We start from the raw sequence: 121896 nt of genomic DNA, 5'->3' as shown, positions 1-121896 counted from the left end.
CTCATTGGCGCAGCCCCGATGGCTGAAATTCATCGCTGAAATGCAAAACTTGTTGCTGCTCCGCCAGCGCTGGGTGAGAGCGCGGCAGCGCGCGGGGAGCGCGGCGCAGCCCTCGCAGCGCCCGCCCGGCCCCGCGCCCCGGCCCGGCCGCCGCCGGAGCGCTGCGAGCCGCGGGAGCGCACGGCCGGCCGGCGATGCGGCGCGCAGCTCCCGGGCGCCGGAGCCTGTGAGCGGCGGCGCGCCGCCCCGTCGGCTCTCGGGCGGCAGTGAGCGGCGAGCGGCGGGGTGAGCGCGGGCGAGCGGCCGGTGCCGGCGGCGCGGCAGGATGTGAGCGGGGGCGGCCGAGTGGCGCGGAGCGGAGCAGCGGGGAGCGGCGGGCAGCGGGACGGCGGAGCGGCGCGGAGCAGCCATGCCCTGCTGAGGAGCCGCGCAGGATGTTCGGGCTGGAGCAGTTCGAGCCGCAGAACAGCGGCCGGAGCGGCGGGCAGGCGGAGCGGGGCTTCGGCCAGCCCGGACTGAGCATGAGCGCGCACTTCAAGGCGCCGGCCTTCCCCGGCGGCGGCCCAGCACCGGCGGACCCGGCCCTGGGAGCGCTGGGCGAGCCGCCCCTCTTGGGCATGAACATGAGCCTGGCCGGGGACGGCTACGGCTTCCCGGGCCGCGGCCCCGCCGAGCTGCACGGCGGCGGCATGCAGCCGCCTGTGCACGGCTTCTTCGGCGGACAGCAGCCGCACGGCGGCCCCGGCGGCGCCCCCCACCCGCACCAGCACCCCCCGCACTTCGGCGGCGGCTTCGGGCCCGACCCCGGCGCCTCCTGCGTGCACGGCGGGCGCCTTCTGGGCTACAGCGGTGCGCTGGGCGGGCAGACGGCGTTCGCCGACGGCTACGAGCACATGGCCGAGGGCCAGGGCGGCGAGGGCTTCGGGCAGCAGCGCCCCGGGACCCTGCCCGATTTCCAGCACCACGGCGCCGGCGCCGCCAGCCACGCCGTGCCGGCGCCCTGCCTGCCCCTCGACCAGTCCCCCAACCGCGCTGCCTCCTTCCACGGGCTGCCGGCGGCCGGCTCCTCCGAGCCCCACGGCCTGGAGCCGCGGCGGCTGCCGGCGCAGGGCGGCGTGGACTCGCTGGAATACAATTACCCTGGCGACGGCCCTGCCAGCCACTTCGAGCTGCCCGTCTTCTCCCCGTCGGAGCCTGAGGGGCAGCTGCCGCACTACGGCGGCGGGCGGCAGGTGCCGGCGGGCGGCAGCTTCGCGGGGGCGCCCGCCCTGCCCCGGGCGCCGGGCATGGCCGTGGCCAAGGCGCACCCGCCGCAGCAGCACGGCGTCTTCTTCGAGCGCTTCGGGGGGGCGCGGAAGATGTCGGCCAGTCTGGAGCCGGGGGCCAACGCCAGGCACCCGCTGATGCAGCAGCAGCAGCAGCCGCCACCACCACCGCAACCACCGCAGCAGCCGCCGGGCTTGCTGGCCAGACAGAACTCCTGCCCGCCAGCCATCCCTAGGCAACAGCAAACAGAAGCCAACGCTCCCAACTCCAACCTGCAGGACAATGGGCCCATAATGCAGAACCAGCATGCACAGTTTGAATACCCTATTCACAGACTGGAGAACAGGAATATGCATCCCTACACCGACCCCGTGTTTAATATGCAGCACCCTCCTCCGCAACAGCCACCAAATCAAAGACTGCAGCACTTCGATGCCCCCTACGTGAGCGTCGCCAAGAGGCCGCGGTTTGACTTCCCCAACACTCCTGGCGTCGAGCGCTGTGCCTCCTGGGGCGGCGGCATGCACGGCCCGGCCATGGAGAGTCACCTTTCCCCGACGGCCTACCCTGGCCTGCCGGGCGAGTTCACCCCGCCGGCACCTGAGGCCTTTGGGGGCCCATTGCCACACGGCGGCCCTGAGCACCCGGCACTGGCGCAGCGCCAGAACGCGGCCCTGGTGATGAAGCAGATGGCCTCGCGAAGCCAGCAGCGCCTGCGGCCGCCCAGTCTGCAGCAGCTGGGGCACCATGGTGAGGTGGGCGCACCCGGCAGCCTGCCCCCGCCAGCCTTCGAGCGGGAGGCTGGTGGCGGCCGCAGCTTCGATGCGCCGGCGCCGCACCTGGCCCCCGACAGCGCCTGGTTCGCAGGGCCACCGCCGCCTGGGGAGCTGCTGCCGAGGCGCTTGGCAGCGCCCGGGCTACCAGCCGAGGCAGCCCCCCACGAGCTGGGCCTGCAGCCGGGTGGCCCTGCCGTGCTCTTCCGGCCGGGTGCCGGTGGGCTGGGGCTGCAGGAGCCCTTGCGGATGGCAGGCGAGGGGCCAGCGCAGGCCCTGCCGTCGCCCGGCGTCCATCCGCCCTTCACGCCCACAATGGGTGGCCTCTCGCAGCTGCAGTCACCAGGCAGCGGTGTGGCACTGCCCAGTGCCCCCGCTGAGCGCCGTGGCCCCGCCGACTTTGCCGCTCAGCCTGGCTTCCCCTTTGGGGCGGCAGCGCGGCAGCCGGCGGCCCACGGGGCTGCACCTGCCCTCAGCGCCTCGCCAGGTGCCTACCCACCGCCCCCGCCCGAGTTTCCCCCGCCACCCCCACCACGGCCCGCTGCCAGCAAGCTGGGTGCCCTCTCGCTGGGCTCCTTCAGCAAGGCGGCCAGCAAGGACAATGTCTTCGGGCAGAGCTGCCTGGCCGCCCTCTCCACTGCCTGCCAAAACATGATCGCGAGCCTGGGCGCTCCCAACCTCAACGTCACCTTCAACAAGAAGAGCCCGGCCGAGGCCAAGCGCAAGCTCAGCCAGGCCGAGCCTGACCCGCCACCTGCTGCCCCGGACTACTTCCCAGCCGGGCCACCAGTAGGTGGGGGTGGCACGGGCAAAGCAGCGGGCACTGCCCCGCTGCTGCCTGCGGAGAGCAGCCTCTCACCCGGCTACGCGCTGGAGCCGGTGGCCAGTGGCGAGGGGAAGGCGGGTGGCGGGCGGGGTCGGGGTCGCCGGAAACGGGACAGTGGGCACGTCAGCCCCGGCACGTTTTTTGAGAAGTTCTCAGCTGCCGAGGGCGGGGGAGCCGGTGTCAGCCCAGGGCAGCCGGCAGTGCCGGTGGCGGCGGGGGCCCCGCCGGGGGCTGCGGGCGCTGAGCGCGGTGGAGGCACCCCTCATGACAAGCCCCTGACCTCACCATCCTGGGGCAAGGGCAGTGAACTGTTGCTGGCGGAGCAGCCCGACCTGATGTCCTCCCTGGACAGCGGCATCCAGAGCGTGACCAAGTCAGACGGCAGCTCCCCGCACGTGGACTTTCCCGACGAGGTCAGCACCAGCTATGGCAACGAGGACGAGGTGTCCTCCAGCTCCGACAATGCCACCTCCAAGCCCACCCGTAGCCCGCTGCTGGGTGGTTCGCCCAAGCTGCCCCGTGGGGAGCACGCACTTCTCAACGGACAGAAGCCCCTGGCCCTTGGCCTTCTCAGTACATCTACCTCGACCCCCGACAGCTATGGGCTCAGCACCACGGCGGGCGCTCACCCTGGCACGCCAAGCATGGAGCAGGTGCGGACCCCCACAAGCACCTCGGCCCAGGATGAGATCCACCCCCTGGAGATCCTGCAGGCACAGATCCAGCTCCAGCGGCAGCAGTTCAGCATCTCGGAAGACCAGCCCTTGGGGTTGAAGAGCAAGAAGGGGGAGTGTGCGGGGCAGAATGGGGACAGCGACCTGGGCAGCTGCTGCTCGGAGGGTGTCAAGGGCACCATGAGCACCATCGACCTGGACTCCCTGATGGCAGAGCACAACTCCACCTGGTACCTGCCTGGAGAGAAGGCCCTGATGGAGGGGCAGGAGGAGGACAAGCCCATGGCGCCCTGGGAGAAGCCCAAGCCCCCGAACCCCAGCAAAGAAGGTATCAGTTGTCCCACAGGGGTGCTGGCACAGGGGTAGGGGTGGTTGTGGGCTGCTCAGGGAAGAGGACATGGTGAGGCTGCAGCTCTGGTACTCTGGGCACACACTGGCTCCACCCCTGGTGAGTGCCAGGCACTTTAGCAGTCTGGGCTGGGGCTGCCGGATGCTGGGTGGCTCTAATGGGAGGTGGGCAGTGTCAGGGACAAAGTGTCTGCTGCCTGACTGGCCCGGGTGACAACTGCCCCATGGCATCTCTGCTGCCAGCCCTGTCCCCATCATGCCTCCTAAAGAATGGGCAGGTGGGAGTGCTGAGCAGAGGGGCTCCCAGTGAGCCTCACCTGTGCTCCAGGGCCTGGGATGCTGCAGAAGGGAACTGCAGCCTGAGGTTCTGAGGAGGGGGCTCCTGCAGGGTCCTACTAGGCATGGGGTGCTGAGGAGGGGGCTCCTCAGAGCCTGGTGCCAGCTGAACCTTCCAGTCACTTTCCCAAAACTATGACTGAGGTTTTCCCTATCCACAAAAACACGAATCTGGTGGTAGAACTCCTCCTTCAGGTCCAGGTGCCCCCTGCTTGCATTTGGAGCCCACAACAGTGTGATACTGAACTGAACGGCTTGTAACAAATTATTTTTGATTTAACTGAAGGGCAGTTTAAAATAAGGCTCTGGGTCTGTTAGTGTAAAACTTGCTTAGTTGACAGATGTTTAATTTTGACATTAGTTGTCATTTTTGATCCTTCCTTGTGTCTAGAGGGCATCATAATTCCCCAGGCTTAGAAAAAAATATTTAAATGGAAAACCCTCTATTATAAAAGCTGTTTAAGATAAGGATGATTATAGATTCAATTGGTTTCTATTTTATCTTATCAAATCCCTATTTTGCAACCTGCCTAGCTGTATGTGAGATTGTTACAATGGGTGCACATGCTGTACCTGCTATCTGAGGGCAGGCAGGTTGGTTTTGGTGTGCTAGAAATACATGTGTGCAGTTTACACAATATAAACTCATTATTTGTGCCTAGGAAAGGTGATATTTTGATACTACAGTGTAGTTTGAAATTGTTTTCATTATCTCTGGTAGTAGAGACTGACTTTTTACAGCCATCTATGTTTAGTAATTTTGCTAAGAAAGTTGTTGGTGAAATTAGAAGGAAGCTGGTTAGGAAACTGGTCTGTTTCCTAACCTGGTTCTGGTTGGCTTTGCAGCTTTGGCTTTCTGAAGCGTGAATCCTAGCCCCCACGGTTTGTCTCTTTGTTCATGTTTAATGCCCAGCGCAGGAGACTCTCATTTCGAGCAGAGTGTTTAGCATGCACGGCAGACCCGAGGAAGCCCATCAGCATTCTCCATGCTTCACCCAGGCAAGGACATAAATTGGTTTGTTTGGGGCCCTTCTTTTCCATTTTTAAATGGAGTTGCACACAGCATCCTTCCTGGCCCCTTCTCTTTTATTGTTTCTTGTACACAACATCTAGATCTGACTGGATCAATAGCTAGTTAGCACAAATCACAGTTCCTGTTACTTCTGCCTTGGCAGGCTCAAGCACATACATACGTTCTCTCACACCACACGCACCCCCGTTACGTGTGCACTTTCACACACACACACAGATACGCAGATCTCACACCGTGCTGTGTTTAGAAATAGATTTTGAAAGAATAACTTCTACAGATCTTGACTTCCTGGGTGAAAAAAGAAACCCTGAGCAGTGATTTAAAAGAAATCCTGAGCAGTGATTTAATTCTGAACAGCACATTTATTAAAAGTGTAATTTGGTTTAAAATGATCTATATTTTGTGTGTGTCATATGGAGCGATGCTTCTGCAGCGTCTTTTAACAGCACTCCTCCAGTCACTTTGATCACAGCTATTCTTAGTAACAGCTAGTGAAAGAAGTAATTGCTTTCTGGTCGCGATAACCACAATGTTGGTGTTAAAACAGTTCATCACTTGGAAGGAAAACCATTTAATCAGTGTTCCTATATAAGGATATGTTTTAGTATTTCAGAGGCTTAACATAAAATAGCAAACCAGTTCCACAACAATGCAGAGGCGCTCGGGTTGGTTCATGCTTTAGTCACTTGAGGGATTTGAATGGGCTGGTTCCTCGGATGAGGAAATTTATACAGACTCACAGAGAATTTACTTTAACTGTTGTTAGAGATATAAAGATACAATGGGTGAGACAAAACAGGCTGTTCACCTCGGTCAGTAGAAATAATTAAACTTAACATTGCCATACCCCTGAGTGTGTGAAACTGTGTTTAAGAAAAGGCTTTCTTTAGACGTGGGCTGAGATTTTAAACCTTCTCAGTCGGCTGGGATTTGCACTGTGGTGTTTGTTCCAGCAGAAACCCAGTGTCCGGGTGGATGCGCAGGCTCCAGACAGCGCTCCTCCGAATTCAGGCACTTCCTCGGCGTTCCGTGCTGGAAGGTGGGCACCGTTCTGGGGCTGGGCAGCGTTAGTGAGAGCAGCATTAGACCCGGGGTCCTCCCCAGTGGAGACTTGTTTGGGGCTTCTGGTTTACACCTGCTGTGAGAGCGGTCGGGGATTTATTCCCATTGTGGCACTGCTGCAATTGGCACCGGCGGCTCCTCAGGTGCCGGGGGGGTGGAGGAAGGGGCGGTGGGTGCTGGGGGGCAGCTTCCCCTTGGTGCAGTGCTGGGCAATTTGTCCACTGCCTGCCACTCTCAGCCAGTGCCGGGACTGAAGGGTCTGACTTCAGTGCTGGCCGTGAAGGAAAGAGCAGGCTCCCCAAAACACAGCAGGATCAGGAACTTCTCAAATACTCTGTTAGTGCGCAGATTATGGGGGAAACGACTTGAGTTGTTTTAATGGCTGCTCATATACTTTGGAGCTCACCTTTTTTCCCATAACGACATTAAAATGATTTGGGGATCTCTGGCAGTTGTGTGAGCTGTGGGTCTGGAGGTTGCTGAGAGCAGACACCAGTGCTGCTGGTGCCCCTGCGAGGTGTGACACCTCGGCGCTGGCCTGCCGCGAGCTCTGTGCGTGCGTTCACGTTCCATTTCGGAATGTAATATTAGTAATGCTGCCTGGACGTGGCTCTGCCCTGAAATGTCTTTTCTGTAAGGAGTTTTCTCTGATGCATCATTTCTTGTACCAACATGTTTTATGTGAAGTAGCTGGTAGGTTTTGGGTTTTTTTCCCCTGAAAATGCTTTCTAGAATGTCGTGTTTTCCTCTGCCTAGCAGCTTGAACTGGGAGTGAGAGATAAATAACACTGAGTCTAGAGGGGTTGTCTTGACTTCCAACACCACAGCTCTAGCTGACAAAGAATAACCAGATCAAATTCATTTAAAATTCTGGGGCCAGTTTAATGAGGTTTTGCTTTTCCTGGTTTGACTGAACCAGAACATTTTCCTCTTCAGTGAAATGTGTATTAGTATTCTTTAGAAACCCTAAACACTAATTAAGTGCTGGTGGGGTTTTGGTTTTTAGTTTTCAATTGAAATTTTGTAAGTCCCATGTCAGGTGAAGACATCAGTATGTACCTAGAGCTGTGCAGGTGTTGGTTGGAAAGGATGGGAGTATATTTTTCTGCTCAGTGGCTGTTGGGCTCGTCAGTCTGGGCTGACGGGCACGTGCCACACGGCACCCTTAGCCTTCATGTGTGAGTTTTTGTGAATATTTCATTGTTACACCAAACCTGTCACTGGAATGAGCCCACAGGCCAACCCTCTTGCTGGAGCAGGGTGTAACATCTGTGAATTACTAGAAATACATTAACAAAGGTCAAATTTGGTCCAGATGCGGCCGGGAGCCTTTGTTTTCTTTCCCTTTCCAGTGCGTTCTGCTGCCTGCTTTATTTTAAATACTGCTTAGTTCTTTTAGAGGCTTTACCAAGGGACTGTGTTTGTTTACCGGGACTGAGTTTGTCAGACCTCTCGTGAGGTTTTTCAGGCACTGAACCCTCACTGCAAGCGATGTGCTGTGAGCGGCTGTGTTGTAGTGAGCGCTGTGGAAGCGGGTTCAGCAGCAAAGCTCAGCGCCTTTTCCAGCGAGGGGGCTGTGATTCCCGATGCTGCTTTGTCTCACTGGGCTGCTGAAACTTACACAATTTTAACGATTTAGTGAAAAAAGAAGCTATTGCCTTTGTCTTGAAGTTGCACAACAAACTCCACATATATCAAATCTACGTCTTTATTAAATCATCTGGATTAGCAATCAGAGTGATGAGGGAAGAACGCTCCCGCTGCTTATCCTGGGAGAGAGTTTGGTGTGCATTAGATTTGGATTTAATATGATGCTTTAAACTTTTCTAACCTGTTAAAAAAAACTAATTGGAAGGGTTGCCCCTGCTTGACCTCATGTAAATGATAGAAATTCTCCATTGTTTACCTTGACTGACTATAATTTTTAATACTTTCTACTAGAAAATGGTCCTGTTTAGAAATATTTTCCTTTGTTTTATAAACATTCTGTAGCAGTGTGCTTGTGGACCTTTATGGCATATATTAGAAAAAGCAAGGGACAGAATTTTCAGTAGTATTTCCTCTTGTTGTGATACAGTAAAATATTTAGTGCAGGAAGTGTGTACATTTATTGGCATTTTAGTAACAACTATGGCCACTGTTTGCCTTTGCATCCACTGTCTGTCTGGCTATTAATTTTTGATCTCTAGATTTACTTGTTTTCCTTTCAGTGAACAATCTAGCTGTGTTTGAATTAATGCAGATTATCTATCTGGTTTGCATCCTGGTGCTTCCTTGCCCCAAAGTCTGTTATTTTCTGATGGCCCACTCAGTTGCAAGGCGAGTTTTAATGGGGTTGTTTTGCACACACTTGGTGTGAGGATCTGCGTGAGACAGACTTCGAGGGAGATGTTTCTTGAAATTGGTGTGTGAATGTGCTTCAGATTTTTATGTATGATGTAAAAGGAAATGAATTAGACTTAGTATTTATATATGAGCTTGGATGACAGCATAGATTTATTTTGATCTGTGATGTATTACACCGTGTCTCCTCTTACTTTTTAAGGTACAATGCCTGTTTTTTTTTACCAATCACCTAGTGGAATGCTCGACCATAAAACCGCAAATAATATTTTGATAAAAACCGTTATTAATTAGCAATGTCTATAGATACAATTTGTTGTTACTTGTGTAGAACAAAGACTAAGGCATCAAACAAAAGTCTAACCTGAAACTAAATAGGCTGCTTTTATTTGAACCAGCTGACTCCCAGCCTCGGTAGTATTCTATACCAGGGAAAGGTTTTGGTACAGTAAAATGCCTTTATGTGGCCATATAAAATTTTAGTACTAGACAAATTACTGTACATTTTCAGTCAGTGGTTTCTTGTGTATTTCTGTTAAATCTGAGTGTGAGGAGAGTCTCCTCAGAAAGTGCACAGCCAGTTCTAAGATGAATCTTCAGGTGGCCTAACGTGTATGCTTTGTTAACGCTAAATTTACCGAAATATCAGAAGCCGTTTAAAGACATAATTTCTCAAGCACATTGAGAATACTGAAAGAGAACTGTCAAATTGTAGGCAGGGGACCATTCCCTGCTTTATCTCTAGAACAGAACAGATTGTTCTGGTGCATGTTTTGGACTGGAGCGTGTTGGATGCAGGCAGCGCGGGCGGTGGGCGTAGGGCGCTGGTAGCCACCTCGCCATCGCGCCGCGGCTCCGGCCGGCATCCGCCTCCCTGCCCAGCTATTCCATTGAAAAATCTACACCCTTGAAAAGAACCATGTTTGCACCTGCAAACACATGATTAAGGTTTGTAAGACACGTTTAAGATTGGTGTGTTGTTTATTTTTACATATTGAAATAGTTTTGTTTTTTGAGAGGCAGTTTTAAATGAGAGCCTCTGTTAGTGAGGGCTGTTCAGAACATGGCTGGCTGTGCACCAGATCTTGGGTAAGGGACATGGGGAACCTTCTGGAAATTAAATAGGTGAAGCCCAGGAAATTCAAGATCTGCCCTCACCTTCCTGGTCTTGGTTAGATTTCTCAGTTTTTAAAATGTGATTCTGAATTTTTGCTGTTCTGTAGATAGACCTAGTTTGCACACAGTGATTAGATGACTGGCTTATATAAAAATACTGTGATTCTTTGTAGTTTGCTGCTTTTCCTTTGCTAGATGCTTTTGTGTTGGTGCAGTTAAAACATTCTGAGTTATTAGTAGCCTTTTAATACAAAGGATTTGGGGTTTTTTTTACAAATTTAAATATATTTTATGGATTATGTGCCAATGTTCCAAAGTCAAATGCCTTCTAAATTTAAAGCTGAGAATTGAACAGCTGGAGGTCTAATCCATTAATTTTTACAAGCTGGCTTTCTTAATACTTCAAAGAGAACATCTTTCTTGATACTGCTTTACTGTTCCCCTCTTCAGCACCCCTTCTTCTCCTCTCCCTGCCAGTGCCCTCTCCTCTAAGGCTTCATGTTCTGCTCATCTCCTGGCAAATGACAAAAGCATCTGGATGGGGTGAATGCATTTTCCTTGGTTGATGTAATAAGTTTTAAGACTCGATGGTCTAGAAATGTGCCTTTCTTAGTGTTGCACTTTTTATCCACACTAATGCAAAAATACATGGTCATCACTGTTCTGTGTTTCTTTCCTGTACTTGGGTTATTTTTTGTAGCAGCACAGGCATTGTCATAGGAGTATTTTTGTTCTGTGCTTGTGCCCTTTTGACACGCCTGACTCACACATAGGGCACATCCCTCTCTGTAGGACTGGGTCTGATCCATTTGGAAGTGACGTTTTCCCAAGTTTTGCCTTGCCCGTTTGGGCAGGAGCTGCTCTGGCACCGCCGACGGTGCCGCTCCCTGGGACGCACGTGCGCATCCGTCACGGGCAGCTCCCGAGCAGGAGCCGAGTCTCGGCTGCAGGCTGAGGTGCTGCCCAGACCCTGCAGCAGGGCACTTCGTGTCTGTTTGTTTTCAATTCCAGCAAATCTGTTTGTGTCTGTTCAGTGTTTTAACGTAACACCACCGAGCATGACGCTGGGCGGTCTACGTTTTTTATTAGCTTTTAACATTTGTCAAAAAAAGCTTTTTTTTGGTTTGGTAAGCAAAAATCTGGTTACGTTTAAGTGCTGCTTTGATAGATATTTTTACATCGAAATAAATACAGTTTATTTGAGTTTAAACACGGACAACACGTGTGGGAGCTTGAAGGGCTCTGCTAGCTCTGACTGTGAGCGATGGGAAAGATGTGCCACAGTCCTACTCCCGCGGCCACTTTTTGTGAACTTTGGAATATTTATCTTTTTTTTATCCCTTTCTGTGTTTGGCGCATTTAAAATACAAAACGAAGACCTTTGGTTTTTTTCCTTTTAATTCTCCTACCTTCAGTTCTGACTGCTGGGCCTTTAGGACTTGATCCCCTTGATCCCAGAAAAGCCTGTGATCGGTCAGTATTTGGAAGACAGCAGGGTTTTTTTTGTGGTAAAATATATGTTTTCAGAGTTACGTCTGCATTTAATTCATTTTGTGAATTAGTATTCACAAAATATTCGAAAGCATTCTGTTGCTAATAGAAAGATCATCCTGAGGCTGGGGAAGCACAGTTAATTGAAAAAGCAGCCATTTGTAAAGTGAAGAAAATTTTAAAACATTTCATACCCTAATTAAGAATGTACTCCTGAGTTAAAATTGAGAATATTAATTTGCTGTGCAAAGCAAATACATTACAAAGCCCTGGAAAGAGTCATATCCTTCCTTCCTCCTTAATCCTCTCCCAAAATGCAGTTTCAGAAGAAAGGCATGACTTTTTTTCTTTTTTATAATGTAGCCTGAAACCATTTTGCTAGAAAGATGTAAATTGATCTATTAACATAGGAAATGGAGGTTGGGCTGGGGTTATTATCTGGTCAGAATTTTAGGATCTCTTTCCTAGAAAAATCTTCCACTAAAAATTTTTTTTTTTTTTTTTTTTTTTGGAGGGAGGGGTGGGTGGGTGGGTATAAGATTCCTCCATAATGGCATTTAAAAGCCTTTTGGTCTCAGGTGAGAGCAGTGAGAAGAGGCGGAGGATGCTGTGGGTCTGAGGCACAGCTGCACATCATTGCAAGCAGTGCTGCTCCCTGGGGAACGGGGCTGAGCCTTCCCTCCCCTGCACTGTTGGAGGTGAGGCTGCGGGTGGGAAGGGCAGGGAGGGAATGTCTGCACAGAGCTCCTGCTCCTCGGTCAGTCCAGGCAGCGCCGTCGTCCTTACGGAGATTGGGGTCTGCGTGTGATTTAGAGCTCACCAGAGTCCATATTCAGGTCCCACTTTAGGATTATTTTTATTTAAGATCATATTTATTGCACCGTCAATTGCCACAGTGCTTTAGAAACCTGGGAGATGTTCCCACTGCTAAAGATTTAGTGTCCAAATGAGATAAAAGAGGTGTTGTTGGGCTGGTTCACCGCCGGAACACAGGGCGGTGCCACCAGGGCTTGGGCAGAGGGTGCTGGTGAGGTGCACAGTGGAACTGGAGGGCACTTGGGCACCCAGCAAAGTCTGAATGCTGCTGGGTTGGGAAGCGTGTGTGAGCAGGGAATAAAGGGCTGGGAGCATCTCATCCCACCTAGTGATCTCATTTCTGCGTGGATTCCTTGTTTGGAGAGGATGGCGCGGCTGTACTGCCCTCTCCGGGGCAGCATTTCTCCTCTCGTGGAAAAAATAAACCCAAACCCCAGTTATGGCACTTCTGATCTGTGTGTGAGTGAATTTCTAAATAGGTTTGTCAGTCTTAGCAGGAGGAAAAGAGACCTAAATGTTGCAGAAGTAGTTTGGTGCAAGGTTTTCACCTCCTTCAGATGCCTGGGGTTGCAGGCATCACCAAAGGAGGCTTCTCCTCCCTGCTCCCCTGTGTGATGGGACAGGAGGACCCAGACCCCTGGTCTGAACTGCCCAGTAGATCCACAACCACCTGGTGTGACTTATTCCTGGAGTGCTACTGGGCTGATAATTAGAAAAAAGATGTCTCTTAGACCTGCCAGGCAGCCTGGTAACTGTTTGCATCTAATAATACTGATATTTTTGATCTGACTCAATTGTTTTAATTTTTATTGGTGCCAAATATTAGGCAGAAAAATGTTTTTTTTGCCTAGTCTGAAAAGTAACCCAAAATTTCTGACCAAATGCAGTTTTAAAAGCAAGAAGATAATAAATGGGCCTATTGATTGTATTCTACAAAAGAAAAAAAGGAGTTCCCCAGTAATTGTAATAAAAGCTACCACAGTCTATGAGACAATAATTCTGAAACCCTTTAAAAATAGTATTATTATTCAAAGTGCAAAGCAGCTGGTATTTTATGAGAGAACAGATTTTATTGTTGCTGGATATAGGGTCAAACGCTTGCAGCACATTTTTGATTTAAACAAACCAAAAACACAAATGCTTTTTTGAAGATTAAATCAGTAAGATTTATTTCTTTTTTTCCTGGATGCTATAGTTCCCTTCTCTACCTCTAAATATAGGCACATACTTTTCTTTTTTGTGCTGGGAGAAACCACAGGCAGCCCAGCTCCCTGTGCTCTCCCTACCATGCCATAGTTCTGGAGGCAGAGGAAAAACAAGGGCTGTCCCAAGTACAATTCAAATCTCATATGAACTACTTTGAAAGAGGCAGATCACAAAAAAGGGAGAATAGCAAAACATTCCTTCATTCTGGATTATTTTTGAAGTTTCATCCCATCATTTGCCAGTTCTTTGTGCTGTTGGCCGGGTGGGTGTGAGGATGATGGCTGGAAAATGTGCAGGGGAACAGGGCAGTGTTGGGGAAAGCTCAAGGGCAGCCCTGGTGATTTGGGTGAGCTTTGCTTTTAAACTCTGTGCATCAAAGTCATGTTGTATGTTACGTGACAAAGTGGTGTGTCCTGTAGATAAATCCAGTTTATGTTCTGTGTCATGATATTAGTGACTTTAGCTGAGGTGTGAATGGGAAAGGCAGAAGGGAATTTGCTGCTCCCAAGTGCTCCGGGCCCGGGGCAGGTGACCACAGGTGACTCTGCCAGGGCTCCTGCTGGTCCTGTTGGTACTGCAGAACAACAAACAACAACTTTGGAAATGTGAGGTTTTAACAACACAGTGAAGTCTTACTCCAAATAATTTTCCAGATTCTCTAGTGTTTTGTGTAGTTTTCCTCGAGTGGCTGATGCCAATGGTGCTGCAGTGTTTCTCTTAAGGAAAAAGAACAGATAAAATATCTCTTTTTTGAGCCAGACACGTGTGAGCCTCAGAGCTGGGAACGTGCATTGGGAGATTGTGATACAATTACGTTTTATGTCTACCTATTAAGCATAATGAAGGGTTGGTTGCTGGCCTTAAATTTGGAAAGAGCTTACTGTAGAGCTTAAACCAGAAGTAGACTCCTGTAATTACTGCTTTGCCGTGCGGAGTGTGGCGAGGTAGAGGGAATAAAAACTGTTCATTGTCCAATTGTATTTCCATAACTGCTGCACTTTTAAATGTCTGTTTTGAAAGATAAAATTTTTGTTATACTAATTTTCTGAAGTAAGCTAATAAAAGCCAATGCAGGGGAAAAAAAAAAAAAAAAGAGGTGAAAAATGTCAAATGAACAATGCTTAGAAAACACGGAGCTTCAGCTTCTTCAGTGAGCCCTGCTGCAGTGCTTGAAAAGTCAGTGGCTTTGTTTGTTAAACACAGGGCCACTGTGCTGTTGTGGTTTGGGTTTGCTTGAATATGAGATCCTTGATGATGAAATGAAGAATTTTAAAAACTTTCAATTTTATGTTTGCTTTTCTTTGTACTAGATTAGGCAAACGGGGTAAAACTCGAAGCAGTCAGTTCCGAAACTGCTTTTGCTTTTACTTGACGTTGTTCTTGCTGTGTGATGGCAGTATGTCAGGGAAACTTGGATCCCAGCATCAGTTGTTTGGAATTATTGTTTGGATTATATTCAGTTTCAAATGGTATGAAACTGTAGTGAGAAATGAGCATTTGTTTACACTGATAAAATGAGTCTTTCATAGCATACACTTGTTTTGGTTGTACATACTAGTGCATGTTATAGCTCAGAATGTCCATTTTTTCAGAGTGATAACATGGCCCCGTTCTGCTCTTTGTGTGCATTTGGGACTGGGAACTGCATCAAAGAGGAGATGTTTCTGCTTCAAGTGAGGAATAAGAGAGGGAAGACCGAAACTCTTCTTGGCCCTTAGGGGGAAAAAAACACCCTAAACCACATCCTTTTTCCTCTCCCCCTCAAAAATTTGGCTTACATCCTTAAGAGAGAGGTTTTTTCCTTTTATTTTCCAACCATCCTCTAAGGTGTGTTCTTCTGGCCTTTCTCCAGTTTGTGGAGCTTCTCTTGGAATAAGTTTTATTTGTTGTATTTGACACGTTACTGAAGCCTGCCTTCCACAGTGGTCTGGCCCAAATAGAAATGTGAAAAGTTCCCACTACTGAGCTGTAAAAGAATACTGGAAATGGGTTATGCTGAAAAAACCATTTAGATAAAAATGCAATTTTCCCTTCCACATACACTGCTCAGAATTAATAGCACATTCTTCCTAAATGGGTAGTTCTGTATTACGTTTTCACCTTAATGAAATTCTTTCCAAAACAGGAGAGTTTCATTTAAAAATGTAGGGCAAAATCGATCTGTCTTTATCTGCAGTGCTCCCTGCTTTAAAATATCATGGGATTGAGTTCCATGGGCTGTCTGGGCACTCTGTGGAAACAGATCTTGGGTTCCAAGGTGGATGTCCCAGTCTGACTCTGTCCCATCACAGGGTGTGCTCCTTACCCTGCTGTCACAGCTGGATTTGGGCTGTCACTGTGGTGGTGTGTGCTGTGCATGCCAGCTGTGCTTTTACAGCTCCACTACTTGGCCAGCAGCCACCACACAGTGGGGACATGAACATGGCACTTACCAGGGCGTTTCTGCCAGAAATACCCCAAAAGGGAGAAGGGCCAAGTCCACCATGGCCTTAACCTGTGTTGGTTCATTGGTGCACACCTGGGGCACAGGTGGCGAGCCCAAGTATGGTGTGGTCTGGAACAACATCAGCAAAAACATGCAGACATCAGTTTCAAAATGTTCCTTTTCTGAAGAAGATACATAAATGTCAAATGAAAGAAAGAAGGGGGAATCCTCTGTGGTAGCTGTGAAACTGAAGTGGAGATGACCCCAGAAAGACTTGCCAGTTCCAGCTAAGAGAAAACCAAAACATATATTCATGCTTTTTAATGGTTTCACTTTTGGTGGAAGGTTTTTAATGTAATGGTGAGAACAGAAGTGTGTGGAAGAAGTAGGGCTGATAGACTCTGTTTTAAACAGCTTTTCACTGCTGAGTTACAGTGGAGAAAATGCTTTTATTAAATAAATTGTTTAGTGTTATCATAGTTTTAATAAAATGGTTCCCACATAGAAGCAATGCTCATAGTGATGGAGACAGGACTGATACAAGTTGGAGTCTCCATGTTAAAAATACGAATTTTGATGGTAGTGATGCTGCACAGCTTTTGAATAATTTTTGTGACAAATTACCCTTCAGGGGGACTGTGCTTGGGTTTTCTCTTAAAAGGTGAAATACAGGAGAGGTGTGAGGCAGTCTGAGTGACTCTTGCATCCAGCTAACAGTGAGCTTAATCCAAATTCTCTTTTTGAAAGGGGTATTTATAGTCATCTTCCGATAGTCTCCCAATCAAACAGCAGCAAATGCGATGCTGCTCGTTAGGTGCATTACAGAGCAGCTGGTTTTTTTAGTCACCAAACTTGCCTTTTGTGATTCATTTTCTGTGAATCACACTAGTTCAGCAAAGAGTGCAGATCACGACTTTTAGAGCCAAATATGCAATTCCCTGGAAGCAAATGTTGAAAATTTAAATACTTTAGTGTAGTGCCTTGTAACTTGCAAGTTTTGTATTAATGGGACACTGGCTCTTCTGTAAAACTTCACTCCCTGGGACATGCCCATCAGTAGAAGTGTTTGCTCCCTGGTGTGAGTGGTTCACACTCAGAGGGCATTGCCTGGTTCCACTTCAGGTAGGACTTTCTTAGGTGTCACTTAGGTTTATTTTTATTTTTTCATGTTTTTTTGCTGTTGGTGCTCAGTGTATCTGCAGGCACTTGGCATGCTGAGTGATGCATTTAAACATTGGCTGCTGCAGTAAAAATCTTGATGGCCATTGTTTCAATCAAAAAAAACCCTTCTCATCTTCAAAGTCACTGTTGTTACAATAATTTTCTCTTTGAACGTGTCAGGATTCTGTATTTGATTATAGACTGGATTGTCTCTTGTCATTGCATAATGATTTTTTTTGGGGTAGGCAGAGACCTTTTTCAGTTCCTCACAGTTCATCCCCCATCCCAGTACTTCTTTAAAAAGAGATTATGTTGAAACCAGGTATTTAAGAACATAGATCCTCAAGAAAATAACTGGTTTTGACTTTGTATTTTCCTGGGAATTTTATAAAGCTGATGTGAATTACAGATTTATTATACAATTTGAACTTAGACTTTTAAATTTTCCCTTTCCCCAACCCCTTTGCTTCCTATTGGACCAGAAGTCATTACTACACAGATTTTCTGCTACTTTTTTATTTTCTCTTTTTGCAACTTACACCATACAACAAAAATTATCTCTGTAATTCTACCATCACTTGGATGGTTGCTTGGATGGATGGTTGGGTGAATGGTGGTTAAGGTGGTTGCCCTGGGGGCCTGAGCACTGCTGCCAGACCCTCCCTGTTGAGGACTGATGTTGAGCCTTGGGAAGTGCTTGCTGAGGCCTCTGCTGTTGGAAGCTGTTTAGGGATTTGGTAGTCTGTCCACTCTCTAGGATCCAGAGTTTCCATTGCTGTTACAACCCTCAGAGACCTTACAGCTCTCTGAGCATTGTGGTGGGATGAAGGCACCCTGGAAGCAGAGCTCCTCTCGTTCTGCTGCTGAGGTGTGGAGGGGCTTTCAAGGCTGATGGCTCAAACTCTGGTGTTCCACACTACTACAGTGTTCACCTTGGATCAAAGGGCAGGGGACCTCCTGAAATGGAAAGTGCCTTGGAAGGTCCTCCTGAGCCTCCTCAAGCTATGTGAAAGCCCAGTGGGAAGAGCATTTGCAGTTGTCTTGCTTTATGTATATGTGCAGTCTCTTCCATTGCTGGGTGATGTTGATGCCACCATGGGAAAACTGTACAAAAATGGGTGACACTAGAACTGCATCAGGCACTGAAGAGGCTTATTCCTTGGGAAATGGGTATTGTGTAAGAATGTCAGAAGAGTCCAGGTGAGATCTGCAGATCCACACCTGGTTGTGATTACGTGTGTGCAGGCTTCCAGCTGGTCACTCTAAAGCTGTCACATGATGGGTGTATTGCCTCAGAGGTATGACTGAATCCAAGATGCTCCCTCGTTGGGGGTTGCCTGCATGTGTCCATGCAATGGAAGCCTTTGCCACAGAATTAGTAAATCCTGACTGTGTTTTGTAAGGAAAGAGCTAAAAAGGATTCGTTCTGTCTTTAAACTTGCAGATCCTCAAAACCTCCCTAGGAAGTAGAAGGGGGAAGGGACCCTTTCAGGATTAATTAAACAGAGATGTCTCGCTGTAGACTTCAGGGTTTACTGATAAATACCAGCCCCTCACCCATGTCTGGTGGTGCTGCTGTTATTTAATCAGGGCCTTGACAAGGAATCTGAGCAATCTTCCCTTTCTCCTCCTCTGTTCCATTTATCTGTCCTCCCAACCTGTTTGTTTGTGTATGGTTAAGTTTTCCATGCCAGGGAGAAGCTGAGTGGAAATGTCAGGGGTCAGGCTGCAGGCAGGGCAGGCAGGAGCAGGCAGGGAGCAGAAAGCCCAGCTCTGCAGCCTTGGAGTTTCTGAGAAACCGGAGATAGGTTGTTCCAGGCAAGATTAACTCCTTCAGCACGGCTGCCTTCTGCTTAAGACCTGCAGGAAGGGGGAGGTAAGGCGGGTGCATTAAGACACTGAGCTCAGACTCCATCCCTCTATCCTTGCACTCCAGTGGGTAATGGGTGCTCCTGCTGCCATTTTGCTCACCCTCTTGTTGAAGCCTTGCTGGCCCTTCTGCCTTGGCAGCTCTGCTGCCTGGGGGATGAAGCTGTGTGGATCCAGACCTGAGGAGGATGGCAGATAGCAGAATTCATTGCAGTACTGTTATGGATACCTGAGTTGTTTGGCACATTTCCCAGTGGACAAAATGTTCATCCATGGAGGGCATGAAGCTGCTGCTCAGAGACATGCCTTTGAGTAGACACGTGACTTGGGTTTGCCATTCAGAAGTTAGCTAAAGAGCAGTCTGGATACCCTTGGCTTCAGAAAAAACAATTTTGATGTCATGTCAATAGACTTGGTATCTCACAGGCTGTCAGCTGTGTGCTCTGTGGTGGTTCACAAGTGCATCAGCCCCAGCTGACGCTGCCATGGTGGCTGGGGTTGGGTAAAGCTTTGGCTGTATGAGTCAAGCTGTTGAACTTGCACTTCACCCCACCTGTGCGAGGGAAAAGCCTAATTCAGGGTGGGGTGGAGGATTTTATTTATTTGTTTGTTTGGTGATGCCTTTGCATTTGTGTTGTGGCAGCGAAGCAGGTGCTGCAGAGCTGAATCCTGCCTGGTTTGACAGTGTTTGCCTTGCAGGCAGTGCCCTGCCTGGGACAGCTGCAGGCAGAGATTTCAATGTCCTTACGCCCTGCTAGTGGGATGGTTTGTACTGCTGCACTGACCAGATCTAGACCAGGTTAACAGCAGTGGTCACAAACAGCCGTAGTTACAAACGGGATAGGAATGAATCACAGAAGAGAATCAGAGAATTGGGTTGGAAGGGTCATCTCATTCCAGCTCATTCCAGCTGTGGGCAGGGATGCCTTTCACTAGACCAGGTTGCTCCAAGCTCCATCCAGTCTGGCCTTGAACACTTGCAGGGATAGGGCAGGCACAGCTTCTCTGAGCAACCTGTGCCAGTGCTTCAGTACTCACCGAGTAAATAATTTCTTCCCAATATCCAATCTAATCCTGCCCTTTCTCAGAGGGAGGACATTCCCTCTTGTCTTGCTACTCCAGGCCCTGGTTAGAAGTCCTTCTGCATCTCTTGGTGTTCCTGTGGGCTGCTCCATGCAGTGAAGTCTTGGGGATGTGCTGTGCTCCCTATGCCAGTGCTTGGGTGCTGCTCAGCCCCGTGTTCCTCCCCTGCCCTTGACAGGAGCAACTGGGGCTGCTGGCCCCCACTCCCTGGGGAGGTGCTGCAGGGCAGAGCCCACACAACCCCCAGCGTAGTGGGATGAACTAATTGTCTGCTGTTCTTTCATTTTCTGGGAGTATTGAAATTGTTGTGGGTCATAAATCACGTGAGCATATGGCCAGAAGGAGAACACAGGCCCATATATCAGCTTTGGGCTGGAAGATGAGACTGTTCTGTCCTGTGTTGTACAGGCCCATTTTGTTGATTTACTGGCCTGTGAAACTTTAGAGTTAATTTTTTGTTGAAGCAAGGAAAGTCTGTCTACCTGTGACTTTCGTGCTTGAACAGCTGTTTGCTCCTGATTCGTTGCTATTCTGAGAATTTCATGAAGACTCTCCACAGTGATGTGACAATTGGAAGTAAAAGATGAGCTTATATTTTTCTTATCCTAATAGTGGCACTTACAGCCATACCTAAGAATGCCAGGTTTCTCTGTGTGGTTTTTTTTAATGCTGAATTTCCCTCACTGCCATTGCTCCTCATTTGGTCGTGCATTTCTTCTAATGATTTTTTTTTTCCTTTCCCTTCAGATAGATTTAATTTTTAAACATGCTGTTCAATCAAACTCTGTTCCTCTATCAGACTTCTGGGCCCCAGCTCAATCACAACACCTTATTGTTGCTTTAGGGGATGTTTCTGGATATGCCAAATCCATTATATGACGACATTTCTATCTCTTTCTGTAGTCAAAATTTAGGGTATACCAGAATTTGGGATTTTTTTTTTTCAGAAGAGGTGTAGCAAGAATTTGCCCAGAAGGTGATAGTATCAGCTCTCAATCTGATTTGCCAGCACTTAAATATTTTCCAGCAGAGATTTTGACCCTTCTTTAAGAAGCTCAGGCCTCCTGACAATTCTGCTTTTTATAGTTATTTCTGCAGATAGTTATTTCTTGCAGAATGTGCCTGTGAATTTCTTGCAAAGGACTTGCAAGCAGTGATTTGGAACCCCCTGTTTTTGGAGTGTCAGGTGTCAAGCAGCTGGTGCTGCTGAGCACAGAGCAGGTCAAGGAGTGCCCCATAGCATCACAGAATGGTTTGGCCAGGGAGAGACCTGAAAACTCATCTTGTTCCACACCCCTGCCACGGGCAGGGACACCTTTCACTAGACCAGGTGCTTAGAGCCCTGTTCAGCCTGTTCTGTCCATCTCTGAACGGTGTCTCTGCAAGTGCCAGCTCTGACCTGAGGTCTCTGGTCTTCTTTTCTCTTGATCTGTGAGTGGTAAAATTGCTTGAACACCTTTTGTTTTCATGAATGCTGTTTCCCAAAGTCTCCTCATTCACCCCTGAGACACCAAACTTCAGCTGGAGGTGTCCTAAAGAGAAATGGGATGTATTTCAAGGTAGGCTATAAATAAATGGCATAAAAGAGCTAATGATCCTTGATGCTGGTTCTTTTCACTAATGTTAGCCTTTGGTAAACTCCCACTGTGTTTTCAGGGATATCCTTGAACTTGTGTGGTTTAACCCCAAGCATTACTGCACATGATCACCGTTTCTTGGTGTGCAGGAGCCTCAGATGTGTGAGACCCCTGGGAGGGATTGACTTTGCCTGTGGCAGTTTTGTGTTACGGTCTCTCGTAATTGTGAGTTATAGATGGGGCAGAGGCACCTCTGGGAGCTGCAGGCAGAGCCAGGGAGGAGACAGAGGGACCAAGCAGATCCCTGTCCCAGCCCTGGCAGCCAGGCTGGATGCAGATGTGGCTCTGGGATGTGAGAACAGAGGTCCTTGGGGAGCTCTTGGGGAGCAAGGTGACGAAACACCTAAAAGTCTTCAGCCAAGTGTATCTGAGCCTCACAAGAGACTGATAATATTTCAGAGCTAATTCCCTTCTTTTGCTTGGCTAACAAGTGCTCATTTAATTTGCATCCTGAAACTTAATGACTACAAAGTTCTTTGAAGAGAATCTTTAATTCTGTTTTCACTTAAGGAAAATAGTTTTCCATGTAAGATCTGCAGGGCTTAAATATCCTATTTATTACTGTAATATCTATTTCCCCCCCACACAATTGTGCAATTGTGTCAAAGCTCTTGCACAAACCTGGTGGAGTGCTGGAATTTACGTGTTTCTATTTCTGTTTGCTCTGTGCATAATCATGAACTATTCACTGCCTTTAGAAATCCATTGGTATGCTCCTTCCCTTGCTCATGGAAGTGGGCATTTTACCTTATTTTTGGAATGTCCAGGTAGTGATTTAATGCATAATGTTTAAGTAGCATCTTTTTTCAATTTTGGCCTGTCCTGAAACAATACTAGACAGTGTCCAGAACTGGTTTTATTTAAGTGAGAGCTTACTGAACGATTTCATGTGATTTCTGTGCAATCAGAAAATTCCACTTTGGATTTTATTGGAAATCTTTTGTTTGCTTCTGCGTTCTGGCAGTCAAGAGATGGGTTTTGCATGGGCTGGAGCTGTGTGTAAAACTGTCATGTGATAGTTTGCGTACATATGAAATAAATTTGAAAGCAGAACCCAGCATTTCCTTACTCATCACGGATGTGTCATTTGTCATTCTTGGTGAAAATAGGCTCAGAGCATTTCGTTAGTGCAAGCAGGTGATGTATGCCAGCAGAATGGAAAGCACAGGTTCAGTCAGCCAATATTTTTCCTGCCATGGAGGTGATCTCACATTGGGGGCTGGATTCAGGGGCAGCAGGGACATGTCTGAGACAGCCACAGCCCTTCAGAAGGAGGGATTATGTGAGAGAAGCTGGTTGTACCCTCTTCCCAGTGCCAGGTCTGAGTGTCAGTGTGATGGAGCTGGTGGGTGGGGCTTAGGCAGTTCACACCTTTCAGAGATGAACAGAAGTGTTCAGGTATTTTGAACAACAGACCCTGGAAAATAACTTGGAGCTCCCCGAGGCTTCACTGGTGTTGGATGGCAGCGCGTGGATGTTGTGAGTGTCGAGTCGGGTGTGCTGGAATGGGCTGCAGTTGCTGGACTCACCTTTATTTTCTGTTGGAAGTGTCCAGACATTGTCTGACTGTTGTTGGTGGTTGGTTTGGTTTGATTTTTAATGGCAATTTTCCTTGCTTGGGCAGGGCCACAGTTCTCACATTGCAGAGCTGAGGAGAGCACAGTGCTGGTGATGGCACCAGAGCTGACCAGCGATTTGGAGCCGTGAGGTTGGGTTAGGCCCTGGCTGGAAGCTCAGCTTTCTGTGGCTGTCACAGACAAGCAGTGGTACACCTGCATGGGGTAGGCAGGACCAGACTGGCAAACAGCAGCACTGCAGCTGGGGCTGGGACCTGGTTTGCCAGAATGGTCTTTTGTTCTGTGAGAACCAAACCCCAGCATCAGCCACTTCACCAGGAGGGTAGGCAGGACCCCCTCTGCGGTTTGTGTTTTGCAGGGAAGCCAGCCTGAGAGTCAGTGTGTTAAACTGAAAAGAGGAACTGAAGGTAGCCAAAAGAGAGGAAGGATATGAGTTAGAAACAGTCCGTTGTTCCTGTGGCCATCCCAAGGCCCAGAGCTTCTGGCTTCTCCAGGGATGCAGAGCTTACCTTTCTTCTTGGAGAGTCATAGAGCTGGAAAACAGTGATTTAACAGTAGCCTCCAGAGAAATAAATAGGTGTAGGCAGTTTCACACTTGCCTGTGGAGCCATGTTGATGTGTTGTTCTCCTGCTGGGCAGTGGCAGCAAGGTGGGGAGCAATGTGTTCCCCATCTCTTGTCTCCTCCTGGCACAGTGGACAGAACGCAGATTTTACAACAGCAACGTCATTGTCCTCACATCCACACATCCTTCATTCTGTGTCTTCAAGGTCATGCTATATGTAAGATGAGTGCTGTCTTTTCCATTGATAGGGTTAGCATTTTTCCTACTTCACATTTTTTCTTTTGTTTCTTTTGTTTCTTTCTGTGAGCATGTGGCTCACAGTCTGACTGTAACCCTACAGCATGACAGCAAACTCTTAATGCTGCTGTGGGTTTGGGCAGCCTCCCTGTCGTGGCGTGCACATCCTTCTATTGCTCCTGGTGAAAACAGGAGCAGGAAAAGAGGTCAAGGGAGAAAAAAGAAAAATATATATTTGCAGCAAGCACTGTGTGTCTCCTGTTAGCTGAATTCTGTGCAAGCAGCAAGCTCTTATGGAGCCCCATGCCAGCTTGGAGACCACTGAAAACAAAATAAACATCTCTGCAGCATGGGCTGATACATGCTCCCTTTAGAGCCTCAGGCATCTCCAATTAATCAAGCTGTCTGTGGAGGAAGGGCCTGTGAGGACCAGAGGATGCTGCCAGAGCTGATGGGCTGATGAAGGGGTGGGCAGCAAGCAGCTTTAAGGGTGAACAGACTGTGTGTTAGCCTGGGCGTGCCATGCCTTTGGGTGAGTCTTGTGTGTATTGCAGCAAAGTCAGAGCTTTAATCCTGGTTTGCAGGATATACGAGTGCTGTGGGAGGGTGCTCAGCACTGTGCACGCATGTTTGATGAAGAGCCCTTCCTCCTTCCGTGAGAAAGGCTCTCAAAGAGCGCTCAGCTGGCTGGGCCTTGACAATAAATTGAGGGGCTGACCAAGCCAAATGGCTTCTTGAAATGTCATGGAGTGAAATGTGGCCGATACCCTGGAGCTGGGGTGTCTCTGCTGAGTGCTTCTGGTCAGCAGCGTGAGGAGTCACCTGTCCCCATTTCCGCTGAGCTCGTCCTGACGAGTCCTTGGCATCAGCTGTTCACCTTAACCACCAACACTGAATTCTGTGCATACAGAGCAGAGAGCAGCAGGGGAGAACAGCATCTTTAAGTGTCTTATGGGTGGGGATCACACAGAATAAATGAAGAAGTAAAATCAAATTACGAGGAATGTTCTAGTAATGGGTAGTTGGGGCTTTTCCTTGAGTGCCAGCAGAGCTGTGTGCTGCCAGTCTGGGCCAAGAGGCAGTTTGTGCCTGTGCCCTCCAAGCATTGGGAACAGCAGAGACATCCAGCCCAAAGCAGGCACAGGTTGTCAGGGGTGAAAGCACCTGAAAGTGGTGCGGGTTTATGATGTAAGCAGGTGGCAGGTGCCATGTTTGTGTCTAGGAACAAATGCAAGCCTTGCCTCCTTGTATTCCAGGGTCAAGAAAATGCCTTTGTCAAGGATTTTGTCGGTGCTGCAGAGGTGAGGAAGGAGATGGCTCATTTGTTTATCAACATTAATGAACTAGTTGTGTTTAAAAATAAAATTTTAAAAATACAATTTCAGGAATAAATTAATCTGTGGAGACTAGGTCCAGTGTCCAGGGAAACATGAAATGTTTTCAGACCTTATTTTTCTCAAAAACTGAAAAGAGATGCTTCTGTGCTGTGTACAAATGCAGAGCTATGTGCCTGAACCAATATGTCAAACTGTCATGTGGGAGATTTGGTGAAAAACATCTTGTCCTAAGGGAATAATTTTAAACACTATATGTAGGTTTGCTGCCTCATAAGGGATCATTACTCAAATCTATTCCCTCTTATGGTAGCTTGGCCTCTGCTTAACGGGCACGGAGTGAACGGAAGCCCATTAACGCGTCCTTTAAGAGCGGTTATCAGATGGTAGAGGGGAAACAGATCTCTGATCAGGGAATATGGTGTTATTGGCCAAATCCTCAGATTCAGCCTGAACAAGATCAGTAGCAATCCAGGGCCTTCACGCTTGGCTGGCCATCGAGGGCGGCGGCGGGGCCGTGCTGTGCCGGGCAGCCGGACCCTGGGCAGCGCGGGCGGCTGAGGCTGTGTCAGAGCGGTGAAGAAGTGTAAGGGATGAGCCCTGGGGCAAGGAGCCATTCTAGGGATCTTCACCTCCTGTTTGTCACTTCAATCTCGAAGGAATGCTGAAATGTGGAGTGGAACCCACTCCCAACCAGACCCCTACCAGACTGTGTCTGTGCTCTCACTCCTGTGTCTCACTGCTTTCCGTCCTTTTGTTGGTGGTGATTCTGGCAAAAATGAGAAGGATGGCATAAGCAGCACCTGAAGAGCAGCATCAGCTCCTGGTATCTCAGCATAGCATCTGCAGTTGCCTTGGCTACACCAGCCCTCCCTCAATTAGCCTCCTCGCTGACAAGAAGATGCACTCAATGTGTGGTAGCTGTGCAGGTGAACTCGTCTTAAATGGGATTACTTAAAAATTGGGACACCTCTGGGTTTGCACACTGCTCGGTGGGGTTGTCACAGTAAAGAGAAGAAGTTTGTTTTTCATAATGCATAAGAAGATGCTACACAACAAAAGAGGCTTTATATTGAGCAGCTTAACTGCTCAGGGTCTCATGAAAAAGGGAGAAGGAAGCTGGAGGGGCTGAAGGTGTGTACACATGCTGTCTGCAGAGTAAGGTGAATGCCAGGGTCTAACCTCACTAAAGAAATGTGCTTTTCCTGAGCTGATATGGAAAAGCAGTCTGTAGTGTGTGTATTGATTTTTTTTTTGTGGTGCAGAACTCCTGGTTCTCTTCCTGTGTCCCAGCTGCAGGCTCCAACGCTGCTGGCCAGGCTCCTGGGTTAGTCACCACGCTGTCATTAATGCTGTGTAAACAAACAAACAAACAGCAACCTTTTCTTTTTGAAGGCTGTGTGCCTTTGCAAAGTAGAGCAGAACGAAAGAGCAGCTTCCTAAATGTGCAAGGTCAGAGCAGAGGGTCGGGCCTGGAGGGAGGCTGGGGAGCCTGGCTGGACGCTCTCTTCTCACTGTTTGTCTGGGGCTGAATGGCTGAAATGTGTTTGGCTGGGTAAAGCTTGGTCAGAAGCTCTTACCTAAAAGCAAACTGGCTCTTGAGACCACCACAGCATCACCAACAACAATGGGGAAGGACACCATCACGAGGGATTGTTTTCCAGACTTCTTTTGGTCTTTGGTCACTTTACTGTTTGAGTTTCATGCCTTTCAGGTGAACATGACAATATGATGTTTGATTTCTTACCTCTGCCTTCAGCATTTGCTGTTTCCAAGTGGCACACACCGTCCTTTGCACAGGGTGGTTGTGCTTTTGTCAGTCCTGGGTTCTGTGTCATGTCCTTTGGTTTGGAAGGGAAGTCTCCACCCAGACCATCTCAAGATCTTGGGTGTGGAGGATGGCCCTTATTAGAAGTGTACTACTTTTTTTAATAACTCAAATTTCTTGCACTGGTTGCTAAAAGAGGCAGTTGTGCAGCTTAAAGATAATTTGTTTGAAAATTCCGTGCTTTCAGTGAGGTACTTCATGACTGACAATGATTTATCTGGAACTTGGCAGCTGTGAGGCAATGATGTGGTGACACCATCTTGCATTACCTGACTAATTTTAACGTGCCGAGTCACGTCCATCTCAGCTACCAGAACTGCTCTGGACCGTGGACATTGTGGCTGGGGAGTGCCAGGACACCGTGGCTGTGAGGGAGGAGGCAAACAGGATGGCTGGTGAAACAGGTCTGCTGGGAGAGTGTTACTGTTCTGCACAAGCATCAGGCAGTATCTCGTGCTTAAGAACATAATTCTTACCAGGTGGATTGGCACAACTTTAATTTTTTGCTACAAAGGTTTTTTTCCTGGAAAGCATCATACTCTTGTCAAGACAGAAATACTGGAAAAAAGTAAATTGCACTGAAAATTTCCATCCAGATTGGCTTTAAGAATTCTTGTGCCAGTGCAAGCTTTGCTGCGAGCTCTCTTTGTTTTGGATTTGAATACGTCATTTTTTGTGCTCGTTAACGACAGACAGGAGAGCTGGAGCTCCCACAGTGGTGTCCCATGGTGAGCAGTGTCAGTCAGTGTTGGCTTTGCAAGCTGAGGCTCAGTTCCTGCTCACCTCTTGTACTTGAGTTTTCCTCTCAAGCTAAGGAATCTTCTGTGTGGGATTTTGCTTTGATTTCTTTATCAGTAGTTTGCTTATGAATTTTATCCACAGCAAATGGCTTAGAAACAATTTGCTGATTTACAAACAAATAAGCCTAATTTTTAATTCTCTAATTCCTTGTGGCACATGAACTTGTTCACATAGTCATTGCTGAGGACCAGCTCTGTTCTAGGTGTTGGGGTGCCTGCACAGCTGGAGCAGGGGAGCTCTGGCTCTGATCCCAGCCTGGGAATGTGCCACCTCTGCCTCGGCTATTGGGGGTCTCCTGCAGCCCTTGTAGAAACACTGCTGGGACCCCTGGGCCCCTTGTGGCAGCAGTTCAGCTGTGGGACTCTTTCCTCTTTCTCTGCAGGAGAGGAAGAGAGCTGCTGTCACAAGGACTAATCTCGAGGCGCTGGCTCTTCCTGTGCCGAGCCCAGCATGTCCTGTGCAGTCAGGGAGACCTAAGAATAAAAACAGTGGGTACTGCATGTCTTGTGAACAAATACAAGTAAGGAAAACATTTCCTGTTCACAATTTTCTGCACAATCCCATCTGAGTTTGGAATATTTTATAAATAAAAAATGTCTTAGGTATACTTGCATTCTGGACAGTAACTTAAATTGAACACCTGGTCAAATAGCAGTTATTCAGGGAGTTTGGGGTTTTTGCCCTGTGATTTTCCCAAAGCTGTAGGGCTCAGGGGTGACAAGAAAAAAGAATAAAAGCTCCACATGCTGGGAAGGGATCTGTGCCAACACCTCGTTGCCTGCCAGAACTTCAGGTATTGCCCAGCAGCCTCCGCTCTGTGCTTCTGCTCAGCCCCTCAGTGCTGCCTGTTCATCAAAACTGACTAAAACCACCCAACCCAGCTGTAGGGAGCTGGAATCTGTTTGGGTGTAGATCGTGTGAGCACCTTTGCCCTGCTGCTGCTGGATGCTCCACTGGAGCAGCACGGGATGGTGCCTGGAGAAAAGCAAGAGCAGGGCCCATCTCTGAGGTGTGCAGTGGAACTCTCTGTGGATTTTGCACTTTGCAGCACTGACACAGGGCTGAGCAGGCAGCAGTGCTGCTCTGGAGCCTGGTTCCTTCTCCCAGCATTTATGGCATCATGTCCTCAGATTCTTGGTAGTTCCTGTGTGATGTTATACTGTTTTTGATATGAGCATCTCTGACATCCTGTGATAATCAAGCATTGATAGCCTTTTCCAGTTTAAACTAGGGACTTCCAGGCTAGTTTAGCACAATTTTTTAACATCATTGTGATTGTGTAACAAGCTGTTCAGTTCTGGTTTTGTTTCTGGTATAGCAGGAGGTTCAGTGAAAGTAGTATGAGTTGCCCCATGAAGTGTGGTATCCCTACACTGCTTGGCTCTGTGGAATAGGAGAAAGGTGATGGGAGGAGAAGTCCTGAGATGTTAAAATATTTACAGCTGTTTTTTGGCATCTTTGTCATGTTCTACCCATTTTAGCTACTGTTCACATTAACTGTAAAAGCCGGAGGAAAAAGGCCTGTGGACATTGTTTAGGATGTTTCAAATAAAGTCTTACATTTCTGTGGTTAACAGAAACTAATGATAGCTAAAGATCATACCAAGTCCTAAAATGAACAAAATTTTAAGAAAAATGTTATCACGGTGCTCCATTAAAAGAGGGGAAGAGGGAGACCAGTGCTGGGACTGACCACGAGGGCACGGAGGGTTCGGGGCTGGCTTCCTGCTTGGTGGTGTCTCAGCATCCGTTTCCAGCAGCAGAGGGTGTGCGGGGAAGGAAAGTTCCCGATTGTGCTGCGGTCTAGGACACACTCATCGGTCCCAGGTCCATCCCTGGCATTCAGACACGTCGCTGGTTTCTCTCAGGTGGTGTTCTTCTGGCCTGGTGAACAACCAGCCACGGGAGCTCGGGCTGGGGAGGGGGAGCCATACCTTTGGTGGTGACTCGGTGGTGGTGGCACGGCATCCTCCGAGCCGGAGATGCAGGAGAGGGGCGTGGGGAGAGGGTGTGGCAACACCACTGGCAGGCTGTGAGTTGATGGGGTTGCTGTCACGGGTCTCCTAACCTCTCTCTGTGAACCCTTTCCAGCCCACGACCTTCCCCCGAGCAAGCCCTCGGCGGCGGCGGCGCAGACGGGCACCCACCTGCAGTGCCTCTCGGTCCACTGCACGGACGACGTGGGCGAGGCGAAGGGCCGGACTGCGGTGCCGACGTGGAGGTCCCTGCACTCGGACATCTCCAACAGATTCGGGACTTTTGTGGCTGCCCTGACTTGAACAAAAGAAATTATTATTTTTTTTCTTTTTTTAATTTCAAAGGGCCGCTACTGCTAGGTGGACTATTTTTCTAGGTTGGTACCTGCTTAGTGGCATATGGACTGGAAAGGGTTAATTTAAAGTAAACCTCAACTTTTTTTTAATCTTCTGCCACAGTATGTTACCAGTGTTAACCCTTCTGCAGTTAGCACACTTTTGCTTAAGATTTTCCTGCTAGACCACTTTTTCCCATTATTCTGTAACCTTGGCATACATTTATAGATGAGGCCTTTTCCTTTTTCATCTCAGTGTGTGTCCAAGTCACGTATGTCATAATAAGACAAAGATTCTCCTCTTCCTCCTCCCCCTCCTTTTCTTCCTCATTTGCTTTGTTTTTCTTTTTCTTTTTTTTTTTTTTTTTTTTTTTTTTTTTCGTTTTGTTTTGCTTTGTTCAGTGCTTATTAGGATGGTGATCCTGAGGAGCAGCAGTTCAGGAATAAACACCAGTGAAAGTGAAATGGTCAGCATTAAATCATACGTTATAGTGACACCCAGCTTTTGCCAGTCTCATACAAACCAAGCAGTTGATGCTCTGTTGAATGTTCAGGCATGGACCTGCCCTTTCCTGAGAGAATGAGGCTCTGCTTTCAGCCTCATTTTGCTCTGTGCCTCCTGGTGAGGCCAGGATGCTCTTCCTCTGTGTACCTGGGCGTAGCCCTGGGATGGAGCTCTGTCATGAATGGGCTGGTTCAGGCACAGGAGGGAGGGTATGGAGAGGTTTTTTTGAATAAGTTTAATAATCATTATCTCCTCCTCCAAAGGCCCAGGCTCCTTCTTGCTTGCCTGGGCCCAGTGGTGCTCCTGCAGTTCCCACTTTATTGGTAGTGGAGAAGAAAATCCCCTGCACCCTGCCCATTTTTTGCCCATTTTAAACTGTAGAAAGATGCTGTTGATTGGCAGCAGGTCCAGTGTCCCCTGCACTCACCTGGAGGTGCCCCAGCCCCTGCCACAACAGGTCCTATGTCTCAGTGCAGTGGCAGGGGTCAGGTATGGCCCAGGTTGGAAGATGCAGGGGGCTGTGTGCCCAGGGGTGGCATTTCCTAATCTGCCAGGGCAGGGAGACCTGGTGTGAGAATCCCCCACACTCATTCAAGGCCCCGTTTCTGCCACGCACTGAAGAGCAGCGTTGCTGGATGCACACAATAAAAGGAAAGCCATACTTTCCTGCTCGGGCTAGATAATGCTCATTTGAGACGAAAGTTGGAAGCAAACCAGATAAACCCACGACTGACACGATGGGCTGATTCTCCAGTGGTTTTACGTCACACTGTCCATTATTTGTGTGTCCCTGTGCCCAGGAGTGGCCCCGTCCTGCCCCCGCGCCTGCAGCTCACCTCCCACAGCTCCTGGAGCTCAGGAACAGCACTAGAGGGTTTGGTTTTGGTTGTGAAATAAAGGTTGGCCTCTCTAGGGTTATTTATTCATGATTTCACAAATGTGTCCCTGCTGAAGGGACAGAGTTGAAGACTGCTTTATATTTTATCTTTGATGATTGTGCTGGGTCTTTAATTAATTTTGACGTAATATTCTTGGTAGACACCAACGGAGAGGAAATTCTGCCTAAAAAGCCAAGGGTGGTCTGGAATCCTCACTCTCAGTCATATGTGGCTTCAGAGAGACTCACAGTGTTTGGAAATGTGATTTGAATGTGCTCTTATTAACCATGCATGGATTGATTTATGGGTCTGGTCAATGAATTGACTTTGGATAAATTTGGATAGTTTTTAATCTTGGTTTTCAATATTATTTTACTTTGTATTAAAGCTGGAGCTTCCACAAGGATGAGGATTTTTGCCCATCCTGGAGCAAACTGGCTGTGGAACTGCCTCACACCCACTTGGTTTGGATCAAAAAACTGGGATGGTCTGTACCTCTGTCGGGGTGTGCAACCAGGAGTGCAGAGCTCCTCCTGCACCTGCAATAAAATGTCACCATCCCCAGTAAAGCATCTCCTAGTAATCACTGTCAGCCCCCTTCCAGAAGATGCCTCTTTGCCTGTGATTCCTCAAGTCCTGGCTTACCTAAGTGTATGTTTGATTTTAAATCCTGTCAGCAGAGCACGTGTGCTGCTGTGGGGGGCTCAGTCTGCAGCAGGGGGCCCTGGGGTGACACCAGTCACTGCGTTCCATCACTTACAGCTGAAAATTTTGGCCAGGTTCATGGTTTGGTGACATTTCTGCTCAGAGTGCAGTCCCTTGCCTTGTGCTTTGTTTTTAGTTTTTCCTGCTGCACTGAAGAGAACAGGTTTTTCAGGCTTCCTGAGGTCAGGGATGCACACCCTGTGCCACGGGAAGGAACCTGTCAGGGAACACCGAGTTCAGATGCTTTTAAAGAGAAATCCCTGTTTGAGTGGAGCTGTGGTGGCTTGGTCTCACCACCCGGTTCTGCTGGCTCATCTCAGCAGCTTGTGCTTCTCTCCTGGAGTGTTGTTCTCATCCACTTGGAACTTGCTTTCTGGAAATGCAGAGCGTAAGCAATTCCTTTAAAATCAGTGGAATCCTGTGAGGTGAGGAGGTGTCCTGAGGCCAGGGGCTGTGTCTCCAGGTGCTGAGCTGTGCAGCGTGGAGCCGTGGGTGTTGTGGCACTTGGCCACCTCTGGCTCTGCTCGGGGCAGTGGATGCAGTGCAGGGTTGGGGCTGTCAGAGTGAGGAGTTGAGGCAGTGGCTGGCTGCATGCTGGGCTCGCTGGCCATGGAGTTTAACTGAATCTTATGGTCACACACAGTCCTCTTGCTGACCTCCTGTCTGTTTGATCTTGATTGAATGAGCTCTGCTTGAGGCAGCTGTTAGCCAGGACCAACCAAACCTGCACTTTTAGGGTTTTGTTGCTTTTTTGCCAAAGATCAGAACAGAAGCTCTACATTCTGACCAGGACAGGCATCATGTTCTGCTCATCACCTGGGGATGTTGTACTGACAGCATATACAGAAGGCTCAAGCTTTGTCACAATGCTGGTGGCACCTGCAGTAATTTCATTGTACCCATTTTCTCCATTGATTTTACACTGAATGCACTGATCAGTTTTTTTTAACACATATAAAGTGTCAGCATGGCCTGACATGGTAAGAATGGAAATTATGTCATTTTCTGAATAATAATATTCCAACTGAAACATGTTTGGGAGCTGTAGGTAAAAGCCAGTTGTGGAAGAGGTAAGTTGCAATCTTGTGGAGAGGGAAACTGAGGCACAGACAGCAGTGGGAGACTGAGGGAGCAGTGGCAGGGCTGAGCTGCACTGGGATCTGACCTCTGCTTGCTGCAGAGCCCCGTGCCCAAGGCTCACATCCTTCAGGGGCCGAGTTGGGTCAATAGGGGGAGAATTTTATCAGATACGTGTTCCCCAAATGCCTGGGAGAAACCCCTCGCCTGTGTGTCCTCCATGGCTTCCAGATGGGGGGCAGCTGGACAAGAAGCCAAAGAGCGGTGGGACGATGCACAATCTGCTTTGGATTGTGAACAACAGCTACAATGTGGCTTTGCCTTTTGCCGTGGGGATTCTCCCTGGCCCGCCTGGCGCCGGAGGCTCCCACACAGCCTCGGGGCTGGGTCGGGGGAGCCAGGACGTCCCCCACCTCCTGGCCCTGTGCCCTGCCTCCCTCTGTGTTCCCTAAAACAAACCCTGTGCTTAGTCTGCAAGTTGCGGTGTTGTAGCAGACCGAGCAAAGTTCCCCTTGCATTTCAGTTGGGAGGAGTGATCAAATACCTCTTTGCCAAAAAAGGACAGAATAGGCCTCATTTATTAAATAGTTTTGCAAATTTTCTCCAGATCACATTCTCTTGGGGTTACTTGCTCTCTGCTGTTTGAGCATCAGTAAGGGGCTTTTAGGCTTGTTACTTAGCTAAGGTTTTCACAGTGTCTGAGGGTGGAAGGGGATGAGCACCAGAATTCTGTCACCTGGATCACCTGGGGATTTGTGCAGGTCCTGTGGTCTCCATGGTCACTCTGGGGCTGGCTGGCCCTTGGGAACCTGGGATTGGGACTGGATTTCCAGGCACCACCAGTAAGGCAAAAAGTTCCAGTTTTGGGAGGTGGAAGGGATGAGGTGAGCAGCAATGGCACTGGGTGGGTGGGGGGGACAACAAATCAAACTGGTACATTTGACTTATTTTTGTTAAGCTGCAGTGTAAGGTTTTGTCAGCTACTGGATTCACAGCTGTTCAAGGGATGGTGTGTAAGAGCATAACCCATTTTTATAGAATTGTTTCTTCTTTAATGCTTAAGGCTAATGGAGGAAATAGTCTAATTTTGTCTTAGAAATTCTCTATTAAAATTGTTGCTTTGAGTCCATCCGCTCATAGGTTCTGACTGATGAAACTGCAGGTTCTGATTTCCGGCAGTTATAACTTTATCACTATTCACTACCCAAGAATATTACAGCTTTAAAACAGCCTTAAGCAAAAGGATATTATTTCTTTGTACTAAATTTGGTTCATGGAAAAGAAAAAAAAAGAAACCTCAAAACACTGGTAATCCGTACTGCATTAGCAAACTCTTCTGAAAAATGTTATTGCACATGTAAAATATGAAAACTTGACTCTGCTGTGTGTTAGGCAATCCTGTAATCTTTTTTTTCTTTTTTTTTCTTTTTTTTTTTTTTTTTTAATTCTTGTTAAATTCATTTCCTAAATGCTTGGTTGGAAGACTGTGACGATAGCTCATGAAATTGAGTGTTATTTTTCTTTCTTTTTTTAAAATATGTAAAGTGCAGTCTTCTGTATTCCTGCATATTGTACATATCTGTATATGTTTTACTGAGCAACTAAATAACAATAAATATGATGTTAATGGTGGCTACTCTATATTTCATACCAGGTTTGTTGATTTTTTTTAGTAAGTCCTTTTTCCCAGGGATGTGAAGAAGTGAATGGATACTGTTCATATTCAGGTAAGGCCTGGACCTTATGATGGGTACAAATTTGCCCATGATCTGGGCATGTGTGGCTCCCTGGGGCTCCCAGGAGGTTTGGGGTGCACTTTGCTTTGCTGATTCCTCTCTGCCATCAGTGGCGTCCCTCTGCCCAGCAGAATTGGTGGGGTTTCAATTTTACTTATTTTTGATCCTGAGGGAGGAAGAAACGCAGTGTTCATTGCAGCTGTGCAGTCCCTGCTCTGCAGGGAAGCCCATGGAAAATGAAGACCTTTCTCTCTGCCCAGTTCCCTCATGAGACTGAGGACGGGTTGGGCAGCAAAAGCTTCTGGTGTTGCTCATTCCCACGGTGACCACCCCCAGCCTGTCCTCAGAGGCACTGCAGGATGGAGGCCCTGTCTGTGCACTGAGGTGGTTGGTACCCTCTTTGCTGCTGGGTGGTGGAGATGTCTGTGCAGCTCTGCCCAGATGCTGCCACAGGATCTTGGGGCTGTCCTGTTCTCTGTGTGCCCTCTCTCTGTGTCTTTCTTTCTCCTTGGTCACTGGAGCTTGTCCAGAGGGGCCAGACCATGCCTGGAGCTGTTGGGAAGTGAGAGCAGCCCCCAGGGTAGCTCCCCAAGCCCCCAGCCCTGCACAGCACTGCTCCTGCTTTGTCCTAGTTATTCAGTAAAACTGCCCACGAGCTCTGTTAATGGTTGGATTCACACGGCTCCTCCAGCACACGAGGCCATTTCTTGGCTCCCAGCTCTCCCACTGTGCAAAGGCTCCTTTGCTTCTGCCAGCAGCTGGAGCAGCCCCTCCTGCTCCAGCAACGCTCCGCCCCAAGCTCCTGCTTCCAAAAAGGCAGCAGGAGCTCACTGTTCGCTGCACATCACATTAACAGGTGAAAATCAGCTCACTGGTCTTTGATTTCTGCTCTTGACACTGGCTTTACTTGTCACCTGGTAATGTCACCTCTGCTGATGCTGGCACGGTGCCTGCCTATCTCAAACACTCGCCTTCATCCCAGGGCACTGTGCTCAGAGGCTCACCTGGTCTGTGTCAGAGTTAAGCATGGATTATAGTTTATTAAGTAAAGAAAAGCAAGTGGTTGGTCCTGGGGCTTTTACAGTTCTTGCTCTCCTAATCGTTTCCTGTGGCCTGTGACTGTGCTGAGAGTTGAAATCTGTCTGTAGCTGCATCTCTTTCTTTGCCCAAGCCATTTAACTGATTTAATTATGTCCTTTGAGTTACTTTCTGCATGAGGCTTTGGAATTCCTGTCACGGAGGAGACTCTGTAAATATGTATTGTATGTTCAGCAGTCAGGAATCCATCGGCAGCGCAGCTGGATCCCGTGTGCTGAGATCTGCTCAGCCCCTCCGTGGCCACCACGATGCCATGTGGCTGCTGGGCAGCTCTTCCCCTGCAGTGCCAGCCAACATTCCTGCAGTGCTGTTTGGGGGCTCCTGTGTGTGACTCCAGAGTTGTTTAAACCCCTTTTCCCCCACAGTTTGGGTAAGCTGCTTGCAGATTGCTGCTGGTGCTATGAGAGTATGACAGAAGGCATCTCTCTCCATAAAAACCAAGGTAAATAAACACAGGAATGAAAGTTTGAGTCAATGGCATCCTTTTGGCTGAGAAAGTTGTTAGAAAATAGAATCCCATTATAATGGGTTTCTTTTAAAATCGAGTATTTCTGGAAGTCCCTAGGTCATTTGCCTGAAGTGGTTCCTCTCCTGCCTGGGAGACAATTTGTAGCTCCCCCAGCAGTTTAGCATTATGGCCAATAACATCACATATATTTTGCTTGTAAAATGTTTAAAAACTCTCTGCTCAGGTGAGCTCTGTAAGGCTGTGCCTAGAGGGCAGAGGAGTGGATGGGGGTGATGTCTGTTCTAAGCTCTCCTTTCTGAGATGTTGGCAGAGCTCATTAATGACAGTGCAGGAAGTGGAGGTGATAAGACCTGAAGAAAATCATGAAGGTCATCTTTGGTTCATTAGAGCAGGGTTGTGCCCTGTTTTCTAATGCTCAGAGCTCTGACCAGCACAACCAAAATGGGCAGAGTAGTGGGAGGCCTTAACCTTTTAGTGAAAAATAATCAAAGCAACCAACCAAACATCCCTTTATTCCAGCTGTGGAGTGGGGATGATGTTCGAGATGGTGGAAGGGGATCCACAGCTGCCTATTTCCAGCACTGGCAGGTAGCAGTGGGTTTGGGCCCTTGCCAAACCTGGGTGGGAGGTGCCACGGGTGCTCTGACAGGACCTTGGGGGTCCCTGGTCTTGGATCAGCATGTGATGGGGTATGGGAGGTGGGATCTGTGGCTCCTTTGCGTTCTCACTTGGCTATGGACACGTGTCACCATGTCACCATTGCTGAACCCTATTATTTCCTTTTAGATCGTGCTTGTGTCACACCTGTGAAACAAGGAACAGAGGAGGAGCCCTGGTGAATGGTTGCTGTGTCCTCTTAGGGGTTTCTGTTAGCAGTCCACAGACAAAGGAGCTGTTGGAATGTCACCCTAAGTGTGATATTGAGACACTCATTTCAGCCTCTACCTCGAAGGAGGCTGAGAAGTTTGATGTTATGAGGGCTCATGCTCTGCCAAAACATCCTCCTGCTTTGGGGTTAACTGATGGAGAATATTCAGGGCTGAGCTTCAGGAGGTGGGAACTTCTCTCAATTTCCTTTTATCCTCTGCAAAATGCCCCTGTCTCCCTTCCCCCTTTCTTCCCCCCACCCCCTTTTCTCTTTATAAAGCTGGAATTCTTCCAGACCCTGCTCTGGGCTTGCAAGAAAACTTTACTGTGTAAATTTGCTCTTTGTGTTGGGAGTCCTTTGTTTAAACAGCATTGTGAGCTTGCTGGGGAGGGTTGGAAAGAGGGGGAGCTGGGAGGAAGAATTTGAAAAGCCCTGACCCCTGATGAATAAAATCCAGCACATTAACACATTCTTCAATAAATTCATGATTGCAGATAAGGTGGGAGTCCCCAGGGCCGGGCTTTTCATTAACCCCCTGCTGACTAACCCAAACAGACGGAGTGTTTTGTCAGCGCTAGGACAAGCAGAGCCCTTTTGTGGTGGAGGGGCCGGGTGAGCATGGGGAGCGCTCCTCCAGGAAGCCAGGTTACAAAATGGGACTCTATTTCAGAACAAACTCCTTTTGGTTAGTTTGATGAGATTACAGAAAGGAAAAGGCTTTAACAAGGGGCTTATTGAAGCTAAGTAACTGTTCTGAATACAGTGAGGACCAGGGCAGAAAACATATGATTCCCAAGTAAACAGGCGCCTCGACAGTATGGCCGAAAACAACAAAGCTGGACATGGTCTGCGTGGTGCTCCCGAGGCATGAGGGAATCCTTGGAGCCATGAACCTGTGTGGGAGCCCTGCAATAACCTGTGCACAGCACCCAGCACAGCAGGGCACTGCTGGCCAGGGCTGCCCTGCACTGTGCACTGAGTGCTGGGCTGGAGAGTGGCCTTGGAGAGACACGAGCACCATGTCTGCAGTGTGAGGTGTGCCTTGTCCAAGGTTTCAGCCTCTGAAACCTTATTTGTTCCTCTGGTGGAAAGCCTGCTCCAGGAAATAGTTTGCTTTTGTGGAAACCTAGCCCCAGAATGCTTCCCTCCCACATTAGGGAGGTCTTCTGGGTTGTTTATTAGAATACCTGCATTTTTGAATGATCTGAATTCTTTGCCTTGTGTTCCCAAGTCTTGGTCAGCCAAGCAACTCAGAGTATCACTCAGCCCAAAGAAAAGTTTTTTTGGATGAAACACAGAAAAATAGTGCGTTTGTCCCAAGTTCCTGCTGCCTGCTGGTGATGAAACTGTGCTTTTCCTATTCTGCCCACCCTCTTAGGAGGTAACAACTTGTGGTGGACTCCAAGCTTTTCACAGAGCAGCTCGTGCCCAGTTGAAGTGAATCCTGTCCTTTGGGAGTAAACTCCTGCACTGGACACTGCACACGTGCACCCAGAACCAGGTGGGCCGTGCACACCCCTCCTGCAGACCTGCACATCCCACAGAAAGCACACGAGAGCTGCAGTGCTGGGGCTGGGGGCTGCATCAGCCCTGCCAGCTCCCACCTGAACTCTGCAGGCCCAGCCTTCTTCCAGTGCTGTGTTTTCAGTGTGCACTTTCATTTACCTGCAAGATACGATTTGCAATTATTTCCCATCGCTGCTAACAGAAGCTTTTTGCTAATTTCCATGGAAAATAATTCCTCTCTTTTAGGGGAACTGAAGTGTTCCAGCTGACTGCTCCTGCCCCATCAGCATTGCATCTCCTCTCCTAAATGCAAGGGTAGGTGCTGGGTTTGATGCCTCAGAACGTGACTGGTGCAGCCTCCACTCCGTGCTGAGCTCCTGGCCTGGTCTGCCAGCAGTTCTGTGGTGATATTGGGGAAGTGGTTGACAATTTAAGCCTGCAATCCCTTGTAAACAAACACTGTGTCTGTCATGGTCTTCTCTCCCAGCAGCAAACATGGCAGGGTCTCCTTTGCAGTCTGTGTGAAACTATTTACATTTCCAATGGAATAATAGTTAATAAAGATAGGGAGAGAAATATTGTATTTGTATTAAAATCGTATTATCTCAATTCATGGGCCCTCAATGTCCCTTATTCTTGATGCAGTGAGATTAAACATTGTCAGTTTCCCTAATTAATGGCCCACACCTTCATCTCTGAGAAATCTCTGTCTGGCTCAATGCTGTGCGTGGGTTTTGGCCTGAAATAACCCCAGTGTAATAACTCTAACCCCTAACCCATGTGCAAACAACCTCCAAAACATGCTGGCCTTATAAGCCTGATACTTCTTATCAAGGCTCTTGCTTAGGAGCCCAGGTGAAGGCAGCCCTGTGTGTGAGAGTTTACTGCTGCATTAATGCAATTCCTTATTTTATTGTCGCTTCATCTCATTGACAAGAAGTATCTGGAAGAAAAAAACCTCGTAGTTTGGGTACATCCAAATGATGGGTTCAGGCTCTGGCCGTGGGTCTCTGTGGCCTGTCTGCCTTGTGCCAGGCTGAGGAGCCTTTCCCTCTGAATGTCCCTCCTCAAAGCCCTCTGTCCCCTCACTGCTGGCAGAGCAAAGGCAGCAGTTTAATGGTTTGAACACATGGCTCTGCTGGGCTGGCATGTTCAACTGGAAGGAGCAGTCACAGCTCCTTCCCATGGAAAATCCATCTGTTCCCCTGCATTCCCTGGTGTGTGGGGTCTCGCTGCTGGGGCAGGGGGGACAGTGCAGTGGGTATTATTTGCCATGCACCCTGCTCAGCTGAGTGACGCTGTGCATGCTGGAGGTGGTGAAGAGGGGGTGCTCAGGCACTTTCCCTCCCCTTCCTCTCCTTTCATTCACTATCTGAGACTTTGCTTTGTAAGAAAAGGCTGTTTTTTACGTTGGGGCTGTTATTTATTCCCCTCAGCTGTGCTCATGCTTGCAGAGGGCTGCAGAGCCCCTTGGAAGAGCTCCACGGGCTCCACGGAGAGCCAGGGCTGGGCTTGGCAATGGGGGCTGCAGAAGGGGTTTGTTCAGGGTGGAGGTCTGGGGATTAATCTGAAGACAAGGTTTTGTGTTTCTTTTCCCCTGGAATAATTTAAATTTGGCTCTTTCCAGGCACTGGAAACCCTCCAGCAAAACTTGAAGGGATAGTTGTGGGGCAGAGGGAGTGTGCTCACCGTGCCCCAGCCAGGCCCAGGACTCCCAGTCCCACAGACACCCAGGAGTGGGGTTTTGTGAGTAGTGGCCATGCTTGGCTGAGGTGTCACCATCCCGGCAGGATTTCTGTTTCAGGTCGGCCTCCCTCGAGCACTGGTACCGTGCCCATGCTGTGGGCTGGGATGTTTTCTCTCCATCCTGGGCAGGCTGTTGTTGGACAGTCATTAGCTGGTCACAGCTGGCCCATTGCTGGCCTGGTTGGATGGGGGGACAGCTGGATGCTACATCCCAGCGTGCTGCTCTGTCCGCTGTGGCTGCACATCTGCTGTCCATGCAGCTGGGGCACCTCGGCAGTGACACACGGCCGAGGGAATGGCACAGGTAGCTCCCAGCCTGAAAACAAAGGCATTTCATCTTAATTTGAGCTGTTAAGAAGTATCTCTTTTCCTGTGATTTATGGAGCAGGATCAGGCTGGGAGGCCCAGGTGGGTCCTGCACAGCCCACGGGGTGTGACCCGGGTCGGGGCCCAGTGGGGCCAGCACAGCCTGTGGTGGGGTTGGCTCAGCCTCGCAGCACTTTGAAGGCTGTTTGTGTTTGATGGGCTGATGCGTGTCAAATGCAATCCAGCTTCCCACTGTCTGCTCTGGCAGCCCCCTGAGGTTGGCCTTTGACAGATAAAGCACCCCCTCCCCGAATTTCTGATTTCACACTGATGCACAAACATTCTTTGGCAATTTGAGCCTATTGTATTAAAGTAGTTAAATTCCTTAAGCATGTGCCTCTGAGATGACAGTGGTGATATTCATTACAGAAGTACCGGGGTGGTGGCAGTGCTGGCTCTCTGGCTCTGCCAGACCTGTAGCAGTGATGGACCCTGAGCCAGTGGGAACCCTCCAGAGGCTGTGGATGAACCACGGGTCCACGGAGCTGTGGACACTGTGGCACACGCTGACACACAGGACACCCATGCTGTCTGCAGTGCTGCAGCATGCCCATCTCTGCTCTCCCTCGTCCTTCCTGTGCTGGAGCAGCCACACTGGCCACGGGAGCAGGAGCTCTGTGTGTGTGTGTGAATGAGGAAGTGTTAAAACATGAATCTTTCTTCCATTGTGCCCTTGTGCTGGACCTTAGAGAAATCACTCTGCCTGTCCTAATGTCACTGTACTGTGGGACTTGGCTATTGGACCTGGACTGGAAGCCTCTTTTTCCAGCCATGAGTGCCCATTGAGTCCAGGAATAGCCTGGAAATCAGGAGAAAAGGTCTCAGAAAGGGAAGTAGCTTTGGCAAATGCAAGAGTTGAATTGTTCTTTGCTAAGTAGAAAAGCTGGAGGGGGCACCATTGCTGGGATGTGTTACAATCCTGCCTCTCCTCTGTGAGCCCTCGCCTCAGAAACTGCGCCATGTGATGGAGTCACTTGTGAGTTAAGATTTTGTTTCAAATGTCTTAAGTTATTATTGATGCTTGAAAAGGTTACATCTGCAACTCATTTTCTATGTCATTGACGTTCTTTTCTGACAAATAATTTCAGAAATATGCAGCAAAAAGTTTTGGCCCACAACCACTGCAGCTCACCAAGTGTGCAGACCAAATCTTTACACATTTTGTACAAAAAAGCTTAACTCCTCATGCTCTCTCACAGCTCTGCCTGCACAGCCAGGCACAAGGAGCACACAAAGTGCTTGCTGCTGACCAGACCTTGCTGCTTGTGCAGTGCCCAGGTGGGTGACGAGAGGCACAGTGGGCACAGGGTATGGGCACAGGAGCTCTGCTCCCTTCCTGCTCTCTGCCATGGGTTGGGCTGTGAAGGGCTGACCATGTCACTCTATAAAGTGCTCAGTGCAGGATGGAAACACAAGGGAAAGAAACTGGTTGTAGTCACGGCCACATCTTCAGTTCCAGAGAAACGCAGATGGGGAAGGGAATACTTGCTGGTGGTGCCAATCCTTTATAGTTCTGTTGATGCCCAGGATTTGATGTGCAGGTGTAATGTGGTCGCAAGACCTGGAAGAGCTTCAGACAACAAACCTGAAAGGGAGAATTCAGTCATTTTCCTGGGGCAGTCAGATGCTGTTTGCCACTGCTCCCCACCATGGTGTCAGTGACTGCAGCCAGGCATGCTATTCCTGGGCTCACAGGAGCATCCCAGACTGCTCCATGCAGAGGGACAGGCTTCCCAGCTTCCCAACTGCTGTCACGGCATGGTGATAATTTCAGGGACACATGATCCAGATCTTTTGAATGAGAAAGCAGTAAGTGTCCTTGAATTTGTGGTTAATGCCCAGGTGTGTGAAGGTGAAATGCGAGACTCGCCTCTTAGGAATCATCATCAAAGCCAAGCCTCATTCACGTGGTTTGCTTTGGAAGGTGGAACTTGTCTCTTTAGGAAGCACTGCCAATGTCCAGCATAGCACTTGTAACAGACAGGAGCTTTTACAGTGCTGCTCAGACAGAGCTGTGACCTCCTTCTGGTCTCATTAAATGTTAGGCAATTGACACATTCTCTTCTGTTATCTGAATTTCCAGCCTGGCTGAGAAAGGTGCTGCTGCAGCAAGCTGGGTGAGGTTAGATGTCATCTGAGTGTCTCTGCTTGATGTGCCTTTGCAGGCAGAGCTCAGCAGGAACTGTGCTATTGGGATGAAAGCCACAGCTTAACCTATGGGCGGTTTGAAATAACTTCATTGTGGAGTGGTATCCAGAGTGAAGATGGGACTCCACAGGAACGCTTCCCTTTCCCCAGCTTGCCTTTGTTGTTGCTGCTTTGGTGAATATTAAGAGGGGTTGCTGACCCTTGCAAGCCCTCGACCTTTGTATCTAAAGGCTGGTGGAGAAGAGGCTTCTTCTCAAACTCGCCAAGGCAGTCTTTCCCCAGCGCTCTCCTTTCTTTGCCAGCATGACCCTATGGAAATGCGAGCTATGGAAATGCACCTTCAGAGCTGCCACCCTGGGAGCAGACTCCTGCACTTCCACCGTGTGTGGCTGACTGCTCTGCTTTGCATCCGTCAGGCAGGGTCGTGTCTTCCCTGGGATGGGAATCTGCAGGTGGTCTGGCTCACATCCTGCAAGACAGACCCGGTTGGTCAGGGTGATAAGAATGATGGAAAAGTGCAGAGGGAACGTGGGAGGCACATGGCTAAAGGGTGCACCTAGGCCTAAGGGAACAGCACAGGAATGGCTGTGCTGGCTCTCGTGGGTGGCTGGTCTGTGCACAGCGTTGCTGCTTTCCATTTGGAATGCAGGACCATGCAGGGACTGTCTCTGAGCTGAACGGTGCCTTCAGGAATGGGGGGGGATCAGAGCTGCACGTTTCCCAGAGGGGGACACGTCTTCTATAAAGCCAGACCATCCTGCAAATGGCACAGGAAAGGCAAAGAGCAGTGGAGCAAATCTTTTACCCCTTTGCCCCCCTGTTCTTGCCACTGATGAAGCAGTGAGGTGTGAGTGTGATGTACCTTGCCATCAGTGGCCGTCAAAATCTCAGATATTTACTGAGGGCCTTTGCCGTGGACTGGGAGCTGGAAGTTCTGGCTTCAAACCCCATGCTTTAGCAGCTAATTGTTTCTTTTTGTTTTATGAGAAGGTGCCTAGTGAAGCAAGACAATAACTTTAAAAACTGGATTCCTTTGGTTAACACAGCTATTTTGAGCCCTCCAAGTCTTTTTCATGGCTCTGAGGAAGCACAACGTAAAGGCAGATTATGACATAACAATACCAGTAACATAACGATAGCAGGCTGTCTCTTTTGTCTGTATTTTGAATGCTTTTCCTAATGACAGTTAATATTTGTCCTTCAGCTAATTTTTTCTTTAAAATTTCTAGCTTACTGTAACTGAGTTCATGTATTTGTATTTTACACTTGTATTTTTTCTATCTTACTTTTCTTCTTGTTCTGCAGTGCTGAGAGTTTCACATTGTACCATCTTCTTTTCATGTGGAATCATGTCTGCAAGTGGAAATGTAGCTCCTGTTCTTGCAGCTCAAGCTGTGAGAGCTCTTTGCAGAGGAAGGCATGTCATGCACAGCCGTTCGCAAGGTCCCTGCCCCATCAGGTCTTGAGATTCTTTGAACTTCTCTCCCTTTGGGGATCTGTGCTTTGCTGCCTAAGAACTGTCAGAGGATGTGACTGTTTTCCTCTGGTTGGTGAGGATGTTCCCTAAGATGTGTTCCCATTAATCCAGCTGCATTAGGAAGCGCAGTGCAAGGCTCACACTGCTGAAGTGAATCTGGTCCTGGTACTGGAGCCCCTGTGATGGACAGTAATGAGATGCCAAGTGGATTTGCAATGAAAACCCAACTGGCTGTGCATGCAGGGCAACAGGACAGCGGCTGCTGTCATCTCTCGTTTTGCAAACACTAGCAGCTATGAGGATTTTTTAATGTTTCATGATATTTAAGGAGGTTTTGTTTCTAAAAATCTGGTAAAACATCTCCCAGGCTCCCTCCTGTGCAGTACCTGTCAGCCTTTTGGGACCAGTCAATATTAATTTGAGACCCTTGGGAATTTGTTTGGATGTTATGGTGCTGAACACAGTTTGTATGTCCAGACAGACAGACTCACTGTGTATGTTCTCCTGCGTGGAATCACGGGTGTTTCTGTTGGCCCTGTCTGTCTGCTCAGAGTGTCATTCAGTGGATGCCCATGAGACAGATGTGCTAATGAAGGGGTAGGACTTTTTGAGGAGGAAGTGGTGGAGATGAATACCTCTTCCAGGCTGTTGGAAGAAGGGACAAAAATTATATTCTGTCAGGAACATTCTCATTCTGGTTGCTAGAAGCTTCCTGCTGATTTGTAGCCTGGGTTTATTCCTGGCCTGCTTCTTCCTCTGTGTTCCCATGACAGTTTCCCATCCCTTCAGTTTCCATAAGGCTTTTCTTTCCCAGTAGTTTTCTTTCTCTGTACTGTCAGTGAAGCATCCAAACACACTTATTTTGGAGCCTGAGCAATGCTAGTATCTCTCGTGGGGTTGGCTCTGCAGAGCTTTGTCGGTCCTGGTTGCTTTGCCCCTGTTCTGGTTGGCCTCATTTTCCCTGGGTGAGTGGCATCTGGAGGTTTGCAGGTTTGGTTACTTGCTGCTGTAGGAGATGAGGAAATACTAAAAACAATAATAATGTGAAAATAGTGGAGTGAAATTTCTGTGCAGTCTGGTAAAGGCAGAAGGGATCCTCCATAGGTGTTCTTAGGGTGACGTGCTCTGCCCCTGGTGTGTGAGCACAAGCACTTCCCTGCAGGACTTCTCCAGTCAGCACTCATGTGTTTTAGAGGAGGGGAATTAATTAAAATGACTTGATAGATTTCTTGCTTGGGTGTAATATGAACTGTATCCTCTGAGTAAGAGGATTTGTGATCCGCTGGTGGGCAGAATTGCCATCTATTTCCCCTTGTTGTTGAAGGTCTAATTGAGCTTTCTGACTGTAAGGAGATCGATGTGCACAAGCTTTGATGGAGCTCATCTCAAAGAACGCCTCTTCCTGCCGGAGCAAACGACATGAAAATGAGTGTCAGGTTTTAGGGCTGAGCTCAGCTCCTGGCAGGAGCAGGTGACAGCCAGGTTTGCAGCCCTGGTGCTGCATGGAGGGGAGCAGAGCAAGGGTGGTGCTGACTCCAGAGGCCCATCTGCCTGTCCCAGGGGTGCTGCTGCATCCCCAGGGGTCACAGGGGGATTAAAGTGGGGATTTGCCCAGATGAGGAATGAGGAAACTTCTCCATTTTAAATGAGACTTCTATACTTTTCTAAACAACTAGCTATAATTTCCCTGGTATTCCCAGGCTACCTTCCTGCACCATGTGCTTATAACCATGTTTTCTGTGGTATTTTTCTCAATGAGATAATGTAAAATGCTGCTGCTACCTCAGGTTAGCTTTGTGCTTGTGGGAAGATCATTAAGTCCAAGCTATAACCACAGCTAAAAAATATATTGCTCCTCAGACCTTTGGTTCATTGCTCTCCACAAAAAAAAAAAAAAAAAAAAAGACAACATGCAGATCATCTTCCAGGAAGACTTACATCAGGGGAGTGCAGTGCTGAGGTGCAGCCCTCCTCTCTGTTGGGGGGAAAGAGCCCACTCAGATATTGCATTTTTAATTCTGGTCATTTCTTTGTAATTTGCAGAGTAGGGGCATGATCAATAGAGTCACTTTGTAAATTGGTGATAGGAAACATAATTAACAGTGTTAAGGATTTAGCTAACAGTGTTGGTTAGGAATCCTAAATGACCTAATTTGTGACATGGCTTGTGGCTGGGGATTTGGCTGACATAATCAGGTGTCAAGCAAGACACCTGTCACTCGTTCATGGGTGGGAATATGGATTAATCTGAAAAAAAGCAAACACCGGTGGAGGGTGTGTGAGCTGCTGGTGGTATGGGGAGGGGCTCTGAGGCATGAGTCACTTTCAGAGCCTTCAGGTTAAAAACCTGCGTGGCAGAAGGTGGAATGTGGAGGTATTTTGTGCAAAGTGTTGATGGTTTATTGATGTGATGATGATCCTTGGCAACAAGTTGCATGTTGAGGTCTGAGGTCTGCCAGGAAGGTGGGTAAGGAAGGTCTCAGGTGGCACTGGGGCAAGGTGGAGGGCTGTGAAGATGTGCTGGGAGGGCAGTTTGTTTTCCCTGTTGCAGCAGGGAGCAGAGCCACTGCCTGAGGTGGGTTTGGGGATGGCAGCACATGTACAGCTCTCCTGCACTGCCCCTGCCTGACACTTGTGTCAGACAGCCGTGGGCAAGCCCTGAGCTTCTGGAAAGCCTTCAGGAGACATCCTGCATGGAGCACTGTGCGGCCCACAGCTGAGGAGAGCCAGCTGCCCAGCGTGGCTGGACCTGCAGAATGTCTGCAGTTGGTGTCCCCGTTGTATGGCAAGCCACTGAATCTGCATTTTCACACGTGTGAAAGCAGAGCAAGGGGGGACCCTTCTGCATCTCTAGGCTGGGAGTGTTTGAGCTCCCCATGCCTGCCATGGGGCTGATGTTCTGGAGGATTCCTTGGCCCCTAGAGCGCTGTGGGGGCTGGCTAGGTGCTGTGCTCAGAGCAGGGCTGGTGTTGGGTTTTTTTTTGGTCAGTTTTTCCCTGGGTGTGCTGCGTGTCTGTGGTGAGAGCAGGGATGGCCAGAGCTGGTTAGCTCTGTGGCCATGTGAGCCTGGGGGAGGCCTTTCCTTGCCTGGGGCTGATGGCTGGGACAGAAGGTGCTGCTTTGGGCCTGCCGGTGACACAGGCTGGGACTGGCCGTGCTGGACCTCCCTGCCCACCCTGCCTGCTCGGGCAGAGGCTCAGTGCCCGGCCCCGTGGCTGTCTGCTGTCATGGCCACAGTTTTATTGGTGCTGCAGCTCGGCTGTGGCCCCTCTGTGGAGGGGCTGTGCCCATCTCGCCCATTCTTTGGAGGCACGGTGGGGGATGGCACTGGTTGCTTCCATGCTGCTGCCTGCTGGGCCTGGATGTGACATTTGGCTGGTGCTGCCAGGCCACCAGGACTGTGGAGCTCTTTCTCTGCAGCTTGTTCTCCTGGGGCACAAATTGCATCTCTTAAAGCACTTAATAAACTAACAATGGCTTGAAAGGAGGCAGTGAACAGAGTGACATCCCTGGGAGGCAGTGAAGAGCTGGAGGAGGAGAACCTGTGAGGAAGGTGGGCACAGAGCTGCTCTCAGGAAGGTGCTGGCTGCTCCTCTGGTGAGAGCTCCAGAGCCCTGTGACCTCACCAAACTGGTGGAATGTAGTCCAGTGTTGTTCAGGATCCCATTGTACATTGGGAAGCAGAACCTGAGCCTGAGATTTAATTCTGTGCTGCAGAGGGAGGGAATGTACTCAAGCTCTTCCTTGGACTGATGTGGGATGGGCACTTTGGGCAATAAATAATGTGATGACACCAGGACTTAGGTGCTTGTTGAGCTGCATTGATTTCATGCAGAGGGCTTGGCTGTTGTATTGATCTGGGTCTTTCTGTACCTGCAGAGCCCGGGGAGCGGGCAGGCCGGTCCCAGGCACACGTGGCTGCGTGTGTGATGTTTTACCAAAGCCTTTTGGTGCTTTGCACGCAGTTGCTCAGCAGCTCTGGGGTGTTTGCTCAGGTGCCTGTGTAGGGGAAGAATCTCCCCAAAGGGTCATGCAGTTAATCATTGCTAGCTGCCCATAATGGATGGGTGAGCAAGAACCTCTGTATCTGCTTATAGACTTTAATTACTCCCCTGTAATTGAGCCAATGCACAGGCTAACCTAACAGAAGTAAAATACCCTGAACTGCCCCATCCCCACCCCGACCAGGCTGTTTTTTCCAGACATTTGTCCCAAGCCAGAACCACTTGCCACTGTAATAAGGAAAGCAGCAGTCTTCAGGGTCACTTATCCTCCCTGGCTGTGCCAGGCCTTGTTCCCCCCCTGACCCTCTTGGCTAACCTCCTCATTCTTAACGGGGGGCTCTCCTCTTGTCTCTCAAGGGCTAAACTTGTTAAAATGAATCACATTTGGCATATCTCCCCGTGGTGCCTCTCCAGATAAAAGTGGTCCCAGCTCGCATGCTCCATTTTTGTTTTGTTTCTGTATGTGGCAATTTTCTCTATACAAAACCCTCTTTTGTCAGTTTGTAGAAGAGATTATGGGGAGACAAGAGCCCGCCTTTTTTATATCCATCTTGCACTTTCTCATGGCTCCACGGATGGTATTGTTCGTGGCCAAGGAACAATGACATTTTTCTGTTCCCATATCTGATGTGATTAAAGGAGCTGCAGAGCAGAAGTTACACTGAAGATTATAATGAACAGAGGGGACCTTGCTACTGGACATAAGATGCAGGGGAAGATTTTAGCCCTGGATTTGCTTCCTGTAAAAAAAAACAACCAAACTCCTTTTTTCTAATCTGCAGAAAATGTCTGAAATTATGCCCTGGGTGAGGCTGTAAGTGGACAAAGTGCATCCTGTCTGTGCTCTCCTGGCTGTGGTGTGCCTTCCCATTTGGCTCAGTGTGTGAGTGGCCACCCTCACTCCCCAGGGAGCTGCCTCACCACGTCTGGGAGAGTGCATTTGGACCAAAAAGCATGAGGAAGAGGCTTGCCAGCAAGCTCTTAGACCAGGGGCTGTAGCCCTTTTAGAAAGACCAGAGAAAACCCTTAAAAAGTTTTATCTGAAAGGACCAGAGACGTCTGTGAAAGAGCAGGAGCTGGGAGAGCTGGTTCTGCATGGCTGGGCTCCTTCCCATGAAGCCCTTAACAGCCAGGAGGGACCTCCTGGGGGGCTTTGGAAGGGGCTTGAAAATTGCTGAGGGTTTTTAACCTTTTTTCCTGGGGAAATATCCGTACTGGCTATGCTGGCTGGTCTGTGTCTGCAAGAGCAGGAGCCCTGTTACAAGTCTGCAGGGGCTGCTGAGTTCATGTGAAGGGCAGTGACAGGGCTGTTCATGTGCAGAGGGGGTACACTGGAGCACCTGGGTCTGCAGGCACCAGATCTGCTAGATAGGCACTCCCACACTTTGATTTCAGTTTCCAGAGCTGTGGAAGAAGGGCATCTGAGATCTTTTGGTGACTGGCACCCTTGCACAGGATTAGTCATCCCAGAGCTGGCCTCGGGAGGGAAGGACATGCTTTGTATTGCTCTGCACACACTGTTTGCTGTACACATTTGCTTTTCCTCTTGATAACTTCTCTGTGGACTCCTGCACCAGAAGCAGTATTTACCAATGCATATTCGATCTGCTGTGTGATGCTGGGATGCACAGCTGGAATACTAAGCTGTCTCCATCATCAATGGACAGAGAGCACAGCAGGCTCTTGCAGGAGGCCCAGTTTCACAGCAGCACGAGCACTGCAGCTGCAGAGCCTGTGAAATCTGTTCCCAAATGCTTTTGGGTATGCCCACCCATGCTGTGGCTGTGGGAGGCCTTGGGGGTCTCTTGCTGAGTGCCTGAGGCTCCCTCTGGTCTCCATCCTCTCATCAGGAGATGGAGTTGGTGGGTGCACAGAAGCAGAGTCTGGCACTGATGCCCACACTGCTGCCTGTGCCCTGCCCAGCATTGCCAGCAGCCTTGGGTACCCTTTGCAAAGGGATTTAGGTGCTCACATCAGCTGGATTTAGTTCTTGGCTCTTTGGTATTTGCTTTTGCTTAGTGTTTCCCTTTGAGCTCGTGTAGGCAACTCAAATGACTGCCTCTGTGTAAAGAGGAGAAGGTTTATTACAAAAAATTGAGTTTCTGGTGACAGCTGCTGTTGCCATGCTCAGTGTTGGATGGCCAGAACAAAGGGGATCTCTGTCTTGAGGTCCATCTGCTCCTACTAGGCAAAAAGTGAGGTGCTGGGCAGGTAGGGCTGTGACAGGGGAGACACTGTGGTAGTGGGGCACCCTCCAGCTCTGCTCACCTCTGCATTTTCTCAGGCATGCAACTGACTGCATTGATTGTGGGAAACGTGTTTGTGCTCTCCCCTGAAAGGAAAAAAAAAAACATATTTATTGTCCAAAAAAGAAATCCTTGGTAGGCTTCCAGAATACATGTGATCCTGTGTTACAGGGGAGGGTTAATCCTGGCTCGAGGGGCAGAGGCTGGTGTCGGCCAAGCAGCACAGTACACAACATGTTAAAGTTCTAAAAGGAGGGAGAAAAGCTTCTCTACCGACAAGGTTAGGCAGGGATCAATGAATCAAAGACATAGGTATTTCATAAAGCAGGTGGCAGGAGGCAGCCCTTGGATTACTAGAAATAATGTGATATATTAGCCCTTGATTTGGCAGAGTCTGCCTTATACTAAAGAGGAGGAGAGTGTAAATTGTGATGATTTGTGTAGAGTTTCTGACATTATCTTGGCATAAAAAGGGCAATCTATATAGATAAATGCACTTGATTGAAACCGTGCATGAGAACTTTTATATGCACTTTTTTCATTATTAGAGAGGTCTGGGATGGACATGTGGAGATCTGTATAAAATTAGGGTTTGTAACCTTCTTTGAGGAAATTATTTTGCCAATACCAAAAACCCCAGGATTATAATAAAGCATCCCTGGCTTTCTTTTTTGTTGATGGACCTTTTTTTGCATTAGTTGATTAATACTTGTTCCACATACAAATGCACTTTACTCTTTGTGCATTAGAAATCCTGCCTGCACATAAGCTGTTAAAGCCATCACTCCAAAATCAGCCTGCTTGAGACTTAGGCTTTCCAGTCAAAGGGCTTTTTGTTTCCAATTTGTGGCATTGCAGGGCTCCAGGTTTTGTCTTTTCTATGTCAGAGCAGGCTGCTGGGATCTGAAGTCTTGGGCCAAGTGTGTCTAGGCTGGCAGGAATTCAAATTCTTTGCTCTGACTTTGTAGGGCAGTCTTCACAAGTATCTCTGTGTGAAAGTCAGGTCAGTGCTGGGTTCAGTTCATCATGTTGGGATTTGAGGCCCCTGGTGCTGTGCTGAGTGTCCCTGAGCTTCTGTCTGTGACTCTACAGACCAGCAAATTCTGTCTGTGTGTGCACACAAAACTCTTAGCACAGTATGTGCCCTGGGGACTGCTGGATCCAGAAATGGAAGGATTCTTTCATGTCAGTGCAGGTGTCTGACGGAGTTCCTTAACTCTGCTGAGGACAGATACTCCTTCAGATCTTCTGACAGCAGAGCTCTGCATGGCCAGGACCCTGCCCATGGGAAGGGCCAGCTCCATCTCCCAGCTCTGATGGTCCTGGGAGCCCAGCACTGCTAGGGGCAGGCAGCCCTGGGCTGGGGATGGGCAGGTGGGCTCTGTGCAGGGTGTTTTGGACAGCCAGTGTAACTTCCCTGGCCATAATTCTTTCTCCTCCATTATTTCATTGGCTCTAAGTGTTCCTGCTTCACATAACCCTGCAAAATCAACAGTTGAATTTAATATGACTGAGTAATTCATATGGCACAGGTACCGACAGTGGTAATTCAGCCTCTAAATTATGATCATAAATTTCCATGGCATGGCACTGCTGAGGGGGGTGATGATTTTATTGGGCAGAGCAGAGTCACTCAACTAATTAAACAGGGAAGGAGCCTTTGGCTGCTGGAGGAGCAGCACAGCCTGCACAGCAAGTGTGGGGCTGGCTTGCAGCAGGGCACGGTGTGCTGTAATTGTGCCAGCCTGCTCAGACCTTCAGTCAAAGTTGCTGCACTCCTCTGCAGAGGTGACAGTGGTGGCTCTGTGGGCTCTGGCTGACCCTGTGCCTGGGCCAGAGAGAGCAGCTGGCCAGCCTCAGGAGAGGGCAGGAGGCTGGCAGGGGAACTGAGGGCAGGTGTGCCTCCTGCTTTATCTGCTGTGATGCCCATCCGTGCTGACCATGAGCTCTGGAGCCAGTCTCCAATACTCTCCTCTACTGGGCTAACTGGGAAAGATGAGATCTGAGTTTCTGCCTCAGATGAGTTGGGTCTCTTACTGCTCCTAAGGAGTGTGATAAAAAGTTATTTAAACAGCTTATAATTTGAAATTGAGTCTAAAACATACCAATTGCTTCCTGTTTCTGTATTGGGAAAGATCAGCTTCGCCCACTGTATTGTCCACTGAGCTCAGCTGTGGCCTTGTGTAGATAAAGAAACAGTGGAAGCAGAGGGCATCCCAAGCTTTCAGCATGGGCCTAGGTCATGTGTCTTAGTGGCTGGCATGGGAAATTAAATGACAGGGAGTGTAGAAGCCGTGCAGGCTGCATGCATGGGAGACAGATATCTGGCTTCTTGGAGGTGGTGGTGGCACTCACACTCGTAGAGACCCTGGTCCTCCTCATCCAGAGCTGCCACTGCTGTGATGCAGCTGGCTAACCCTGCCATGGGCACTGCCAGGGGCTTGAGCTGAGGGGTCTGGGTGTGACCCAAGCAGTGGGAAATGATGGGGTGCCCTGAGCAAAGGCTTTGTGGGGTCCCCAGGACCCACCAGGCAAGCAGGAGCTCCAGGGTGGGCTGTGCTTTCCCCTGCTCAGCCCCAGCTGTGTGACAGAGTTTGGCCAGCTCCTGCTGGTGTGCAGAGGCCCCTGCTTGCTGGCCATGGCACCAGTGCTACTGTGCAGCTGCTCTCCACCAGCCACCACGCCAGGGCCCCCTCCTTGCCTGAAAAGTACAGGTAGGCTCTAAGTTACTGAACCGTGGGAGGGGTTTATGAGGCAGACATGCAAGAATAGTCCAAAGTTAGAGAAAATGTATTTATTACAACACTTTTCATGGGCAAGTTATCATTTTGTCAAACTTTATTAGAGAAAGTAATTAATGGGCTGTAAAAGGTGCTAGTGCGTAGCCAGTAAAAGAGCTAGTCCTGTGCAAATTGGCAGTTCATAGATTGATGGTTCCTTCTTTCCCCATTTATTAATATGGAGAATGCACATGAAGTGTGTTATATGTGTGGGCTGGTGAGCTCTGCATCTGTGCATTGGGACCGTGTTCCTGGGGCCTGGCCACGGCTGCTGGGGTGCAACAGCTCCCGAATCCCTGCTCCCCTCCAGGTCAGGTGGCTCTGCACGGTGACCAGCACCAGGGATCAGTAAGATTAAGCACATTGTGCCTGCTGTGGGCGAGCTGTGGCCCCTGCCCTGCACTGAGGGCCAGCGTGGCATGGCCCAGACACTTGGGCAGCAGCCACTCGCCTCTGTGCTCGGGCAGGGTCTGGCCTGGGGGATGGAGTCAGGCTGCAGCAGCAGCTGCCACATGGGTGAGCCAGGGTGCTCTCGGTGCCAGCCCTTCCCGAGGCTGCGGTGGCTGTGGGGCAGGGCTGGCGAGGTGATTTTTATTCTCTGCTCTTGGCTGAACTGCAGCCCCTGCCTGGCCTTTCAGCTCGGGGACCTCTGTCCCTGCTGGCTGACTGCTCTCCCAAAGGTCCCTTTCTCCTTGGCCTGATCTGCTCTGCTCCCAGCTCTGTGTGTGGTGTCTTGTTTTCTCCTGGGGATTACGTTAATACCATCGATTGGTTTGTTTTAAATAGCGTTGGCTGCTAGGTCATTATTACTAGATGCTGATGCATAATTTATTGATAGAAATATTGGCTGCCTGGTAGAGGGGCATTGGCTTCCACCTGTTAACCCTTCACCTGCCCACATGAGCTCTCATTGCTTCTGTAGACTCGTAATATGCAGCTTTTTCCAGGCTGTTGAGAGTGATTTTATTTTCCACAAGCTTCCCTCTCCTTTTCCCCTTTGGAAAGGGAAACAAGCATCTCTGCTGTTGGCTGCCTCACAGCCAGGGAGAAAACAGTGTGGTTAAGTGGCTGGGCTGACAGCAGAGCATGTGTCAGTGGCAGCTGGCACTGGTTTGTACTGGTCTTGCACCATGCCATTGCAGGCTGCTCCCCGTGCCTCTTCTGCCTTGGTTTGGGGCACTCATGGGTCTGCCTGCAGAGACAGGCTGGGAAAAGTGCCTTTGAGCTGTGAGCCTTGACTGGAGGCGAGTGGGATGGTGCTGCTCTCCTCCAGGGAGGGGGCTCAGCTGCTCCTGCTGCTGGGGGTTGCTGCCAGCCCATATGCAGTGGGGCTGGAGCTCCGTCTCCAGCCTGGAGCTGGCAGTGTGGAGGAAACCCATTGGCACAGGTCAGGCTGCTGGCAGAGCAGAGTGCTGCGTTAGGGAGCTGTTGGCCAGGCCTGGGGAGTGCCTGATGTTTAAAAGATCAGAAACATGAAACCAGAACTAGCCAGTGAAAACAAGGGATTTTTGCTCAGGCTCCACAATTGCTGCCTGCTGCTCTGCTTCTGCTATTATAGCACTTCCTACAGTGCCAGGAGCTAATCCAGGCTTCCCTCTGTGCTGGGCTCTCAGCTGCATGGAGCTGCTGAGCCTGCAGCCAGTGTGTTGCTTGCTGGCTGGGCCCTTGCCCTGAGGAGCCAGGACAGACTGCTGGGTCACCTTGGTGGACAGACACACACCAGGCAGTGCCTCCATCACCACCCTGCACCGGTGGGGAGGGCTCTGAGCATGGCACAGCTTGGGGCCAGGTTTCTGCCTGTGCCATCACAGCCCTGGTCCCAGTGGCTCTGCAGTCATGGGCCTCTGCAGATGTGGCATGTGAGAGCCAGGGGATCTGCCTGAGTTCCTCAGAAGGTTACTGTGGGGCAGGCATGTGCCTGAAACCTCATGGGGACTTGGTGTCTGGTGTCTCCTGCCAACATCTCACAGCCCCCCAACCTCTCTCTGAGTTATGCCTTGGCTTTCAAATCAGACAAGCTGAATCATTACTTTATATGAATTATTATTATAGGATCAAGATTTCTTTATTTCCTAAAAGCCTTTTTTTCCAGAGGCACAGCAGTGCTTGCACTCTTGCCATCTGCTATCCTAAGGAACGCCTACCAAACACCCCTAAGAGAAGGGACACACGGAATCAATTCAGCTGGAAAAGTCCTGAGATCGTTGAGTTCAACCTCTGACCACCTTGTCAACTAGATCGTGGCACTCAGTGCCACATTCTGTCATTTCTTGAACATACCTGGAACTTGAACCCCTTCAGAGCAGGGAGCGAGTGCCCTGGCTGCTCCTGTGTTCCTGGGTGAAACACTGGTGTCCTCACCTCTCTTGGGTAATCCCACATGGTGAGTGTCCCTCAGAAACAGGACTGTCTCTGCTTTGCACAGGCAGTGTTCTTGTGGAATTTCTGTGGAAGAGATTTCCTGAAGCCTTCTAAGCACAGGTTGTGGGGTGCTGAGTTGCTGACTCTTTCTTCTTGGTCCCGAAACTGGCCGTGAGCCTGAGCACTGCCCTGCGCTGCCTCTGATGTGGTGAAAGCCCTGGAGCAGATGCCCCTGTCCTGGCAGGAACCAGGAAATGTTGTACAGCGTGGTGATTCCTGCTCTGGTCTGTGGAGATGAGGACACGAGTGGCCACTTTCTCTGCAGGCCACGGTCAAGTCTTTCATCCTGGCTTTGTTTGCAGCGCTGACATTCACATAGATTCCAATTTCTGCTGCCAGCGTGGCAAAAGTCTTGCAGGCACCTCTCCAAGCACGTCCTTGGTCTTGCCTCATCTTGTGTGGATCAATAGGCTGCTTGGGGTGTGCTGCTCACTGTAGCCTTGCTGCTGTCACTGGGGACCCACCCATGCCCACCCTCTGCAGTGGAAGGAAGGCGACCAGATGTTCCTCATGGGCTCAGGAGACAGGAACATGGAAACAAAGCCTGGCCATTGTTCACGTCTCGTACTGCTGGTGTGCTCTGCTGGGCCAAGGAATGCTGCTAAAGCACAGCGGGATGAAGGGCCTCGCAGCACTATTGTGCTGGGACTTCACTAACCAGGCCCAGAGAAATCCTGCTGTGGGCTCAGCAGGAAATGGATGGACATCCTCCACACCAGACCTTAGCTTTTGACTGGGATGTGCATGTTAATGAGATGCAAGGGTATCACAGCCCAGGTCTGAATGTTTTCCAAGTTTCTTCTGAAGACCCTTAGCACCCCGTGCCAAGAGAATGCTCCAAGGAAGGCTGTATTCATCCTGTCTGGTGCTTCCAGCCAGAAGAACAGAAGGAGGATATGAAAATGAATAATTATTTTTAAAAGTTATCCAGATGCACTTGCTGACCTTTCTTTTGTGCACCCTGAACTGGTTTCCATCTTCCTTGCTGTAGTTTCTCAAAATCTTGGAGCAAATGAATTTTCAAAGGATGAGGGGAGGAGAAAGCAGTGAAGTCAGATGCTAATTTCACAACATGTGAAATGTCTTGTTTAACTGACAGAGCACCAGCCTGTTTCTCTCGGTGTTTTTGCCCATGGTGATGAAGCTTTGCAGGGCAGCAGTGGGGAGCAGCTACTGGGGCAGAGATGGGCGTTATCCTGCTCCCAGCCACTGGTCCTGGCTGCAGTATACTGAGATCCTGGCTCCACTGCCTGTTTATGAAAGAAAAATGTTTGCTTTTTTTTTTTTTCCCCAAATTGTTTCTGTTCCCCAGAAAAGTGATAGTTAAGCCCTTCCCAAGTTTTTAATGAGTAGGTTTGTTAGTGCTGGTTCAGACTGCTGTCCCTCCCCCTGCAGAGGGGAGCAGTGCTGGCCTGGAGCTGTGCTCTGGGGTGGGTGCAGCACTGCTGGGGAGGGGTCTTTGGTTGGGCCAGCTGCTGGTGGGATGACCCATCCTCCCTGGAGCTGAGGGAAGGCACAGAAGCTCTGCACAGCTCCTGCAGGCACCTGGCAGGGTTCAGTGTGTCTGGGGTGGGGGACTTGTCCAGAGAGAGCAGCAGGACTTTGTGCTCCTGTAGAGGACTGTTCTAGGCTGGGGGTTGCTGCAAATGACTGCCCCACCCTTTGTGTCCCTGAGTGGCTTTCTTCAGAGATGGCACTTGAGGGAGTGGACTTTTTGTCTGTCCCCACTTCAACCTCCAGCCAGCTTTCCAGCTCCGTGTCAGGCACGGGACTCCTTTAGCACACAGTGTTCATTTGCAGTGAAGCCTCTGGCAGCTGTTTTCCTTGGATGCATTCCCTAGATCAAGAGTCAGCACATGTTCACTACGAGACCTATTTGGTAAATGGGCTGAGAACAGAGATAATCTTAGACTAGTTTGCTGAGGAGCACTGACACAGGTCAGTTTGTGCTTGAATACTAATTTGGAGCTGAAGTCTGTGTTGGGTTCAGTCGTGCAGCTCCTGATCACATCATTGTCATGTGAACATGGATGTGCACATATCTGATAGATTGCTTGTTGTCTGTGTGAGGATGTTGTACCACGGATAGAGAGGAGAAATGGAAGAAATTCAGTCATTCATAAAAATGAATAAATGAATCTTTGTTTAAAGTGTACTCCAAGATTGTTTTACCTACATCTTGCTTATTTGTCCTAGAGACCTTTGTGCCCATCTCCCCTGGGGGCTCTTGCCCTTTTCCCAAAGCCTGTTGTTATGAAGAGCTTTGGATCTTCTGAATGCATTCACTGTATAAAAGGTACTGGGGAGTCTGTTTATCCCCTCTCCTGTACAGGTGTCCCCTTTACCCAAAGCCTGGCCATCCATGTTGGAATATTGCAACTGAGCTGCTTTGGATGCTTTCACCAGCAGCTGTTTAAATCACTATCAACAGAATTCTGCTTTGCCTTACTCTAAAGATCACATTAGGTGATTTAACCAGATATTCTGGGTTTAGCAGGCAGATTAGTGGCTGTTAAAATGCAAAGTCATATGCCATTGATAATCTATCACCAGCACTGAATCCCAGGTAATTGTCATTTAGCCAACAGAACAAGCCAGGTGCAGCATGTGGGTGCTGGAACACATACCCTGGACAGATCCTGCTCCTTTCCAGAACTTTCAGAGGGCACTGCTTGATGTGTTTCTGACTGTGATGGAGGCAGTGGTGGTGTTACCCAAACTGAGCCCTGCCTGGCCTGTTTGGGACCTGGCCCTTGGTGTGAAGCAGTGTAGTGATACTGTTCTAAAGGCCCTTTCTCTTTCTTGGGCTTCTCTGATATAAATTCATTATTGTCAGAGCACTGCAGCTGCCAGTTAAATCAATTAAGGCAAATCCCCTGTATCTTAAGGAAGAGCTGAGTGTGAATTGGAGGAGAAGGGAGGTTCTGTGCAGGATCTTGACCCCCAAGCCCAGGCCTTGTGCTGGCTGGGGTGGTCAGGCTGGTGATGCCACAGAGCACTCCCCAAGCCTTTGACCTCTGGAAACAGCTGCACACTGCCAGGCACAGTTCTAAAGCTCCAAGCAGGAGTCACTCAGGGAAAATCCAGCTTACAAAAAGGAAAAGGATCTGTGCCTAAACACCCACGCATGCTTTGTGCCTTCACCCCCTGTGATAGTGGGGGATCAGCCTGGCTCAGCCCTGTGCTGCCTGGGATTTGTGGGTGCTAATAGCAGCAATCCAGTGCTCCTGTGCTAGTAGAGATACAGCATGAAGGCATGCTGTCCTTGCCATGTGCTATTCGTAGGGAAGAATAATCCATAAATCAAGATATTACAAGGCTATTTAGTGATTCTTCTACTGTTATACATGTGTCAACAACAAATAAAAGAACCATTTGATGGCGTTAGTCCATGTGCCAGGAAATCCTCCTGGTTCCGTTCCTTACCTAAGGAAGGGGGGACCTAAGGCTATTTGGCTGAGCAGGCTGTGCTGCGATGCTCCTGCACAGGCAGCGTGTTCCTCCTGAGCTCTGCCAAGAATTTGCTTGTCACAGAGATGTGTAATGTGATTGCAGTGGAAAATACATTTTACCCGCCTCTTTTTTTTTTTTTTCTTCTTTTTTTTTTTTTTTTTTTTTTTTTTTCTAGAGGGGAAGAGATCTTGATTAAACAGTAATTAAGAGTGTTTTGGACAACGTGAGGCAGTCTCTCTCCCAGGTGCTTAATAAGTGCCAAGACTGTTGAGTGAAGTGTTTATCTGGCATGGTAATAGGAGGCAGGTTTTGCCAGGCTCACCAGAACCCAGGCTATTGTATGTGCAAGCTCGGGTCCCGTGTGAGCCGCAGGCTCTGTCCCATGGAAGGCAGTGCACGGGCAGAAAAGCCTCCTCTGATGGCTGCTGCATCCCCGCGGCGTGGGGGACAAAGCTCTCCCTCCCCACGGAGGTGTCAAGGTGAGCCTAGAGTTGCCGGGGGCTGGGCTGTGTCCCTGGAGTGATGAGTCTGTCCCTTGTCACCTTTGTCACCCACCTCTGTGGGCGGGGGACATACAGGGAGCTGTCTGTAGTGGACTTCCCTAAATCCTGTCCAGCACTGCACGGAGCAGCCTCTTCCTTGGCTCCTGCTCCTCCCCCAGACTTTTCCCACTGCCATGAGCTTCATGGGTCACCTCTGTCCCTGACACTAGATGCTGCTAGAACTGGTACCAGGCACAGGTTTCCTGCAGCATTGTGGTTAAAGGGTGGAGGAAGCATCTTGCCTTGTATTGCTGGTATTTTTTTCAAAGATGCTGTTTGCATTGATAGATTTTTGGATGATGCTCTAGAAAAAAAAAAAAAAAAAAAGGAAAAAAAAAATCAATGTCCCAGTGATTGTACCAGGAAGGGCAGTCGATTGGTGAAAAAGCTGCAGCAGGCATATTGGGAAATGGATTTTTCTGCCCTCCAGACATTAACTTGGAATTCTTTGAAATGAGGAGAAAACAGTGTGTGTCAGAAATGAAAAATTAAGGAGGTTAATGTGATGCCTTCTCCACTTTTAATTTCTTTGAGAGAGTCCTTGCTGGAGTTGTGCTCTGCCTTGCCCGTGGCAGGACTGCTGGGCACTCCCTGCCATGCCACTGCAGGCTGGCAGCGGGGCCAGCAAGGCTGCTGGCCTCGTGGGTGTGCAAGGCCATTGTTGCTGGGTGTGTAAGAGCAGGCAGGGGACACGTCATGGCTGAGTGCACTCCGAGTGTTGCAATAACTGGATCTCCGTGGAGATCAGCTGTGGGACTCGAGCCATTTGCTCCACAGAGTTAGTGAGCAATAAACTGGGGTCTCTGTAAGGGGAAGGGCAGTGAAGTGTTTCCTGTGCCTGAGGTGCTGCCAGTTTTTCCCTATTCCCTAAGGACACGGGCTGGTGCATGCATGTGTGTGCACATGTGCTCCCTGGTACCTTCTCCTGTGCTGGCAGCTCTGTTGCCCATGGCACAGCACGGTGCCAGCCAGAGCTCCTGTCAGGGCTCTCAGAGGGGAAAGCTGAGCAGGAGATTTCATGCAGTTTTTTTTTTTTTTTTTCCCCTGCTTTGGGTAATTGTCTGTGCTTCAGCCTTTCTAAACAAAATGCCTCTTTCTTCCCTCTAGGGACCACTTTCCCAGTCCCTTGGGTGGTCTTTTTATGCGGGTTTTTATCCACTCTGTGGTAGGCTATAGGCAGCTCTCCAGAGAGCCGGAAAAACCTCCGCTCGCCTTACTCTATTGCAGAGGAGAAAAATGAACTCCCAGGGACTCGATTTTGGGAAATTAAAAAGCAAGACGCACATTAGAAAAGGATGTAAATTACAGGAGGTTTTCTTTCCCCCTGAGCTGCAGGGAGGCCGATTTCCCTGTGCCCCCAGGGTTGGTTGGTGTGAGCCCCCCTCTCCCTGTGCTGCAGCAGCGTGCTCAGGCCGGAGGATGCAGACATGCTCTCATTGCAGAACGAGTGCCTGTGGCTTGCTCTGCCTCCATGCAGGGCTCTTCCCACGTCCCCAGGCCAGCGTGCTGGAGTTTTCCTTGGGATTGTGGCTGGGATCACAAACCAATAGGATCTATTGGTTTTCTCCTCACAAGAGCTGTAAAGGGACAGCAGTGTTTGATGGCTGTGCATGACCAAAGCAGATAGAGGACCAAAGTTACACTGTGGAGAAGCTGCAGTGGGCTTTGCAAGCACATTTTGGAAATAGCAAGTGATGTGCTAGTCAAGCCCTGTCTTGCAAAAAAGGCGGAATAAACCTCTAAAGAGGCTGAAAGGGGGAGAAAGTGGCATGAAAGAATTTCTGTGCGAGGCAGGCTAGAAGAGCAGGCTGTCCCTGTGGGAAAGGAGTGCTGGGTTGGTCCCTGGGGGTGCTGGCCAGCCATGTGCAGTCATGTGTGGAAGGCAAAGGTTCATTAGAAAGCAATTAATTGCTTTCTTCTAGGGCAAGAGCTGGGGGTATGTAATGAAGTTAGCCAGCAGTTTTGAAGCTGGAATATCTTTTATATCATGGTGTTCAGATATGTCCCTGAAGTTAATGGTTATGGGTTGTTGTAGAAGCCAAGGCAAGAATGGATTCAAAAGGGACACAGGTGAGTTCAGGGGACAAAAGTCTGGTTAGTCATTGGGAATGAAGGTTTCATATATAGTTTGGCTCAGTCAGTCCCTAAATAGGTAATCATGAGGATGGAGGATGTCTTTCTGTCCTAGGAAAGGGAGTAATCTCCAGGTTTTTGTATTTTTTCCCTAAACACTGGGATGGTTGAGGCCAGCCCTGGCTGAACAACCACCCCTTACCCACAGGAAAAGGCTCCAGCATGAGAGTGCAGCCGTGCTGGGGACCGTGGCCTGCTCCTGCTGGGAACAGCTGGAGGTCGGCAAGGACACACTACAAGAGTGGATCTTTCCTCTCTTCACCCAAGTTGGCTGAGCCATGTGGGTGTAGGCCAGGCATGATTTGGCACATTAAGTTTATATGATGGTTCTAATGAAGAGCAGGCGTGTGTTTCCTCACCTCCACTGTCACTATTTATTATGTAACTGGAAGGCAGAGACAGTGGCTACTGCACTTGTTTCCATCTGCATGAAAGTTTATCATTCGATTCATTTCTCTATTTTAGCTTTGCGGAAGTGAAGGAGAAAATCACCAAAGTTCCCCGTGAGGTAGCGGGGAACAGCGAAGGACATATGGGTATGTAAGGGAAGCAGATGGCCTATCTGACTAAACCACATCATATAAGTTTATGAGTCAGGCAGGTGCTCTTTCCTGCTGTTTTATAGTGATGTCTTAAGGATTTCCCTTTTGATATACGAGGGCAAATCGTCAGCCGAGCCCTTCTCTATCAGAGGCTAATCCAAAAGTAAATCACTCTAAAGCAGCAGGAGAGAGGTCTTGCAAGGCACCCACTATAGAGATATTCTTTTGTTATAAATCATCAGTCGTGTTCTTAAGGGATTATGCTGGAAAAAGCAAACAATATAAAAAGGTCAAATACAAATAGTAAAAATGAAATAGTTTGTTGCCTCATTCTGTCTGCTCACAGAGGAGATACTACTTGGCCAGGAGAAGAGATGGCTCTTCAATCCCAGTGGAGTGTGGCTGGGGCTGGGTGGAAATAGATAGCAAGGGATGGTCTGGGTGTGCCCCTCTGGACCTTGGGGGATTTGTTCCCTGGCATCCATGGGAGCCCCCTGAGCCGTGCAGCCCACGCTGGCTGCCTGCACCCCAGGCACTGATGGTGGGGAGGGGGAGCAGCCCTTCACAGCCACTGCCTTGCTTGGTTCTTCTGACAGGCCTGGGTTTACTTCTGCGGGGAGTGTGCAGGTGTGAGGTACGTGGGGATATCTGTGGGTGCCCTTGTGGCATGGCTGGAGCAAGGTGAGAGGTTTTACTGAGACATCTATGCCTGGACTGAGCTCAGCATGACCTGGCTAATGCGTGATGCTGTCTCATTGCTGCTTGGGCTGCTGCTGGGGAAAGTCCTCTAACCATGAACTGGCTGCGTGATCACCCTGGGCATTAAACTGCTTTGCTGCACCTCCTGGTGTAGTATCAAAACTTGAGGGAAATGTAAGTGAAAGAACATGCCCACTGCTGGCCAGCCATATGGATGTGCTGTGGAGAGCTGGTGGTGATGTCAGCTCTGTGGCACATCCTGCTGCGCTCTGAGCAGAGCTTCCTTGTGCAGGAGAGATTTATTCCTTGTGCTTGTAGAGCAGCCTGAGCCCCTGCCTCGCCAGGTAAGGGCACAGATCCAGACTTTGGATCTTCCTGCTGGGAAGGTGCTTGGCAGTGATGCCCTTGGGGATTTTGGGCTGTCTCACAGCTCTGTGTTGGCCATTCAGCGTGCCCTGGTCAAACCTGCAGTGCAGGGCTGAGAAGTGGGACCAGCACCCTGTTAATAACTGCCTGCAGCTCATACTGCTTCCAGAAAATTTGGTTTCTTATTTGGAAAATAATATAGCAAACTGTGTTCCTGCTTGTGGATGCTGGGAATCCCAGCAAGTATTTGCACAAGTCTGGGCATCCGGGGGCACTGCTCTTTGCTCTCCTGCCTCTCCCTCCCATCGCAGCTGTCCCCAAGGAGTGTTTCCCGTGTGATGTCTGAGAGGGCTGCACGTCTCTGCAGGAGCAGAGGTGATGCTGGTCTCCTACCTTTTACACTGTCATGGGGGAAAGGTGTGATCCAGGAAAGGTGCAATGCCACAAGACAGCTGTTGCCATTGTCCTTTCCAAATAAAAAGATTTAATTTGTTAATGATGTGAGTAAAACCACCAGAGCTGCTGTTGGAGGCTCTGACATGCTTTGGCTCCTTAACCTGACATCTCAGCGTGGCAGAGTGGCAGGTACCACACACAGGTATAAACACTGCTTGGCTGCCCACAGGCTGAGCAAATCCCTTTTCTGTGACATCCCTGTTTTCCCTGCCCTCTGAAGGAGGAAGAGCTTGATGATAGCAATGGCTGAGCTCTGCTGGGCTGCTGCAGGCTGGTGTGGGCTGGCAGGCAGAGGAGCAGCTCCCTGGGCTGTGCTGCTCCTCTGCACAGCAGCTCAGAGGATCTGATCCTGGGTGGCTGCTGCTGCCTTGCCCTGCTCCACATGTCAGATCAGTAGCAGCATCTCTGCTGCCAGGCCATGAGCTTGTGCTTCTCTGCAATTATGTTGAGGCCATTGGCTGTCCTGACACAGGCTTGGATTAGGAGTCCCTGTGCTGACACGCTGACAGGTCAGCTGTGTTCAGTGTCCAGTTAAGTGCACAATTCACTGGCACACCCTGCTGCCCAGCCTGGCCTGTGCCCTGCTGCCCTGTGCCCTTCCCCACAGCCCTGCACCAGAGAGCCAGAGTGCAGCAGGACTCATCCAGCCCAAGGCAGGGCTGGGGAGGGATCCTGGATCTGCAGGACCACGACACAGCCTTCCAGTGAAGCCATGGGGGCAGCAGGCTGCTTCCCTGGCTCTGGGGGCTGCCAGCCTGTTGCAATCCCCTCTCCAGCCCCACGGGGTGGGAAGCCTGGCAGCAGTGCCTGGGCAGCACAGGATCTGCTGGTGATGAGTACAGCAAGCAGTGCTCTGTGAGGGCACGTGTGCTTCCCTTAACCATTTTTGTCTCCTGTACCCACACTTCCCAGCTCCAGCAGGCAAAGCTGGATTTTGATGGCAGCAGTGTCCACCACTTTTATTTTCAGTTTGTTCACAGAGCAGCTCCAGCACCCAGCGCCTGCCTGAGCTCGGAGGAAAACCAGTGCAACCCAAATCTGTCGCAATTGAAAGAAACAAGGTCAAATGCAGGTTGCAGAGGCATTCCTAACTTCTCAATGCTCCTTTTGGGACTTGGAAATAATGTCCTTTTAACATAGTACTTAATGTTTAATACAGTTTTATGAGTCTATGGGAGCACAAATGATCCCCTTCCGGAGTTTAACATTTATAACTCTAAACTGATGCACTGATTTTCTTTGAATTCAACTACACTTAAAAGCACCAACCGTGTTTTCTTCAGCCTTGGCCCACTCTGTGGGTTTTGTTGAGGCCTCAGGAGCTCTGAGCCCTCAGAGATGGAGAGCTTTGAGGGCGGTAGCTGCAGCCAGCTGTGGGCAGGTGTGGATTGGAGGTGGCTGTAATGCTGCTGCTTCTATTCGAGCTGCTTTCACTGCTCATTGTTTACTACAGTAACTGTGTGACAGCAATAACTCTGTAAATCAAACTCATGTTTTTTTCAGAACACGGAATGTGCCTTTGCCCTCTAAAGTGAAGAGAGTGGGAGAGATGGAGAGTTTACATGAGAAATATTTCTCAGAAATAACCAAGAAATTCTGAATTAAATCTTCAAATCAATATATCCAGTCCAGCTGATGTATTTGCCAAGGAAAATTGGGGCTGATCAGTTAATCCTTGGTAAATTTATAAGCAACTGAAAATGAGACTTGGTAGTTAGACATTTCAGTCTTGTCAGTGGATGGACCCATTGCCTCTGGTGCAGGCAGGTGCCAGTGAGGATGTGGCATTCACCCTGTCTGGGCTGGGGCTTGGGATTGCTTGTGGGCTTTACCCTGAGTGCTTGATGGAGGCAAAGGAGACTCTTTTGTAACATTTCCTTTTCCTCTGAAGAGAAACAAACCCAACAAGCCTCCTAGGAAAGGAGATGCAGGAGGCTGAGTGAATGAAGTGAGGTTGCACTGCCAAGTGTTGAAAAATTAAAATATGCATAACTTTACCTCAGGTGCACAACTCTGACTCTGCCCCCTTGTGCATATTCATTAGAATACAGCCTCTAATTACCTGTCCTGAGTGGTGCAAGCCGTGTGTCCAAGCCTGTGGGGTCCTGTTGCCCCAGACACTGCAGTGCCCTGGGTGGGTTATGGTTTGAGGCTGCTGTGCCACGAGGGGCAGGGACTCAGGCTGGTGTGACTTGCCCAGCACCTGGCACTAAACTGGGCTGGAAACTAAAGAGACTTTGCTTAGGAGTCACCGTGGAGCATGGGATTCAGGGCAGGAGGAGATCAGGTAAAAATGTGCTTTTTCTTGCAAGGTGACAGTGCAAACACAGCGTTCCCAGGAAGGAGTTAATATGGGTCTGTCTACAGATGTCCTGATGGAGTGAAGGCAAGCAATGATATTTTGTATCATTTTGATATCCGGTCTAAATTAGGCCCGAGGGAAAGACTGTGGCCTATTTAACCCAGCATCTGTCAGTTATCATTATTTTCAGCCAACTTTAGTAGGTCCAAGTATAAAATTTATATCTGGGGGGGGAGGAGAGGGAAAGAGGCTAGTAGAAGCTGTATTTGGCTACCTCAGCTTTTGTTGAAAAGATTTGCAGTGGCCTTTTAGGAGTTGTTACATGAGGGAAGAAACCAATTATTTGGGGCAGCACTGTGGTTGAAACTGGCTGTCTGGTCCCCAGCCAAGAGCTGAGTGAAGGGGACACACAGAGGAAGAGGGAGGATGTTAGTGGCGTTTCCAAGGATGAGTTTCAGATCTGGACAGTGGTATTTGCTTATTTATGTTGTGAAAAAAACTGGAATTTGCTCATAATGTAACCTTGAAAAGCGTTCCCACAGATATGGGTGGCCTTCCCACTGAGCAGACTGTGAGGTAACAGATGGGTGGGGACGTGTGTGACCTTGCTGACGGGGACATCTGCCACCACTGAGAACGTGGGTGTAGGGCCCATGGAGAGCAGGGCTGGTGTCCCCAGGTGCTAGGAGGGTGCTGGTGGGATGCAGCTGTGGAAGAGGCAGATCTCCTCTTGGTGGGACTTTTCAGAGATGAAATGCTCCACACCAGCCCACGAGCTGGGAGAACCTCACGGGGATGCTCAGACCCTCCAGGCATTGCATTTCCATCGACCCCCTGCACAGGCAAGAACTGCTGGAGCAGAGCAGAGCTCAGGCTGAGACAGTGGCTCCTGCTAGGACCTGCTAGGACCTGCTCTGCTGTGCTGGCTGGGGGAGACCCTGGATGACCTGAGCTTGGTCCTGGCAGCTGCCAGAGCAGAGGTGTTGGTGGTGTGGTGTGCACAGCACATGGGGAAGGGACGTGTCTGGCCTCCTGCAGGGCTGCTGGCTGCAGTCAGGCAGCTGAGCAATTTTTTTACCTGCTGTCATTGAAACCAAGCAGAAACCCTGAACTCCTGATGACTGACTAATGCAATTGCCCTTTTATTTCCTGATACTTCCTTGAGAAGCAGAGGGACTCTGAAGCTTATGCTGTCGTAAATCCTTACTCAGGCTGCAGGCATCTGGCTTGGGTGCAGAAAATGGAAACTTTAGTGGCTGGGGAGAAACCCAAGCCTCATCCTTCCCAAGAGCCTTCTCTATGCTGCGTGATGTGGTAGATGCTTTGTTTTTCACACACTGGGATGTACTGGATGGATTTTTTGAAGCAGAGACCAGGAGTTCACATCTGCTGTATGGCATGACCTGGCAGTGCTGCTCTTTCTTGCAACAGCTTGGGGTAGAAGCTACAAAACTGCTGATGACCATGGTGCTGCCTTTGTCACCCAGCTGAAACCTGCAGATATGTGGAACTGCTGCTTGCCTCTTGTGCTGGGCTGGCCCTGGATGATCTCAAACAAAATTTACTTTAAATTCTCCAAAAGTTACAATGATTTCTTTGTGCAGCAATGAAGAGCTTTCCAGCTCCTGTGATTTGGGGTCAAATCAGTGTTTTCCCAGGATATGGTGAAATAGTTCCTTCTCTTGCCTCCTGGTATCACACTGTGATGCTTCTTGTCATTGTGCTGGGCTGCCTCCTCTCAGGAATGGCCTGGAAGGGCCAGTGGGGAGGCAGCATGGTGGGAATGTGCTTTTGGGTGACCAGTGGTGGGTTTGCTGTCCCAGCACGTCGCCGTCTCTGGCGTTCCGGGTGTGCCGGTCCTGGCCTTATGCAAGCCAGGGAAGTGCCGTGTTGTGTAACGCTGTTGTGTAAGCAGGGCACGGGCGGGCGTCGGGGTTTCGGCACACAAACCATGCTCTGTCATGCTCCCTGCATTTCCCCACCTGCAGCCTGGAGGGGATCTGTCCCAGGAACTTCCCATCCACTTTCCTGGGGGTGTTGCAGGGACAGATACCAGAGCCCTTTCTCAGACCGAGCTGTTGGTGGAAGGGTTGTCTTCAGGCTGCGAACAGTTGGCACTCGTGTCTGACTCCTGCTCCCGTGTGCAACTGCACCTTTTCCAGAGAAGGGGCAGAGTCCAGGGCCATCTTTGCAGGATGTGAAGCTGCTGCTGTGCCTGGACACTTAATAAAAGTGGCTTTGCAGGAGACTCCTTATCAGGCAGCACTGCCTCTCTCCCTGTCCTGTTCCAGCTGACATTACCATGTAACAGGTACTGTGCTACCTGTTACAAAGCTGTCTTGTGGAGGGATTGCCAGGCCTTCCTTGGACACCTCAAAGGGGTGCTCGAAACAAGCTCAGGGGGGAAATGTATCCCCCTGCCCGTGGTCTCGCTGCGGTGACAGTGGCACGGTTGGGAACATGGTGAGCAGGCTCTGAGTGTCAGCACATTGTTCCTAGTGAGATACGTGTCATGTCACATTAGCTCAGGCCGACAGCTACCGGTGGGAAAATATTTCTGTGAGTTCCTCGAAGTGCCCCCACCTCCTACAGGCAAGGACTTGTGCCCGGCGAGGCGGCAGCAGAGCTGTGCCCAGCCACACTGAGGGAGCACTGAGACCATCTGGTGCCTGAGTACGTGGAAAGTCACCCGAGTGTCGTGTCCAAAGGGCGAGCTGCCTGTGCTGGGAGAATTCTCATGGAGAGTGTCTGGCTGTTCAGAAGACAAAGCTCAGTTTTATTTCTTTATTTCTCTGCTCAGGGAAGAGGAGGTGGGGTTAGCATGACTTATTTGGTGAAATCCACCGTGCCCAGAATGAAGGGAGCAGCTGACAGTGCTGGAAGCTGAGGAAATCCTCTCGTTCCTGCCTGCGGGCTGCAGAGGTCAGGAGCTGGAAGTGTGCTGTGTGGTTCAGGAGCATTTAGAGCAGGACAAGGCAGTCTCTTGTGAGTGCAAGGAGCCACTCAGCACTACACAGCTATGTAATGGTGCAAGGATGGAGCTGAACAGGGCTGCTATGGGGTAGGGATAAGGCAAGTGGGAGGATGTTGGCTCACACATGTGGAGGGACTGACTCCAGCCCGAGGGCAGAGCCCCAGGGCTTCACTGGGCTGAGAAGCATTTTGGTGATGGTCCCTCTTTAAGTTCTCATGCCCTCATCTGCAGAAGCATCTTTTCACCTATCCCTGGGACTTCTGTGTGCCCCTTGCAGCTTCCTCAATGCTCTCAGCTCACAGCTCCCGTCTGCCTGGGCTGGCCCTGCTCTGCCCTGCCCTGCCCGCTGTGCTGGGGGCTCCAGCCTCGAGCTCTGCCTGCTCTCCTGACATTCTCACTTCAGCATCAGCTTTTCTGAGCCTTCCCTCTTTATTTTCTTCCAATGTCAGAAAGGTGAGGAGGTCAAACGCTAATGCAGTATTTCTTTCCTTTTGTAAAGTGTACCTAGCAGATGAGGAGTGTCAACACCGATTTGTTTTTCAAGTGTTTCTGCAGGATTATTTTCTTGTTAAAAGTGACAAGGAGGTGCAGAACTGTCGGCCTTTAGCCAGAGATGTCATCTCGTCTTTGTGTAGGTGAACAGGCACGAGATGACAGAGCACCTTTTTGTGGGAAAGATGAAAAGTTGAGCCCAATTTAATAATTTCCTTAAAAACCAAAAGGAGCATATGCTCCTTCTCTTTTCCTGATCCTCAGTAATGAGCGGCTGGAGAGAGGAAGACCCTGTTAAGCCACAGTCAGTGCAGTGTGTTTGTGCAGAACTGCTCTCAGTACCAAGGGGATGGTTTGAACAGTGTTATTCATCTGTGGCCTTTCCAAGCTCCTCTGCATCTTTTGACAGCAGAATCTGACAATGGTTGCAGCACAGATAAGGTGCTCCTGTATAGCTGGCATGGAGAAACCATTCTGGCCTTCAGCTGTCTCTCAGGACCTGCCCAGGAAGTTGCCCTGTGCTGGGTGCTGCCAGCTTGGCACGGCTGAGCCCCCTTGCAGCTCCACGGAGGGGCTGGCTTTTGTTCCTGGTGGCAAGTTGGAAGCCCAGCACGTGGATTTCTGTGGCCAGGGCTGAGGAGGAAGAGGAAGCATGTGTGGGTTGGGGGTGTGATCCTGCTCCTTGGTCTCCCTGGACATGGGCTGCCCTTCAGCTTGTGGCACACTTCCCAGCACCAGGGAGTCGAGGAGACGCTAAACACTCACTCGGGTCCCTGGTGCTGATTTTTTCTGGCAGTTAAAGAAACTAACAACTGACTTGCCACTTGATGTAGTCATTAAGGGGCTGGCTGTGCTTTTGAAACCCTCTCCCCCTCTGCTCTGCACAGCCTCTGATGACCCCCCAGGACAAGGAGTGTTGCTGATCAGTGTTATTGAGTCTGGGTGGAGCTGAGGGGGCTGCACTCCTGTGGATGGTGTTGGCTCCAGCACACGGACTGAAGCTTGGGTGGTGTGGCACAATACAGGACCAGTCCTGGGGCTGGTGTGGGACCAGGTTTGGGGCTTGTCATCTGGTCAGCAGAGAGGCAGATTGGAGAGTCCAGGATGGCTGGAGATGTGGCTGGGCTCCAGTTCCCCAGACCACATCTCCTTTGCTGGATTCACACTGGCTCACTCTGGTCACCCTCCCTGTGGTGAGTCGGCTCCACGGGAGGTGTCAGCCAGCTGTGTGGAGGGGGGTGAATCAGTGCATTCTTTTGTCTTCCATGCTTCCAAGTCTAGAAATTCAGCAACTTTGGAGAAAGCTGTATTTAGAGGAGCAATAAAAAGGCAACTGACTCACATGGAAACAACATCAGTGGAATAAAAGGAGAGAGGCTTGGATTGCTGCAAGGAGACTCTGTTGGGGGGATATGTTTAGATCTGTGGTGGTGGACATGCAAGTATTGAAGCACCCAAGATGAGCCTGGCCTTGTCCAGAAATGAATTAGCAGAAGTAAGTTATGTATAGCCACCTTCCCAAGAGTTCTGGCTTTGTTAACAGTGATATCATGCTTTGCTTTTAATAGCTTTTGTGATCTCCAGGCAAAGTATTTTTTTTCAAATCGAGATAATTCTTTTGTTTGAAAAAAACCACCCTAAAAGCCCTGAAGTGACCTTTCATTCTAAGTGAAGGAGCAGGCGGGCTGATGGCTTTTTCAGATAGGAAGAGTCAGGGCAGAGCAGCCCGTGCTGGCCAGCACTCCGACGAGGGAGCACTGCAGGCAGCGCACACTTGGCCCTATTGTCTCAGCTTGTATGGACTAGTCGATGGGAAATGAGGTATTTCCTCCTTGCAGCCTGCTCTCTTGGAGTGCTGGAGGCTGGATCCTGCCCTGCCCTGCGCCACGGTGCAGCTCTTGCAACGCCGGGCTTTGGGGAGGTGCTTTCTGTGGGAGCAGGATCAGCCTCTCCACCAGGTGTCTGGGAGGCTGCGACCCTCTGGGGCTGCTGGGGCATCGTTATTTAAACATGTTCTGATTAGCCTGCACTGTAAATCCAGCATTTTAATTCTTTCCATATGTAAGATCCAGTCTAATAAGCCAAAGTTTAAGACCATGCAATCTATTTGGAATAACCATATGGATTAGGAGTCAGACTGTGCTTTTCTGCTTCTTGTATTTACACTAATAGAGAGACAGTTGCTAATGTGCATGTAGCTTGTGCTGGTACCCATTTTTTTTTAAATATGACACCAAATGGCTTGCATTAAAATATTTGAAAAGCAGTAAAACTGTGAAAGTTTCTCTCTTGCACAGACACAGACACATCTGTGAAATGAGGCGTCTCCAGGCAGCAACATTCCTGTCCCTCCCTGTAGGCTTATCAGTGGGGCTGGAGACCCCTGCAGGGTGTTGGGCCAGCCCAGTTCCCCCCCAGCTGCACCTGCTGGGCCAGTGTAGACCCCCTGGGCATGAGGGAGAGCAGCCTTTGGAGCAAGGAGGACCTGTCTGGATCCAGACCCCTCCTGTAATGTCAGGAACTGGAGGAACTTGTGGCTTGGTGCTGCCTATGCTTGGTTGGTTTGGCACATGGTGTTGTCACCCCCGACCCTCAGGGCAGATTCCAGCTGGGGTTCACCCAGCTAATGCCCTCCCATGGGCCAGAGAGAGGTGTGGAGAGAGGAGCAGCAAAGCTGGGAGCTGGCCACTTGCTCAGCTAGTGAGGTATTTGCATTCATCAGTCATTTATTTTACTGCCATTTCTTGGTTTTCTTGGGCAGATCCCCCAGTCTGAATCTTTCTTGGTCTTTGTGTTCCTCTCTCTTTACATTGTTATGGATTTGAAATACCATTTCAACAGAAAACCAGCAGTGCTCTGCTTTTGAAACTTTGTTCTTGTGCTCTGAAGCAAACGTCCCTCGGGAGGTCAAACAGGCTTTTGATGGTCACCTCTTCTGCAATGACCTGCCAGCACTGGGGTTGGTGGTGGGGTTTATGGGCTGTCACAGGACCCCCAGCCCCTGCCAGTGTCCAACAGGCTCCAGAGTTGGTGTAACCTTCCTGCCTATACTTCATCCACTGCTTGTTTCTTGTCAGTGAAGTGATCACCTCATTATGTCCCTGAAGCTGATGGGACAGGGACATTGGGAATGAGGCTCTGAGGAGGCTCCAGCGTGTGTCCCCAAGGTGAGGACAGTCACTTTGCTCTCTGCTCATCGCCTCTAGTGTTGTCTGGAAGGGGGGTGGGCTGGGCTCCCCTGCCTTGGGCAGGTGGGTACTGCTTACCCTCAGGGGCTCTCTGAAGGTCTTGCTGAGTTCAGGGGGAACAGCACCAATCCCTGCTGCACTGGGGAAGTGCTGGGGCAGGGAGCAGCATCCTCTGTCCTTGGCTCGCAGCCCTCAGCCTTCTGCATGGATCTGGTGACCAAACGTGGCCAGAAGCCTCTCCCCTCTCTTCGAGGTGTTCCTTGGAGAATGTGTTTTATCTGAGGGCAGGAGCCTGTGCTGCTGGCTGTTCCCAGGGCACTGAAAGCATCCGGCCCAGGTTTACAAAGAAGTTGGCTCGTCATGGGAGCTGGAGTCGGACCTGGGTCTGCGTAAGCACTGGAAAGCATTTCCGAGTGGGAGTTGCACTCTGTCATCCTTCATTTGCTCAGAGAGAGAGGAGGGAGTCAGCGTGACACATGGCAACTTCTTCCTCCCTGTCTCCAGCATTAATCTAAATGCCAAAACGCAGACCTTTTGGAATGCACCGGCGCTGTGGAGAGCACCAGGACACAGAAATATCCCCAGGTAGGCTTCACAGGCACCCAGTGCTGCCCTGCAGGTGCAGGGGAATGCTGTCAGCATGCTGCTGCTCCTGCCCCTGCTGGGCCATACTGAGGAACTGATGGACTTTGCTGCCTGAGGTGAGCAGGGAGCCTGCAGAGACATTCCCAGTGCTGGGCTGGAAGTGGTTTATTGAAAGGAAAGGATCATATTACACTCAATTTTTGCTGAGTTTATCTTGGTTTTTATCAGATTACATGCAGGATAGCTCATCAATATTGTGATCCTGCTGACATGTAAGTGAGCCGCTGCATAATTCATGGCTGCTGCAGGGCTCCAGCACTGGGAGGCACATATTTAATTAGGCACCTCACCATTCCAGTCTTCTGGAGCAGCCCCAGGATCGCACCGTGGAGATGGATGCGGTGGCCCTGCCTATGCAGCTCCTGGCTGCCTTGGAGGAACCATGGTGGCACTGTCCCTGGTCCCAGCTCGGGGCAGAGACACTGTGTCATGGCATCATGGTGAGCAGCACTTCCCAACAGGCTCCTAGGGAGCAGAAATGTCCTGACAGAGATGAGAGATCCTCCCTCTCGGGTGCCCTTTGGAGAGCAGGGGTGGTGATGAATGAGGGGTGCAGCATATTTTTGCACTCCTGTCAGCTGTAACGTTTAACTCTGAGAATCCACATTATCCATGAAAACACCCTGTCCTTTGTCAGTCTTTTCAAGTTCAGATTCCTTCTATAGTGAAATCTGGAGGTGAATTATGTGTTTTGTGGAAAAGTCTTCCTTAACACCTGTAAATTTCTCACTCTGGTCCCACTCATCTCCTTCGTCTTGGGCTGGAGAACCAAGTCACTGCCTGGCTCTGCTGCCCCTCTCCAGACCACCCCAGCTCTCTGGGATCATTATGGGACCCCTGCTCAGAACCTCCCTCCCACCCAAGCAGAATCCAGCAGGGCAAGGACCCATCCCTGGGGTGCAGCAATGGACCCTCCCCAGCACTGGCCTCTTTGGCTGTGTCCAAGGCAGTGTGTGCATCTTCTTCCTCTCACTCTGTGCTTGAAAATATATCTGGGATAGGAAGAATTCTTTTCCATTTTTGTGGTGCTTCCCTCCATTAATTTTCTGGTTGTAGTACATTACTCATGGATAATTAAGAGTGAGCTATTAATACAACAGTTAATATTCAAGTGCAGTGAAGAGGAGAGAACAATAAGTCAAGGAATCATATACTACAAGACATTTTAGTTTAGTGATGCAATTTTTTTTTGCTGGCTTTGGCTATCAGAGCATAGTGCTGCTTCCATTTAAGTATGGTCCTGAGAACTCCATTTATTGATAGAATACAAATAGGACATTAAATCAAGGGAAGTGAATTTGAATTGCTGGTCATATATACAATTATAAACGGGATTGGCTACTTCTATCTAGTATCTTGTATCTTAAGTTAGGAGAATTATGTTAGGGACTGCTAAAGAGAGCTTGAAGTGTCTTAAAATTGATGAGATTTAAGTCTGTCTAGGAATAAAAAAGAATTAATGTTAAAATGCAGCTCTTGCTTTAGGATGAAAAGATGGCTTTAGAGAAGTGGTGGTGCCTTGTCCAGATGGAGGAATGTGGGGAGGATGGGCTGTGCACCGGCATCAATTAACACATCTCAGCCTTAAGTTCTCCTCCCTGCCCTGCCATCCTCACTGGGATGGAGGGATGGAGGGAGGGATGGATGGATGGATGGATGGATGGATGGATGGATGGATGGATGGCAGCTGCACAGAGGAGAGAGAGGGGGACAGTCCCCTGTGCCTGGCTGAAGGGTGGCTATGATAGAGCTCACCACCCTCCCTGCGACTGCTCTGCACCACCCAGCGACGTGCCTGCAGAGCCCCCATCACGGTGTTTTGGGGGGTCACTGGGAGCATTCTCCTGTCCTCCAAAGACCAAAGGTTTGAGTGTCCTCTCTGCAGTGTGCTGCTTTCTGGGGCAGCTCCTCCCAGGGCGTTTCAGACCAGCCTGAGCAGAGAACACCTTGCTTTGTCCTTGTGCTATGGCTCTGCTCTGCTTTGGAGATGAGGAGGGAAGTGAACAGGGTCCATGACTGTGACCATTGGGAACGCACGGTGGGTGCTGGCACTGGCAGTGCACACCTGGCCAGGGGTCACCACTACCTGGCACAGGACTTGCCTGGGCTCCCAGCTGTAGCAGGGACACGAGGGATGGGCACAGAGGAGGTGAGATCCCCCAGTGCCACGCTGGGTGCCCCAGGAGCACTGCACAGCCCCTAGTTGATGGCACATGTGTGCTGACTCTGAGGAGCAGTGTCCTGGTGCGGAGCTTCTCCATTTCCAAAGGCTGAGCAGAGTGTGAGTGTGTGTGCATGGGGAGGGCTATGGGTGCAGGAGCCTGTGGCTGAGAGCAGGGATCTGGGGGAGGGGGAGGCTTCAGCAAACAGCTCCTTACCAAAACAGCCCTGACCTTTGCAGGGCTGGAGCTGTCTGATGCAACAGGCTGAACCTTTCCAGGCTTCAGCTCCAACTTGAAATGCTTCAGAGCAAAATTGATGGCCGCAGCACTGGCCCCAGAGCTTACATCCAGCACTTGCCCAGCTGCTGCTGGGGATGGGGAGAGGGTGCTAGCAGCCCAGTGTGGGAGCCACACGCTGTTGTTCTCGTGTGTAGCCCCATCAGTGGTGGCTGGTGCCTGAGGACTGGGTGCTGTGGCAGCTGAGCTCCCCTGAGCCCTGTGGGGCCCAGAGGAAGAGCTGGGGGCACAGGAAGGGGCTGTGTTGTGCCACCATGGTTTAGTGGGGTGGGTGGAGGTGTTAATTTTGTCCAAAGGGAAGAGTCAGCGTGTCCCTGATGGGAACTCATACCCAGTCCATTGAAACCAAGTGGGAGGTCATTTGCAGCACCTCTGGTGTTCAGGCAGGAGCCGCTGTGCCCTGGGGGATCAGTGCTGAGAAGGCTCCTTGCTGCCTGGCTCTCTGGCAAACCAGCGTTAGTTACAGACATGCTGTTGTTTCTGTGTCCTGTGGTGAATAAAATTCAACAACTCTTTATTTCTGAATGACAGCCCAGGGACTGCACTTCTGCTCTGGCTCGGTGTGAAGTGGCTTCATCCCAGCGCAGCTCCTCTGGGGCCTGAAGCCCTCAATTCATTAGTTGTCAGGCTTGTAGGTGGATTCTGCATTAGGCCTTTAATTTAGTGTATTGCCATGGGCTACTGACCACATGACACTGCTCAAATGTGAGCAAATCTAACGAGGATCCAGGACTGCTCTTTAATTTGGTGAGAATAACAGAGTGAGCATGGGCCCGGAGAGTGTTAATCATGAAGGAAAACTGGCTGAAACCAGGTCAGCTGGTGCTGGTTCTCAGCACAGCATGATGGAGAGGGAGCACGGGGGGTGGAGGACTGGCAGTCCCACTCCTCCAGTGACAGGAAGCACCATGGCCACAGCAGCCTTTCCTGCTGCCTTTTTCCTCCCTGTAGCCGAGCACTGTGGCCCATTTGGTGGCCAGTGTCTGTGGGGCTGCACTCAGGTCCCCAGCCCAAGGAGGTGCTCCAGGGGCTGGCAGTCCCCTCGTGCCCTTGGTGCCGTGGGAAGGGGCAGGTGCTGCTCCCTGGCTGTGACAGTCCGGGGGTGCTGGGTGTCCCTGTGGGAGCTGATGGCAAAGGCCAGTCCCAGCTGCCACCTGCCTGTCCCTCGGTCCTGTGCTGATCATGTGGCACAAGGGCCCTGCAGTCACCAGCTCCTCACGAGAGCAGCAGTGCCTCCCCATACTTAGATTTGTTCTGTGCAATAAACAAATGCACACTGCTCTCCTGCTGGCTATTCCTGCCCGGGGCTGCCCCCCCTCGGCACGTATCACATGGATTTACTGTGTTATCCTGGAGTGCTGCCTGAACTTGGCTGGCTTCTTTAAACCATTCTTTTTGGAGGGGTGGGCTTAGAGAGAGGGGCACAGGAACCCTCTGCGGTAATTCCTGTTGACTGCAGTGACCAGCGAGGCAGAACTGATCAACTGCAGGCTTCCCTGCTGCTGAGCTCTGCCAGCAAAGTGCTTACATCTGCTTTTACACTAATGGGAACTTTATGGACTGGTGTGTCCCCCCCAGCAGCAAATTCCAACAAGGTCAGAATTGAGAAAGTTGCCACCTGACACCGTCCGTGAAGCCCTGAGCCGGCCAGAGGAGGCCAGGTTGCACAGAGGACTTTCTGGGGCAGCAGATCTAATGCTGTCACCTGCAACTGATAGCCTGGAGGGCCCCCAAACGCCACTGCTGCCACCCCACTCCCCAGTGGCACAGCTCCTCTGTGCTGGACCATGCTGCTGCAGGAGCTGTGTGGATGGGTGCCAGGTCAAGCAAGGCACTGAGCTGCTCAGCACACAGGGAGCCATGGTGGCTGTCCTGGCAGAGTGAGCTGTTCTCTGTGCACACCCAGAAGGTGATGATGTGGCAGTGCTGCTCCTGCTGCATGGTCTGGGAGCGTGGCTGTGCTGCCACTGGCAGGTGGGTGCCACGTGAACAGGGTGGCTTCAGTGGACCAAGACGTGCCATGCACAGGGGGCACAGATGATGTGGTGAGTGCCCCAGGTACTGAAACCATGACATGATTGCTTTGAGGCCCTGTATTTTCCTGAATTTAATGAATGACCATTACACATTAATGGCTATTAAGGTGATTAATATTTACTTTGTGTGGAAGAGAATTTGCAGAAACATAACTTGCTTCTGTGCAAGTTACTGTTCATTTTTCAGGACATACAATCAGCCTGGACAAGGCCTGCTGAACTGTGGCTGCTTTGGCAGCCTGAGTGTGAAGGATTATGGAAGATCTCCTATTAACTGTCTCTTTTTAAATCTAACATTGCAGGGCCCTAATTGCTTTGACTTTGAGTAAGGAGAGGATGGTTTCTGTAAGGGCATCCTGTGGTGCTGTGTGGCCGCTGGCCCTGGACAGGGCACTTGGGGTCAGCTCCCCATCCTGCCTGGTGCTGGTGTGTTTGTGTTGCTGTGTGTCACATATTGCTCTCCTGGGATGTTGTGTGATGCAGGTGAGGATGGAGCTACCTTCTCATTGTCCCTCTCCTGAACAGGGACCAGCCAGCAATGGAGGGGCTTCTGCAGACTGCCCCATGGGGCACCCGTGGGTGTTCACCCTGTGCCAGTTTCTGCAGGTGGTGAGCGAGACAGGAGTGCTCCTCTCGAGCTCTTCTCCTTCCTTCACCTTGCACAAAGCTTTGTCTGGCTTCAGCTCTTTGAAACAAAGCCTCTACCACCCTCTGGGTGCCCCACGGCACAGGGATGGCTGGGATGAGTGACGGTGAGGACCGCTGGGGCATTGCTCTGGTTGCCAACCCCGGGCACAGGAGCTGCCCTTGTCCTGTCCCAGGCACAGCTCTGGTACACAGACTGGCCACAGCAGGGGATGGACAGCTCCTGCAGTTCCTCATCCCTGGAGCTGTGATCACCAGGTCTCAGCTGCTTGGAGCAGGTTCAGGTCCCCCTGACTGATGCTGGGAGATGGATGCTGCTGGTGATGCCCGGAGAGGCCGAAGGCTGCTGTGCCTGCCCAGCTTCCTGGCCCCTGCTGCTGCAGTTGCAGTGGTTTGTTAAGTGAAAGGCGATTGCAGAGCAGGCAGCAGTGAATAAATTCTGTTTTTCTCAAGCATTTAGTGTTGCTTTCAGTTTGCTTTGATGATGTCTTCTCACAACTAGTGTAAACAGACTGCGCAACGGGGAGCACTCACATGTGTACAAGAAGCTGCACATGAAAGACAGAGGCATCTTGAAAGCCATAATAACGCTCTGAGTACCAGTTAAAGGATTTGTCACTAAGAGCACTTTACAGATAGAAAGAACTTATTAACTAGTGTGACTAACAGCTTGCAAGGTTTAATTGATGTGTGTTTGTTGTCCTTTTATATCTCTCCCCCTTGTCTTCCTCTTGGCACTGATTCCAGCAGTTGCTGGTGCAAGAGCAGCAACCTCAAAGCAGCCTGAATAAGTACCAGAAATAAAAAGGAGGCCAAGCCCTGCCCTGAGTGCCCCCGGATCTGGGGCTGCAGCGGCTGTGGGAGCTCGGCCCCAACATGTGGATTCTCCCTAGAAACTGGGGCTGGACCTATTTTCTTGCTCAGGGTTCTGTTATTCCTCCCTAAGTGAGGCAGAGTTTTTGAAGATAAAGCTTTTCAATGCATGAATAGGATGGATAATGAATGTTTCTGCCAGACGGACTGCTCGTTGCAAGATTGATTGACTATTAAGGTCATAACGCAGCAGCCACCCACACGAAGCAAACAGGCTAATGTTAGACTCCAGGTTAAGCCGAGAGTTGGTCAGCTGTCCACGGGCACAGTGGGGGCTTCCAGTCATCTGTCAACAAGTGATTGATTGATGTGGACACCTTCCAATCTTATTCTGATGATTCTCAGCAGCTTGCCTGCCTGGTGGCCATTTTTCAGGAGTTGGCAGCACTCAGACCTCCAGGACTTCAAGCGATGACTGCATGGGGGTTAACCCTTTCCTTTGATCCCAAACGCCTTTGTTGTGGGCAACAACAGCAGGGCATGGGGGAAGGATTGTATTTGTGAGCCCCAGTAACGAAATACACCGTGACATTCCCTGAGTGAGAGCAATGCTTTGACTTTCAGACTTTTCTAAGTGAGTTGGCCTGAGTGAAGCTGCAAGTGGGGATCTGCAGAGAATCATTTGGAGCAGGGCAGGTACAGCCTGGTACTTCATGGGCATTTTAACATGCACTGGGTAAACTGTGTGCATCAGAGGTCCTGCAGCAGCATGGCAAATTCAGGTAGGAGTGAGTTTGGTGTTCAGAAGGGGAAAAAAAAAAAAAGGATTGGCATAGACGTTTTCTGGTATGAGAGACAATTAGTTAAGGGAGCTCTTCTGGTTTTAAGGATTTCTCCCAGTTCAGGGCTTTGAATTCACCAGAAGTTTGTTGCCTGGATGCTGGCTTTACGTGTGCATGAAGAGGACTTAAATATATCTCTCTGTATTATTTCATGTACATATTATACTTGGTGTGTGCCCACACACGTGCTAGTGGGAAACTGAAGTTATGCATGCCATGTAGTGCACGTTTACCATCTGTAAACAACTTCAAGGGTCCTTTGGTTGCAGCGTGTGACCTTGTATGTTTCCTTGTCTGTTTTTCAGCAGTTTTAGTTTAATTGTTTTGGAGGACCCTGATGCCTGACTTCACCTTTCCATGCACTTTCCATCTATGGTTTTAGCATTCCTAACATACCCTAAAAGCTTGCTGTGGGGAAACGTCAAGAGCCTCTTCTCCACGAGCTGGACCTTTATGTAACTCAAGTGCATTGTTGAGTTTTGATGGTGTGAGCCAAGCGCTGTAATGTGGCAGAGCTGGCACAGAGCTATTAAAGGCAGCAGGAGAGCTGTGCTCAGCTGCTCTGAGTGCTGCTGTGTTGTTGTGCACACCCTTCCCCAGCCCCAGCAATGGGCTGCAGGCTGATATTTTTCCCATGGAAGGTGGTGCCTCAGGCCCTGATCCAGGACCACGTAATGCCAGTCTCTCTCCTGGCTGAGCAGGGATAGGGTCTGAGCCAGGAGGAGCTGCTGGGAGCTAGGCTTCCATGGCTGTGGCTGAGTTCTGCTAATCCTATCTTCTCTCCATCCCTTGCAGATGGTGATTCCCACTCTGACGGTGCCCCCGTGCAACACCACACTGGCCTTGCTGCTGACTGTCTCCTGGATGCCAAGAACCATCTCCCACTGCCAGGCTGGGCATTGTCCCGTTCAGAGCTGCTGCCCTGGGTGGGCTCTGTGGCAGCAGCGCTGACCTGCACCTAAGGAAGAGTCATGCCCAGCGCCCAGGACGTTTGGTACAAGGTGAAGCCATGGGCAGGTTCACCATGGCAATGCTGGTGGAGAGGCTTCTCCCAGGCCAGCATCAGCCCCTTGGCCAGAGACAGCAGGGCTCTGCTGGGGAGGGAATGAGTGACCCATGCTCCTGTAAACTGAAACAGGGGACTGAAATGCCACATGCCCGCCACAGAATTTTTCCAGGGCACAGCAGAGCCATGTGTAGTGCTTCAGCCCTCTTGTCCCGGGCACTGAGGGCTGTTGGTCTGAGTGCATGAAAGATCAAGAATTTGTCTCTGGGGCCTTCTGTAGCAGAACCATGGCCTTCTCTCTTCCTTACATACCCCATGCTCACACTTGTGTGCTCAGTTCTGCTTGGTGGGGAAAAAGAACCTTTGTGGACCAGGGGAAGGTGTTTGACAGTAGAAGATGAGCCCATGAAAAGCAAGTAGTCAGTTCTGTCCATGGAGTAGTATCACAAATTGCTTTTCTTCCCTCAAGCATCCCTCCCTCCTAGGCCTTGGCCAAAGGGCACTACCACTGGTTGCAGCATAAGGTCTGGGCATTTTCAGTAAAGCTCTCTGCCATCATTGCTCTTAACATGTGTGGGCAGATGCAAATGCTCTGGGACTGCCATGAAATGCAGTGGAAGTGTAGAGGTCGATGAACATGTTCCCATTTTAGCTTTTGTCGAGCAGAAAGTGGCTTGTTTGGGCGTGATCATGCCATGGAGCAGTGGTAGGGCTGGGAGAGGCCAGCCTAGGTCATTCATCCCTAGCAGCCTGTGTCCTCTGGATGTTGAGTATCAGCCAAGAAGGGATGCTGCTGACTGCTTTTCTGCTGAGTGCAGGTGGTAACGAGTTGAAAGGCACCAGCTCTGCCTGCTGACCGCTCCCGCTCAAGAGGGTGTTTGGGATTTCTGCAGAGCAGCCCCAGATAGACAAGAAGCACTGCTGGTGGTGCATGGAGAGAAACCTTCCCTGTGCTCGGGGAGAGGCACCAGGGCGTCTCCTGCAGCTGATTATGTAGAAGGAAGAGACCTGTAGTTATTTCTCCTTGACTGATCTCTGATTTGGCACCGATCATTAGAATGGTTTTGTGTATCGGAGAGTCACACTGAGGGGGGTACATTCGACTTGAGCCTCCCTCCAGGCTTCCTGCTGCCCACAGTGTGCAGCCCCCCGGGCAGAGCCTGAGCGAGGGCCACGGAGCCTGGGAGTGGATGTGGCAGCTCTGCCAATGGACGAGGGCTGGGAGGGAGCAGCTTGGCCATGCTGCCTCCTCCGCCAGCGGCCTCCGTGTCCCTGTGGTGTGAGCCCAGCCAGCGTGGCCTCGGGGCTTCTCCCGAGGCAGCGCTGGTATAATAACACTGATGAAAAGCTGATTAATCCTTGTGAACGAGCCGCAATAGCTTCCCTCTAGAACTGAAGAGATTACCACTGATTTGTCATTCTGATTGTTTCAAAGAGACGTGCAATTAGTTGCTCTAATTTAGCTCCGCTGCCGCTCGCGGAGCGGCGTGACAAGGGCGCCGTAATCAGTGGGGCTGCGATGGCAGCCACTGGTGCTGCAGCTGTGCCGACACCATTTCACGGGCGCAGGGCGGCCACCGAAATGGTGGAGCATCACGTGCTGCTGCTCCGGTGTGGTGCAAAAGCATTTTCGAAGGACCAGGTCCCCTCGGTGCTGTGTGGCACTGGAGCAGGCCTGGCTCGGGGTGTCCCGCTCCGAGCCATGCCGGTGGAGCTGGAGCTCAAGGGCTCCTGTGCCGTGTCAGATCAGGGCTCTCGTCGGTGCTGGCTGTTCAGGAGACTCTCGGGAATTCAGGAAGAGCAGTGAGTGCTGGCCTAAAACGCCCACGAGTGATGGGTTGCACTGGATGGTGCATAGTTTGATTATAAAATAGAGAGTGATAAGGAAATCTTGTTTTCTGATTCTGCTCCCTCCAGCTATTGGCCCTCTTTACCAGGTGCAGTAAAACCAGTCCCAGGTACAGGAGGGGGGGGATATTTGCTTGAGGTTACCCCTTTCTGAGGACTGTCTTTGCATTGGAAAAGGTACAAAGCTGGCACAGAAAATGAGGAGCTTGTGGCTCAGCCCCCCAGCTCGCTGCACTGGGTCAGCAGCCAACCCCCTCTGGGCAGAGAGGAGGGAACACATGGGCTTTCAAAATGTGTCCATTTTCAGTGAGACAAATCACTTAAAAATTCAATTCAAAATGAAGAAAATAAAAATGCTTTAAAAACAAAACCTGCCTGTGGCTATTTCTTGGTTGAAGCTGTCTCTTTTCTTTTTTTCTTTCCTAGGAAGATATTTTGTTTCTGGAGAAAGCTAGCCCTGCTTGCTAGGGAGGGTCTTTGAGGGGCCTCTGAGCAGCTCTGGTGCTGGCTACCAGCAGCCCGTGCCCCTCGGCCCCAGGCCAAGCAGCACCACGCAGCTGCTCGGCTCATGTTCCCTGCCACAGCATGGCACGGCCAGGCCCGTGTCACTGCAAGGTCGTGGTTTTCCCCAGCCCCTCCAGCTCAGCTGTCAGCTGTCGTCCCCCACTGGGCAGCACCCCGTGGCACCCAGGGGACCCCGCCCGTCGTGTGTGTCCTGGGGCTGAGCCTGGGCTGCTCATCCTGCCCGACAGCTCCACTCTGCTGCCCCGGGCCCAGCGCAGCACCCGGCCAGCGCTGTGCCCCCGGCCCTCATTGTCCTTGTCATGGGTGCTGCTCAGTGGCAGCTCCCCTGGCGCAGGTGACGTCCTGCTCGCTCCACACCCGCTGCTCTGCTGGTGACAGCTGATCCAAAGGGCAGCCGGGGTCTCGGCAGTGCCAGGTGGGCCCAGCCGGACAAGTGCCATCGCCCGGGACACATTCCCCTTGCCTTTCCTGGATTGGGTCAAGGTTGGCCTCAGTGAACCGGCTGAGGGATGGTCTGGCACAGGGAGCACCATGCAGGACATTTTCTAGTGCTCCTGCTCCCCTCAGCTAAATATAAGCCCCAGTGGGAAGCCTACCTCTCACCAGTTTCATGTTTCTTGCCCCTGCGCTTCCTAAACCTGGCAGCAGGCCCAGTTGTCTCCAAGTCTAAGATGAAAATACCCTTGCAAATCCCACTCATAAAAATACCTGCTGTATTCCCAAAACATGCCTGAGATAGCTTCCAGAGAGGATGGGGAGCTAAAATAAGATGCATGAGCTCAGAGCCCCATTTTCCACTGGCCCCATGGTTCCCGTCGCTGCAGCACACCGCGCCATGGACTGAAATGGAAGTGCTGCCGTGCAGGGTGGCCTTGGGCTGGAACCAGATGAGCCACAGCTCTCCCAGAGCAGGTGCTGCTGCAGCCCTCATGTATGCCAGCAAGGCCTTGTGCTCCTGGGGACAAGCTCGCGGCTGGTGGCACCACCTGGACAGTCACCTTGACCTGCAGCGCTGGCCTCAGCAGAGGAAACCTGGGTGAGAGTGGGGCTCAGAGCTGTGGCCAAGTGAGGGGCAGCAGGAGGCTGCTGTTCCCTGGGAGGTCCGCATGGCCGAGGGTCACCTGCCCTTGGGATGGGATGCAGGTGCTCTGCTGTGGGCCTCAGCCTCCCCATGTCACCCCTTGGCCACCCTCTGCACTGGTGAGACTGAGGGGACACACGGGACTCTTGTCCTGCTGAAGGGCACAGGCCTGCAGCGTGGCCACAGCAGCTGGGGACTGGGAGGGCAGTGAGCCTCCCTCTGCATCCAGGCAGTCCCTGGGCAAAAGGGTGAGCCCTTGGGGGGGTGACATGACCAGCTCCTGGCAGGGTCACAGTCCATGGAGCAGGGTGTCAGGCTTCCTGGGAACTGGAATCTCAGCCTTGTCCTCTTCTGAAATGCTCTGCTGCAGCCTGCAAATGTATCCCAGATCTTCTCGCAATCACACATCTCTTTTTTTACTTTTTAACAACCCACTGCTTCTACTAGATGCCAAAATGTTTCCTGGATCAGGCACAGATGTCCCCACAGTCACGTCCTGCCATTGTCTCTGCTTGGCTGTGGCCTGAGGTGGGGGCAGACACAGCCCCAGGTTTACTCCAGCTGTAGGCAGGAATGTGGTGGCCATGAGCCCTTAGCAGGGACAGTGTCTGCCCACCTGGAGTGGGGTCTGGGGGCAGCAGCAGAGCCACTGGCAGCTCCAAGCACCCCAGCTAAGATGGCCACAGGGCACAGAACACTTGGCAGCCATGAAAGGTGTCCTGCAGCACCTGGACACAAACATCTGCTCATGCTGCTCACATTGGAGACCCCCTCTTGTACCTGCCATGTAAAATTCTTGGGGTCTGCTCTTGCCCTCATGGCCCTTCTGTGCTGTGCTGCTCCTGAGGTTTTGGAGGGATTTTGTCCCCACAAGGCTGATCACCTTGCAGCCATGAGTTCAGTGGGGAGGGAACCCCTTCTAGGCTCAGCAATTGTGTTAATGGGCCCTGGCAGCCTTCATGTCCCCTTGGTGGTGCCCAGGCCATGTGGGTCCCATGGGTCCTCCTGCAACAGCATTAGTGCTGGGTGCTTGCGTGGATGCTTTGAGGTGAGATTTGTTTGGGAGGGCACAACTGTCACCCTTCTGCAGATGATTGCATCCTGAATCGCACTGACAGTGGGGCTGGGTGGCAATATTCAAAGTTCCCCACTCACTGCATTGCCTTGTATGTCAGCAAGTGCTACTTAATGATCTGTGAATGGAGGGAATGCTGGGAATGGGCTGGACCTCGTGTGAAATATCCATCCAGAGTCTATAAATAATGCAGCCTCTTTATGCTGTGCACAGTTTGGAGCTTCATGGGAGGAGCATCTCCCTGCTATGACTGGAGGAGCCTGTAAGTGATTTGGGTATGAAACAAAGGCGATGAAATGTAAAGAGAGGGACTGTTCAATTTCTGAAATATCCTGCAAATGTGCCTCAGCCACTTCTGCCAGCTCTTGAGCTGCCACCCACCCTGTGGGTAGTGCCTTGGGCTGTGCCACATGCACCAGGACACAGACCCCAACACTGACCATGGAAACACCTGGGAGTAGGGCCCCTGCTTGCCCTCAGGGCTCTGCCTCTCATCAGTCACATTGGTGAATCCACGGCTGCGGTGTCCCTCTGGCACCGGCTATAGTGTCCCAGTGAGTGGCAGCTGCCCCAGCCCTGGCTTAAGAGCTGTCCCACTGCTGACAGGGCGTGTGCTCCCAGACCTCAACTGCCTCTCTGGTGGTCTATGGCTCACTCCCTTTTCCTGCCAAGGAAACGACCTGGCATTGGGGAAATAGAGGTGGATTTCTGCTGGAGCAGTTCTCTGGTCACTTTTCTAGGACAATAAATGGGTTTCCCTGTGTATTTGGAAGTGCAAGCAGAGGCAGCTGCATCAGCATTGCCACAGTGCGGGTGTTCATAGCCTGCACTGGGCAACCCAAGGGGGTCTGCACAGACACAGCTCACAGGCAAGGAAAGCCAGGCTGTCACACTCAGACACGAGTGGATGGACGGTCCCATTCCCTGACACATTCCAGCTGCCCATGAGCAGGGCTACAGCTCTTCCCTGCCAGTGCCACAACCAGTATGGGGTGGCTTCCCTGGCATGGAGGGTCTGCCTTGCCGGGGCAGGAAGGGTTGCATGGATTTGACTAATTAAAGGATGCATTCCTGTCATAAATATTCTGTCACTGCTCTGCACGTCTTGTTAAAATTGCTGTGCCGGCGCTCACAATGGCATTTGTGTGATTAATAACAGCAAAGCAGGAATGAGCTGGTGCTGCACCAGCATGGCAGCGATCAGGGCACCCGGAGCCCGGCCCGGGCATGGCCCCGGTGTTATCTGTGGCAAAGCAGGTGAGCAGCCCCAGCGTGGGGATCGCAGCCGGGGCTGTGCCTGGCTTTTATTTTTAACACCCTGCTCCCAGGCGGTGACAAGCCTTCGCTAAGTGAGGTAATAGCCAATTGATTTTGTTCCGTTTTGCAGTGGGCAGTAATAAATCACACGGCTTGTCAGGGGGTGTTTCATGTTTTCAGTGAGAGTGTGCCAGCAATTAACCATCAGAAAGCTCTTGTGGCTCCGCTCCTGAAGACGTGGCTGCAGTCTGAAACTCAGGAATGTGGGGCCTCCGCCACCAAAACAGAGCGGTTGTGGCGGAGAGTTAAAGGGGGTTTATTTCCAGGCTCCAGAGTGGACAGGGCAGGAGATTGATGACAGGGAGGAGCAGCCACTCCATTCATGGGCACAGCCGCCCGTGAGGGGACACAGGGAGTGTGGAACTGTGGGATGTCCTCATCCCCATCCCTTTCCTACTGTGGCCTAGGGAGCCGCAGCATTGTGGCCAGCAAAGGTGTGAGACCCATCCAGCTGCCTGCTCCACAGCCACACTGGCAGTGGGTCACGGGGTAAGGACAGAGTGAGATGGAGCTGCCAGGCACTTTCTGGCCCTGCTGTAGCTATGGCTGTATGCTGCTGCCATCCTGGGCTGTCTGTGCCTGGCTCTGGGGCTGCAGAAGTGCTGTGTCGGGGTGCAGGGAGGGACTGGCAGCCACTCTTCCCTTCAGCCTCGTTCAGTGGGGTGCAGGGTGTCAGTGGGTTTGGCTCAGCCTGGTTCAGTGCCCCTCACACCATGCCTCTGGGGTCCCTGCAGCCCTTGGCAGGCTGTTGGGGTTTGGGGGGGCTGAGGCACACATGAGTGGTGGGCTGTGGGGTCAGCCCGGTCTCTGCAGCCTGCTCCGTCCCTCTGGGCTCTGCCTGATGATTCCCAGATGGTAATCGCTCTGCTTTTATTTCCCGTAACCTTTGTTACTCTGGGAAGGCAGAGGCAGAGGCTGGGCTAGAGGCCGGGGTGAGGGATGTGGCAGGAGGGTCGGGACCCTGGGGAATAATGCTGGTTTCAAAGCAAGGCCTTTCACAGAGGCATTTGCATTTGGAAATAGGGAACGACTGCTTTGCATGCAGAGCTGGAGGCTCTGGTCCTGGGGGGAAGGAACGGGAGCAAGTGGCCAATTGATCCCCGACTGAAATCAGGAAATTATCAGGAAATCATCCCCTGCTCTGTGCGGAGGGGTCTGTGACAAAAGATTCTTCTCCAGCCCATGGCCTGGCTGCCCACTGTGGCCCTGCTCGGGCTGTGACTTCCCCATTGCAGCGCTGTGGATGAGAAGTCCAGGATCACAGGAGAAGGGGGTGGGCGCCGCTGGCCCCCAGCCCTTGTGTCACTCCCGGTTAGATCAGAGCAGCAGAGCTGCCTCTTCCCAGGGCCACGCTCCCCCTTCTCCCCAGGACTTTGCTGGAGGCAACACGCGGCAGCTCCAGCGTCTGTCTTAGGGAGAGATAAACACAAAAGCTCTGGAATGAGTGAGACGGGGACACATGGGCTCTGCTGCTGCTGCTCAAGGTGGCATTAGATGAGCTCTGTTCCACACCCCACACAAGCTGCATACATGTGTGCATGTTTGTGATGGTTGGAGAAGACCCTTGGGAAGGCTCCTGAAGGGAGGGAAGGGATATGTCCCCTATACCTTCCTCCCTGCAACCCGACTGTCCAGTAAAACCAGTTTCCCTGTTGGCAGCAGTTGCGACAAGACTGTGACTCCACTGGAGGTTCTGGTGACAGCACCAAGGCACTGGCATCGCACTGCGTGTGCCCAGGCATGGCTAGGAAGGGTGCTTTCATGGAAATGCATCTGGGATTTCATGGGCTTGTTATGGGTTAAAATTCCAGATTTGACATTTTTGTCATGGAGCTTTGGCTGGTGAAAGCCGTGGAGAAATCCCAGCAGGATTGTGCAGGCTGGTGCCATGCTCTTCTGCCCAGTCTGGGCTCATCTCGTGTGTGCAGGGAGTTCATCTGACTTCCTTGGGGTCACCCCATTAGAAAGAAGTTCCGAACCCTGACTATGGGGTTCCCAATGCAGTGTGGTCTCACCACAACCCTGTGAGCAGGACTCGTTCTGCAGCTGCCATGCACGAGCCGCACACAGACACAAGGACAGTTGTTTTCAAACCTCCTCCATGGGAGGAAAGGAATGGATGGAAATTCAGTGCTTCCTCCCCCAGACCCCAAACATTTTTGTGATTTCATGGGAACTCGTAGGAAAGGAGTGCACATTTCCCGTGGTGCTGGGCAGAGGAGCACGGTTCATGGCGTGTGACGGAGAGCAGGGTCGTGGGCCCCTGGGCAGGCAGGAAGCAAGGCTCTGCTCCCAGGGAGGAACCTGCCTGCGTGGGGGAAAACCTGCCTCATTACACACCAATTGAAAAAAAATTATTTTTTCATCATTGCTTTTATTTTCCAACATCCCAAGTGATTTCTTTGTTACATGATTAATATGCCCTGTGAATTACAGCCTGGAGTGTGATACGTTGCTGGGATCTGCATGGGAGCCTGAGGCAGGTGATGCTCCATCTCCAGCTCCTGCAGCCCTTTCTTTTACATACTTCAGGGCGGAAAAAAATTCTCTCTCCACTTGGACTCTATTTATTGCCACAGTGTGAGACTGATGAGGGGTGACACAGCTCACACGAGTCCAGGTAAAGCCTCATACGGAAGCAAGTGACCCAGAAACATCCTGGAAAAGTGCAGCCAAGGAAACAGCCCCTTGGAGTCAGCCCAGGGTTTGCTATCTTCTGCATCTTGGTGCCCACTATGACTGGAATGGAGGATTTCTTCCCTGCACCTCAGGCTCAGGCAGCCTCAGTGGATGCAAAGTCTGGGCACTAGTGGGCTCATGGAGCAGAGCTGTTGAAAAGTCTGAAATATTTTTATAGCTACAAGAAGCTGTTGTTTAGCTCCTTCACAAATACCTAAATGATGGTGCTGCATGCCAGCCCTGGGTTTTCTTTGCCTGGGTGACAGGGCTCTTGCTCTGTGCATTGTGGGCTGGGAGCACCCCAGGTCCAGTTCCTCCTCCAGAAAAGGGGAATTGCACTGCTTGGCCCCTGCTTTGAGAACAAATTTCTCCACTTGGAATCCAGAGAGGTCCAGTTCCTTGTCACCATGGCTATTGCACAATTGCACAGGACTTTGTTCAGACAAAGCCAGCTCATCTTCTTGGAGCATGGGGAACCTTGAGGCTTTTCCCAGTACAAGGGCTGATGAGGGGCTATTTTGGACATTTACATTTCCCAGTGGAGGAAATTCTTATACAATCTAAAGTTAAGATGGACTTCCTAGAGGCAGTGTGTGCTGGCTGTAGTGGCCTTGGGCTCAGCAATCAGTGCTATGTCATAAACAGCAAATTTTTTAGAAAAGGAGCAAAATTGCAGGGTTTGGCAGAACCTGTCCAGAATCACTGCAACACTCGTCAGACCACGGACGTGTTCTGACCATCCATGCAGTGCAGGGCAGCACTCTCACTGGCCAACCGGCTTCTGCTGGCCTCCAGAATTGAGGTGTGAGAGCCAGGACCCAGTGCAGCTCCTGGTCCATGTGCCCCATGGCTGGGATGGGTGACTCCGAGCACAGAGGCTCTGCCAGGGACGGCTGCGTAGCTCGGAGGAGCTGGTGTGAAGCAGCCCTGGCAATCTCTGGAGCTACATTTCTGAATCATCGCTGCACATGTCTTGTTTCTATAAAAGGAAACCAAGGACAGATTTGAAATTGTCAACGTCTCCTTTGTCCAGCTAAAAGCAGAGATTTTTCCCGTTCTTGCTATCTGTGCTAGAGAGAAAGAATATGTGAGTTTTCTAAAGACTGGACCTGGCACTGCCCCCCACGCCCTGTAACTGTGGGTGATGCACCTTGGATTGCTGGAAGGAGGTGTCTAAAGCCATAATCAGGGCTGGCACTTCAGAAAAAATATATGCAGGCTCTTCCCAGGGCGGTGTGATTTTTAAAATGGGAACACAGTGGCACCCTTGTATGTGGAAGTGGTTGTTTCCTTTCTTCCTTCCTCTCTCACTAGCTGGTCACAGAGCTCCCGCTGCTCTGAGCGGGGCCTTCAGCCTCCCTTCCTGTTACAAATTCTGTGGGACAAATCAACATCTTCCCATTAGGAAGTGATGACAAACCAGTCCATTTGGGGTGATTAATTGACATCTTAAATTAATCACGAGCACTCCTCTTAATGCTGTGACTCAAGATATTAACTGTTCCACCAGCCACATGAGAAAGAGCAGAGACCATTACAAAGCCCATTTGTCAAGCAGTCACTTACACAGCCATTGTGGTGGCTGAAAAAAGGTCAAGTGACTTTGTTATTGTTAAGTAGAGAGCAGACCGAAACTCCTAATTCCTTACTCTGTGCTTAATGTGCCAGTTAAGTAGTGGTAATTGGCAGCAGCTGTGCCCTGGAACCGATGGGTCCCGTACTGGAGCAGGAGCCCTGATGTGCTCAGTGGTGCAGTGGGGAGACTGGGGCGTTTACAAAGCAGGAGCTGGGGAAAGGTGAATCCCAGGGAACTGGAGGTATTGGGGGCAGATGGCTGTGATCAGAAGGAAGCGGGAGTCTGTGCTAATTTGAACATTTAAAAATCAATAGACAAATCAAAGTGTGATTTCCATGGGGTGAATGCAGTGGTGGTGATAAACTGATGGGACTTGTGGCTATTGTTTCTGGTGTCAGCCTCCCAGGACTCTCCTACCTGCGCCGGTCTGTGTGCTGGCAGCACAGAAGTGTCACCTCAGCATCACCCAGGAGGCTGAGCTTCCTTGGAGGCACAGAGATGCTCAGTATATGGACTTGCTTTTGGCTTTGTTCCAGTTTTTACACCCACCTTGCTCCGGGCCAAGCCGTGCAAGCTGCTGCTGGGCTGTTTCTGGCTCAGAAGGGTGGTTGCATAAGGGTTTCAGTCCGGTTTCCAGGCCTACAGTTTGCACAGCTTTGGATAAACAACGGATCTTTCAGGTGTAAACGCAGGGTGAGCAAACTTCCCCTGGGGCTGGGGCTGTTTCCATCCCAGAGCGATGCGGAGCAGCGATAAGCTGTGCTGGAGGCAGGTCAGGAATGCTGAACAAACTGAACGTGGTGAGGGCACCCAGAGCAACCTGCCTGCGACCTCGGCCACTCCCAGCATGCTTCCAGGGGTGTCCCTGCTGGGGCCGTGGCTGGAACCTCTTGGCCCATGTCCCCAGAGCAGAGATCTCCCACCTCTCCACGTCCAGCCCTGTGCCAGGAAGGAGCAGCACGCTTGGTCACTGGGATTGGTGCCCTGATGGACCATGGTGGCTGCTGTGCAGGTGTTCTGGGGGGTGTGGGGGCAAGGGGAGCACCAGCCAGACCCATGCCGAGGACGCTCCCCTGCGTGCCCGACCCTGCCTCGTTGGCAGCCGGGTGGGGCTCAGCACCTTTGCTCAGAAAAACACAGGAAGCTGCAGCAGCAGCACCGAGTTAGTGGCTGTGAAGTGGAATTAGGGAATGGTCGCCTCCTGCAGCTGGATGGAAACCTCCTTCCAGCAGAGTTTGGAAACCTCCTTCGCTCGAAGTCGTCGTTTCCCTCCGTGAACCTGGAGCCTTCATATTTGAGCGTTTGGAATATTTATTTTTTCGTGTTGTTTACTGACGGCGGGAAGGGGAAATGAGTAAATCTTTATGCACGTTTAATCACCTGTTAGCAGAGGAGCTGCAGGGCACTGCTGCTTTGTGTCTGCAGATAAAAGACTGCGGCTGGGCTTGCCAGGGAGAGGCGCTGGCACCAGCGCTGTGTGGGTGCCTGCGGTAGAGGCACCCCGGGCGAAGGGGCCATCGGCCAGGAGTGCTTTGATGGGATTATAACGAGGAGGGCATGATAAAGCAGCTTTCTCCCTGGAGTGGAAAGGGGAGCTGATGCCCCTGGAAGCAAGGATTGGGGGGGATTCAGCCTGGTGCCATGCAGGGTTCCCTGTGCCTGGGTGCTCCCAAGGTTGGATGTGCTCTTCAGGCTCCAGAGAGCACAGCACGGAACTCCTGTCAGGACTGGTCCCGTGAGGAGAGCTGGGACTGCAGCCTGGGGCCACCCAGCAGCAGTGTGGCAGAAGGAGCTGGGGACATCTGAGGGCTGCTCTGGTGCTGCTGTGCTCCCACTCAATCCTGGCAGTGACCCTGAATGGCCAGGCAGGACCCTTGGACCTCCATTGCCCCTCTTTAAAACAGGAGGAACTTAAAGAAAAGGAACAGTCTTCCAGGGGAAGCTGCATTTTATCAATATCCTTGAGGGCCTTGGCTGAGTGTCCCAAAGTGTTGTGATATTCTCACAAAAAAAGGACAGTGCTTAAAATGAATCAGCTGACAGGCACAAAAGAATAGCAGCCACTTTAATATTCTCAGTTTCATTCTGTACTTAAACCCCCTGTCAGTCTCCAGTGAGGAACAAGGAGAATTTATGATGAAAAATCAAAGTTGTCCATGAAAATCAAGGATGAGATCAGTGGGCTGATGGATGACTGGCACGCACACGCCCGTCGCCGTGCAGGTGCTCTTGGCAGGGATGGGAACTCTGGATTCCTGCGCAGAATTGCAATGCCCTCCTCTTCCCTTTTGTTGGAATACAGGGTGGCTTTGCTCGTGGGACACCTTAACTTCCCCCCACGGTTCTTCCCTGCATTTTGGGGAAGGTGCAGCCTTCCTTGCCCCCTTCACCCCTGCGCTGGCCTCGCTGCCTGTAGGATCCAGCTATGTCCTGCTTGGGAAAGGAGGGAAAGCTGGGCTGGCTGGGCAGCCCTCCCGGTGGCCCCGGGCGCTGCCTGTGCCACGCGGGTCCCCTGTCCCGGGCAGCGGTGACCGCCGTGCTCCGCCGGCGCGGCGATGCCGGGGACCTGCGCTCAAGGCTAATTAGCAGCGCCGCAAAGTTCATCAATAATAGATCTCGTGGCGGCAGCTGATTGCCGGCTCGCGGCGGGTGGGCACGGGGTGGTAAATCAGCCTGATTGATTGTTGACCACTCCAGTTTTTCCAGCAGTAATTTAAAGCAATTAAAACGCCTCCCTCAGAAATTAACAAGGTAAATAGTGCCCCCCGCGGAGCCGCCTGCGGCAGAGGGTCCCTGGAGATCCAAGGCTCCTGGAGACCCCGGCCAGGCATGGCCAGAAGCCATCCTTGTAGTTCTGGAGAGCCCTGACGCAGGGATGCAGCCAGGGATGTGCCTGGAGCTCCTGGATGGGACCCGTGACACGGTACCCAGAGCAGTGTTGTGCACACGTGTTTGCAGGATGTGGAAAGGTGCTGATCTTGGGAAAGGGTATGAGTGAGCCTTGGGATTAAATCTTTGACTCTAGGGTTTCTAACCCAGCAGTAAAAATATCTAATTTTGAGGTACTGGAAAATACTGGATTTTCCCTTCAATAGGAATTGTGCCCAGCCCTTCTGCTGCAGCTCCTGCTTTAATTGTGCAGCCTATTCATCCTGCTGCAGTGGTATAAATAGAGACTCCTTCACCCATGAAGGGTGATTATCTTTTATGAGTGTGAAGGATCTATAACTCTTGAGGTGCAATAGGAAGAATGTGAAGAGAGACGGGGACTCTCTCTGCATGGATTGGATACTCTGTCCTGTGTATGGGAAATGTTGGCTTTCAACTAAAACCTAGGTTTTCAGAAGTGAGGATGAGGCACAGGTTCATTTCACACCAACTGCTGGAGCTTCCCCTGAGACTGGTCACCCCACAGGTCATCCTGGCCTGCTGCTCTTGGGTGATGCTGTGGAGGGATGAGTTGTAAGCACAGGTCAAGGTGTTCAGGTGTGCCAGGTGGCTCTACTGGGCACCTGTGTGCCAGCATCAGCAGGCTGGATTGAATCCCTCCTGCTCACTGCTGCTTGCTGTTGCCTGCGTTTGGGTGCTCTTTGCTCCTACAGAGTGCTGGTGGAGGCACCTCCTGCTTGTTTATCCCGAGGACTTCAGCAATATTTTTGTGGCTGTAAGTGAGCACTGTTGTGTATTGGCAGGCCCCTTTTTACCCGAAGGCATCAGCAGTGTTTTGAGGGCTGTTGGGGCTGTGCACGCCGGTGTGTGCTGCTGCTCCTTGGGGCCATGACTGCGTATGATTGTGGTTTTCAGGCATCGAGGTGTGTGACAAATAAGTGAAACTGGAGAGGTTCCTTGCAATCCAAATGGCATCAGCCTTGCCCAGCCTAGGGAGGAGAGTCCAGGCCTGAAGTGCCAGAAGTCCTGAAACAAACATGCTGATGCCCATTAGTAAATGTGTGCTGAATCTCCCCTGCTTTTACTCAGTGTGTTTTTCTGTTTGGAGAGGGTCACAGAAGGGAAGTCAATCCTGCCCAGTGGAGAGGGCGTTCATGGGATGCCGTTTATTTTGAATAATCTACAGAAAGTCAAGGGAAGTTGTATGTTAAGAGTAATTTAATGAATTTAAGCTGTAATGCCCTACCTGCTCCAGTCAGATGCTGAATAGGAAGGAACGAAGTGCAATTTGTCAGGGCCTTGGTAACGGCTGTGTTGCCATTAAAAGAATACGATCTTACAAAAGAGGTAGGATGCGAAATCCAGCGGAGTAATTAAGCTACTCATCTAATTGAAAGTTCTATGATTTATTGAGCCATAAACCCCAATTCTTTCCACTTACTGACCAGGACCTACGATATATGCTATTGCCTGATGGATTCTCATTTCCAGTTGGGCAATATGCTCCTTAAAAACAGTGTTAAAAATGTCACCAAGGAAGGCATCCTTCATACTAGGCAAGTGATTTAGCCCCATCTGAAGTCTGCAGCACATCAGAGTTATTCCTGCAAAGGACCCCAGGATCCCATAATGGATGTGTGTGCTGGCACCTGTGGGAACAGAGCTCTTCAGGGCAGGAGGTGATGGCAGAGGGGTTCAGCAGATGGTTTGTAGAGGTCACAGGGGAGTTCAAGGTGCAGCCACGAACCACCTGCTCACACTGCAGTTAGTGAGGTACAAATGCTTCTACTGGTCACCGAAGCCTGGCCCTGTGCTGGTGGGACGAGGGCAGTGTGCTCCTGGAGGGGTGGATGCGGTGCTGGTGATGGGTACCCCTGGTTGTTTTGGGGCAGTATTGCCACCCTGGACCAAAGCCGAGCAGCACCAGGAGGGATCAATTTGCCTTCCTCCCTGTGCCATGCTGCAGTCCTTGGCTCCAGAGATCTCTGGTGTGTCCCTGCAGTGTCCTGGTTCCCACGATCACTAGGAGCCATTGTGGGCTCTCCAGCACTTCCTTGCAGCTCAGCTCCCTTGGAGCAGCCAGGATTTCTCTCCTCAGCACCACCTCTACCTTTGTCTCTGCTATTTAGATTCTTTGGTCCTTGCCCTGTCATTCCCTGGGGTCACCTGTGCCTCCGTGGCTCCTGGATCCTCCAGTAGGCTCACGGTGATTGATGTCTGAGGATATTTTCAGCCTCCAAATATTTTTAGCTTGGGGGTTTCCTGGGCTGGATAAAAGTGTGTGTCTGGAATTGTAACGATAGATGGTGTTCTTCAGATGGGTGGATGTGGAAGTTGTTACACATCACTTGTGTATGAAAACACACCTGTGGGTGTTGGATTCCAGATATTGCTGACACAGTGAATGGGAGAAAATGGGAACAGAGGAGGATTAAAGCAGTGGAGAGTTCAGTGATGCTTTGCAATATCTTTCCCTCAGCCTTTCATCTGGACAGAAGCCTCTGGAGTTCTGTGCTCCTGATCATAAATGCAATGAACTCTTGAAACCTCACCAGTTTCCTGGTCTCCCCGGTTAATGCAGGGCTGCTGCAAGGTGGCTCTTTGTATTATTTTTTTCCTGTCAATTAGGTATTTCTTAGGCCATCTTTTCTTTAACCTGTACCGATTGCCTTAATTGACTTCCGCCTTAATTGGTAACAAATCATTTCCACTGAGCCCTTGTAGTTTCTCTATGTCAATTGGTTCAGCCTTCCCCTGGGAGTGCGTGTGAGCTGCTGAGCAGGGCTGTAGGAGCTGGGCAGGAGATGCTGGTTCCTGTCCCAGCCATTCCTGCCCCATCACCTGTGTGTTCCCCAGCTGTGTGACTGCCCAGTGTCACACTGGTGTCCAGAGCCATTACCTGGCGGTCTCTGGCTGGTGCCACAGCAGTGCCTGAGTTCACCCATGTCACTGTTTTCCCCAGATGCTGCAGTTGTACCTGGAGCAGGAGAACTTGAAATCATGAGAGGAAGAAGGTAGTGCAGCATATGACGAAGTTGGGGTTGAGATCCCAATGCACACTGTAAATGAAAGGAAAAAGATCTTGGGAAAACACCCCTCCCTTTGACATTCTTGCAGGGGGTTTAATTAGCTGTAACTGGAATATTATTTGATCTGTGTTGTTGAAAATCATGATTTGTTTTTCTTCGCTTGCACATGAATATATTTACAGTGTCTGTGCTACTTGTTGTTCTGAAAGCTGCAGCTGACCTCCCAGAACACCCAGACACAAAATCTGGGGCTGCCCATAGGCAAGTGGAAAGATCCTTTGTTCCTGAGAGAGGTCTTGCTTGGGTGTGATGAACAGGAGAGTTGGGTTGTAAGGTAATGGACACGTCTGTCCCCAGCAGCCAGCCTGCTCCGTAGCAGATGTGTCTCCATGGAGCAGCTCATCCCTTTGGGATGCTCTCCCACAAGGGTCTTGCCCCATGGAACTGTGCAGCGCCAATCTGGCGGGTGAGAGAAAACTTATATTGCCTTTTCCAAAAGGGATGAAATCCCTGGCCCAATAGCAGTCCCTGGGAAAGCTCTCTTGGTGTCTGCAGTGGTTGGGATTGTGTGGTTCAGCGGGGAAGAGCCCAGCCCTGTCCCCTCGGTGTGTCTGGAGAATGAGCCACAGGGCAGACCATTGCAGGCAGAGCATGAGCTGGCTGTGAGGCTGGGGTTACCTGGTGCCCTGCTGAGCTGCCACTTCCTTATTTATCCCATGTCTGAAGCAATCACACCCCAGCAGCGTGTTCACACTGGCTGGTGCTGGCGGCGTTTCCCCGCTGCTGGGGCGTTTGGTGCTGCTCGTGTTCCCAGCGCCGGTGCAGGATTAGTCAAGCTCCTCCAGCACTGCCAGGCGTGTTTTGGCGGGATGGGATGCTCCCCTCCCAGCCCCAAAACTCCTCCCTTGGCAGGGGTTGAGGGAGCTCATGGGAATGCTGCTCCAGGTGCCTGGTGGGTCAGGAGCTGGCTGATTTCCTCCTGCCCTGCAGGTACAGGCAGCAGGACATGGCACACTGTGGTCCCTGACTCAAAGGTGTGGGGTGAGTGTGTGCTGTGCTGAGCAGAGTGCTCCCCTAGGGAGAAACACAGTGCTGTGACCACCCTGACCCCTGGGAGGGCTTCTGGGCACTGGCACCCTGAGATTTAGTGGGGTGGGCTCCTGGCTCTGGGCTCAGCAAGGCTGAAGCTGGAAACATGGAAAACATGGGGCTTTTTCTCTCCCTGTGTCAAAGTATGTTATCCTGTCATCGCTCTGGACCACATCCCTGCATCCATTCCTGCCCAGCCCTGATCACCCAACTCCATGTCTTCTAGGAGAGCCTGGATGAGGATGATCCTGAGTCCTTCAAGGATCCTGGCTGGCCAGGCAAGCAGGGTCCTCTGAGCAGCTCTTGGGCTACCAAGGGTCTGGAGTTGTAATTCCAGCTGCAGTGGTGGTGACAGACTTGCAGGTGAAAGTGTCCCCAACTCTCCAGGGTCATCCATACCTCATAGGCAGAATCATTTGAAGGGAGCTTGCTGCCAGGACAAGAAATATCCAACACCTTCCATCTTGTGGAGCTGTCTGCCTCCAAAGCCAGTGAAATTTCTCTTATGAGTTGTCCAGATTGCTGCCAATGCATCCAGTTTCCTTGAAAAATGCTTTGAAGAGGAGTCAGGAAGGACCACCCTGATTAGAGGGGCAGCCCTCAACTCCCTTTCCATGAGCTCTGCTCTGGCACACAGCAGCCTCCTGACAAAGCATGGATATCCTTTGGAGGGGAAGGGAGGTCTCTCCTCCCCATCGCAGGGATGACTCGTGGTATCAAAATAGCTGGCAATAGAAAGGTTTGTGAAAACAATCCCTGCAAAGCATTTTCTCCACCGCAGCTGGAACAGTCCCAGCAGGAGCCTCGCCTCTCAGGAGTCACAGGCAGGGGCAGGGGCCAGACTGGAAGCTGCGTTCCCAGCCAGCAATAATACAGATGGAAATGCCAGGAGCAGCTTTGCAATCCTGCTGCTGTGAGGTGTGATGGAGAGTCCAGAAAGATGAATAATCACCTCTGAAAGGACTGCAAGGGTGAAATGGGGGAGATGCAATCCCTAAGAATGCCCTGTGATTCTGCTGGGGTGTCCTGCCTTGCCCAGAGTGCATGGCAGGGTTTGGGAGACTGTGAGCTTGGGAGCCTTTGGAGGGATCTGCAATTAGCAGAGGTGACAAATGAGCTTTCTGCTGGGTGCCGAATCACTGAATCGCTGTGACCCCTGGTGATGGCCCTGTATTGCATCCTGCATGTTCTTTCCAAAGCTGAGAAGAAAAGCTGGCACCATTCTATTTGCTGGACAATTACTGTGTGTGCTCTTAAAGAGCTTTCCTGCTTCAGCAGCACTTTAAATCCAAGAGACAATCTGAGTTTGACTTGGCCGAGTGACAAAGGCCATTTCCTTTCTGATTAGCCTGGTTGTCGCTTGGCTTTCCTCCCTTTCCATCCATATCTGCTCATGGAGGTCTCTGTCTGAGGACATTCAGGGGGCTTGCAGCTTGCAGAAATGTGGTGGATGAAGTACATAATCCGGGCTATAATTAATGTTCGTTGTCATCATCTTGCTAAGTAACTGCAAGTATCTTGCTAAGTTTGAAGACCTGCCATATTTGCCTTCAGATGGTGGGAAGTGCTCTCCAAGAGTTCCCCAAGGACTGGGGCTTTCAGCTGCAGCTGCTGAGGAATGGGGAGGGCAGTAGATGCAGATGAGGATTTGGAACCACCCTTGGCCAAAGCCTGGGGCTCTGCCTGGCTCCTGAGAACAGCCCAAGAGGAGCAGCAATGTCCTGCTCCTTTGTGCAGCAGGCACTGGGGTGAGTGGTCTTGTGTCCTTGGGCTCTGGCTGTAGTGAGGACAGCCAGACTGCTCCGGGACAGAGGCCAAACCCAACCTCTCCTTGTGCAGGTCCTGTGTCTCCTCTGTGCCCTGCTGGCACAGTGGGCACCGTGATGCTCCCTGCCATGCCAGGCACCCTGCCTAATCTGTGTGGTCCCAAGGTGTGCGCTGAGGCCATGGAAGAGTCTGGGACCAGGAACTGGTGCAGATGGTGGGGCTTGACTGGGGTCACACATGCTCTTAGCTGCCCTTTAAACCAAGTCACTGTGAAGAGCTGCTGGTGCAGGCCAGTGGGAAAAGGCCATTTGGGCTTGTGGGACTTTGTCTGCCACAGCACAGCCTAGCTGGTAGGGCAGAGTGCTTGGCAAGTGGAGGCCTGGGAGGGAAGAGGAGTAATTAATATGAAAAGCTGGAAGGATGCATGCACTGAGCAAACCCTCTGCTTTACTCTTTTGTTTTTTCCTTTTTTGAGCATTATCCTGCAGATGGATGAAAGGGCAGGCCTGGAAACCTCCCCCAGCCTGGGGAGATCTGCTGCTTCAGTGCTGGATTTCAGTTTTCTACAGCTGCAGTGATTCTTGTCTTAGGGAGGTAAATGGGGATTCAGGAGCTGAGGTGGGAAAAGTCTTGGAAGGCTAGGGACCAAACCCTCGATGAAATATTGAGTTTTTTCCCCATTCTTATGTCCCAGAAGGAACTTCCCTGGGGGAGATTTCAGCTATCAGCAGACTCAACGTGTGTGTTCTTACGGCTCCTTCCCTGCCTAAACACGGGGAGTACAATCCAGGCCCCTGTGCTGTGGTCCGGGGATGGTGCCAGGAGCAGGACGGTGGAAGCTGCTGATGGTATTGAGGCCTGGGAGAAACAATTCGTGATAAGGCAAGTCCTGACCTGAACTTGTGCCCAGTGGCTTTCAGTGAGAAGGGAGCAAACCTACTCGGTGGTGTGAGAAACCTCGTCAAACTTCCTTGTTTAGTTTTCCCACAGCCCGGGGCTTCCTGCTTGCCCTGGTGCTGGAAGTACCGAGATAGCATCTGGGGGGCCGTGCTGGTGGGATCTCTTTCCAGGCAGGAGCAGGATGTGCCAGCCATCCCCTGGGACAGCCCTGCGAGCATGGGAAGGGCTTGGGAGGTTGCTCTGGAGCAAGGGAGGCTGTCCACTCCCTGGGGTTATTTTCAGGATCAGATCCTGGCTGTATGATAAACCTGAGTGAGGCTCACAGGATACCTGGGGGGAAGGACTGCTGCCCTGGTTACAGGAATTAATTTTCAGGGCGATGGTCCCTGCCCAGCAGGAGGGTGTGTGGTGCCTCCACAGCCTGAGATTATTGGAGGGGGAAAAGGGTGGGATATGAGTCTGGCTCTTCCTCCCCCTCCACAGGTCATGGGCTGTAAATTGGCGCAGCCTTTCTGGGCATAAGGAAAAATACCAGTTGCCTGCCAAGGAAAACAATAGGTCTTTCCACTGTTGAGCCACGTCCAGACAGTCTGGGCCTGTGTCCAGCCCCGCACTGGCGCTCAGCTTGGCCTCCCCTCGCCAGAGCTTTAATGGGAAGGAAAGGAGAAGCAGCGGAGAGTAATGAAACAGAGGAATGTCTGTGACATTTTTCTAAAAAGGAAAAATGTGGAGTTTCCAGTCAAACTGAAAGACTTATTGGGTTCGCTGGGAGGCTAAGTCCAGCTCCTTAGGACAAACTGCTAGATAAGGAAAACAATTTAGTCCCAAGTAATATTCACTTCAGTATGGCCTAGGCTCTGCCAGAATCTGTTTTGACTGCACCGTGCTCATTGATTTTTTTTCTTCCCAGCTCTTCAGCAAATGTGGCCCTGCTGGTCCCCTCTGGAGAGCCGGGGTGGTGGTTGTGCCCTGCACTGTGGTCACTGGCACAGGACCCCAAAAAAACAGCCTCAGCCAGCTGAGTCACAACATCTGCCAGAATCATCAGCTGGGCAAAGGTTAGGCTGAGCACTGTGGGCCAGCAGAAGTGGCTGAGTGGCACCAGGGGTCCAGGTGCTGCCTGAGGGAGGGCAGGGGAGTGAGCTGGTGTTGCACTGAGCCAGAAAGGTTTCTGCTGCTCAGGGCCTGCTGCCTCTGACACAGGGTCCCCTGAGAGTCGTGTGTCTGCTGCAGAGCACAGCATCCCCCAGCACACTGCCTGCTGTTTGCCCAGCACTTGCCCACACTCCTGGACTTGGTGTTCCTGAGGCATCTGACAATTCCTGACCCAGCAGCCGCTGCCTCGCTGCCCAAAAGCCACAGGAACACTATCGCTCCCCAATGATTGACTAATAATTGGAATTTCATGGCACACTCACAGGGTTTGTGCAGGGCTCACTGTGCTGCTGTGTATTTTATTCGGGGTCTGGCTGCTGGCAGGTTCTCCCTGCAGTTTTCTGGGGCTGTTTTACACCATGCCATGCTGGAGTGGGGCACAGGGAGTGACTGAGCGTGCTGGGGATATTCCATCTGCTCTGGAAGTAGAGGGCAGCTCAGGAGCAGAAACTCAGGAGATCCTTGCAGGAGCAAGCAGTTAATTACAGCAATGGCCAGACATCTTGTGCACTTTCCCTTGCTGGTCTGGCAGTGCTGTGTGGAGCAGGGACAGGCAGCTCCTGCTGCGAGAGAACATATGAAGAGTCCAGTATGATCAAATTTTGGGACCGGTTAGGAAGCGTAGCACAGTTGGTGCTGTGTATTTCAATTTTTTTGAAGATGTTTGACATTTTGCCCAGAGAACCTGTAGCTAATAGCACATATTATGTGGATTAAAAATTGGCTTAATGACAGATTTCAAAGTCTGGTCAGTAATGGCAGTGTCGCTCCCTGTGGTGTTCCCAAGGAACATTCTGACATGATTTAATGTGTGATTTAACAACAGTAATGGTAAAAACCTTTGCTAGTAGTGCCTGCAGATGACACGGGGATGGGTGGTGTCAGCAGGGAGGGCAGAGTTGTAACTCTCCTGGTTCAATGGCCACAAGCCAATGTGATGCATCACCACAGAGCTAAATGCAAGGTAACCCCCCAGAAATGAGGTGGGATCCCCAGTCCCTGTGGATGGGATGCTCCCACAAAGCTGAGCCAGCAGCAGGTGTGGGGGGATGTCAGCTGACACCAGGACTTGGGGGTTTGGTGTAAACCTCCCCTCGCCTTGCTGTTGTTGCTCCCTGTCTTGGGCTGTGCTATGGACTTGTACAGCTTTTAGATAAAGTTTCCCAACATGGGGCTGAATTTTGGATTTTATTCCTCAACAAACCCCTGTGACTCCTTTGCCTGTCCAGAATGGTGTAACTCCTAGCCTTTCCCAAGCATGGACCATGTTTGTGGATGGAACACTCACCGTTTGTGTTTCTCTGTGTGTTCCCCCTGTGCCCCTCAGATGGAGAAGAGGGTCTGCAGCCAGATCCCAGTCTCCATCTGAGCTGTGCCTGGTTGCTTGCAGCAGAGCGGAGCGAGGCTGGCTTCAGCTGGAGGGACAGAGAGGAAAATCCAAGCATGACAATATTCCCTCTGAGGGCAATTACTCTCAACAGGCAACAGCCACAGCATGAATTCTGGCACCTTGAACCCTGCTCTTCCTCCCTGGGTTGCTTGGAGGGTTTGTCTGATGCAGAAAGTGAACTCCCTTGCTGGAAGCCCATGTAGCCTCAGCGATAGCTACAGGGATCTCATCAAGAAGGAATTTCTTGGCAGGGGATAGGACCTGTCTGCCATATGGTTTCCATGTTTGGAGCAGAAGGTGATCTGTGGAAATGGAAGAAAAAAAAATCTGAACTTCTGTGGCTGATTTTCACTAGAGACTAATTGTTGAGTGCAGGCCTGTAGAGGGACCAGGGACAGGGCTGACCCTCAGCCCCAGCAGTTCCCAAGGCATTTCTTGCAGTAATGCCTCAGGACCTCCTCTACAGAGCATGCTTATCATCAGGAGACTTTAGATTTGACAGCTCCAATATCTTTTTTAAGGGCTTAGACAACAAAAAAAATAAGACAATAAAATGTAAAACTCTCCAGAGCGTAAAATGTACAAATGATGGTCACATCCTGCCCGGCTCCAGCTTCCCTCTGCCCCCCTGGCCTGCACTGCCTGCAGGAGATGCTGCTCCACCAGCATCTCCTTTCAAAGGGAGAGTCCTGGCTGGTGTTGGGGAGATGTCAACTTTGGGGCTGCATCTCTGAAAAACCTGTTTTTCCTTAGTATAAGGAAAGCTGGGAACAGCCTGTTGTGAGGAGATGCCTTGTAAGTGGACTCATCTGCCACCTCTGCTTTTCTGGCGTCCTGTTCTTCAGCCCGAGGAGGTGGAACATGTGCTGTGACCTTATCAGAGGGTTTTTGCACTCTCCCACCTTTCTCCTAAATCTGGTGCTAGGCCAGTAGAGCATGTTCCTGGGGGCATAATATCTGACTGTCTAACTGGATGGATGAGCAAATCTGATCTGCCTCCTGCAATGGTTTGTCTCAGAGAAATGCTCATTTACTTAAAATCTGAGCCAGGAGAGTGAAGTTTATGTCCTGAAAGTGCTAGAAGCATGGGAATGGCTCAGTCAGAATGCCAGGAGTGCTCTGCCACAGACACATGAATTTGTCCCATGTGGAGGGGGCAGTAAGAGCTCCCCAGGGACGGGCACAGGCACCATGAGGCTGAGGGGAGCCATGGCCTGGAGCTGAGGGTGAGAACCTGCTGTGCCACTTGTGTACACATGGGGAGAGATGTGAGACTGAGTCTGAGGGCTTGGGCTCAGCAAGACGCTCCTCTGCCTGGCTGAGAATTCATCCTGCTCTGCGAGGGCCTGGATCGCACAGCGCAGCTTCCAACTGGCAGCAACAAAGCAGGATAAATGGCTGAGCAGATGCAGAAGAAAAGTCTCTCTGTGCCTGACACACAAAGACACTCACTACTCTTGAACAAATATTTAGGCCATTTCTGTTGCCAAAATCATCACAAGGACACATGTTTGCAGCAGAGCTGTGACCCATGGTGTCCTCAGACCTGCAGCTCAGAGCCTGGCCAGGGCAGCAGCTGAGCTGTGTGCCCAGCAGGGAAGGGACATGGAGCCCTGGGCAGGAGTGGTAGTGCTGGAAATGGGGTATTGTGGATAGGACTTATTGTGGATAGGTGAGCCTGGGTCTGGCAGCTGTTGGTCTCCGTTGCCTGTGCTCATGGGGATGTTTGGGATGCTGCTGCCACAGAGGTGTCACCATTCCCCTGTGCAGGGCCACAGGCTGTCCCTGCTGAGCCAATCTCCATGACAGGAGCTAGTGAGTGATTCCTTGTGTGGGGTCACTGCTCAGAGCCTCGAAAAGTGCTCTTGTACCTTATCCCCTGCTGCCTCCCCATCCCCAGTGAGGAGCAGTGGGTGCCTGTGCTGTCTATTGCCAGTGTGCCACAGGCTGGTGACAGCTGATCTCTCTGTGCCCCTTCTATGAGTCACCACTTGGTTGGGAAGTTCTTGCTTGTTCTCATCAACAGAAGGCTGTGCCCTGGCATGTTGCTGCTGTCTTATGGGGTACCTGCCCAGAATCTGGGGTGAAGCTGGAGCTGGGAGCTGCCCAAATTTCTGTGAGAGGAGGAGACCTCCCCTTTCCTTCCTGTGGGCCCAATGAGAACCAAAGTGGCACCATGTGGCTGTCCTTAAATGTCTTGCCTCCATTCTGATGGAAATGTTGCTAATCAGCAATGACTAAGGAGAGCCAAGTAAAGAGCAGTTGGTGTATTTGAATTCTTTTGACATCTTTGCAGTGTTTCTGTAAAGGCATGGAGTGTTTTAAAACATGAAATGTAACATCAAAACAGTAAAAGTAGATCAGAATGTTCTGTCTTGCGTTTCAAACAATGCCCTGGAAATTTCCAACTCTTTCCTGTTTGTCCCACTGCTTGCTGGACTCCTCTGGTTGCCATCCTTCTGCTGTTTATGATGGCAAAACTATTTGATTTTTCCTACTCACGGGCATCGATCTGGAGGCATTTAGCATATTTTGCTAAAATAGTCTCTCCAAAAGTTTCCTAGCGCTCTCAGGCAAAGTGGAAACATTCTGGTTCCTTCTATGGGTTGGGCTGCTCTGCCCTGTCGGAGGCAGGAGCCCTCCCACCGTCCCCCAGTGCAGGGCAGGCAGAGCCCGTCCGGGCTCGTCCCAGGAGGAGCGCTGGGCTCCAGCCAGAGCTCAGCTCCAGTAGTTCCAGCCGGGGACCCAGAACCTCTCCCGACTCGAGGTCAGACGAAAACAGAGCTCCCTCCTCCTGCTCTAGTTCTGGCAGGCAAATTCCATCACTGCACAAATATTCTGGCAATCAGCAAGAATGGAAAAGGAAACGCAGAACCGTCCAGTCCGTCAGGAATTCTGCAAACTAGGACATCGCGAGCCGGGCGAGTGGCAGGGCTGGGCTGGGCCCTGGGCAGTGGCTCTCCTGTGGCTGCCAGCCCCAGTCTGGCTGCTGGCCCCGGGCATCTGTGGCCTGAGCGTGTGATTTGTGGCCGCGGGCCGCGCGGATGGAAGCGGTTTGTGCTCTGTGTGGTTGCAGCAGTGTGGGGTGGTGTGTGTGTATTTTGGTATCTATAAACAAAGCAGCTCAGGAATGCCTTGATACCAAAGGTTGGTTTTGGCTTTGGATCAAATACTCAGTGTCTAGTTTTTTTGCTTTTTCTTTTCTTTTTTTTTTTTTTTTTTTTTTTTTTTTTTTAAAGAAAAAGTTCAGCTGTTGAAAGTGAGGAAAAGGAGCTTCTCACTCATGTGATTCTCATGTGAGTTAAAAGGGATAATTTCCAGGTCTTTGGAAGCAGTGGATCTCTCAGCTCTCTGTCAGGGGCAACAGAACTGCAGGTGGGGACTCCTCTGGCCAGAGCCTCTGAAGACAGGAGAGCTCCCTGTGGGCACCCAGCCCAGCAGTGGGAGAAGTGGGGGTCCCCGTGGTGGGTGTGAAGCCAGGAGGGTTTCAGAATGGAGCCCTGGGGCTGGGGACTGATGGTGCATTCCTGCAGCCCATCATCACCAGCTGAGCTGCTGTGGGGGTTATTCCCCCATCCCACCAGGTCCTGCTGAAAGGGGGGCTTCTCCCACCAGGGCCAGCTGGAGCCAGGGGCCAGGGTGCCACCCCTGCCCCAAGCACTGCTGTGTGCCAGCCCGTGGCATTCCAGGTGGTGCTGGGACTCTCTCTTGAAATGGATGTTGTGACACCAGACAATAATATCCATTTCCCTGGTTTGAGGAGCTGGATTCTTGTGTTTCATGCTATTTTGGTATTCATTTCAGTTTTTATCATTTTAAGGTTCATGCGTTTCTAATTGTCATGAATACCATGCTAAAATTAATAGTTCTATGGTTGGTTTATTACATTTAGTAAAATTATGGGCATGTAATGTTTGCCAAGAAAAGACGCAGCAGAGACTTTAATCATGTAAAGATGATAATTTAGTTGTTACACTTGTTGAAATGATGGGATTAATTTTTTAAAAGTTTGCAAACTAGACAAGAAATGTAAAACATTAATTTAGTCAGACAAGCCAGCTATTGAGTGAGTGATCTCCCCAGGCTGGGGAGGAAGGAATGCTGCCATCATGGCAGGGAAAGGGGTACTGGACAGTTTTATAGTTATGGGACTTTTTATTCAGGCCAGACACTCTGACTTTCTTTGATGGACTTGGAAAACTTCAAAACTGCAGCATTCTCCATGTCTCACTCCTGCCTGCACCGTTTCTAGGGATGAGCTCGTAGGTTCTGCACAGGGAACAAAAAATGATTCACAAATCAAAAGCTCTGCATCTGGAGGGAATACTTTGGTACTACCAGCTGATGCTCCAACCCCAGCCCTTTGCCCCAGGCTGCTGCCTGTGGCTCATGGGGAGGTGTGTGTCCAGCACGGGAGCTCAAAGCTTGATCCTGGAGGTCTTTTCCAGCCTTCATGATTCCACGATCCTGGCTCCACACAGGCTTTTCTGTCCTCCCCAGGGTACAGGTACTGCTGTGCACATGCTGTGGGAATCTGGCCACAACTTCAGCCTCAATTCTGCTGAACGTTTTGTGGCAGATTGTCAGGAAAGGAGAGAAAAATGTAAAATAAGTCTTGTTTACTATAGATGATGATGTGGCAAAGTAACTCAACAGCCAGTTTGCAGAAGTTTATGACAATAATCATGACTATGTTTTATAAGTGTATAGCAATGTGAGTGGACTCAATTCTGGCTGAATTTAAATAATATGGCTTTGTGCAGCAAAGTCTAAATCAAATGGCTGTAATTTATGCTGAAATGTGCTACAGGATGCATTTAGTCACAAGTATGTGCTGATTGTAGCATTGTGCCTGATTTATGGCATTTTACTTTTTCAGATGAAAATCCCTACCAAAAATAATATTTAGAGACTCCCTTTATTTACCAAGCCCAGCAGTTTTCAGTGGCACTGCAGCAGAGGATTGCTTATCTTCCTTCCCTGGTTCCCAGCAGCCAGCCTGGAGCCAAGGGCTGGATGTTGCTCTCAGTTTATGGACCAGGAGAAGTGATGAAGGCTCAGAGGAAGCAGCTTGAAGCCTGCATCTCCATCTGGCTTTGATGCAGTAATGGACACTTACATTCAGAGCCTGGCTAAGATTAGTAAGAGTGGAGTTAATTAAACCATTCCCTCTCCATCTCTGGGGTGTCAGTGAGCCACGGCGGGTGTCAAAAATAGGTCAGGGAGAGCGGGACGGATTTTATTCCTCACCCCTGTGCTTTGGTTGGTGACGTGGATGTGGAAGGCACGTATGGGTGCGTTGAGACCACGGAGCTGAGGGATTCACGTCCGCGAGCTCTTTGCTGACACGCAGGAGGCTGAGATGCGATCGCCTCTGACATTTGCCGAGTTCCCGGGCAGCGGGCCGGCCGGCGAGCCCGCGGGACCAACACGCGGCTCCCGCAGCTTTCAGCTCTCATTAAACCGGGCCCTTCACGGCTCCTGCCTCGGGGCCGGCGCTGGGCTCCTGCCTCTGCCCTGGGCTGTTGCCGTGTGTGGCTCGAGGCCTCGCAGCAGTGCCAGCCCCAGGGGTGCTGAGGCCTGTGGGTGCCTGGTTGTGTGTGCCCAGCCCTGTGCCAGCTCCCAGCAGGGCTGTGGGGATGTGCAGAGATCCCAGCTGGAGATCCCTGTGCGGGATCTGTGTAGCGGCAGCGCAGGGCGAGCGCCCGGTGCATCCAGACGTGGGGCCTCCTTCCATTGCTGAGGGAGCAAAGGCTAAGCCATTAACAGTGACAGGCCCGTGTGTGACCCTCTCCCCACGTCCAGCACTGGGGACACAGGCAGTGGGTAAAGCTTGGACGGGTGTCTGTGGAGGGACATTTCCTGAGCATGACCCCGTGGGCTGAGTGGCATCCCTTCAGCAGCTGTGCTGCCAGGAGTATTTTATATTGTCCCCAGTACAATCAAGCTAAGAAGCTAATTTATCATCACCACTGAAGGCAGGAGGCACACTTTGAGCACATGTTGCTTTGTGTTTTTGGAAGTCACTGAAGAGGATTCTGTCATCAGGCGAGTGGGAAGGTTTGGGTGATCCTGGCCTTGCAGAACTACCTCAAGAAAGTGTCAAATCTCTGTCTCTGCAAGAAAAACATGTAATTCAGAGGCTAAAAGAAAGATTTATTTAAAGCATTTGAAATCCCTAAATAAATCATTTCATCTCATAATAGGTCCCAAACCATCCTAGGAGTGAGCACATCCATTTGAAGACTCAGGATCCACAGTATTCCATCCTGCGTTAAAACTAATTGTGCTGAAAATTTATCAGTGATTTATTCTGCAGAGTTACTCCATTTGTAACTCTCCTTCCTGAACGTTTCAGCACCATTGTATTTGATGATAAGAACTTGTTGTAGCAACCTCTGTCCCTAAACACTTGGAAACTCTTGTTTAAATAAACATGCAACTTGCGAGCAACATGCAGCTCCAATATGTATCTTATTAAAAGCTGGCAGGAGTGGAGCCTTCTGGCTTTCTTGCCAGTGCTTGGAATACAGTAGCATTTTTACTCCATAGTAATAAATTTCTGTAGAATGAAGGGCCATAATATTTGCTGTTTTGGGGGGAAACTCTGTTTGGATAGGCGGAGTGATGGAAAATATTCCTAATAACTAGGAAACAAAATGAAGCAGGTAAATATTTAGGTTGTTAATGTTGCATCTGCCTTTCCCAGGGCTACAGAAGGAGGGAAGGAGACATTTCCCAGCTCTTCCAAGGAGAGGCCTTGTGGCGAGTCATTCAAAGAGAATTGATTTGAAACTTGCTCAAAACCAGACTGAGAATTTCCTCTCGCCCATCCCCATCCACCCCTTGCCCTTTCCAATCTTCCCCTTCAGCTTGGGCTGCCTTACTCCAACCCAACTCTCCTTATGGAAAAAACTTTTCCTGCTGTCTTTAAGTTAGTGTTTTCTAATTAGTTCACTATTAATTAAGGGGCTTTGATGTTACGATGTGAAAATTAGCTGGCAAACCAGACTGCCATTATCCAGAATTTGCGGAATTAAACTCAGAATTCCAAAATAACTTCTTCATTAATAATTCTGATTTTCCAGACATTACACAGAAACACTGGTGATTAGCAGAAGTGTGATATGTTCTCATTCGTAGTATCCCAAATTAGCAGTAATTTAGTTATTAACTCTGGTGCAAATGAGCAGGGACAGAGCTGGGGAGCATTGACTTCTTTCTGCACAGGAATGTTTTGCCACTGCTTTTAGGTCTTGTGCCCTGGGGAAGCTTTGTCTGCCCAGACCCCTTGTTTGCTGCAGGAAAGGCCCTCTCCTTTGCAGGGTTAGAGGAAAAGCTGAGGGGCCAGAGGAGATCCCCCATGGACCCCCACAGCTCTCCAGGGCAGCTGGGAAGCACCAGACACGGCTGGTGCTGAGGCATTACCTGCTCCATTCAAAACTCGGCCAGAGTTCAAGTGGGCAGGAAGCTGGCCCTCTGCCTGGGAGAATTTGTCACAAGATTAAGGAATTAATGACAAAATACAATATATTAAAGAATGAGAGATTTTGCTAACCTCTTACCTTGTCTTTGCCTTAATTGCCTTTAAAAATCATGGGATACAATGAATTATCATTGATTTTTCTCAATACCTTTTTATTTCTGAAGAAACCTGATTAGTGGCAGTGAGAGGTGATGGTTCAAAGGGACCCAGGAGATGGATGAGGTGGGCAGGATCACAGAGATCCCCCCAGGGGTCCAGGCTCCCTTGGTGACAGCACCAGTGTGTGGCAGAGCACTGTGGCTCCTCTGCCCTGCCCGGGTGATGGCTGGCGCTGCATGGGGAAGATGGGGAAGATGGTGCTGGGAGCAGGGATGCTGCTCACCCTCTAGGTGTGTGTCTCCTTTTTTGGCTGCTGCAAGGAGCCAGGCAGCCCTCTCTCCAGGACAGGGACTGCTGTTTAAAGCATGTTGCCTCAGCTTTATTTTTATCCTAAATCTGATATTTTGGCCGATGCAACTTCTCTGTGAGCCAGTGTAGGACCGAGCTGGGAGCTCTGTTACCTTTCACAACCACGTGTTCCATGTGCCTGCACAGCCACGTCCCCACAGACAGGATGGGGACCTTCTGCAAGCACTGTGGTTGTGCACTGTCCCCTCTGTGGGATTTGGGTTTATCGACCCAGGAATGAACACCACTGCCATGGCAGTGCAGCTCTCATCCTGGGGGTTTCCAGCCTTCATTGCAAAGGAGTCCTGTCAAAACTTCAGGCAGAGACATGGGATTTGTATCAGGAATGCAGACATAAAAGCCCTCAGGTCTGTTCTCCTACTTACCAGAGGCCAGATGAGCGTGAGGATCCCTCTGGCCTGAAATGTATGATCTGTTATTACAAAACACCTGGCAGTCTGACTGGCATGGCTGGGAAGGGACAAGGGACAGGGGTAGGAAGGTTCTGAACTGAAGCTCTGTTCCCAGGGCCAGCTGTGCACAGGGGTAGCCCCAGGCAAAGTGAAACCTCAGAATTAACGAACCTCGCAGACAACAGCACATGCTCTGTCCAGGGCATGGCTTTGCAGGCAAGGAATGGCTTACATCTTTGGTTCCAGGCAGCAGGAATTTGTAGCTGCTTTCCTTTACATGGCACGCCTGGACAGTGTCCAGGTGGGACCGCCCTCCCCATGGGCAGCAGCATCCTTGGAGTCCACCTGCTGTGGAGTACATGTTCCCCTCCAAGGCAGAGCCTCAGCCTCCTGCCAGCCACTCATGGGGGCTGCTTGGGAAGCCTCAGCCTTAATGGGATCATTTTCTTGCAAGCTGTTTTGGGAGGCTCACCCAGGCAGTCGTATTTCTGTGCAGCATCTGCTAGGGTTCTGCACCTCAGTGAGCTTCAGGCAGGACCATTGAGAGTTTAAATAATGCTTTTTTCAGAGATAGATTAAGATAACTTCCTTCCCTCTGTTCTGCGGATATGATGTAATTTGGACACGTCTATGGAAGTTGGAATGAAAGAATTGTCTTGTGTGCATGATGAATATTCTAATTGAGAATAATATTCAATAAAGACCAAGACAGGTGCTTTCTCCTTCCTGGGATTTCTAATTGCTGATGTGTGACTGCAATTTGTATGTCCTCTTAAACTTCTTTCCAGTGGTTTCCCAGATTTATTACTGTTCCATACTACTGAACAAAAAGAATTTAAATTAGCCTTTGCCTTGGTATTTGATATAAGGTGGATTCTGCTGCCCACATGCAAATTCCACATGTATAGAAGGTACCAATCAGGGGCCAACCTAAATTTTACCCTGACTTTGGCAATGCCTGGGCCCCCTGCACCTGGGTTGTTCAAAGCTGACGTTGTGGCTATTCCTGATGCCTTTCTGCTGTTTTCAGATCATTAGATAGTTGCAGAAATCCTTCCATGGTCCCCAGCCTCACTTGCCAGAGGCAAGTCAAAGTATTTTGGAGTGGAGCAGGGAGATCAGAGGTCTGGCTAATGGTGCTGGAGAGGAGACAGACCCCTTTCAGGAGTTAAAACCCAACAACCTGTCCTGGGCACATTTGTCATAGTACTGGAAATAGCTGGGGAAGGGCAGTTGATTTTAGCAGTCTGGGTTTTGTCTGCCTGGGACTCTTTCCCTCAGCTTTCCACCCCTCCCTGCCAATCTCTGTTTGTTGGGAAATGTCTCCATGAAAGGACAGCAAAGAGGGAGATGGAAATAACCCTGTCCCATTTGTGGCTCATCCCATCAGACAGCCCTGGGGCCCTTCTCCACTCTGCTCCTTCCTTGAGCTGTGTAACACCATGGGCTGGAGCTTTTCCTGGTTTCCTGGCCTCTTTTTCCTCCACCCTCTTGGTTTCCTCTGCGTTTCTGGCTGTTTTCTTCATTTGCAAACCTGGGTTTGTAGTTTTCCCAGCACTCCAGTTCCTTGAGCAGTTGTGCTGACGGTGCAGCGAGCACAGGTCTCCCCGCAGACCACCTGGGAAACAGGAAACGCTCTGAACCTCTGGATTAACGGAAACACCATACTTAGGTCCCCCTTGACTTCTCCATTTCCAACTCCTGCTCTGACTTTGGGCCACCTTTAGTCCTAGCAGTTATGATCATGCTCACACACCGAAGTGGTTTGAGGCAAGCTGGAGAGCCCTGCACGCCAGGAGTAAGGGAATCTTCCTCTGGAAAAGCCTGGGATGTGCATTAAGGCTCTCATACAAATCTTCCCACTTTGTTGACATCTGGTTTGACAGAAGCTCGGCTTCCTGTGTCCCTGCAGAGCAGAGGTGTGCTCACCAGGCAGCTCCCAGTGGCCTGGAAGCTGCTCTGGGACTGGCACACTCTGCCTCCTCATTCCTCATTGTCACAAATGGGTGGGAAACCTGTGACTTTGAGTCAAGAGCAAGAGACTCTTTCCAAGAACCATCTCCAGGCTGAAGTTCCCAGAGGCTGCACAGAACTGTGGGGAGACTTGCCCTGTGTGCCTTGTCGAGGGTTCAGGCTGGGTGCTGTGAGTGCACCCTCCCCACACCTCCCTGCCACCCAGAAATGCATCCAGAAGCCATAATTAGAGCACTCAGAGGAGTTGGGTTCCTTGATCCTGTGCACATTAAAGGAAATGGAGTGGAGCACAAACCAAGCCAAACGTTGCTGTCCTGTGAGGAGTGTGCGAGGGCTGGGGGTGCCGCAGCGCCGGCCCCGGTGCGAGGAGATGGCCCTCTTCCCATTCATGTATTTTGTATTATAAAATGACTGTGGTTGTCATAGCAACATAAAGGGAGCAGATCTCATTACTGAGGCCTGGCCACATTATTTTCTCCAAGGAATTTCTTCTTTTCATTATTTTTCTCCAAAGGTCAGTTATCCTCTGAGGCAGGGTGGGAGATTCTGCGAAAGGTGAAGCATATTCATGGCAGAATTCCCCTGGTGGAATTTACAATCATTTTTCTTTTTTTATACTTGTAGAGAGATTTCTTTTAGTATAACATTTTCTTTTAACCCTTTCTGTGGGCCCTGGCTGCTCCGCATATCCAACTGGGTTGGTGGCTAAGAAGCTTTGCACAGGGATTTGCTACAGAAAGCAGAGAATTAATGTCAAATCATGCTTTTATTATCACATAAACCGAGGTGTGTCGAGCTGCTTATGAGCATTTTGCTGACTTTTTGTCTGCCTTTAGCATCTGCACAAACTGTAGGAACTCTTTCAAACTTTGTTCTGAAGCTGTTTCTTCTCTTCTTGCAAAGTCATCGTTGTTGGGTGATGGTGCTGGTGGCGAGGGAGCAACTTCAACCATCACATTCATCACTTTGAATATGGGGGTGCTCAGCTCAGCTGGAGATGCAGGAAAATATATGCACAAACAGGGTATACTATTCAATAAATGACTGGACATGGCACTCAGTGCTCTGCTCTAGTTCACAAGGTGGTGAAGATTGGACTTGATGACTCTGAAGGTCTTTTCCCACCTAAACGATTCTGTAATTCTGTGATTTTTAACTGTGGCATTTCATCAGGTCCAGAATTTCACATAAATATCCCAGCTGCTTTTTGAAAGAAATATTTCTCATTACCTGAATATTAAAGCTTTTAAACAGGCATTCCAGCTCCAAATGACAACCTGTATTTTCTAAGTATGTTCTAAAAGAATGATAATGCCCAACCAAAGAGAGTGGAAAGCAGATTGCACCCCTGTGGTGGGGTATCCATGAGGTCAGGTAAAAGACCTCTCTGGCTCTCCATATGTCACTTAGAATGCTGACAAGGATAAAGGTGTCTTTTCAGCTTTGCAGAGTTTTCAAGGATTGCTTGTCCTGAGATATAAGAGAGAACTTGGACATATAAAAAGAGAGTAGCTCTTGATTGTCTTAAAGGATGCAGAGCCTTGCCTATCTCGGAGTTTTGTAAGAGGATGTGTGGGCCTTTATGCTGTACAGAAATGTTGTTTTGTCTTCCTCTTCACAGCTGTTTGTAAATAATTGTGTGATATTACATAGATAAGGGATCTGAGACCTCACTCACACCTGTGTCGCGCTGTGCAGCGTTGATTCCATGTGGTCAGAGGGAAGCAATCCCAGCACAGGATTCTGGCCTACTGAACCGTACAGCACAGCCTTAAGGAAGGAATTAACTTGTATATCCTGCTGTTGTTTTAAATTTCTTTAATTTAACACGGGTAAGCCTTACAGTCCTTTTATTATAGTGAAACAGCACGGAAATACATCATGCCTCTTCCCCACTACGAAGAACGTGTAAGGAACTCGCAGTGAACGGGAGAGGCTGCGGGGAGCATATGGCCGTCAAGGCTTTGCTCATTAGTGGAAATCTGCCTGAAAATAGGATCACTTTCTGCTATAAACTTCAGTCATGCCGAAAGCCAGGATTTCCTAGAACGGCTCCTTTGTGTGTGGCAGCGCGCCGGAGCGCGTGTTCAGTGGGCTGCCAAGGAGGGAAGGCAGGAAAGCCTTGTGGTGGCGTGCATGATGCACAGAGCCATCTTCCAGGAGCACTGGCTGGACATGGCTGGGGTGACACTCGTGGAGTTTTTGCCAAACCCATGGTCACTGATGAATTCTTTGTTAGAGATACCCCCCTTCAAAATGTCCTTGGCATTGCTCGGAGCAGGGTGGATTCATTGGGAACAGAGCAGGTTGAGAGGGAAGGGGCTACTTCTGACCCCTCACAGCCTCTCCTCCTTTGTCGTGTCTGGCAGGCTGCACAGAGCAAGGGGCAGGGTAGAGGGGTCAATACTGCTGACCCACTCCAAAGGTGTCTTTTAAAAATGAATGGATTCTAATGAATCCCCTGCTATGAAAGCAGTGACAATGCCTGGCCATTTCACAGTTTTTTTTGTCCCGTGCTCATCATGGTTTAGCACTGTCAGTGCTGTCAGTAGCAGGGCAGAGCCAATGCTGGGACTTCGATTTAGATGTCCATTTTCTGTAAATCACATTTTGCATGCAAAATGAGTGTTTGCATATGCAAATGAGCAGGCATCTAAGTGGCCATGTGTGGCTGCTAATATCTACTTTGCATGTTCGCTGATGGTAACTGTGCCTGGTGAACAGGAGCGTGTGAATTTGTGCATAACCACCACGGCACATGCTCCGTGGTGGCAGAGGAAACCCAAGAAAATCGAAATGTGCCTTGGTTTGAAATGATTGAGGCAGCCCTGGGTGTTATTTTACAAACAGACCAGCTGAGACCGCACCAGCGAGCTTCAGGAGAGCGCGACGCTCGGTCGGGAGCCCCGGCAGAGCCAGGATTTGTGCTGAGCACATCCAGCCGAGCCTGGGCACTGTGGATGCTGTGACGGTCGGGTGCATCTGCCAGGTGATGTTGCTGTGCAGCGTCTTGCTTCGGTTCCTCGCAGGCTGAGCCGCTGCCTGGCTTTAATTGCGGGCTGCAGCAGGTAGATGGTGTCACATCACATGCGCCTCGGAGCAAGCCGGAGTGCCTGGAATATCTGATGAACACGGGTTATTATAGGGCTTTTAACTGTGCATTTAGCAGTGCTGGATGTAAAGCTTTTAGCTTGCACTCCTGTTTATTAATTAATAAAGGGCTCTGTTCCGACATTACTTATGTCCCCCCGTGTCTCGTCAGAGCTGCAGGGCTCATTGCAAATGATAAGAGGCCCAATGCACTTCTCATGAAATTCACTTAAAGCTGGCAGCCGTCCCTGCAACCGCGTGCCAGGATTCCGCTCCTCTCCTCTCTGGCAGGCTCTCCTCCAGGACCCCTTCACTGCTTAGCTTTTGCAGTTGGCATGGGCAGAGGGATGCTGCGACGTGGGCAGCTGGGCAGAGCCGAGGCCAAAGCCATTCCCTTGAGGGCTGTCCTGTGGTCAGCAAGGCTGAGCGAGGCTCTTCTGAGCTGTCCTCACACATCTCCTTCCAACTTCCTGAAGGGATGGAAGATTTAAAGATTTAGACTGGCACAGGGTGTCCTGCAGACATATGGCACGGGGCGCACGTGCCGTGGTGGGACAGGAGTCGGAGGCAGCATGGGAGCGGGGCAGTGCCACGAGCTGAGGTGGCAGCTTGGGAACTCTGATGGGTAGAGCCCCCAGCTCCCACACTAGAGAGTTGATGGAGCAGGAGGGTAAAAACTACAGGAAAGGAAAAGAATCCCTAAACCCTGGGCAGAGTGCTGCCAGGTGTTTAACTGTGTTATTTAAATACATAATTTACCCAGTGCATTGGTTCTGCCCAGTCCTGAAGGACTCTGCTTTGGGACCACAGCATCTCTCAGCATTGAGGACAGGTGCCTGTGCTGGGCTGGAGCTGGAACCTGCAGGGTGTGGTCCCACAGACATGGCAGGGGATGTGGCTTCAGCAAATGTAAGCCCCAGTACTTGGCAACACAGGGCCTCTTGCCAGATTTTCAAGGTGCTCTGAGTCTGTGGTGCTGAGGTCTGGAGCTGAGGGTCCTCTTGTATGGTGAGAGCTGCCTCAGCAGCTCTTCTGGCAGAGGATGTGGTTGGGACTTGCCCGACTTGCTGTAGGCACTGGCAGCTGCTGGTGCTCAGCTTCTTTGCAGCCTCTTCTTTCTCTTCTCTTTTTTTTTTTTCCTTTTTTTTTTTACCCTGAATGGCTTGTGGTGGGCCAATAACTCACAACAGAAACATCTTCTTCTGATTAGGATCTGTTGAGGTATTTTTGTATCTTTAGCTCTAATTTGGATGACAAATCCCCCTTAGCTGTGATAGCGGGAAGGGAAATGGGCACTGCTGGTTTAGGCAGGATGAAGTGGTGTGATAATGTGGTGTTTGTGCTTATTGCAAACATGTGTGGAAGGGAGAGAGAGCCTCTTTGCCTACAGCAGCCCTGGGTGCTCCCCTCCTGGACTGCCAGAGTCAGCATGTGAGTGAGGGGTAAACCTAGTAGGAGTTAGAGAAGCTCTGGGGTGTTATCCCAGAGAAGTGCCCCATCTTCTTGCCTTGTGTGGAAGGGCCTGAAGGTAGATTTTTTGTGTTAAAAAGTTGCAGGAGCAATGTTCAGGGCTTGGTGCTGTTTCCAGAGCTGACAGGTGAGGCTGGGGGAGCTGGGGGCAGCCAGCTTGTTCCTGTCCCCTGGTCTCAGGGTTCCCTCTGGCCCTGGTGCAGCACTGCCACACTCTGAGCTGGGTGGTCAGGGCAGGGCTGAGGTGCTTCAGCCACTTTCCTTTCCTTTCCTCCAGCCGCCACCGTCCAGCTTGTGCAGGCTGGGAGAAAGTTCCCGGTGCCAAACTCCTGGTCCTGGACTCGGTGGCTCAGCCCAATTTGGCTGTGGATGCACTGGTCTGGCCTGGGTCAGTGCTCCTCCAAGGTGCAGCAAACACAGAGCAGATGTACCAATAGCAAGGATATTTTTGCCACGGATGTTGAAGGTTTGTTTTCATTAAGCATTCTGGAAACGTTGCTCTTTGTGCCTGAGCATTCGGGTTATGGAGCATCCTGCAGGCTCTGAAATTTGCTTTTTTTATTTAAGTTTTTTCTGACTTGAAAGGCTGGTTTTTATAACAGGTCAATTTCAGCCCATTTGATATTGATATATGAAGATCCTCAGGGATTATTGTAATGCATTTTTCATCCTGCTGTGATAGTATCATATAAGGAAAATGGGACTGACTGTTAAGTACAAATTGAAAAAGACATGGTCATTTAAGATAACTCCTTATCTGTATACAAGGAAATGGTATCAAGGAAATAGACCACCAGTTGACAGAAATAAATTTTGCCTCAAGCTCCTCCTTCTCTTCCCCAGCTGCTTAGGCTTTCCCTTTCCCCTTTCCCCTTTCCCCTTTCCCCTTTCCCCTTTCCTTTTCCCTTTCCCCTTTCCCTCCCTTTCCTTTTTCAATCACATTTATTGAGGGGTCTCTCTGGGCTGGATGTGAACCCAGGCAGGCTCCCCTCAGGTGACACAGCCCTGCCTGTGCCCCAAGGACCCCTGGGATCCTGGGGACCCGTGGTGTGACTGTGACTGTGCCACCACCAGCCTGCCCTGCCCAGGTGGCACAGCTGGAGTGAATGGGCCCCACCAGTGTTCTTGGGATGAGCTCCAGAAAGGGACACCCAGAATTTATTTGTGTGTGTCGGGATGTGCTGGAACAAGTGGAGGAGCTTAATGAATTATTTCTTTAGTCAAGTGAGAGCTGTTTGTTTTTATAGTCCTTATAAAAAGAGAGGAAACAAACTCAATAAGCCAAGTCACACTCGATCCAGTCAGAGTTTTTTATTCCTGGCATTTTTTATCAATTCTCTCTATTTTAATAAGCTATAAATCAGGGCTGATGGTGTGAACAGTGTCGGTGGGTCCTGCTCGCACCACCAGGAATGACGCTGCCCTGCCAACACCTTCCTGCAGACAGCCTGGCCTGTCCCTGGCTGGTGGGATTTGTTGGAGAGTCTTCCTCACAGAAAGCTGCAAAACCCATTTGAATTTATGATCATTTTGGAGTCTGAGCAGGAAAAGTGTGTTTTTCCAGCTCCTGTGAGGTAATCACAGTGCGATGACATATGCTGCCGTTCCCTGTGCGCTGCACACGCTGTGCTGAGCATCAGCTCTGAGCGTGCTTTCTCCTCCTCGGTGATTATTACATCCCGTTTGGGCTCCAGGCGTTCTGACCATCAGCAGAATGAGGGCGATTACAATTTGGCAAAAGGCACTGCAGTCAGAAGCCAATGTTTAGAGACAGTGGTATAAGAGAAGTTCCATAATTGGAGCTGGAGGACCGAGTTTGCCAGAGTATCTATTGCTGGCACCGCGTCCTTCTTGGCGCTGCACCTATTGGAGCTGCACTTTGGCCCACACCTTGTTTCATACTGAGCCTGCAATTAAAGCACAATCAGTGGTCCCTGTCCAGCCCTGGGATGCAGTTGTGCAGCCCAGATTCCTGTACGTGCCCAAAAGGTCTTTGAGGCGCCCGTGGTGAAACACACACGCTCACTGCCGGCGCCTTGGCTGGGGCTCATGTACGATCCTGAGAACTTCTCCAGCTTTAATTTAGTGTAAAGACAGTCCTGGAGCAAAATCCCTGCACTTACCATGCACTGCTGTCCAGCCTCCCAGCACTTCAGGGCTTCAGCTCTTTGTGTTATGGCTGGGCACTCAGTGGCTGTTGCATTGAGCAGTAACTGTTTATTTTATTATTTCCTTGCTGAATTAATATTTCTGTGTTCTATTTCCCAGTAGAGATACCTCAGGACACAATAGCAGCCATGGCTCTGAACCAAAACAATCACTGGTGCTCACGGAAAAGCAGTGAGAGAGGCACACATGGGGTACTTGGGAAGGCAGGATGGGTAGCACAGAGGACATGAAGAACCAAGAGCGTAGGAGATACCTTGGCAGCTGGAAAAGTCCTCAGGAAACTCCACCCAAATGCAGATCTGCAGCAGCAATATAGGAACCACATCTGACTCCAGAGAAGGTCTGTGGTGGCTTCACCCTTTGCCTTGAGACTTGATCTGTGCTGGGGATGCAGCAGATCCTTGTCTGTCCCCAGGGGTGCGAGGTGGGTGTCTGCTGAGGAGAGCTTTGTACTGGGAGGGGTGGTGGCACTGAGCCCGGGATGCTGCAGAGCACAGCCAGATGTGGGGGAAGCTCCACACTTGGCTGTGGGGAGGAGCTCGTTGGCTTTTTTGGAGAAGCATCATCCCAGCACCCCATTTAGAGCCCATGCCTGGTGGCACTGGTTGCTTCAGATAAGTGACTCAACAGCATGCTTCATAATTAAAATATTATAGCTGGAAATGTTGACTATCTTCCAAGTATGCCAGGAGGCTTCTGTTTGCACGGCTTGGAGCACAGGCTGTCAGGGAAGGCTGGTCAGAGCAGAGACAAACGCATTTATGTTGCATATTGCTCCAGCATCTCA

General features: G+C 50.5%; 1 protein-coding gene across 2 annotated transcripts; it reads left to right on the top strand.

The window, feature by feature from the left end:
* The first annotated feature begins 309 nt into the window (after positions 1–309).
* MN1 (MN1 proto-oncogene, transcriptional regulator) lies at positions 310–83935 on the top strand. Of its 2 annotated transcripts, none has more exons than XM_053959389.1 (2): positions 310–3867; positions 81530–83935. In XM_053959389.1, the coding sequence occupies exons 1-2, from the start codon at positions 435–437 to the stop codon at positions 81694–81696; spliced, it is 3600 nt and encodes a 1199-aa protein (XP_053815364.1). In that variant the 5' UTR covers positions 310–434; the 3' UTR covers positions 81697–83935. The 2 variants fall into 2 exon arrangements, with proteins under 2 accessions (XP_053815364.1, XP_053815363.1); XM_053959388.1 differs by lacking the exon at positions 81530–83935 and adding an exon at positions 29898–34923.
* Positions 83936–121896: the final 37961 nt, after the last annotated feature.

The sequence above is a fragment of the Vidua chalybeata genome, chromosome 18, assembly GCF_026979565.1.
Source record: "Vidua chalybeata isolate OUT-0048 chromosome 18, bVidCha1 merged haplotype, whole genome shotgun sequence".
In the NCBI taxonomy this organism is placed as follows: domain Eukaryota; kingdom Metazoa; phylum Chordata; class Aves; order Passeriformes; family Viduidae; genus Vidua; species Vidua chalybeata.
The sequence above is the reverse complement of the archived record's forward strand: the minus strand, read 5'-3'. Positions and strand labels throughout refer to the sequence as shown.

Coding starts and splice junctions, on each gene's coding strand:
- MN1 (XM_053959388.1), top strand. CDS start 435: ATGTTCGGGCTGGAGCAGTTCGAGCCGCAGAACAGCGGCCGGAGCGGC. Junction 3,868..29,897: donor CCCGAACCCCAGCAAAGAAG/GTATCAGTTGTC, acceptor AACCCTTTCCAG/CCCACGACCTTCCCCCGAGC.